The sequence below is a fragment of the Miscanthus floridulus genome, chromosome 1 (genome assembly GCF_019320115.1).
Source record: "Miscanthus floridulus cultivar M001 chromosome 1, ASM1932011v1, whole genome shotgun sequence".
Classification (NCBI taxonomy): Eukaryota; Viridiplantae; Streptophyta; class Magnoliopsida; order Poales; family Poaceae; genus Miscanthus; species Miscanthus floridulus.
This window is the reverse complement of record NC_089580.1, coordinates 193,582,156-193,725,250: the sequence shown is the minus strand read 5'-3', so window position 1 is coordinate 193,725,250 and position 143,095 is coordinate 193,582,156. Positions and strand designations below refer to the sequence as shown.

At 45.9% G+C, this 143,095-nt stretch overlaps 8 protein-coding genes and 2 long non-coding RNA genes across 22 annotated transcripts; 5 read left to right on the top strand and 5 right to left on the bottom strand.

Moving 5' to 3' along the window:
- Positions 1–32,799: 32,799 nt before the first annotated feature.
- On the top strand, positions 32,800–36,103 carry LOC136507452 (FH protein interacting protein FIP2-like). Of its 3 annotated transcripts, none has more exons than XM_066502176.1 (11): positions 32,800–32,989; positions 33,087–33,196; positions 33,276–33,416; positions 33,508–33,660; positions 33,880–33,963; positions 34,188–34,231; positions 34,323–34,396; positions 34,632–34,690; positions 35,036–35,095; positions 35,729–35,809; positions 35,965–36,103. In XM_066502176.1, the coding sequence occupies exons 1-11, from the start codon at positions 32,941–32,943 to the stop codon at positions 36,016–36,018; spliced, it is 909 nt and encodes a 302-aa protein (XP_066358273.1). In that variant the 5' UTR covers positions 32,800–32,940; the 3' UTR covers positions 36,019–36,103. The 3 variants fall into 3 exon arrangements, with proteins under 3 accessions (XP_066358273.1, XP_066358276.1, XP_066358268.1); XM_066502171.1 differs by having other exon boundaries at positions 32,802–32,989; positions 34,185–34,231; XM_066502179.1 differs by lacking the exon at positions 33,276–33,416 and having other exon boundaries at positions 34,185–34,231.
- Positions 36,104–38,027: 1,924 nt separating this feature from the next.
- LOC136552670 (uncharacterized) lies at positions 38,028–41,898 on the top strand. 2 transcript variants are annotated; one of them, XM_066544242.1, is made up of 10 exons: positions 38,028–38,574; positions 39,135–39,360; positions 39,449–39,556; positions 39,636–39,805; positions 39,883–40,016; positions 40,147–40,321; positions 40,416–40,968; positions 41,064–41,176; positions 41,291–41,537; positions 41,674–41,898. In XM_066544242.1, the coding sequence occupies exons 1-10, from the start codon at positions 38,066–38,068 to the stop codon at positions 41,881–41,883; spliced, it is 2,445 nt and encodes an 814-aa protein (XP_066400339.1). In that variant the 5' UTR covers positions 38,028–38,065; the 3' UTR covers positions 41,884–41,898. The 2 variants fall into 2 exon arrangements, with proteins under 2 accessions (XP_066400339.1, XP_066400331.1); XM_066544234.1 differs by having other exon boundaries at positions 39,135–39,369.
- Positions 41,899–42,645: 747 nt separating this feature from the next.
- LOC136552681 (CMP-sialic acid transporter 1-like) lies at positions 42,646–52,645 on the bottom strand. 8 transcript variants are annotated; one of them, XR_010782872.1, is made up of 10 exons: positions 51,468–52,645; positions 50,830–50,913; positions 50,484–50,698; positions 49,667–49,745; positions 47,358–47,527; positions 47,033–47,219; positions 46,242–46,319; positions 45,778–46,119; positions 45,602–45,645; positions 44,630–45,141 (listed from the first exon to the last, which is right to left on the bottom strand). XR_010782872.1 is itself a non-coding variant. In XM_066544249.1 (8 exons), exons 1-8 carry the CDS (start codon positions 51,516–51,518, stop codon positions 46,015–46,017), a joined length of 969 nt encoding a protein of 322 aa, XP_066400346.1. In that variant the 5' UTR covers positions 51,519–52,645; the 3' UTR covers positions 45,187–46,014. The 8 variants fall into 8 exon arrangements, 1 of the variants encoding a protein (XP_066400346.1); XR_010782866.1 differs by lacking the exon at positions 44,630–45,141 and adding an exon at positions 42,646–42,731 and having other exon boundaries at positions 45,602–46,119; XR_010782864.1 differs by having other exon boundaries at positions 44,639–45,141; positions 45,602–46,119.
- LOC136552711 (uncharacterized) lies at positions 42,750–43,803 on the bottom strand. Its single transcript, XM_066544282.1, has 2 exons — positions 43,681–43,803; positions 42,750–43,563 (listed from the first exon to the last, which is right to left on the bottom strand). Exon 2 carries the CDS (start codon positions 43,309–43,311, stop codon positions 43,033–43,035), a length of 279 nt encoding a protein of 92 aa, XP_066400379.1. The 5' UTR covers positions 43,312–43,563; positions 43,681–43,803; the 3' UTR covers positions 42,750–43,032.
- Positions 52,646–54,689: 2,044 nt separating the features above from the next.
- LOC136469217 (uncharacterized) lies at positions 54,690–56,315 on the bottom strand. Its single transcript, XM_066467507.1, has one exon. The coding sequence runs from the start codon at positions 56,313–56,315 to the stop codon at positions 54,690–54,692; it is 1,626 nt and encodes a 541-aa protein (XP_066323604.1).
- A 1,792-nt stretch (positions 56,316–58,107) lies between these two features.
- LOC136469209 (uncharacterized) lies at positions 58,108–58,743 on the top strand. The gene has a single exon (XM_066467500.1). It carries the CDS (start codon positions 58,108–58,110, stop codon positions 58,741–58,743), a length of 636 nt encoding a protein of 211 aa, XP_066323597.1.
- A 31,970-nt stretch (positions 58,744–90,713) lies between these two features.
- Positions 90,714–92,055, bottom strand: LOC136507445 (uncharacterized). Its single transcript, XR_010771750.1, has 3 exons — positions 91,481–92,055; positions 91,184–91,398; positions 90,714–91,103 (listed from the first exon to the last, which is right to left on the bottom strand). It is a non-coding gene; the product is annotated as an uncharacterized lncRNA (long non-coding RNA).
- A 16,313-nt stretch (positions 92,056–108,368) lies between these two features.
- On the top strand, positions 108,369–108,722 carry LOC136469202 (DNA topoisomerase 2-like). The gene has a single exon (XM_066467494.1). The coding sequence runs from the start codon at positions 108,369–108,371 to the stop codon at positions 108,720–108,722; it is 354 nt and encodes a 117-aa protein (XP_066323591.1).
- A 2,348-nt stretch (positions 108,723–111,070) lies between these two features.
- LOC136507432 (uncharacterized) lies at positions 111,071–115,802 on the bottom strand. Of its 3 annotated transcripts, XR_010771748.1 has the most exons (9): positions 115,419–115,802; positions 115,245–115,328; positions 114,244–114,429; positions 114,052–114,091; positions 113,818–113,888; positions 112,936–113,008; positions 112,182–112,288; positions 111,676–111,844; positions 111,071–111,162 (listed from the first exon to the last, which is right to left on the bottom strand). It is a non-coding gene; the product is annotated as an uncharacterized lncRNA (long non-coding RNA). The 3 variants fall into 3 exon arrangements; XR_010771747.1 differs by having other exon boundaries at positions 111,676–112,288; XR_010771749.1 differs by having other exon boundaries at positions 111,676–112,288; positions 113,818–113,884.
- A 999-nt stretch (positions 115,803–116,801) lies between these two features.
- LOC136507423 (uncharacterized) lies at positions 116,802–118,719 on the top strand. Its single transcript, XM_066502154.1, has one exon. It carries the CDS (start codon positions 116,838–116,840, stop codon positions 118,176–118,178), a length of 1,341 nt encoding a protein of 446 aa, XP_066358251.1. The 5' UTR covers positions 116,802–116,837; the 3' UTR covers positions 118,179–118,719.
- Positions 118,720–143,095: the final 24,376 nt, after the last annotated feature.

Here is a 143,095-nt window from a genome sequence, read left to right as displayed (position 1 = left end):
GAACGGCCATGGTTTGATTATAGGATTCATAGCCGATGCAGGCGCTCTTTGAATATTACCAAACTTTTGACACCCCTGGCATCCCTTAAAATATCTAAAACAATCTTCAAGAATAGTCGGCCAATAGTACCCATTCCTTCTGATCATCCATTTCATCTTGAAAGCCGATTGATGTGCCCCACATACTCCTTCATGAATTTCACCCATCAAGCTTTTCGATTCATCATTGCTAACACATCTGAGTAAAACTCCATCTATAGTTCGATAATATAATTCATCATCGAGGAGCACATATTTGGTAGCTTGGAACCTTATACGTCTCTCAACCTTTCTACATGGATCCTTTAAATAATCGACAATCTCTTTCCTCCAGTCATCGGTATCAACTGCCGATGTTAGCACTTCCTGAATAGGCTGATACCCTGAAGCATGCTGAGCTAGTCGATTAGCTTCCTCATTATGCAATCGAGAGATATGTTCAAGACGAAAATCTCTAAATCCTTTCAACAATTGCAAACATCTTTCATAATACGAAATCAAAGCTTCACTTCGGCATTCATAAATTCCAGCTAATTGATTTATAACTAGCATAGAATCGCCAAAGATTTCAACAACATCGGCACGTATCTTCTTCAGCAATTCTAACCCCTTTATCAAGGCTTGGTATTCAGCTTGATTATTCGTCGCTGTAGCAACAATCGGCAACGAAAACTCATACTTCTTTCCTTGAGGTGAAATTAACACAATGCCGATACCCGCTCCTTCACCACATGTGGACCCATCGAAGAAAAGTGTCCAGGGAGCAATCCCCAGAGAATCCACCGTATTACAATGCTGAGTGACAAAATCAGCCATCACTTGCCCTTTAACTGCCTTAGTTGATTTGTAGCGTAGCTCAAATTCTGATAATGCTAAAATCCATTTGCCGATTCTACCACTTAATATCGGCATCGACAGCATATACTTGACCACATCGTCTTTGCATATGACCGTACATTCGGCAGATAACAAATAATGCCTTAATTTAACACAAGAAAAGTATAAGCACAGACACAATTTTTCGATAGCCGAATACCTCGTCTCAGCGTCCACTAATCTTCTACTCAAATAATAAATAACACGTTCTTTCCCTTCAAATTCTTGAATAAGAGCTGAACCGATAACTGCATCATCAGCTGACAAATATAACCTGAAAGGCTTCCCATGTTGAGGTGGAACTAGCACTGGAGGATTTGATAAATATTTCTTAATTTCATCAAGGGCTAATTGCTGTTCAACTCCCCATACAAATTCCTGATCAGCTTTTAATTTAAGTAGTGGGCTGAAAGCCTTGATCTTACCCGACAGATTAGATATGAATCTTCTAATGAAATTAATCTTACCGATCAAAGATTGCAATTCAGTCTTATTGGCAGGAGCAATCACCTTGTTAATTGCATCAATAGACTTCCTACTGATTTCAATGCCCCGTTGATGCACCATAAAACCCAAGAATTGTCCTGCCGATACACCGAATGCACATTTATTAGGATTCATCTTCAATCCATGCCTCCTTGTGCACTCCAGTATCTTTCGCAGATCGGCTAAATGTGCTGTGATATCTCCAGACTTAATCACTACATCATCAATGTAGATCTCCACTAATGTGCCGATGTACTCATGAAAAATAAAGTTCATAGCCCTTTGATAAGTAGCACCGGCATTTTTCAAACCAAACGTCATGACTATCCACTCGAACAACCCCACATGTCCTGGACATCTGAAAGCAGTCTTGGGAATATCCTCCTCAGCCATGAATATTTGATTGTAACCTGCATTACCATCCATGAAGCTAATAATTTGATGTCCAGCCGCAGCATCAATCAACAAATCAGCAATCGGCATTGGATAGCCATCCATCGGTGTGGCTTTGTTGAGATTCCTGAAATCAATACAAACATGAAGTTTTCCATTTTTCTTATAAACAGGAACCACATTAGAGATCCACTCTGCGTATCGACATTGCCGAATAAACCTCGCTTCAATTAGTTTAGTTATTTCGGCCTTAATGTCAGGAAGTACATTAGGGTTACATCGGCGCGCTGGCTGCTGATGTGGCCGAAATCCAGATTTGATAGGTAACCGATGTTCAACTATCGATCGGTCTAATCCAGGCATCTCAGTATAATCCCAAGCAAAACAATCTTTATATTCTTTTAACAAATCTGTTATTCGCTGCTTACACTTGGAATCTAACTTAGCACTAATAAAAGTAGGTCTTGACCTATCACCATCACCGATATCTACTTCTACTAAATCATCTGCCGATGTGAACCCTTGACCTAATTTTCCATCATCGGCAAACCTATCCATTAAAACTCCTCTTCAGAACCGACTGCTTGGATTGGTGGAATTTCATAATCAGCAACTCTAAGGAACTCTTTTTCCCAAGCTTCTCCTGATATGCATTTAGTTCGCTCGTAAGTATCTGATTCTGCCGATGCAATGATATAAGAAGAATCACCAGGGACAACCTCAATCTTATCCCCAATCCACTGTACGAGGCATTGATGCATTGTAGAAGGAACACAACAATTAGCATGAATCCAATCCCTCCCTAGAAGTAGATTATATGCACCCTTGCCATTGATAACAAAGAACGTCGTTGGCAAGGTTTTGCTGCCGATGGTCAATTCAACGCACACCGCCCCTTTAGCCGGTGATACATTGCCTTCAAAATCTTTCAACATCATATCGGTTTTGGTCAAGTCTTGATCTCCCTTACCAAGTTTCCGATACATCACGTAAGGCATAATATTAATCGCAGCCCCTCCATCAATAAGTACCTTAGACACAGGCTGCCCATCAACTCTGCCCTTCACAAATAAAGCCTTAAGATGCTGTCTCTCGTCATCGGTAGGTTTCTCAAAAACAGCCATCATTGGATCTAGTGTTAGCTGAGCTACTTGATCAGAGAGAACAACTTCTTCCTCATCATCAGATAGTGCCAGAAACTCCATCGGCAACATGAATACCATATTAACATCTGCCGATGGACCCTTATTTTTGTGTTTCACCTGCCACTGCTGATGACCAGGCCTTTTATTGGAGGAATTTTCCTCCTGGTATAAATCCTCCTGACGCTCACGTTGCATCCTCCTTCTCTGCGTCTTTGTCAAACCCTCTGGGCACCATCGAGGAAACTTGGTTTTCCAAACCGGCTGATAACAAGTCCTAGTTGGTTCTACACGACGTATATTAGGGTCCCTGTAGAATATTTCCTCATCGGGAACTCTTGCGTTTGCCATCTCCTCAAGTTCCTCTTGATTCCTTGGAAAATATCCAGCGCGTTTACCAAGCCTCTCATGTACACTAAGTCTGCCCCCCAGCCGATCATGCACCGATGCTCTGCCTTTGATCGGCTCGTTGATAGACAAACCCTGATTACCACGTTGAAACCTCCTTTCTGAACGATTGACTCCGTAATAACCATTACACTCAGGGCAATTTTCAACAGTTGGCAATTTAATACCTTCTTCCCAGCAATGGATGAAGAACGGACATCTCCAATGATCTTTATGTCGATTCCACTCTTCCTGATGTCTCATTTCTTGCTGTTGCCGATATCGGTCATTACGCTGACGCCAACCCTCCTGCTGCCTTCGATGAGTAATCACAATGCCAGGTCGAGGAGGTTTTTTGGAACTACTGCTTTCTCCTAGCAAACCCTTACTCTTTGCATCATCGGTAGTTATCCGATGTTGGGGGTCTACTGACGTGTTTTTCTCAGCAGCCTCTGACGTCAATACCTTGGTCTTTCCTTTGGCATCCAACATATTGGCTGGAAAAGGGTGTTGATCAATTTTCATCGGCTTCTGGGTCTTGGAAGTACCAAACTTAATTCTCCCAGATTCAATAGCCGATTGTAACTGTTGCCTGAATACCTTGCACTCATTTGTACTGTGTGAAGTTGCATTGTGCCATTTGCAGTACAAAATCTTCTTCAACTCTTCTGCCGATGGGATTACGTGATTAGGTGACAGCTTAATTTGGCCCTCTTGAAGCAGAAGATCAAATATTTTATCGGCCTTGGTGATATCAAAGGTAAACTTTTCTGGCTCTTTTTGACCAAAGGGACATGATATCGGCTTTTTATTCTTAACCCACTCAGCTAAGCCGATAACTGGTTCTTCATCAGAGTCAGAATCTCCTACTTCTTCAACAAATGATACCTTTTTACTCCAGTTCTTTTTAGGTTCAAAAACCCTAGTATCTTGATCAGAGATCCTTTGCACAAGATGACTGAGGCTTTCAAACTCCTGAGAAGCATATCTGTCCTTAAGATGTGGCAATAACCCTTGGAAAGCCAAATCGGCAAGCTGCCGATCATCCAGCACCAGGCTGTAGCACTTATTTTTTACATCTCGTAGCCTTTGTACAAAGCTCTCTACCGATTCATCATTACGCTGTCTCAATTTTACTAAATCGGTAAGCTTCTTTTCATGGATTCCAGCAAAGAAATACTTATGGAATTGTTTTTCTAGATCAACCCAAGTAATAATAGAATTTGGTGGCAATGAAATGAACCATGTAAATGCTGATCCAGACAAAGATGATGAAAATAATCGAACTCTTAATTCATCTCTGTTAGCTGCCTCTCCACATTGAATAATGAAGCGATTGACATGTTCCATTGTTGATGTATCATCTTGCCCAGAGAATTTAGTGAAATCTGGTACCTTGTACCGATTTGGGAGAGGAATTAAATCGTATGCAGGAGGGTATGGAGTCCGATAAGAATAAGTATTGACCTTGGGCTTTATCCCAAACTGATCCTTCATAATCTCTGCTATCTTATCGGCCCAAAAAGCATCAGCCTCCTGCTGACGAACTGGTTGAATTTCTACAGGAGGTGCCTGCTGACATCCCTCCACATATCTTTGTGGCCCACGATCTCCAGCAATCGGCATATTTGCCGTTACTTGTGGTCCATTAACCTGTTGGAAAGGATTCATCGGCTGGGCTGCCGATGCTTGATTCTGGAAACCAGTTTGCATATGACCTTGTTGAATCCCTGCAACCTGCTGATTTCGCTGAACTGTATGTTGAACAGGTAACTGTCCTGACCAATCATTATTAGAACTCATCGGTACAAAACCTACCGATGGCTGGTAATTTGCTGATATTGTTGGATAATTATAACTGGTTTGAGGCATGAACTGAACCCCAGTTTGACTCAAAGCAGGGGCTTTCTACTGCATCGGCAGTACGCTCGCCGATGGACTTGAATTGAATGTTTGAATCATAGGCATCTGGAAACCTCCTGGAGTTGGTTGTACAGAAGTAGTCGCGGCATATTGAGGCATTTGAGCCATCGGCGAAACGGTCGATGATATAGGCGCTCTTCCTGCTGCATCAAATACTTGAGGTAATCTAGGATTGAAAGCAGATGACTCTGGAGGCATGCCATATCCCCACCAATTAGTAGGAATCTGGTTATTCTGAGACACAGAGCCTGACATAGCTGATGCCGATAGATCTGTATTAAGCTGAATTCGCCCTCCTGGTAGTACCTGATCTGATTGTATCGGTGTAGATTGAATATTAGGTGAACCTGCCAATACTGGAGGGGAAGTAGCTTCTGTACCCACAACGGCCGAAGGAGCCGATGGAGTTTTGACAGATGCCGGCTCTGGTTGATGATAGGCGGGCCCAACGTAATGTGGTGCCGCTTGTCCTTCTTTGAGAGTTCGAACCACAGCATTATGAACAGTATTGGACAGCACATTGGAATGATTAATCAAAGCATGATTTACTACAGAATTAACCATCTCTTGAAGTTTACCAGGATTGGAGTCAAAGGTAACCTGCCGAGGCAACGGCAAATCTTGCTTCTGGATGACTTGTCCACTCTTGTTCAAGCTAAACGATCTCAGACAAAGCTGCTTGTATTCTTCTACAGCCTTTTCCATAGCCTGCCTCTGTTCTTCCTTGAGATCTTCTTCTGATACCGCGATAATGTTCCCTGGATCGATCTCGGAGTTGAACATATTGGTTGAAGGGTCCCACCAGGCGTGCCAAAAGATGTGTTGATGCAAAAGTGATCTGCAAACACAAAGGGCTAATACCCGAATCGATATCCAAAGCGTGCCAGTCGATTTGACCTGCTAATCGACAAGGATGAAGAAACGAACACTTTGGTCCTGACAACAGCGATACGCCCGGAAGTCACGGCCAAGAGGTGCTCACGCGGAACTCGAGAATCACCGAAGATCGCACTGAAGCGATGCAGCTCGCCGAATCAATGAGAACTCGTAAAAAGGGAAATATGCAAATTGACGAAGTCGCCGAAAAGTAGATGCAAATAGGAGTAAAAGTTGGTTTTGATATTGATTGATATATTCTATTACATTGCCCCTTACTCCATATTTATACCCTGATCTAAAGAGACACAACCAAACACAACTAGGACACCAATCCCATATCTAAGGAAACACGTGACTCTTACACGAATCATAACCTAACAAATACAGAAAAGGAAATCAACTCCTATCTATTTCCCTGTCCGCCTCAATTACGATGGAAATCTCACTGTCCTCCTTCCCATCGGCATACTCCCTATTTCATCGGCAGTAGGCTTCAAGTCTTCCTTCATCGGCATACTCCCTGCTTCATCGGCAGTAGTCTTCAAGTCTTCCTTCATCGGCATACTCCCTGTTTCATCGGCAGTAGTCTTCAAGTCTTCCTTCATCAGCATACTCCCTGTTTCATCGGCAGTAATCTTCCAACCTCATCGGCAACGCCCGAGTCCAAATCAACCTTTCCATCGACCATCACCAGCTATCGGCAACTATTTTTACAAACTGGCTTTCATTGGCTATCAAAGTATTCAATAACTTTCCCCTTGCCGATTAGTCCACTCCGATTATTTTGACACGTGCAAAAAACGGTGTCAACAACACTCCAGTGGCCCCATGATTTTAAAATCACTGGGGTCGAGCCCTATGAAGGAAGAATGAACCCAACTCAGTGGCTGCAGGCTTATGCCACTGTTGTCCACGCCGCCGGAGGAGACACCAGTGTCATGGTGAATTATCTCCCTATCATGCTCACGCCACCTACCATGAGCTAGTTTACCAGCCTTGCGCTGGACTCCATCAGATCATGGGAAGAGGTAAAAAAAGTCTTCACCGACAACTATATGGCCACGTGTACTTGACCCGACACAAAGCATGATCTCAGCCGCATCAACCAAAAGCCATCCGAGCTACTCCGCAGCTACATTCGATGTTTCTCCAATATGAGGAACTCTATTCCCAACATCACGGAAGCTAAGGTCATCACCGTCTTTATCCGAGGACTCCACCATCACGAGCTTCGCTCCAAATTCAACCGTAAGCCGCCCACCGGTATCGGTGAGATGATCACTATGGCCAACCAGTACGCCGACGCTGAGGAAGCCAAGGTGCGCTTCAATGAGGATGCAGGCACTCATCACCCATCTCACCGCTATGACAACTGCCCCGACGACCGATGCCACAGCGACCGCCACCCTGACGACTGTAGCTACCATCATGATAGTGGCCGTGATCGGTCAGGAGGGCACAGGCCTAGCCAAAATCGCCGCCGTTGGCTAGAACACATCATCGCTGCCATCAGTCAACCCCACACCAAGCACAACTATGACAAATAGTACCAAAAGATTCTCGACGGCCCGTGCCCTCTTCACAAGAACGCCAAACACAAGATGAAGGATTGCATCGGTCTGGCTAAGGAATTCTAGGACAAGAGGCTTGATGACGATGCCAACGATGGAGCCAGAGGTCGCTGACCACCTAGGGGCAACAACAATGCCTTTTAGGACCACGATAAGGTGGTCGGCACCATCTTCAAGGACCTCGCCTCCACTGAGAGTAGAAGAGAACGGAAGCTCGCCGCCCGACGAGTGCTTGTCATCACTTCAGAGGAAACCACCACCAACCCCAACTATCACCCATGGTCTAAGGTCTCCATCACCTTTAGTAGGGCCAACCAGTGGGTAGACATACCCTACATAGGGCGTTTCCCCCTTGTCCTCGATGCAACTGTCCAGAAGGTGCCCTTTAGAAAAGTCCTCATTTATGATGGCAGTGCTCTGAACCTACTCTTCGCTGGGGCCCTAAGGGAGTTGGGCCTCGCTGTAACAGATCTCACACCTTTGAACTCCTCATTCTTGGGTGTGGTACCTGGTAGGGCATCCAGACCACTTGGAGAGATCACCCTACCAGTACAGTTCAGCACGGCAAGCAAGTACTGCGTCGAGCATATCAACTTCTATGTCGCCGACTTCGACACCGCCTACCACGCCATACTTGGTTGGCCAGCTCTAGCCAAGTTCATGGCCATACCGCACTACACATATCTAGTGATGAAGATGCCTTCGCCTGCTAGAGTCCTGGCTCTACGGGCCAACCTCTCCGTTGCCTACGCCTACGAGACAGAGAGTCTCGCTCTCACCGAAGCCACCGACCTCTCCATCTAGATGGCTAGCGTAGTCACCGAAGCCAAGATAGCGCCCGCTGATGACATGGAGATCCCAAAGCTGGAGCTTCCTCGTGCCTCTGCCAAGTCTAAGGAAATCAAGGAGGTCGCCTTGGCCTTGACAATGTCTCCAAGACCATGAAGATTGGGGCTCACCTTGACCCCAAATAGGAAAGCGTGCTCGTCTCCTTCCTACATGCCAACACCGATGTGTTTGCTTGGAAACCTATAGACATATTGGGGGTACCACGAGAGAAGATCGAGCACTCCTTGAATGTCTCGTCGACCGCCAAATCGATCAAGCAGAAACTCTACCGATTCACGCCAGACAAGAAGGAGGCTATTAGGGTAGAAATAAAATAGCTCTTAGTTGTTGGGTTTATAAAAGAAGTGTATCATCCAGATTGGTTAGCAAACCCTGTTCTTGTTCAAAAAAAGAATAAAGAATGGAGAATGTGTGTTGATTATACTAATCTTAACAAACACTGCCCTAAAGACCCCTTCGGCCTACCTCAGATAGACGAGGTTGTAGACTCTACCGCCAGCTATGAACTACTCTCCTTCCTTGACTGTTACTCTGGCTATCATTAGATCCCCCTCAAGGAAGAAGACCAGATCAAGACATCGTTCATTACGCCTTTCGATGCATACTGCTACACAACTATGTCCTTTGGACTCAAGAACACCAGGGCTACCTATCAAAGGGCCATCTAGATATGCCTCGACCAACAGATCGGCCGCAATGTCGAAGCCTACATAGACGACGTGGTTGTCAAGACCAAGACAGCCGACAACCTTATTGCCAACCTTGAAGAAACCTTCGCCAACCTAAACAAGTACCGATGGAAGCTGAACCCTTCAAAGTGCGTCTTTGGAGTTCCATCTGGTATACTGCTGGGCTACATCATCAGTGCTCAAGATATCAAACCTAACCCTAACAAGGTCTCCACCATCACCAATATGAAATGGCCAACATGCATCAAGGATATACAGAAGCTTATAGGCTGCATGGCTGCTTTAAGTTGCTTCATATCATGCCTCGATGAAAAAGGGCTACCTTTCTTCAAACTCCTCAAGGCCTTCGAGCGATTCTCCTGGTCAGAGGAGGCAGACTTAGCTTTTGAGCAGCTCAAGGTGTTCTTAACAAAGCCTCCGATCATGATGGCGCCACGTCTAGATGAGACTCTGCTAATATACATCGCCGCTACTTCTCACATCGTGAGCACAGCTATTGTCGTCGAACGTGAGGAAGCCAGGCACGCTTATAAAGTGCAACGTCTGGTTTACTTCATCAGCAAGGTACTTAATGAGCCCAAAACTTGTTATCCTTAGGTACAAAAGCTATTATACGCCATTCTTATTACGTCGTGCAAACTCCGACACTACTTTGAATACTACAAGATCGTCGTGGTCACTGAGTTCCCTCTGGGGGACATTCTCCGCAACAAAGAGGCCAATGGCCACATCATTAAGTGGGTTGTTGAGCTCGACACCTATTCCATCAAATTCAGAAGCAGGCCTACCATTAAGTCATAGGCGCTTGCTAATTTTGTCACTGAATGGACCGAGATCCAAGAGCCCATCGCCGCTACTTGCCCTGAGCACTGGGTCATGTACTTTGATGGCACCCTTAACATCAATGGTGCTGGTGCGGGCATTTTGTTCATTACGCTGACCAAGGACAAGCTACGCTATGTTCTCCGAATACACTTTTTGGCCTCCAACAACGCAGCGGAATACGAAGCGTGTCTCCATGGTCTTCGTATAGCCATCGAGCTCAGTGTCAAATGTCTCATGGTGTATGGGGACTCCACACTAGTTATCAACCAGCTCAACAAGGACTGGTCCTATTCCAATGAGAAGATGGATGCATACTGCGCCGAAATCAAGAAGCTCAAAGGAAAATTCTACGGCATCGAGTATCACCATGTGGTACATGACCAAAATCAACTCGCCGATCACTTATCCAAGCTGGGCTCTTCTCACGCCATGATCCCGCCGGGGGTGTTTGTTCAAGATCTTCTGGTGTCATCCATCAAAGAAGATAAGGAAGTCAAAGAGGTTCCCCTGTCGAGCAGTTGGTACTTGCGGTACCTTCGCTGATCGCCGATTGGAGGGAGCAATTCATCAAGTACCTCACCAGCACCAAGGTACCCGCCGACAAGACTAAAATTGAATGCCTAGTTCGTTGAAGCAAGCTTTACGTGCTGGTGGACAGCAACTTGATGAGGAAAAGTGCCAAGCAAGGGATACTGTAGAAATGCATCACCCAAGAGGAGGGAGTAAAGCTACTTCTTGAAATTCACTCTGGTTCCTGCGGTAACCACGCGGCCTCGAGAACACTGGTCGGCAAGGCTTTCCGAGTTGGTTTTTATTAGCCCATAGCCATCACTGATGCAGAAGACCTCGTCTGATGTTGTGAAGGATGCCAATTCTTTGCTAAACAAATACACGTGCCGATGTAAGAGCTGCAAACCATCCTAGCTTCCTGGCCTTTTGCATGCTGGGGACTAGACATGATCAGGCCTTTCAAACTAGCACCAGGTGGTTTTCGGTACATATATGTCGCCATCAACAAGTTCTCCAAGTGGATTGAATATAAACCGCTCATCTCGGCTACTACAAAGAAAGCAGTTGAGCTCTTCGAAGATATCATCCATAGATTTGGTCTACCGAACAGCATCATCACCGATCTTGGAACTACATTTACTAGCCATCACTTCTAGGACTTCTGCGAAGACCATTGCATCTCCGTCAAATATGTCTCCATTGCCCATCCAAGAGCCAATGACCAGGTCAAACGGGCGAATGGCATGATCCTTGATGCCCTCAAAAAGCGACTATATCAAAAGGAAGAAAAGCACCCGGGCAGATGGCTTAAGGAAGTTCTAGCTATAGTCTAGGGACTGTGTACTCAAGCTAGTCGTAGCACCGGTGTGACCCCATACTTCTTGGTCTACGGCTCAAAAGCCATACTACCAACGGACATTATATTCCGAGCACCTAGAGTGGAAAATTATGATGAAGAGCAGGCCGAGGCTATTCAGTCTGAGGACGTCGACAGGGCCGAGGAAGAATGCCTAATCACCTACGTTTGTATAGCTAAATATCTGGAAGGCTTGCGGAGGTACTATAATCGAAACATCAAAGGTCGTTCATTTGCTATCAGCGATCTCGTTCTCTGCAGAAAACAAAAAACTAAAGGGATGCACAAGCTCTCTTCCCTTGGGAAGGGCCTTATGTCATCAAGGATGTTACTCGACCAGGGTCTTATCACCTAAGTGACTTAGAAGGAGTCGATGTTCCCAACTCGTGGCACATCGAACACCTTATACGTTTCTATCCTTGAAACACTCCAGATATGTACTCTCCAATTTTATATTGAGTAAAGTTTTGATCTCCATAACTTGTCCCTGTTCTGTCTCTATTGTGGTTTAACATCCACTCGCGATCGCCGAGCTCCATGCTACTTCATAACGAATTCCAATATGTAATCGCCATGATTGCACCGACCACATTTCTCCAAATCGTTGAACATGTTTTCTCCAAAATCGTCGACAACATTTTCTCCAACGTTAGCGCCAAACATGATTTCTCCAAACGTTATTGCCGAACATGTTTTTCTCCAAAATCACCGAAAACGTTTTCTCCCAAATCGTCGAACACGTTTTCTCCAAATCGCCGAACACTTTTCCCGATCGGAGAGCAACATCCTTTCTTTTCTGTCCTCTTTGGAAAAGACCCAGTCTCTGATCTCTCCCTACACGTGCTATGGGCTCCACGCTCTGCGTTATGGGTGGTCGGCTGCGGTTCCTTAATCACACCTATTTGTCCTACACGTCTACGGGCTTCGTGCTCAATGTTATGGACTATGGGTCAGCCAAGGCTGAGAGTTCAGCATAGAATACATTGCTCGGATGCCGCTTATGCTACCTTTATCTCTAAGTTCGTACAACAACCGCCGAGCAGCACACGTTCCACGCTGTTTTAAATGGAGAAGACCCAGTCACTGATCTCTCCCTACACGTGCCACGGGCTCTAGACTCTACGTCATGGGTGGTCGGCTGTGGTTCTTAGGTCATGCATGTTACTCCTACATGTGCATGGGCTCTACGCTTGACGTTATGGGCTATGGGCTGGCCAAGGCCATAGGGATCAGTAGTAGACCAACTGTTCGGACGCTATTTGAACTACGCATAATCGCGTCAAGATTGAAATTGTGGAGATTTTTTCACCAAAATACAAGCAAACTGCATATATTGCATATACATGCACCTTATAACATTTATTCAATAAATAATTGTTTCTTGCGCTTTCGCGCGTTCTAATTACACTATCAAGATTTTATAGATGATAATCTATGAACAGATTACTGAGCTCTGCCATTACCATTCGTCTCACCAAACATATCTATATCATCGGCTAGCATCTTCACTGCGTCCTCCACCTCCTCCTCTAGCTGTTGGGTCCTCATGTCACTCAGTCCTTTGGCGAACCCACCCCCTATTAACTAAAGGTCGATGGTCGGGTAATGGGACCGAACAACCGCAAGGACATGGGTAGCGATGATTCTAATGGTGTCGTGGTTGAATGTCTTGAAGCTCTCCCATATTGCCTGGCACCTCTAGATGATGGTGTCGGGACATTGCCGCCTGCCGTCGTGCTGAGTGGCCGGTTCTAGGTCGATGCAGTCAAGCACTGGCTTAATTGTGGTGATTATAGCATCGAAGTTCTCCTTTTGGACCTTGGCCTCCTGCACCAGCACGTCAAACTATGCTTTGGCTTTATACAATAGCCTATAAGCGTTACAATGATCCATTATACAAGGAAGCTACTTCAACAGTAATTCTGATAAGGAGGAATTCACCTTTCAGCTCTGAAGTAAGTTTGTCCGCCCGCTCTGTTTCCTTTGCCTTCTCCTAGCAAAGTTGATCGACGGCCTAGCGCATTTGACCGAGCTTAGCGTCTTGCTCTATAAGCGCAATAGTTGTCACCAAAATGTGACTGTTTGGCAATACAAAAGTACATTCGTTGATATACCGTACCTGCTTTCTGTTTGGATACACTGTTAAGTTGTTTGGTTTTCCTCTCTAGTTGCTCGGAAGCACTTTTTAGTTGGCCGGAGACGGCGGCCAACTGCTTGGACTGGCTCTGCACCTATTCGAACACAATAGCCAGCTTTTCGGTTAGGACCCCCTTTTGGTATTCTAGGTCTCGCGCATTGGACTCTGCAAGGTCTCATTCATGTTGGGCCCTCTGGATATTCTTCTCTGAGAGGTTCCTGGCCTCCTTGAGTTTTTCGTTCTCCTCAGCAAGGGGCTCCATTCGCTTTATCAGCTGGCGGTGCTGCTCGGTAACTCGAGTTATTTCCTATAGATGCACAATGACAGTATCATTATCCAATTAAAAAAACAACCAGGACCTTTCCAGATGAAGAACTAACCTTGATATGCTTCATCACACCAGTAAGGGTAGTCTCCAGTCTCCTAAATTCCTTGGTGGTGCCCTCCTCTTCGACAATTACTATTTTGTCACCGTGCTTTCAGAGGATCTAGACTAATTGGGGTCGAGGTTCATCATGCACTATCTCCTCCACCTCGTCCTCCTTTGTTGCAGTCGGGGACACCACCTGGGGGCTTGGTGGCCGGATAGCGGGTCCAACCATGCCCTCCGAAGCATCAGGGAATGTTGTCTGCTCATTCGGGGCAAAAAGCTTTTCCGGCCTAGATTCTATCATTGCCGAAGGTGTTGTTGCCAACTCGTTCGCCGTTGTAGACAGTCGTTCGCTGCCACCAAGCCCACTAGGGGCAGCGATTGGCTCCCCTGCGTGCTCTTGAGCACTCCAGGACTCCAAGATGGGGTCGACTAGCATCTCCCCTACTCCGGGGCTAGTTTCTGGTTGCTGCTCAGTCTGAGCGGGCAGGGCTGGATCTGTCGTTCACCTGGCACTATATCAAATCAGTTATTTAGTCACCACAGAAGTAAAGAAAATACAGTAAAGTAACTTTAGCACAAGGGCACTTACGGTTTGGTCTGACGGTTCAATTTCTTGAACCGGCGATGCCGGCCTGAGCCTCTAGGCGTAGCTGCGGGGTCGACTCCCGTGCTCTACAGGGGAATTCTATGCTCTTCCTCGGTCGACCTTGGTTCCGCCTGCTGCTTCGGGTCCGCTTCCGCTTGTTGCTCGAGGACTTTCGTTGCTCGCCCCGCAGGGACTTCCATCGTCTGCTGCGTAGAAATTCCCTCCGCCCGCTGCTCAGGGACTTTCCTCGTCAGTGCCTCACAGACTTCTTTGCCTACCCTAGGTTGTTCCCCCATGCATGGGCTATGTGGAGGCTCTTTCGTGCTTAGGGGAGGATCTATGAGAATTTCATTGTCGTTAGACCAATCGAACACCGCGGTCCTTTGTGTTCGACTGGTCTGATCATCGCCAAGCGAGATGCCGCCTGGTTTGTGGGGAGCAGTAACCGTTGTTTTCCTCTTCTTCTAGGCTAGCTCATCTACCACTGGCCTCTTCCCCTAGATTTTCACCGACATCGGGGGAGGACCTCTATCCGACCAACATCCATACCTCCGGACTTCGAGGAAACACCAACGGAGCTTTCTTCAGGTTGAGCTGGTGGTCGTGCATCCACTGTCGGCGGCCAATCATTTCTCGACATGCCTGAGAAATACACTGCCATGTCCTATGAATGGATCTTCACATGAGTAGGATCAGTTTATTGCTCGACAATGACAAAATAAAAAAAAACTTCTCGGAAACACAAAGTCGGGATATTCACCTGAGGAGGCAGATTCTTGCAGTTGATGGGCTTTGTGTACCCTGACAATCTGAATGAGGCCAGCGAAGCAAACAGCTTGGCAGTCCGCTCTTCAACGACGTTCTTGGACAGTATTTTTGGCCTCTCTCGGGTACCATTGGTCTCCTCTTTGAATTCAAAACTAGGGTGTGCCCTCTCTTTATAGGGCTGAACGTGACGTACTATGAAACTTGCCGCCACCAATCCACCATTGGTCTTCATGCCTTTTATTAAGCCAAGGAGTTCATTCACTTGCTCCATATCATCGTTGCTCGGCAGCTCCGACCAACTCCTCTGGCTTTCTAGGATGTGGTCGGTGTTACAGCGAACCGCTGGGTGGCTTTGTTTCATGTAGAACCACCTAGTGTTCCACCCCTTCAGTGACGTGTTAAGCGGTACGGTAAGGTATTCGCTCGCCATTCCATCTCGTAGCTGGAGATACACCTCGCCGACCACCTTGGAACCAGCGCTGCCTCTCTTCTTTAGCCAGAATAGGTGATGAAAGAGATTGAAGTGGGGTAGGATACTAAGGTATGCCTCACAAAAATGGATGAAGATTGAGATGTGCAAAATGGTATTGGGGTGGAGATTGCACAGAGTAACCCCCTAGAGCTCCAACAGATCCCTCAGAAATAAGTGAACAGGAAATCCTAACCCATGCCAGAAATAGTCCTCGAATACCACTGCTTCGTCAGTATGGGGTGTTGGGAAGGACTCACTGAGGGCTGGCCGCCATCCAGCAGTACACGGTCAGGGAGAACGCCGGCTTCCACCAACCGGTTTAGCTCCGCTTCTCCTATTCACGACGGCACCCACTCCTCATCGTGTCAGGCCACGGCACCCATCTTCTATGGACTAGTCTTCTTTGATTCCATAGCTCCCTTCTTCAGTGCCATTTCCCAGATCTAGTTAGGGTTTGGCGGTGGAGGCAAACATGGTTGCGGATTCGGCGGTGTGAGAGATGAGGAGGAAGATGAAGTGGAAAAGGTGGGAACGGGGTATGCGGCAGCACTGTTATATAGGACTTTCCCCACCGTTCCGCATTCAAGGGTTTTTTGGGAACCCTTCCCGCGATCTGTGTCGCTCTGATTTCTCCGATATGGCATATGGGCTATTACCTAGGCTTCTGCGCAACTGTAGCCCATGTCACTCATTTATCGCTGCCATCAGTTGCTACTCATCGAAATATCTCTGACTTCTCCGCCATTTATTGAGGCTCAGTAACCGATGTTGTACATCCGTAACTCTAATTTTTTCTCCATGGTTTGATTTCTCTTATGACTCTGCCTGTAGCTCAGGGACTAGTCGCCTACTTTGTTGGTCTTTGATTGTTCTTCTATTTCTGACCCTGGCACCATATGACTGCGTCACCTACTGTCAGGCTCGGGGACTAAGTGGGCACACTTCACCTTGCGGTGAATGTGCTTTGTCTCTTTTTGGGCCACACCCGGGGACTGGCTGCCTGCTCGGCTGGTTTTCTACTATTCTTCTAGTTTCTGACCCTGGCACCATATGACTGCATCATCTGCTGTCAGGCTCGGGGACTAAGTGGGCACACTTCACCTCGCGGTGAGTGTGTGTGATTTTTTCTCAAAGACTACATGCCTCTAGAAGAAGATTGACTCCTACTTTTTTCGGGCTCTAAGTGGGCACACTTGGTCCACTGCGAAGAAATTTTCGATTCTAAACTTGAGCTCCTTACACCCTTATGGCAAGCTATACTTGGGTCACACTGCTCGACGATAGGTCACGCTGCTCGATGGTAGTTCATGTTGTTCGGCGACGGTTCACGCTACTCGGCGATAGGTCACGCTGCTCGGTGGTAGTTCATGCTGCTCAGCGACGGTTCACGCTGCTCAGTGATGGTTCACGCTGCTCGACAATTCATCACATTGGTTGGACCATGGGTTTGACTGCTCAGTGTTATTCGCACCTACTCAGACGAGCTCAAGATGGCGTTGCACAATGGGTACAAGGCGCTCAGGGACTAGTTGTGGGGTGTAAGACCCTAGATACCCACAGCAGGCCACATGGGCTGTGCCCCTAGGGGTGGCCTAGCCCATAAGACGAAGCCTTGCAGGGCACGACTCTGCTCGGCGCCTCCCGCAAGACACTAGGAAGATATCTAGAAGATACTATGAGATCTGTTAGGATATGTATGATCCTAAGATTCATGTAATCAGTTATTAGTTTCTAGTTATCTCTCAGATCTAACCGACTTGTAACCCTGCCTCCCAGACTATATAAGGTGGGGCAGGGACCCCCTCCAAAATCATGGCATATCATATGATAGCTAATACAAACCAACAGACCACAGAAGTAGGGTATACGTCATACTGACGGCTTGAACCTGTCTAACTCATGTGTCTCTGTTGCCTTCTTGTTTTTTATCTCACGCTCCTCTGTCGATCAATCTACCTTCCTAGGATACCTCTTGGAGGACTGCTGACGATATTCTATCGACATGTAGCATCCTCAAACATGAATTCCCCACTTATCATCTCGATAAATCTCATCAGTTCTCTAACTGCGTGGTCATTATCACCAAAACCCATAATTAGGGCTTGATTGCACTTTCAATCTCCCCCTTTTTGGTGATTGATGACAACACAATTAGAGCTTACAAAAGATATGAAATAAATATTAAGATTTTCGAGCCATGGGTGTAGAGACTCCCCCTAACTATGTGAATAAGGATTTGAATTCCCATTTTGGCATTTAGAGGCCAAAATTCACATTTTTAGTTAAGGTGCTAGGGCTCCCCCTACTTCCATGCCTCCTGTGGGGTGCTGCACATTGTGTCACAGATATAATCGTGATGCAATAACATTTCATGCATAGCAAAGTTTGCTGCAGCAGCAAGGTGCGGCACTACCGCACTGGGAGTGTGACACTACCGCACTTACTACAACAGCACAAGTTAACCAAGCACCACACAACAGATTATGATTGAAAAGATAAACAATCTAGCACAATTATGATGATAGCTAAGCACACAAAAGGTACATGTCCATATCCAATACAAATAGAGTCAAATAGGTAGCATTATTACATAAATTAGAGTTTTGAGCGACTCTCAAACTCTCCACCTAACGAAGACTACTCTCAACGGCTATGACATGAAGCTCCAGCTGTGAACACATGGCGTCAAAAAGTTGTTGATCCCTTTAATTTTCTCCCCCTTTGGTATAAAGCACCAAAAAGAGAAGAAAAGAAGAAAGACCAACAAGCTCACTTCTCTTCTTGGATGCCCTCCCAATCAACATCATCACCTCCAACAGCCCTACTACCTCCTACAGTAGTCCCAGCGTCGCCATCATCATCATCCTCATCGTTGAAGTCAATACGGGCACGACCTTGTTGGTGAGTGGTGGTGGTGAAGCGGCTAGAACGTCTCACCCCCTATCTCTAAGAGTACTCAGCAAGGGTCTCCTGTAAGCCCGCGTCATGTCCCTGCTACTCCTCCTCATCATCGTCATCATCTGAGTCTATGTCTGAAAGACTAGGAAGGTCATATTGTGGAGGAGGTGGTGGTGGAGGAAGTGGTGGAAGGTGATCTCCACGCTGCCCATCTATATCGACGCCGAGCCGGATGACATCAAGAGGGAGGTTGCCCCTTTGGCACAAGACTTACCTATGGAGATAGAGGATGAGATCATCCCCTCAAGAGATTAGTTTGGTAAAGCTAGGCGGTGAACTTGAAATAAGTGGACAGGCTCTTAAATTTTATTTTGGTCAAACAGATTTTTAGCTCTTCTCCTCTTTTTGTATAAAAAGGTTAATGCGTTCTGACCCTTTCCATTGTTAAGGCTGTAAAGCTTGGGATGCAGGTGAAAAAACTCTAATCACGCTGGTGAGTAAAAATACCACAGCAACTGGGGCGTAGGTTTCTTGCATTCTGACTAGTTTTACTTAGTGTTTGTTTCCACAACCCTTGCTTCTAAGATCTTAACGTGAGAAAGGGTAGGGCATAGAGAATGTTTGCCGGGTAGATATACTCTTTAATGTGTTTTGACTCTTTCCGTGGTTAAGGCTAAAAAGCTTGGGGTGGGGGCAAAAAACTCTGATCACGCTAGTGAGCAAAAATGCCATAGCCATTGGGGCATAGGTTTCTTATGGTCCGACCAGTTTTACTCAGTGTTCGTTTCCGCAACCCTTGCTTCTAGATCTTAACATGAGAAAGGGTCAGGCATAGAGAATGTCTGTAATACCCCAAGTGTTTGGCTTCCACATTTGCACTTGCATTTCATGAACATGAGCATCATTCATCCATTCATAAGCTTATATCACATGAAACATGATTTCGAAATATTGCAACATGTCGCGTATTTCATGTGTGTTGTTTCTTTTATGAGATGAATAGTGTGCAACACTTAAGTGCAATATGTGCAACTCACCTTAGTGAAACAAAGCTAGTTAGTACCATGCAATAAGATCATGAAATATGTGAAACATGATGATGAAACAAATATAACATTTCATGTGTTTTTCAGTGTTTCAGTACATACAATGCTTGATTCTTGTGTGACCAAGGTATGGTGTGGCTAATAATTCTCTTAAACAACTTAGTGACACCTAGAATGTCATTTGGAACATTGTCCATATTGATCATGTTGCCTAAATATGATTTCAAATAGTGGTTTGACTTGTTTTGACTCCTAAACCCTTTTGTTTGACTATTTAAAAAGTGTAGCTTAGAGTGTTTGCATGTCTGAGCAACCTAAAGCAAAGTTGTAGCAAATTTTATAAGGGACAAACTTTGTTTAGAAGCCAAGTCATGAAAATGTGCACAACATGTTCAAAAAGGACCCACAAGTCAGTTTTGAGATCTATTTTTAAACTCTGAAAATTTTCTAAGTCTTGTATTGAATTTCAGTTTTCATGTACCCTAGTTTAGAGCTCTGTAGTTTGCAAACAAAGCAAAACCAGCTCGAGCTCCAATTGTAAAAGTTGTAGTTCACATGTAGATGTCCAACTTTGTCAATTATACCTTGAGCTATGTCATCACGGTTTAAGAGATCAAGTACCATCAAATATCACTGTCAGTCGTCAAAGGTGAACTGAATCGTAGTTTCAGACCAGCTACAGTGCACCGGCCGGTTCAGAAATCGACGGCCACGTGGTGCCACCTGTCGCCGGTCGTCTAACCACGCAACCACGCGCCACGACTGTCCTGGCATCGCAGGCCATTGCTTGAACCCCCGCGCGCCTGCCCGACCAGCTCACGAGGCCATTTTTCATTTCCTTCGCTTCCTCCGCTCGCCGAAGCACCGAAGTGGAGCCACCGCCCCACCATTGTCCCACCAAGCTCGCGCGCGCTTGCCGCCGCGTCCTACCTTGCTCTAGCTAGCCGGAAGCTTCGCCTTGCCTAGCTTCACCATCTCCGCCAACTTGTAGCGTCAAATCGACCATAGGTGAGGGCCTCCGACCGTTTCCACCACCGCCTGACATGACAGGGTCTCGCCGGAGTTGGAGCTCTATGTGGCCGACCACCCCCGGAGCCTTCCCATGTTCCTTTCTCCCTCCCCTTAGCTTCCTCGTGACCCCCTAAAGCTTATACTGAGCTTAGCCGTGCCCTACAGGGCCGGACCTCACCGGAGCACCGTCGGACCCCGCCGCCGTCTGCCATGCACGCCGCCGTCCTTGCTAGAGTTCGGTAGAGGTTGCGGGAAGGGCATGGTTAGGTGCGGTCCATCGAGGCGAGCATGCCGGTGCCCTCGGCCTCACCTGAGTCCTCGCCGCTGGCGAGCAAGCGCGGGTCAACCGCCGCTCCCTTGTTCTGTGTCGCTGATCAGCGGGCCCGGCTAACACGCGGGTCCCATGCGTCAGTGACAGTTCTGTTGTAGGATAGTTCAAATTTATAGATTTCTATGCTGTTTTGTGAATTTTGTAACTCCAAATATGTAGATCCAAATGGTGTGATTCAAATTTTGGTAGACTCACAGTGAAGTCTAGTATTTAAGAAAAAAATGACATGAGCACATGATGTAGAAATTTTGGATGAATTAAATAGGAACTTGAAATGTGTTTTTAAATGCATGCAAACTTGTTTAAATCATATCTTGAGTTTCTATGATCCAAAAATTATGAAATTTTGTGGGTAAGCTATTCTTGTTTAGTACAAGCTCTAGTAAAAATTTTAGAGCCATTGCATGTATGGTTTTTGAGTTATAGATTTTCCTTTTATCATTGATTGATACTTGTGTAAATTTTTGTAAATTATCTAGGAATCCTATGACCATGAAACTTTGTGGGTAGCATCCTAGTACCTTAAGGATGCTAGGAAAAATATGAAATCTGTTGCTTGACACTTTTCACTAATGTTTCCTAATTATGTCAATTTAAGCCATTATGTCTTATCATTTTTTTGTAGGCTGTGATACTTGCTCAAATAGTGTGAAATTTTTATGGGGGTCTACTTAGAGCATGTAGTATCTACTGTAATTTTTGTAGATTTAATGGTGTAGTTTTCATATATATTTATCATTTCCTCTAATTAATTAAATAAATTAAGAAAGGTATTAAGAGAAATGTTTTGGTGATGAACACCCTACTTTCTGGTGTTCTTGTGATATGTGTAATAAGTGAGTAGAGTTAGTTTTGTCCAATTATGTGTTTACATCATAAGTTAATAATTATTTTGTTTGCATTATGTCCTTCTGGACAGATCTGGGGACTTTATAAAGTTCCCCATGATATTTTGGTTTGCCGTGAATGTGATGAATACAAAAGTTGTGGATCATGTATGTATCTAGCTCTTGTCAAAATTTGATGGCATTTGGCCTAGTAGTTTAGTAACTACAGCTATTTAAAGTTAGGTTCTAGTTTTACCTACTCTCTGTCTTGTGAGGACAGAGTTCTGTTGATTAAAGAATTCAACCTGGTAAAGTTTGGAATCATACTTTGAGGTCTAAAAATGAATTGTAGACAATTTCATAAGCTTTCCAAATTATCTTATTGCTTGTCATTTGGATTTCTAAATCTCTAGTTATGGCTAGTTTACTGTACCGCTATATAGTCTCCATTTTGCTGAAATACAAATGCTTGAGTGTATGCTTGTTGCAATGTTCTCGTTGATTGTTTAGGGGTTAGCCTAACTTGAGAATATGCTTAGGTGCAGGTGCTAGGTCATTAACTAAAGATAAGCAATTATACATTAGGTTGTATAAACTTGGTAAGTAAAGTGATTTGAATAGGGCTTAAGTTGGAATATGCGGACTACAGTGACCATGTGCATTCCCCGAGCATCCCAGACTTCGTTCATGTGCATCCATGATATTTATCTTATGCATTCATGCAATAGGTGTGCCGGAGGGAGTGACGTTGCTAGAGTTCGAGGGAGCCAACCAGGAGGAGGAGCCCGAGGTGCAGGAAGCCGACGAAGCAGCCGCCACGGAGGAGTTGCCCGAGTGCCCTGACCACCAGCCTTTCTCTTTCCTAAAAGGCAAGCCCTGGAGCATGTTAAGCCTCCCATGTTTTTACAAATACATTGAGTATCTTTTATTCATTGATGATGCATTAAGTATAAGAATTGGTTGTAACCAATTGTTGCATTATATATCCCTTCTTGTCCAGATATCGCACTGGAACCCTATTTAAGTTTAGGAATGGGTTAAATGCTTAGCCATGCTTAGTGCGGTAGAAGTCAGGTGATTTCCTATCACCTGCGAGATTTAGGATGAGGTGGATCACGGTTGGCTATATTTGCTATCGTGGAAAAGAACCATGTTAATAATGAATTAAGACCGGGTGGAGTCTTGTGTATGTTTGGACATAGTGACTCCGTCTGAGTCGTTTAAGGATCGATACGCTGTACGTCCTTATGTCATATTGAACGCAGCCTAATACTTAGCTGGCTGGATAAGTCGTTCTGACCACGAAGCCTAGTAGCTCGACTCAGGCGGGGGACACAAGCAGTGGCGTGCATTCTGGAGGTAGTAAGGATGTGCGGAGAGCCATTGGCATAAGTCCAAGGCGGGTTAGAGTCCCGAACAACTTTGGCAGAGTGGTTCTCTGAGAATGTTGATCTATTCAGACTCACGACTCTTGAATCGTACCAAAGGTGACTCATTGTGACCCTGATGGGGGAAGCAGGGTTTGTGTTTAGGAATACCCCTCTAGCTGGATAGGAATCGATTCGAATCGCCATCTCTCCCGGATAGTGAGAACTTGACTGAGCAGCGGCAACATAGATTCAATTAATTTAACGATATGGTTAAATGGATGATGATGATAAGGTTGCCACAATGTATACCTGATATGGTTATTAATGTTTGCACCCTAATAAAATGATTGCTTAGTACAGGTGCTAATATAGATGACAGGTTAATGGCTAAAAGTCACTGCTAGTCCAGGTTATGAGTTGATCATTATTACTTATGCTTTTCCACAAAAAGAAAGTGTCAGCTAGATCCACTAAATTAAGCTATGCATAATCCTTGGTGTCATTTGTTTTGGTTTTCGACGGGTAAGTCTAGCTGAGTACATCTCGTACTCAGGGTTTATTCCCTCTTGTTGCAGATGACCTTCTATATCAGAGATTTCGTAAGCATTGTCTCCACCCAGCGGGTGATGAAGACTAGATCATGGGCATGATCTCTGTTCCTCTTATCCGAATGCTTTTGCGGGTTGTGATCAGCGAACCAGTATTTGTATTTAAACTCGAGTGTGTAAGTTAAACTATTTGCTTTCGCGTACTTTACAAGACTTGTTTTGTAATAACGATGACTCTATAATGATGTAATCTATTTGCAAACGTCTACGAAAAGTTGTAACGTATGATATGTTATGTTGAATTACTGTGATCTTAGTTGTATGCAAGTTGGTTTGAAATCCTTCGAGATTTCAGTTGACTACCGGGTTTATATGGGCTCAAGTTCGAGAATTTGATCGTTTCGGCGATTGTTTTTGTACTTGTGCTCTTATAAATTGGTCGGTTCTATGACAATGTCTACTAGATAGATATGCTCTTATTAGCCTCTGAGTGAGGCCCGACCCCTTGCCATTGCTGGGGTTGGGTGTCACTAGAGATCGAGGAGTCGATAGCAAAATCGATAAGAGAAAGTGTGCATAAATTAAGGGTAAAAGTGACATAGTTGTTTGATGTTTCAAGCGTTGATGAAGACTTCACTGTCGATGGTCTTGAGCCTGTAGGTGCCTGGTCGGAGCACCTCCACGACGATGTACGGTCCCTCCCATGGTGGAGAGAGCTTGTGGCGGTTCTTGTTGGTCTAGATGAGGCAGAGCATGAGGTCCCTGACATTGAAGGCCCGACCCCACACTCGACGATTGTGGTACTGGTGTAATGCTTGCTGGTACTTGGCAAAGCGGATAAGGGCAACATCGTGTGCTTCATCTAGCTGGTCCATGGCATCCTTGAGGTATGCCTCGACTCCTTGTTCGTCATACGCTCCATAATCGAGGTCAGTCGGGAGGATAGCCTCGAAACCATAGACCATGAAGAATGGCATGTAGCTGGTGGCCTAACTAGGGGTTGTCCTAAGGCTCTAGAACACCGCAAGAAGCTCCGTGACCCATCGTCTACCAAACTTGTTTACCCAGTTGAAGATCCTAGGCTTGAGGCCTTGTAGGACCATGCCATTCACGTGCTCGACCTGCCTGTTCATGTGGGGGTGTGCCACGGCAGCCCAATCAACACAGATGTGGTACTCATCGTAGAATCGGAGGAACTTTTTTAGACTTGATAATGGAGTTCAGGACTGTGTGTCATTGTCCGTGATAATGGAGTTTGGGACTCTAAAGCGATGGACGATGTAAAGGAAAAATGGCACGGCTTGCTCAGACTTGATCATGGAGATCGATCGAGCCTCTATCCACTTTGATAACTTGTCTATGGCGACAAGCAAGTGCGTATAGCCCCCGGGCACCCTCTTGAGAGGTCTGACCAGATCGAGCCCCTAGACTACAAACAACCACGTGATGGGGATCATTTGGAGTGCTTGGGTCAGCAGGTGGGTCTACCGAGCATAGTATTGACACCCTTCATAGGTGTGCATAATCTATTCAGCATCGCTTACTATGGTCAGCCAGTAGAAGCCTTGTCGGAACATGTTTTTGACTAGGGTCCTAGGTGCGGCATGGTGCCCGTAGACCCCACCGTGGATATCACTCGGCAACTGCTTCCTTTGTTCAATGGGAATGCAGCGTTGTAGGATCCTAGTGTGGCTTTGCCTATAGAGCTCGCCCTCAATGATGACAAAGGACTTGGCGCAATGCGCAAGCTCCTAAGCCTCCATTTTGTCCATCGGTAGCGCCTCATGGAGGAGGTAGTCGAGGTAAGGCATCCTCCAATCGACAGAGGGTTGGGCTCTATCGCTAGATCCACTTCAAGCTCCATGACTTTGGGGTCGGATGGAGCTGCCAGCTAGTTAGCCCCCAAGCCCAAGGTAGGCGGCCCATCATCGGTCTGCTCTGGCTCCTCGTAGTGGACTAAGGGCTTGTACTGATCGCTGGTGAGACACCCATCGGCACCGGCTCTCGATCGAATGTCGTTTTCGCCAGCGCATCGGTTGCCTCATTGAGATGCCTTGGGATGTGATTGAGCTTGAGACTATCGAACTTGTCCTCTAGCTGGCAGACTTCTTGGTAATACATAGCCATCTTGGCGCTATGGTAGCTGGATTCCTTCATTACTTGGTCGATGACCAGCTGGGAGTCACCCCGGACATCAAGCCATCGGATACCCAACTTGATAGCGATGTGTAGGCCATTGATGAGTGCCTCATACTCAGCCACATTGTTGGAGGAGGGGAAATGGATGCGAACCATGTACCTCATGCGTACCCTGAGGGGCAAAATGAAGACTAGCCCCACATCGGTGCCCTTCTTCATCAGCGATCCATCGAAGTACATCATCTAGTACTCTTGGTCGATGTCTGCTGGTGGCATTTGGATCTCGATCCACTCTATAATGAAATCAGATAGCACTTGGGACTTGATGGCCGTTCGAGGGGCATATGAAATGCCTTGACCCATTAGCTCGAGTGCCCACTTTGTGATTCTTCCTATGGCATCCTAGTTTTGGACAACCTCACCGAGAGGGAAGGACGTCACGACCATCACCGGATGCGACTCGAAGTAGTGACGCAACTTCCTTTTGGCAACAAGGATGGCGTATAGGAGTTTCTAGATTTGGAGGTAGCGAGTCTTGGAATCGAACAAGACTTCACTAATGAAGTACACGAGATGCTGCAGTTTGAGGGTGTGTCCCTCTTCTTCTAGCTCTACCACCAGGGCGGCGCTGACCACTTGCATGGTGGAAGCAACGTAGAGCAGAAGTGGTTCCTCGTTAGTTGGGGGACTAGGATCAGGGCCTAGCCAATCCCGTTCTTGTACAAAAAAAGAGTAGGAAATGGAGAATGTGTGTTGACTACATGGGTCTCAACAAAGCGTGTCCAAAGGATCCATTTCTTTTGCCATGCATAGACCAAGTAGTCGACTCGACCTCAGGGTGTGAAAACATTTGCTTTCTTAATGCATACTATATGTACCATCAAATCATGATGAAAGAGTCTGCCTAGCTCGTGACATCTTTCATCACCCCATTTGGATAGTTCTGCTACGTCATAATGCCATTCAGTCTGAAAATGCAGGGGCTACATATCAACATTGTATGCTCAAGTGTTTTGGTGACCTTATCGGGCGAACCGTTGAGGCCTATGTAGACGACATCATGGTCAATTCCAAACGGGCTGACTAGGTCATAGCCGACCTAGAGTAGACCTTCGCAAAACTCTGAGCAAACGGCATCAAACTCAACCCTGAGAAATGTGTTTTTGGGGTCCTTAGGGGTATGCTGATGGGTTTTATCATCTCCGAGCGTAGCACCAAAGCCAACCTAGAGAAGATCTCAGCCATCATGAGGATGGGCCCGATCCAGAACATATAGGGGGTACAACGAGTTAATGGGTGCCTCACCATGCTCCACCGCTTTATCTCACGCCTCGGTGAATGAGGTCTCCCCCTCTATCGGCTACTGAAGAAGGTCGACCACTTCGAATGGATGCCTGAGGCCTAGAAGGCACTTGACAAGTCAGATAGGTGTAGTTGGGGACGACCATGAACTTCACGTAGCATGGACGTCTTAGGATGGCATGGTAGGTCCTATGGAACCCGACCACCTCAAAGGTAAGGGTCTCTGTCCTATAATTGGTTAGATTCCCAAAGGTGATGGGCATATCGATCTACCCAAGTGGCACGGCCTACTTTCTAGGTACGATACTGTGGAAAGGCACCCTGATCGGCCAAGTACGCGATCGGTTGATGCGCATGGCATTGAGCATTTTAGCATACATGATGTTAAGGCCGCTGCCTCCATCCATTAGCACCTTGGTGAGCCGCTTCATGCTGATGATGAGGTCGACCATGAGCGGGTATCTTCTCAACTGCGGGACACTTTCTAGGTGGTCGGTCCAATCAAAGGTTATGATAGACTCTGACCATCAGAGGAAAGAAGGTACGGTCGGCTCAGCCGTATAGACCTCATGGCGTCCAAGCTTCTGGCAGCGCTTGGAGTCATAGGCTACCGACCCTCCGAAGATCATGAGGTAGCCATCCAGCGTCGGAAATCCATCGTCCTTCACCTTAGCGTCATCTGTGGCCAGCTTGGGCTCCTTCCTATGCCCCCCTTATTGGAGCCTCTGAACAAGAACTGCTTCATGAGGGCGCAGTCCTTATATAGGTGCTTGATGGGAGAAAGCATGGTTCGAGCATGGCCCTTCGAGTAGCTTCTCGAAGTGGTTTGGGGTACCCTCGGCAGGCTTCCGACCCCTCTTGCGGTCGATAGTGGCCACGAGTGAGCCCTCGCACCGCTGCTTGTTCTTCTTCTTGTTGAGGCGGTTGGAGGCGCCTTTATCGGCGTCATCGTCCTGCTTTACCTTGCCCATGGGGCAGTCAAAAATCGCCTCGACCGCCTCCTCACCCGAGGCAAGGCTGGTGGCGATATTAAGGAGCTCCTTGGTGGTTCATGGGCCCCTATGTCCTAGCATGTGAACTAGGGACTCGTATGTGGTCCTAGACAGGAAAGCTCCTATGATGTCAGTGTCGGTGATGTCGAGCAGCTCATTGCACTACTGGGAGAAGCGCTGGATGTACTCATAAAGAGTTTCTCTGGACTTCTGTTGGTAATTTTTGAGATCCCATGGGTTCCTAGGACGCGTGTATCTACCCTAGATGTTTCCCACGAAGATCTCTTTTAGGTCCGCCTAACTTTAGATTCGGTTAGGCGAAAGGTGTTCCAACCATGTTCGCGCTGAATAGGCAAGGAACAATGGAAGGTTGTGGATAATGAAATTGTCACTATCCGCTCCACCGGCTTAGTAAGCAAGCCAATAATCCTCGAGCCATAGTCTGAGGTTTGTTTCCTCGAAGTATTTTAGGTGGTTGGTCGGCGGTCGGTACCACGGTGGGAAGACAACGTTGAGGATGTGTCGACCAAAGGCCTAAGGTCCTGGCAAGTAGGGGCTCAGGCTTTGGTCCTCGCCGCTGTTGTAGCATCCACCACGATAAGGGTGGTAGCCATGGCTAGCCTCCTCCCTCTCATCGTCGCGGGAATGCCTATGACATCTAGGGTGTCATGCGTGTCACAATAGAGGCTAAGGCACTTATGCATCGGGACTGCGACGCGCGCCTTGTCACCTCACTACGCCTGGTGGACTGACACATCCCTATCAGGTCGCATTGAGGGCCTGCGTTGGCTGGCACCGAGCTCGCATCGTCGGGACAGTGAGCTCTTGGCCTGCTGCACCACTACACACTCGAGTAGCGTGTGAATCTCATGATGGGCCCGATGATCCTCGAGCGTCGTGGGCCTTGGAAGCCCCTGGAGCAAGGCCACCATGGCAGCGATGTTCTGGCTTGCCTGAGTTAAGTGTGGGAGGGCTTCGTCGTCCTCGATAATCCTCTGATTCATGTCGCGGGCCACGATGCATGCACGCCCACCGTCTCCATAGCGCTCGAGCTCCACATGTTCCTACTCAAGATGGAGTCTATTTTTTCGAGCTCTTGGTGCTGCGCCCTCTGTTGCTCTACCCATAAGCAAGGTAGGGCCCCTGCATCCCCCTCGACCTCGTCATCAAAGTCGTCTGTTGGGGTAGCCCCTCCCTCATAGATGCATTTGATGTATCCCTTAGGGGTACCTATCATGAAACATTCATGCGAGGGGTGATGGCTCCTCCTGCTAGAGTTAAAGTCAGAGGGCGACTCCGATTCTCCCACGAGGAGGTCGTGGAAAGATTCCACAACATATTCGGTCATCCCCACGAACTCATCGTTCGTAGGGGATAGGGGCATGCGTTGCACCACAAGGTGGCCAACGGTCTCTGCGATGTGGCGTAGACCGAATAGGAGCACTATCGGGGCACTCCAAATGAGGTATTCCAGGGAGAGTGACTCTCCTCCAGCAAGCTATGTCATGACGTTGGCTAACAAGAAGGTGAGGTGACGTAGGTCCTCCTGGGATGGTCGGGGTCCTAGGAAGGCACCGAGCTAGCGCTCTAGCCTCCCGTAATTGAAGCCGAGGAGTTGGTCGCTCCCGAGGGCACGGACCTCTAGCATATGTAGTTGTAGCTCCTCAAGCGCCTCGGCGATCGCATCAAGGCCGTCGGAGTGGAGAGGTTGGACGGTGGTAGGAACTTATGCCAACTCTCTCTCTGTCGTAATGATGAAGTCTAGGTTCCCGAAGCACATGTGCACGCCTGGGACCTAGCTGACGCCGTGACTAGCCATCCAAGGCCAGATGTGGACATCAAGATGCACAAAAAGCCCCTACCTGACGCGCCAATTGTTAGTGTTTTTGGACCACCGACAAGTAAATTTATATTTGTGCGTCTGGCTCGGATGGTGTGCTCGAAGGACACAAGAGTTTATACTAGTTTGGGCAGAACATCCCTACGTCTAGTTTACTGCTGCTCGTGTTACTGGCACTTGGTTTGTAGTAGGGGTTACAAACAGGCGAGAGAGGGAAAGGATCGCAAGTCTAGTGAAAGGAGTGAATGGGTGATGAGAGCTCGCTTGCCGCTCAGCCGTGTGCTCGTGTCATGCTCTTGTTGTGTTCTTCCTCCAACGTGGGGTGCCCTACTTTCCCTTTTATAGGCGAAGGAAAAGCACAGGTTATAGAGGAGGAAAAAGTAGAAGAACAAGAGAGAGAAGAAGGCTTTTAGGATCGTCCGGTCCTTCTTCTCCTTTCATGCGGGTCCCGCTGATCCTATAGATGTCAACAAGGATGGCTCCATATCGCGACCCTGTTCGTCACTGGCGCCATGCACAGGCGTCATCTACCGGTCATAGCATTCCACTCTGTCTCGGTGGACGTCGTGGTGAACTGACGCACCTATCAGTGTCCGTACGAGGATTAGGCAGAACAACATCGACACGTCCGACACTATTATTGATGTGAATCCCCTGGTATGTCCCGTCATGGCCATGGGTTACATCGAGGCGTGCCAGCCTCTTTTCTAGAGTTAGAGTTTTGACCCAGGCCCATACGCTTGGACCTGGAGTGGTTGGCGACGGTATGGGTCCTCGTCGGGTGAGACGGAGCCCGCACCCAAGGGGTCGGGCGAGATGAAGCCCGCGTCCTCGAGGTTGGGCGAGACGAAGACCGCGTCCTTGGGGTCAAGCGAGATGGAGCCTGCACCCAAGGGGTCGGGTGAGACGGAGCCCGCGTCCTTAGGGTCGAGCGAGACGGAGCCCGCACCTAAGGGATCGGGCGAGACAAAGCCCGCACCCAAGGGGTCAGGCGAGATGAAACTCGTGTCCTTGGGGTCAGACGAGACGGAGCCCGCACCCAAGGGGTTAGACGAGACAAAGCCCGCACCCAAGGGGCGAGACGGAGCTCGTGGCCTTGAGGTCGGACGAGACGGAGCCCACGGCCTTGGGGTCGGATGAGACCTTCTAATATGTCTCGAGCCATCCAGGGAAGTCAGCGTGGGCGTCAACTTCCTTGCTTTGGGTATCTCTAATACCGATACCCGACAGGTTGTTATCAAGCTGGTATTATAATTGAACTTGTGCTACCATAGTTGTTTCAAGACTATTGTTTTTACTATCGGTTTGAACTTCATGTTATATTAGATACTTGTAAACTCAGTTTGTAATTTAAACTTCCACTGTGAACTCTATGTATTATGATGTATGTTGTTTCCTTAATCATGTACGATCTTGGTTGTGAAGTTAATTTATTGAGGCCTTTCGTGGTACTCGACGGACTACCAAGTTTATATAAGTGACGGTATGCGCGTGTCAACGTGTTTAACGGGGACAGTCATACTTAATCTTGTATAAATTGGACGATTCTGTCACAGCCAGTATCAGAGCAGGATAAGGACAATCTCATCATAAGTGTTAGAAAAGATGCAAACGGTCATAGATGATTTTATAGGAAATCAATCTCAAAATAAACTTAGCATAAACCACTGAATTAGAGGAAGCCCTGTTCAAAATAAATGCTAAAAATATGCAACGTCACCCTTTGAAATGGAAAATATTCCAATAGACCCCCTCATCATACAGATGGGTATTTAGGGCTCCAATAATTTATTATAGTTTCATAGTTTTTTTAAAACAAAATTTATACCTTCTCTGCATAAGTATATGATCATAAAACACGTTGTATGCTTAGCTATATAAGGATGTACTCGTACATTCGTATCTTATTTTGTCTTATACTCTTATAAAGCAAAAATCCACTAGTTATTTATCTCAACATATAAGCTGTTCAACTAGATAATGCACTATCACATACAATTAAAATTCACTAAGCAAATCCCTACTAACTATTTATCTCAACATGCAAGTTGTCCAACTAGACAATACACTATCACATACAATTAAACTCTACTAGCGCATGTAACTATAATGTCCACATCAGCAAGACACATAAGCATTTTATTATCCACGTCATTATATCACCTAATCCACTAATTCGTAATTCCCACAGCAACCCTCTTCTAGTCCAATCTACATGAGAATATGTGCACAACATGAGATATTGTCAAACTTTACTGAGGTATAGTCTAGACCCAAAAGTACCACAAACTTAGAAAAAAACTGGAAGCGCCGTGGAAAAAAGTAACAATTGAACCTGGACAAAGTAAACATGTTCTAGAGCTTTTTTTGACAACATGTTCTAGAGTTGATACTTTCATAGTTAATGTATAAATTACTCCATCCACTCTAAAAAAAATGTAACTCACTTTTTGAAAAGTCAAACAATTTTAAGTTTAACTAAATTTATATAAAATATTACTAACATTTTTTATATCAAATAAGTATCATTACATTGATTATGGAAAATATTTATATAATTATTAATATTTTTTGTAAACCTGGCTAAATTTAGATAAATTTGACTTATCCAATATCTAGATTTGTTTTTTTATTGACGGAGAGAGAGTAGATTTGCAACCTTTTTTCTTTTATTTATAACAAAAAAGAAAAGAAAAGAAAAGAAAAGAAAAAACAAAAAGTAAAACCCAGCCGTAGCCGGCCAGCAGGTAGACGAAGGAACGGGCTACCCAACCATCTCCATTCTCCACTTCAAATCGCCCCTCCAGATCCCCCCTCCGCAATCCACCTTCGCGTGCCTACCACGGCGCCGGTGCCGAAGCCGGCGACCGTGGCCATGGAATCGCCGGAGCCCTCTTCATCCTCCCCGGTCCTCCTCAATATAGGTCGGTGCCTTCCCCTTGCCTGATCCACCGCCCCCTTTGCCGTTCAGGGTGCGAATCAGAGTATCTCTGTCTTATCATTTTATTCACGGCGATGCAGGGGGCAAGAAGTATGCGACCACCGTGGAGACACTGACGCAGCGGGAGCCCGACTCCATGCTCGCCGCCATGTTCAGCGGGCGGCACACGCTCCCGCAGCACCCAATCACGGTACGCCCGCTGGTTCTTGCAACTCCTGTGGGCTGTGGCCTCAGTGGATGGGTTGAGTGGTTTTTGCCATTGTGTCTAGGGGAAGGGGATGGTGTTCGTTGACAGGGACGGGAAGCACTTCCGGCACGTGCTCAATTGGCTCAGGGATGGTGCCATCCCCGTGCTGTCGGAGTCCGACTACCAGCAACTGCTGCGAGAGGCAGAGTACTACCAGTTGCTCGTAAATGAAATAACTCTCAATTGCGTCTCGTTTCCTTACAAATTCTGATCTCACTCAACTGTTGTTCATAAGGCGATGGTTTCTGCTCTAGGGTTTAGCTGATTACATAAACGAGAGGCTGGGTTGGAAGAAAGCCGACAGTTTGGAGGCTGAATTGACACGAAAGGACGTGATCAAGAGCATACAGGCACAAAGAGTCAGATTCCGTGGCGTGAATTTGTCTGGCCTTGATCTGTCTAAGCTTGTAAGATCTTGGTAGAATTTCTCCTGTTGTTATCTATCCACATTATTGACTATTGTTCCTTTGTCATTCTAGCTGTTGTTACTCTGATTTCTACCACTCTGCTAGCTTATCTTTGTGTGGTGCCCATGAACAATTTGACAGTGTTTAACTCTCTTTTCAGTTTTTTTTTGTAGTTTACAATTTGCACTCTGAAAATATGTTTTTTTCAATGCTCTGCAGGACTTATCAGAGGTGGACTTCAGTTATGCATGCATTAAGAACACTGATTTTTCGTGTGCTAACCTTTACAAAGCAAAATTTGGGGTAAATCTGTTACACCAAAATCCTTTATTGTTGTTTGCCATCTTCTTAGCAGTAGCAGTCTGTAGAAACTATGCTAATTTACTTGTTTGTGACTGTATAAATGTTTCAATTCTGTCTCATATTTCTTAAAAAGAGCTTCTTAGTATAGTTCTTGGCTAAGATTTTTGCTATATAAAATGAAACATTTTACTGATGATACCATACTTCTATATTCTTATCAGCAGGTGGAAGCTTTGTCTTCATCTTTCCAAAACGCAAATTTGCGTGAGTAAGAAATCATTCTACTTATCAGCAACTGCATGGCTTCTTCTATCTCTCTCTAGAATTTAGCATTCATGTTCACCGCTTCGGAATAACAGGTGTGAGTTTATTGGAGCGAATCTTCAAGAATCTATTCTGGATGGAGCAAACCTTCGAAGTGCCAACTTGCAAGGTAGCAATGCTCACATTAATCATGTTCCTTCATTTCTTGGTTCTTGACAACTGTACTGTTGTTGGATATCTTTGTCAATTGTACTATGTCTCTAGCACTATGTATGAATTTTGATATTTTCGTATTTTTGCAAGGACCATCATTCAGTTGCTATAGGCCTATAAGTGATATTGGTTCTAAGTTTTAGTAGCAAGTGATGATAAAAAGAAAAACATATGCTCTGTTTATTTTGCAGATGCATGCTTAACACGATGTAGCTTCATTGAAACGGATCTTCATTCTGCCCATTTACAGGTATGCAAACCATTGTGCATGCTACTCAGCATATTGTGTTCCTGTTCACATAGACTATACTGTAAATCATAGTGTATTTTATTTTTGCTCTGTTGTTGGATGTTAGTGCATTGATACTATGTTTATATATCAGCATCCAAAACGTGGCAGCAGAATCCAGTGTTTGCTGAAGTGCACTCAGGAGACATGCCTGTTTGTTTTCCTTCATAGGGATAATGCTGTATTATTTACCTAGATTGGTGCAAATAAAAGATTCATATCAACTGGCTTTTAGTAGGTCGTAAACCATAAATATTGAAATCTGATTACCTGTGCATCTTATTGCCCATTCAATTGGATTTTCAGACTGCTAATCTTACACAAGCCAACTTAAGAGGAGCTAACCTTGAAGCAGCCAATCTCAAGGTAAAGTGAAACTTCATGTGACACAATTTCCTAGGAATGTTGAATTTTTTTTTTGCCTGTTAGAACTGAAGCAAGTTTGTGACAGTATAATCTCTAACCATCATGGTGACGGCTTTAGCCTATCATGTTCATACTCTTAGGGTGGTAAAAAATATCCATGCAGTTCAAAACTATTGTTTGCTTCCTTTACATTATCTGACAAAGGAGCAAACATCCTTTTAGCAAAATCGTTATTTTTATTACACACATCTATGTGATTACTTGCATCTTACCTTTTTACTGGCATAGGATCGATGAGTTGGGTGTTTTTTTTGGGTAAAGCATTAATCGGTTCTTAGACTTCGATCATTTTTGTGAGTTCCTTAATTAATATGGGGCAGCAAGGGGAATATGCACACTAGTCATATCAACAGATAAGCATGCAACAATTTACATAAGTGACACTTTGAATGCACTTCTTGGTACTGTCTATAACCATTCAATATGATGTGCCATGGAAGCCATTTTTTGTTACTGAAACATGCAGTCCTGAGCATTGACACCAGTCCTTATTTGCAGCTGTACTAATCCTCATTACTTTTCTTAGTGAAACCTACTTTGTGAGCATGTGCTGAAGCTTATTTTTATTTTCAGGGTGCTAAGTTGTCTGGTACAAACTTGCAAGACGCAAATCTTCAGAGAGCTTACTTGCGAGAAGTTGATTTGCGTGACACTGTATGTTCTTGCGTCCTGTCCCATTTACTAAGGATCTTGGGTCCTTCTGTTTACAGTCTACCTCACGTTCTGTGCAAGTAGTTTGTACACATCTCATGATACCAACATATAGATGTCAAAGGATGAATTTTAACTGCGTTTACTTTGATCAACAGCAATTGACTGGCGCTAAGCTTGGAGGTGCAAATCTGCTTGGAGCTATCAGATGATCTACAGTTTGTTCGTGTAGCTTCATACTGTGTATACTGTACTGTACAATTTCATTGGAGGTAATGCATGAGGCATGCATGATCATCTGTGCAATACTGGTCTCGATCACGATTGAGAACACAAATATTCCCTCAGTTCCAAAATAAATCAATTCATTGAATCACCCTAAGTCAAACTATTTTAAGTTTGACCAACTTTATAGGAAAGGGTAACAGTATCTGTGACACCAAATAAGTATATTATGAAAATATATTTCATGATGTATGTAGTGATACTAATTAGGTGTCATATATATTGGTGTCCTTTTTTGTAATTTTGATCAAACTTAAAATAGTTTGACTTATGACAACTCTAGAAGTTGATTCAATCTTGTGACGGAAGGAGCACATCAGAGAAAAGTATTGGCTCAATCCTGTCAAGTACACCATCTCTGGAGTTTATGTGCTGCATTAGCCGTTCTTTGTACGCTGTCCTCTGATTGGAAGTTCAGTAATCTAGATAGCGATGAGAGCTGAAACCATCAGTCCACTGTCCACCAGTTTGGAGTACAAGGTATGGCGCTGCACATTTCCTGGGTCCCGATTGTAGTGGGCAAATGTAGCTGTACTGTTGTTTCGATCTTGGTGTCATTATCATATAATGTAGAGGTGGTATGCAGCTAACTATTTTGATAGGTCGTCATGTGTATTACTACGCTGGCTCGGATCAGGCCAGGCCACCATATAGTATAGCAGTACGGTGAATATCACTTTCCTGTTTCGGCAGCAAATGCTAAACAACTACCCATAGTATTAGTATCGATAATGCGGCGTCCTTTTCGTCCGGACGCCTGTTGGTGGGCCTCGACGCCTAAACGGTCTAACAGGCAACATTGCCATCCGCATGGAAATAAAAAATAAAAAATCATCGCTCTCACTTTCTTCGAGCTGACGCGACTGCTCCAGCGCGGCGTTCTTCACCACACCTAGCCACTTGCCTGCTGCCATCATCCCTCTCCATTGCACCCGAGTGCCGTTTACTGGCTACCACAGTTCCCCACCAGGTAGGCCATGGCTGCCAGCGGCGCCATGTTTTATTTTATAAGTTGTTTTTAAGTGTTTTATCTGTATGTTGTGTATGTTGCAATATCTATATAGGTATGTTATAAGTATATGTTTCAAGTGTTTCAGTTGTTTTTTCATGCGTTTCATCTGTATGTTTCATGTGTTTTATCTTGATGTTGTAAAAGGATCTGATGTTGCATATGTTGCAATGTCTATACACGTATGTTTTGAGTGTATGTTCCATATGTTTTAGACGTATGTTCCAAATGTTTCAGTTGTTTCAGACGCATGTTTCATATGTTTCATCTAGATGTTGCAATGACTATATAGATATGTTTCAATAGCATACTGCATATGTTGCAACGGTCGGACGGATATTGCAGAGGAGATGAGATGTTAGGATAGGGGAAGGGGCGCGGCGGAGGACGGAGGCGTGGCGGGGATGGTGCCACGGCAAGGGGAGGAGCGCTGTGCAGTGGGGGAAGGAGCGTGGCGGACTTGACACCGGGGGCGCAACCGGGATGGGGATCAGTCGCAGACGGCCGGATGCGATTCACTGGCGTGGGATTTGATGCGAGCGTAGGGGGCATCCGATGCGAAGTGGTTGAAGGCGTTGGAGCAAAGTCCAGATGTGGCCGAGCTGGGGCCGGACATCCAGGCGCTAGCCATGCCATAGTTTCACCATTAGGCATTCCTTCGCTCACAGCTGGAAGAGAGCGTCCTGCTCCATTTACTTCCTCTTCCATGTCCACCGTATCCGGAGTTCATCTGCGTTTGAATGCGTCTTTTCGTGGCTTGTTGAAGTACTCGGTTGTGGAGGTGAGGCCCCCAACCGAAGGCGACGACGGTGATGAGGGCGGGGTCGTCCACCGGCCACCGCGTGGGCAATAGTGCGCGGCTTCTCCAGCTCGGTGTAGTGGATGCACCGGTGAGAGAGCGCGGGCGCCGGGCGGGTCGGCGGCGAAGGAGACCTTGACAACGGATCGCCCTGAGCTCATCCCAGATGGCGGTGACAATCGGCCCGGGAGCCCAGATCACTCAACCCATCACGGCCCAAACGGATACACACGGGACAGGGCCCGCACAGCTTTTGGGCTCGGGCCGGGAGGGTGACCCGCCGCCGCCGCCGCTCCAATCACTCCCATGCCATGAGGAGCCGAGTGCCGCCGAGTGGTGGAAGGGAGGACGTGGCAGGCGGGAGCAGGGGACGCGTGCAGCGGAGCACGGGGCGAGGTGGCGAGCTGCATGTGCTCATGCACGCAGCATGCCCAGCCACGCACCAACGAATAGGCGCACGCGCACATCGCGATGGACCGCGCTTCCGCGTAGAAGGACGACGCATCCAGTGCGCACCCGCGCCCCAGCCATGGACGACATGGGTGTCGAGAGCCAGCGGGAGTTGACGACGGCCGCGCCGGTGGCGGGACCCGGCACGGGAAGCAGGCCGCCGGGCGGGGGCGGGCGGAAGCACCTCTCCTCCATCGCCAACCACGTGCTCCGGCAATGTTCACTGTGCGTGCGCTGTTCGTCTTCTCGATCTTATTCGTTTGCTGTCATATCGGACCAACGTCAATCATAAGTACAGAACTTTTAATCTTTTTCCAGTTGTGCTCAAATCTAGTTGTTGCAGGTTTAGTTTGGAATATGCTTAGACACTTGATCTGAACTTCCATGCTTTATGATGTGTACCCATACTTGTTTGTTGCAGGTTTAGTTCGTATGCAGTATTATTTGTGGAGACAGGCATGAATGAATTCAGGGACCCATGAATATACACATCTTGTATTGACAACTTAATAACGCTTAAGCCAAAAACTTCTAATCCAATTCTCATTTCCATCAGTTTAGAAGGGGCGGTATTATTTTGAAGCAAGCAAAATCTCTTCTCGTATAGCATCCTGAACTGTATAATTTATTGACATGTTTTATCTGGGTTTTTGTCTCTCCATACATCCTTTTGGCTATATATTAGCATGGAGTAACAGACGTATTCTTTTCTTAAGGAAAGAAAACTTAAAACGCTCTTTAATTTACTTCGAAATTTGGCTAACTAATATGTCAATGCCACACAGGACATTGGATAGGAGTGTCAATGATTTGGTGGCAGATTTCGAGTTGGGCTTAAAGACTGCAGCAGTTGGCAACTATTCAAGAAAACTAGTTGAGTTTTGCAGTCTTCAGGCCCTGCAAATTATCGCATCACATGATATTGGGGAGAAGATAAGTGACGGTTCGCTAAGTCGGTTCACCTTCGATATGATGCTAGCTTGGGAAACCCCTACTCCATCGGATCAACAGGTCACCATGGTTGGTGATTAAGCATATGTATGTCGCACATGAGAAATGCTTGAGTCCTGAACTGAATGACACGTGCTAAATTTTACAGGAGAGCATAGCGAAAGAAAGGGAAGATAGGAAGGAGCCACTTGGAGAAAATGAAGCTGTGATGGGTGATGAGACGTCACTGTTCTATTCAGATATCATGCCTCTTCTTGTAAGCATGTCAAAGAAATTACTGATTACCAGTGTATTATGGTCAATTTGCTCTAAGCAGACATCAATTGGTTACCCAGGTGAATGAAGAGCCAACTGTTGGGGAAGAAGCGTACGTGTGGTTTGGATCTGTATTCCCTTTGGCTTGTGACGTCGTCAATGCTCGATTCACATTTGAAGCTCTCACTGCTACCACAACTAACAGGCTGCATTATCCTGCTTATGACAGATTCCTGAAAGAAATGGATAAGTATGCTGCCAAATGTTCTTCATTTGTCGACATAACTGTCAAATGTATTAAGAATTACATACTCTAATATCTTTTAGGTCCTTCAAGTTCTTTCAAGATTTGCCAACTCCAACTGGAGTTGAATTCGCTGAAGATGAATTCATTTTGCACATGGAGGGCACAGCAGGAACACAAAGGGTAGTCAGGCACATTGGAACCACTAGTTGGCCAGGTAATCAATATGATCACTTTGTTTCTGGTTGCTTCCATTTCTCATATTCTAGTAATCTGAATTACCAATTTTCCTTCATTAGTAAATAAAATATAACCTTAGTCAATGTTTGGTGTTTTTGGTTTTCTAGGCCGACTGACTCTGACAAACAAGGCACTATATTTTGAGGCTTCCGGAAAAATTTCATACGAAACTGCTATCAAGGTTGATCTTTCAGACACTGGAATAGAACACCAAATTAGCACTGCTTCAACAGGCCCTTTTGGTGTGCCTTTGTTTGACAAAGCCATTGTGTTTGAGTCACTGTGAGTTCCATCTTAAATATATAGAACCTTTCGGTGTTCATACGAAGAGTTTAGGCTAAATGATCAATTAGATCTGAACCATTCATCTGTGCAGATCAGAACCTCTGGTTTTGGAGTTCCCCGAGATGACTAGCTCAACAAGGCGCGATATGTGGCTTACTCTGATCAGAGAAGTACTCTTTATCCACCGTTTTATATCAATGTACAACATAGTATCCCCCATTCACAAATGGGAGGTACACTCTAGAATCATATTGGGAGTAATAAGGCTCCACGCCGCAAGAGAGATGCTACGGATGTCACCACCGCCCGCTTCTAGCTTTTTAGTGTTCTCACTGTATGATGACATGCCTAAAGGTGATTTTGTGCTTGAGCAACTAGCAAGCAATCTGAAACAGACCTCCACTATTACCCGATTGAGTGCATCCTATGTATTCAAGGGTTTAAGCAAATCTTATGTCACGCCTTTGAGTGCGGAGCTAGCCAAAGACCATGACGCAGACTCAAGTAGCCACGAGCAGCCCCTGGCATCCCTGGAAAACAAGATAGGTCAAGTGAAAGATGAAGCCAGGGAAGTCACTGCTGCCAATGCTGCCATTGAAGGGATGAAGGATGAAGGCATCTCCGATAGTCTTCTTGTACTGGTGGTACGATCAGTTCCTGAACTTTTTTTTGCTTGGTATCTTCGTTGTTCTTCTTGTGCTGTCTTAAATTAAACCACCATCCTGTCCCTTCTATGAAGGGGTTGGTCGGTCCCATCGGCAAACTGCGCCCAGTGATCCAGCAGATAACCTCGTGGGAGCGGCCGCTTGTTACTGGCACTATCCTTGCTGTAGCTCTGCTAACCATATACAAGTAAGCCTACACACATCACTGAAGCTGATCATCTTGGCCATGTATCTGAATAAATTAGAATCAGAAAATGGAACAGGACACGTAATGTGCATCTTTTCCCTCCCTCATGTGCAGTGAATGGTTCAGTTATGTGTTAGCTGCATCCCTGATACTGGCAGCTGGCCTGATGGTTTGGGCAAGGCAAAGAAAGATAGGCATGATATGCTCGGAAGTGATCATCGATACTTCTTCCTCGGACAAGACAACAATGGAGAGCATAGTGGAGGCACAGCAAAGCCTACAAAAAGTGCACAAGTACGTCAAGACAGCAAACGTTGCCATCCTCAGGTTGTGGTCGATAGCGCTAGCAAGGTCGCCAAAGGTAGTACCCCTGTAGTTGACAGACATCAGTTGTGGTTGTTTGATCCTTCAGTCATTCTGGTTATTGCGTTCAACTCCTAATGTGGAGCTTGTAAGTAACATTTGGACGTTGTTCTGTTTGCGCTTTGTATTTGCAGCACACAGAGACGATGATTTGGATGCTGACCGGGGCTGCGGTGGTGGTGGCCGTGATCCCGTTCAAGTACATTCTGATCGGGCTGATGGCGGGCAGCTTCGCAGCGAACACGAGGGTCGCGAGGGCCATGTTGAACCCACAGGGTGGCCGGCGGTGGAGGGAGTGGTGGGAGTCCATACCCGCCGTCCCCGTTCGTACAGTTCACTCTTGACAAGAGCGGTCTGTGAAATACTGAGACGAAGCCGGTCAAAACTCTTCTGCCGCCAGTGTTCCTGTACAAAGTAGTCTGTACCAGTAGTCTACAGCTCTGTGCATGCTTTGCAGAACTGCAGTGAAACGGTGTGCACTGCGGTCTGCAGTACAGAGCAGACTGGCAGAAGCTGCTATTCAGGAAGAATAAGTCATCAAGAAGATGTGAGCCGAGGATAAACGTTTGGCAGTGTGGAGCTGTTCGGCTGATGGTTTTTGCGTGATAAGTCGGCTGATGCTGTTTTGTTGTGAGATAAAAACACTGTACCATGGCTGAGAAGCCGGGACGCGTTCACTTGTGTCTTCTCTGTATCCGACTGTCCGCTAGCAGATATCAGCCAAGAAATCAAACTAACTGTAGCAACCGCAAATCATCCTACAGCCGTTTCAGTTACTAGATGAGGGGGCATCCACTAGCTAGATGCATGGATTTGCGTCACAACTCACAACACTTGTTATGATGCTAGAGACTTCGGCACGGGATAGCAGGCTATCTTCGTGAGCACGACGAGTCTGTGGGTGCTGCCGGACGATCGAGAGGCGTTAGTTGATCTGCAAAAACCATGGCCGGTTTTAACTAACCCAGCTTTGCATGCCCGGGTTATCGCCATGGCTCCGCCTGAATCTTTCCGAAACCCCGCTACGTTCTGAATTCATGGATGTGGATCGCAGGTTCCTGAAAGAATAGGCTCACAGTCCGGGCCATGGAAGTTGGAACCTTGCCTGTTTCTTTATCACGATCCAGTTTCTGAAACATATCTGCAGAGTTTTCCAGTTGAGAGTTGAGACTACCGAGACATTTCTTCATGCCTGCAACACAACTGAGAGTTTGTGAACATCAAAGCGTGCACAGATGAGATGACAGAACACCTCAGTTCTGACAACATAACTATACGACTATATATACAGCGCGCGATCCAGCTCAGCTATACTAAAAGTACCATGTCCGGCCGTTACAACTACAAAAGGCTGATAGTAACATGTAAACAGTGAGAGTATACGATCGAGATGATTATGTCTCGTCTCGCTATAACTGATGCATGCAACTGATCCTCTGAATATGACGAGATCACGGCCGGCACGCAGCAAGCGCGAAGCTTGTTTGGTTGGATCAGTACTGGTCGGGCCAGAGGAAGGCGCCCATGGCGAAGCGGCGCTTGCTGTCGAGGTCGCCGTCGGCGGGGAGGCCGTACTCGCGGAGCAGGCAGTCGACGCGCCACTCCGGCATGCTCTCGTAGTCCGCCTTCTTGTAGCGCGGGTAGTGCAGCGGCATCCGGAAGACGCAGCAGCCGCCACCAAAGACACCGCCGTCCTTCCTCTCCATCTCCGGCTGCTGGCCGCTGGGCTTGGCCATGATGCTCAAGCTCACGGTGGGGCCCAAGGATCCCATGTGTTGCTAGGGAAGCTGCTGCTCTGAGCACCCTGCGCGAGGCTGCAGCTGCTTCTGCTTGGCTGGCTTTGAGTGATGCTGCTCGAACGGCCTGGCGTGTAGAGGTGCTTTTATAGGAGAGTTGTGTAGGTGTGAGAGGCGGTTTGCTTTCATCACCGAGAGCATGTTGATTATTTACTCACGTAATGGACGGCCTTACTATATGGGGTTAGTGAAAGTTTACAGATCCAGCCCTCCTTGTTGGCACGCATTCTTCAGGGAAAAGAAAAAAAAAAGGAAATAACATCTGTGGGTGTCTTTTATATTCATGTGAAGAAAAAGGGATATAAAAAAAAGATTTCAACTAGAGTATTTTGGGGATGTGGTTACCTAGGATGAGGCTGCATGAGTTGGGTGGGCATCGCACAATGGCGTGCGTTGCAAGCGTTTCTGTTCCACAAAGGATGTGACGTGCTGTGGTAGCGCTCAGGTATCTGCGGGCAAGAGCCTGTTCGGAACTGTTGGCTTATTGGTCGCTGGTTCATGAGGAAGTACGGTTGTTTGGTTTGTATGAGAGAAAATACTGTTCCTAACTAAAAATACTGCTCATGTGAAATACTGTTCATAAGAAAATACTGTTCCAGCACCAGCAGCCAGCCGCTCCAGCCGAACAGGCCGAAGGCGCTGGCGACGGCATCCAACCAGCCAAACAGGCCGAAGACGCTGGCGACGCCAAACCAGGGGCATCCAAAGTTCCAAACGGCAAACCTCCTTCGGCTGTTGTTTAGCCGAAATGGACATCTCGCCAATCCAAAGCAATTAAAAAGGAGACATCATATCTTCAAGGGGGAAGCTCACATTGCACATCGAAAACAATCATCCTTTTCACATGGTGCCGTTCACAAAAGAGTAACAATGTACGTACGTACATGGCGAAGAGACCAGTGAAGAGGGGAACCACCGTCCGAACAAGAGCTTGTTGCTACCAGATTCAGTTCAACTTATCGATCAGTCGCCCGTTTCCTTCGTGCAGCATATCAGTACGTTGCTGTCATCTGATGTTTCTACACGTAAGGGTATTTGGCACCAAACGGATGCCGTTTCAAGCTTGGCCATGTTCGTTTCGCTGAAATTTGGCTTATGCTGATGCTTATGCTGGTTCCAGAATGAAAAGAAATATCGCCACAGGCACACTCTAGAATCTAGATGAAGCGCTTTTTTGCTTGATAGAAAACTATCAAAGCAGGAATATATATCTAAGGAAAATGCTAACTTTACAAGTTGTCTTGTCTGCCCCTTTTTTTCCCATCAAACTCAAAATGGAAACTCTAATTCAAAGGAGAATGTGCAAACTTTATAACAGAATATGCATCAAGAAATTACTAGAGAAACCGACAATTGATGTCGATTCAAGAATGCTCTACCCAGTGGACAGATTCACCGCGTGGTCGAATCTAATTAACTCGTCCTGCTAGTGATACAGAAGACATAGAATTGTGCTCAAGAAGAAAAGGTGCTCCTCAATTAAGCACTGACCAACTATATTAATTATCATTATGTCCGGTGTTAATGTTCTCGAGAGATTTGTCTCTAATGTTCATAAGCTTTTTCACAGAAGGCATGGGAAAGGTTCACTAAATGTCCAACCTGGAAAGACTTCAACTTGACAACTTTGTCCTCCTTTGTCACATGAGATTACAAACATATATCCTTGCTAAGTGTAAGAAAAACTCAATCTGATATTTGTGTAGCTGGGTTCGGGCCTTGGGCAAGTCGTCGATTGACAAATCCTAGCTAGCGAATACTCACATGGCCAAATGGCTGCGAGCTCACATACAGTTGCCTGATACACTGCAACAAGCGTCATGGCAATCACTTCTTTGCAAGATTGGGGCTCAACAAATGCAATAAAATCATTATCCAATATGCATATTTGATTATTTATCTATGTATACATTTTGCAAAGACTCCCATAATCCCTGATGGGGGCTTTATTCGCATGTCATGGAATGTATCTCATAAATTACAATGCATAACATGTTGTGTACAATGTGTTTCTTAGGTACATACGTAATTTAACAATGCTTTGGTTTTCGTGAAATTAATCACAGTAACAGTGTTGTGCTTTCTTTTAACTAAAGAAATAACAGATGCTAGAATGGAAAGCCATTTCTAACTGATGATGACAAAAAAATAAGTATGACTGTTGCTCATTGAGCACTTAGTCCAGTTTGAATCTCCTGAAAAGATAACTACATGATAAAATATAAGAAAAAATAAGACTGCTGCCGCAGGGAGCAAAATATTGTACCTTTTTGTAATGAAGCCATAACTCATTCATTCCACTCGTCAGTTCTGTATCAATTCCATTAATGCAAAATTGTGGATACAAGGTGAATGAGTAGTTTTGCTCTATTTGAAGAAAATTTGCATTTGCATGGATTTCCTTTCCCTAGACAACAAGATCAATCAGTCTCCATCTTTTACCTGGATAGAAATTGGAAAGCTTGTACGTGTTAACTTTCAATCCATTGGTATTGGCATTACATGCTCACTTGACAGTTGATTCACCTTTTCTGCAAAATGAAACTAACCTAGCTCCACAGCTGTTGAGATTACAACCATAAATTTCCAAACAGATGACTCAAACAGAGCTGAGCTGCAGATAGTCAATTAACCCTTCAATCAACAGTGCCCTACCCCCTCCAGATCAATGCCATGAACCTACTTTGATGTTACAGGCAAAGTTTGTGGCAATTCAACAAGCATGTGCACAGGCATAAAATACATCTGCAGGGAAATTATACAAATGATAATGCCCAAGAAGAGCTGCAAAAAGAGGGTTAAAGCATGTGAGTACAAATAAAGAACTACAAGAACCCCAATGCAACAGGACTAACAATACAGCCAAAGAGTTATAAAAAAAAAACAATACAGCCAAAGTATAGCACCTGAATTGTAGCTTTCACACTGAAAAGATATATAGATAAAACCATGGTCAAAAGCATTGCCATTGAAGTTGAGTACACCTATTAAAACAGAGCTCCATGACACACGTTTTCAATAAAGAAAAATGAGGTATAAAATTAAATAGAACACATAACAACATTCAATGATCATCCGATTAAAAAGGTCAAGTGAGTTCAGGGACAAGCTTTGACAACATAAATGTACCAAACCAACACATAAGAATTTTCAGATGAGAAATTTCAAATTTTCAATAGAGCAAAATTCTTGTGTCACGCACTATGCACTGCTTCATAAATCCTGTTGTCAGACACAGGATGTACATAGTTCACTTTGCATGTTTCTTAAGAGTAGATGTATAGCACATCCTAAGCATGCAATAAAAAGGCCAGAACAGTCACATAAACCATTGTTAAACAAGTACCAACACACAAACTTGACATAAGAAAAAAAATATATAGCTTCACTTTACAGGCATTAGGAACAGACATAATGGTCATAGTTTTTAGCTGTGCATATAAAGAGATAAGACTGAGGGTCAGTTTGTGGTGGTTGTGCTGCAATAAACTGCAGCAAGCCAGCAAGAAGCAATTAAAAATACATTGTAATTTGTTTTGGAAACTAAACTGAGGTTTCATATATTCTGCTACCTATTATCTGACTGTTGTTTCTGTAATAACTGATCTATGCTTTGAAGTGGTTATATACACACCAAAACTTTTAAAACAAGTATTATTTATTCCACCTCAATGGCAGAGAACCTGAGTGATCTAACCTTGACTATATTGTCAGAATATTTCATCAACCATGATACTAGAAGACCAGTAGATCCTAAATTGAACACTACCATCCATGTTGTGATCGAATAACCATTAAAAAGGCGCTGCCACCATGGACCCAGCTCAAATCCAGCTTTAAAATCACCATAAATTAGCCAGCCCATGTTAAACATAACTCCAAACCTGCACATAAGATGAGCATCAAAGAGTCTGTCATGCTTGCTCAAGCATATTACTGATAATCAAGATGTATGCACAGCTGCACGCATGGTTTCTGGGCATGAGAAATTACTGACAACGAACCAGTGTTAGATAACCTACGTATATAATTGTGCATTTTGCCAGTACAAACTATCATTATTCTTCTTCATCAAGTATTCTGTGTACACACCAGCTAGAGCTGAAAGACAAGCAGAAAGTATTCCAAGCATGTAACCCTGCAATGGTGCTGAGAAAAGAGAATCACATGGTGCATCTCCACATCCTTTCACCTGTAAGAGACAGTACGTTTAATCTCAGTCGAAATCTAGTTACTAAACACAAATCGCAGCTACAACCAATATAAATATTATAAGTTAATCCCTACAGTGTTTTATTTGAATGAAAATATCAAATGTTGCAAACAGAAATAAATTTGCATCGATAGGCTATTCCCTTCGTTTCTTTTCAAAAAGTGTATTAGGATCCAGAAAAGTCCTTACAAATATACTATGACAACAATATATCATCAGTGGTTACAAATCAATTCATATTAAAATATGTGCAATGTGAATCTATCGGCACGACTTTTATCTACTAAGTGCGCATGTAGTTTAAATAATTCCTGATCAAAACTTACAAAGTCTGACTTTTCCAAATCCTAACATGGTCATATTTTGAAATGTAGTAGTTTAACTATATATAAAGAATATCGCCGGTCAACTAAACAGGTAGCTTAACAAACTTCCCAAAACATTCAGTAATTATGTGATACTTGTGATTTTAGTGTGAATCTGAAAATAGATCACCATATCTAAGGATGAAAACGGTCGAACTCAGTCGAAAAACTCCTCAACCGTTTTCTACTTTTACATTTGAAATACGAAAGCGAAAGCGAAAGCGGACAAGCCGGACACGAAAACGAACACGAACTTACGGAATATCTAGAATTTCGGAAACAAACCAATTCGAGCGGAATTATGTCGAACACGGTCGGTATGCGAAAATTCAATACGAAATACCGACCCACAGTGCATAGCATTAAACAAGTGCACGACCATCCCATTATGACGGTTTCGAATTCGTCATTAAAATTTTCGTCATATAAGTGGATATTCCTAGTAGTGTTTGAAAAGTATCAATGTGATGTTCTTTTAAATTTTTTTCTATTACGTGTTTTTATTTTTTTTTCTTATGCTTTGCTCTAGATTTTATTATTTTATTTCTGTTATGTATTTATTTTTATATATATTATAATACCAATTTTATGAACCTAAAGCTAGATTACTGTTCTTTTAGACAAAGAATATTTTTTTACGAAGACGGAACATTGTTCTCTGAAGCTAGAACATCGTCTCTGCTTAATAAAAGGAAATATTCTATCTCTATGAAATTAATGTTCTTTTATAAAACTTTATCTAAATATATTCATGTGGGGTCTTGTTTTGAAGCATTTATTATAAGAAACACAGTGGTGCAATCGGAATTTAATTTTGATACACGGTTTAGTAGTTATGACTTTTTTTAGTTTGTGTCGCATGCAAATCAATGAAACAATAAAATAATCTGTACTTGCTCGGTCCCCCACCTCCTCCACGCTTGAATGAGCTTCCCGCGCAGCGCTTCCCAGACAGCGCGCATTGAGGCGCCAGGAACGGGGTTGTCAACTTGTTTTGGGCTGGGCCGTAGAGTGAGCTGTACTGCTATGTGTTGGACCAAATTCGGTTCTAACCGAATTTAGAATACGGAAGACTCCGAATAAAATGTAGAAAAGTAGAAATCGGTCGAATAAAGCCTAAACCGAATTCGATTCGATTTCGAATTTAGCATTCCGTATTTCGAATTCGAATTTAGTATTCCGTATTTTGTCCGAAAATACGAATTCGCTCAGGTCAAATGTAGAAAACGATGTGGTTCGGTTCGGGATATTTCCTTTCCGTTTTCATCCTTAACCATATCTACCAATGAAATTATACATTAATGTATAAGTGCAACTTGTTATAAAGAAAACTTTGAAGCATATATGTTGTGAGTAGGTCAAACGCCTCAGCCCCACAAAAACAAATGGTGTTCCTAATTACATGCTTACAATTCTTGCTGACCATCCATTAAAACATAACCTAAGAAGTAATATCAACTTTAAATACATTTTAGGTAATAAAAACCATATCATTGAGAAATAAGATATACAATCCCTCCATTCCAAATTATAGTTTATGGCTTTGTCCTAAGTCAAACTTTATAACATCTATAACATCCAGTTAGTTTCATTACATTCTACATGAATATTATTTTGAAGTGCATTTATTTGAACTTTTAGATGTTAATATATTTTTCCAAAAACCAGGTCAAAGATTGAAAAGTTTGACTTAGGAGAAGCCAAAGTGAACAATAGTTAGGAACAGAGAGAGTATTTGATAATATTAACAAACCTGGCTTGCAGTTGTACCAACAGCCAATAAAACAATTGCCATCCATTGTAGATTGGACAACTTCCTTTTTAGGACAAGCCTAGTAGAATTTGCAGAGAACAAAACAAGAACACTAATCAATCGATGAGAAAAAGAATCAAGCAACGATAGCACAGCATACACATTCATTATCATGTTGACACTACTTATTTCCTGGCAACAAATCTCTGAATAAGTCAGGACACACAAACATAAAGTTACTGAAATAAGGAAACTCTGGAAGCTCAACAACAGTTTCCAAAAAAGTGCAAACATCATGTGAAAAGAATCTTCCTTTGAGATGTAAATCAATAAATGAATAGTGTAAGGAATAGGCTGGCGGCGATAGGCGGTAGGTGATCTGGTGCTGCGGCCCATGCTAGAACGACAACGAAGGTGGCATATCAATACGATCTGCCACCTAAACAAGGGCGCTGCCCCCGGCGGAGATCGATCTCCCCGAGGCACGCGATGCGGAAGTGATGTCTTGCGGTCGAGCATAATCTTAAAACACATGATGTATTCAGATGATAAATGGTAGTACATGTGAGGTGACTGCCTAAGGTTATAGTAGAAACAAACACAAACTCCCTCCAATGCTTAAATTATAATCAGCTAAGTATTTCAATGTCGCTTGTGCACTTAAATTCTTTTTTTCACTAATACAAAGAAAATTCTCAAATGGAATTTCCTTAAAGGCATGGTACAGAGCATAATAGGAAATCAAATAGGAATTCTATCATGTAATGGTGTTAAGCATAAAAGAATGAGCATTTCAGTGAGCAGACAAGTTGCACACCTAAACAAAATCCCAGTTGTGACAATTTTCAGGTTTCCCATTATCTGATAGGTAGACGGGTCAACATAGGTCAATGTCGCAAACTGGACATTGTTGTGGATGAGGTATATGACTGAAGGAACAACATATAGTTGCACGCTCCTCCATTCCTTTGTCATCCTTGGTGGAGATGAAGAATGGCATTCCTTCCAGAGGAAGAAGCCTGAGACAGATAACTGCATCGAGAACAGGGCAATGTTAGCACAAAAAAATGATGAATCACTGCACTGTCCTATACACGTTTTCATCATTGTAATTAAATGGGTATGAGGCTATCAAAAGATTAAATGTAATTTGAATTATGTACCTTGAAGAGCTCAGCTAAAAAAGGAATTGTGGCATAATCATACTTGTATTTGCCATTGCTCTGGGAAAGGGTGGTCAATATTCCCTGCATATATAGATAAGCCGATTAGACACATTGGAACTGAAAAAACTAAAACAAGTCATGTGCAACTTTCCAAGCCTGTTTAACTATGGCTTGATTCTGCCAACAGTCCTCAGGTTTTAGCCTGCACATGATCGTGTTCCCTCACTTGAGAGAGATTTTCACAGCACAACATCACAACCATGTCATTTCCCATTCCACAATTCCACCAAATCATCCCCCCCTGTACCTCACCACATAACCAATACCAAGCTTCGCGGCGACAATCAATCCGCCCTGGAATCCAGGGTAACAATCACGAGTCATCTGAACCGCGTCTCTCTTCACAAAGGGCATGGCGACTCCGCTCGAAAAGATAAACTGCCGATCCAGCAACCTACGACGCCTATTCCACCGTGCATCTCATATTCTCATCAAAGAACCAAATGGGAAGCAACCGAAATTTCACAGCTAATCCCAGCTTGGCGACAGATCTAAGACGCTATGGTGTAATCGAAGCAAGCCAAAAAGATACAAGGAAGGGGAAACGACGAAATATGTAGTGTTTGGGGGATTGCCTGGGAGCTGGTGAGGACGGTGAGGAGCGCGGCCACCAAGTACCACTGCATCGCCGTCTCCGCCGCTGCCGTCCAGTTCTGCTCGGTGTTGTTGTGCGGTTCGCGGGCAGGACGGCGGCTCCAGAACGATGCGGACGCAGGTCGCGGCCGCTGGCGGGGTTGTCGGTGACGCCGGGCGGTGCAGGACGGCCTTCCCGGCAACGACGTAGCGTTGGTAGTCCTCGGCGGCGCGCGCGGAGGGAGCTCCGGGTCGCTGTGGACCGAGGGTGGCGCGGAGCAGTCGTCCCCGATGGCTCGACGACTAGGAAGCTGAGGCGTGGCCGTGGCGGATCCAGCCGGAGCGTGGCCGGGGCTAGGCTGTGGAGGAGTTGTCACACCCCTGGCCGCCGGCGAGTCGCCGTCGACGTGAGCGATCGAGACAGATACGCAGATACGAAGAAGCGGGCAGGGTTAACCCCTCTGCCTTAGCTTTCTGATATTAGAGTTCACGGTTGTTGTCTCCCGGTACAGGGTTCAGCACTTATGTGCCCGATACAGACTATGACCACATGGTCCCACACGACAGTTCATGAAAGAAAACGCAATACATAAATACGCTAAGCCACACGGAATACGTCTTCTCCTAAGGCTTCTTCCTTCAGCGTTCTTCACTGGTCGTGGCTGGTGTGACACTTCCCTCCGCCTGAGTTCCAGCTTGCCCCCAAGCTGGAGCATGAGGAAAACGTTGCTTAACAACATTGTAATCTTCCCATGTGGTTGCACTGGCTGGTAATCCCACCCACGTCAGCTTCACCTGCGGTATAGCAGTGTTGCCCTTCTTGACAAGGCGACGGTCCACGATTGCTTCCGGCACCGTGTCAGCGGCCTCCAGATCAGTGATGATTGGTAACGAATCATACACCGGAGTATAATCTGTAGAGAAGGGTTTTAACTGGGAGATGTGAAAGACGGGGTGAATCAGAGAGTCTGCAGGTAGTTGCAAACGATAAGCCACTGATCCCACTCTTTCGAGTACTGTGTAAGGGCCAAAGTACTTGAAAGCCAACTTGGGGTAAGGCCTGCTGGCCACAGTGGATTGAGTATAAGGTTGAAGTTTGAGCAATACTTGATCTCCCACAGAGAAAGTGAAATCCTTGCGTTTCTTGTCGGCCAATAGCTTCATTCGGTTTTGTGCTCTTGCCAGATTTTGCTTTAGAGATTGCAGGTTTTGTTCTCGGTGCTCAATGACCTCTGCTACTGAAGGAGATGTGTCTGATGGTATAGATGGTAGGGCACCCAAGGTAGGCTCATAACCATATAATGCTTTGAATGGAGAGCAACCGAGAGCAGTGTGTGTGGAAGAATTATACCATAGTTCAGCTAATGGTAACCAGGATTTCCAAGACTTAGGTGAATTGTGGACAGCACACCTGAGATACATCTCCAAGCACTGATTCACTCTCTCTGACTGTCCATCGGTTTGAGGATGGTAAGTTGTGCTTAACTGCAGATTCACTCTGTACAACTTGAACAGTTCCTTCCAGAAATGACTAACGAAGATGGGATCTCGATCTGTGACAATAGAAGCTGGCAGTCCATGTAGCTTAACCACAGTATCTAGAAAGGTTTGAGCAACCATTAGAGCAGTATAAGGATGTCTGATGGGTAAGAAGTGAGCATATTTAGTCAACCTGTCCACCACTACCAAAATCACACTGTATCCTTCGGACTTGGGAAGGCCCTCAATGAAATCCATAGTGAGATCTTGCCATACTCCTGCTGGTATTGGCAGTGGTTGCAACAGACCCATTGGGTGTTAAAGAGAATGTTTGGCATGCTGACAGATACTGCACTGTTTAACAAAATTTTCCACATCCATTTTCATCCCTTTCCATGCAAAGTGTTTCTTCATTCTGGAATATGTGGCTGCAATACCAGAATGACCTCCCAGAGCACTAGAGTGGCAGGCAGCAATGATTTTGGTTTGTAAAGCAGAATTCTGTCCAATCCAAATCTTGCCGTGGTGCCATATAAGACCTTGATGGAGACTGTATCCTTGTTGATCTGGACTGACTATAGACAGCCTCTGCAAGATTTGCTGTGCTTGAGAGTCAGTTGTGTAAGAGTTGAGTACCTCTTGTATCCAGGTAGGTTGAACATAAGAAACTGCCTGGATAGCCATCATGTGACCTACCCGCGATAAAGCATCAGCTGCTACATTCTCTTTCCCTTTCCTATATATGATTTTAAAGTGCAACCCCATAAGTCTGGCCATTGCCTTTCTCTGCATGTCTGAATGCAAGTTTTGTTCATTGAGATAGGCCAGAGACTTATGGTCAGTTTGGATGATAAATTCATTTCTTTGTAGATAATGCCTCCATCTTTCAACTGCCATGATCAATGCTAAGAATTCCTTTTCATAGATGGACAGTGTTCTGTGTTTCTCCCCAAGAGCTTTGCTGAGAAAGGCTATGGGCTGTCCTTTTTGCATCAACACGGCACCTATGCCATCTTGACATGCATCAGTCTCGACAGTGAAGGTTTCCTGGAAGTCTGGCAGGGCAAGAACTGGAGTTGTTATCATAGCTATTTTTAAGTTGTCAAAAGCAGCTTGAGCTGAAGGAGTCCACAAGAAATTTTTGAGTCTTAAGATATCTGTCAAGGGTTTAGTGATTTGACCATAATGTTTCACAAATTTTCTGTAATAGCCAGTCAACCCCAAAAAAGCCCTCAAGTCAGTCACTGTAGCAGGCACTGGCCAATGAAGCATTGCTTTGATCTTGTCTGGGGCAGTGGACACACCCTGTGCAGATATGATATGTCCTAAGTACTCTAGGCTGGACTGGGCAAAAGTGCATTTAGACTCCTTGAGATACAGCTGGTGTTGCCTTAAAGTGTCCAAGACCTGCTGTAGATGTTGCTGATGGTCCTCCAATGTTTTGCTATAGATGAGTATGTCATCTAGAAAGACTAGAACAAATTTCCTGAGATAAGGTTGGAGAATCTGATTCATTACACATTGAAAAGTGGCTGGAGCATTAGTCAAACCGAAAGGCATGACCTTGAATTGATAATGCCCGTGATGAGTTTTAAAAGCTATTTTGTACTCATCTTCAGGTAGCATCCTTACTTGATGATAACCTGATCTTAGATCCAACTTGGTGAAATATTGGGCACCTGTCAACTCATCCAAAATTTCTTCAATCACAGGCATTGGAAATCTGTTCTTAATAGTGAGGTCATTCAACTTTCTGTAATCCACACAGAATCGCCAAGAGCCATCTTTTTTTTGACTAAGAGAACTGGTGAAGCAAAAGGACTGTGACTATGAGTAATGAGTCCTGCTTGCAGTAACTGCTGAACTTGATTCTCTATTTCAGTCTTATGCATAGGTGAATAATGGTATGGCCTAGAGTTAATTGGGACTGCCCCTGGTAGCAGGGGAATGGCATGATCATAAGTACGCTGCGGTGGTAAGACCTTAGGATCCTGAAAGACATCACTGTAGCAGTGTAGCAGTGTTGTGATCTCTGTTGATTGAGTTGTGACTGCTGTAAGTGATAGAGATTGTGGTGGTGCATGATCTAACAGCACAAATGCCCAGACATCATTGCCTTTGGTAGCATTGTAGGTCTTGTGTGCTGATATAGCCGACAGTTGCAAAGGTGGATCTTGCAACCCTTGAAGTTGGATGATTCTCCCTTTCTCTGCAAAACTGATGGTTTTGTTTTTCCAGTCACATTCCATAGGACTGTGAGCCTGTAGCCAATCAAATCCTAGGATGGCATCATATGGGTCCATGTCCAATACCACCATATTAACTGCAAATGTTTGGCCTTGACAGTAACACTGCAGATTAGGTACTACCCTATCAGTAACAATCCAGTTTCCATTTGCTACCTTGACTTTCTTTGGTGTTATAGGGATAGTTTGGAGGTGTGCTAACTGTACAAACTGAGAATTGATGAAACTGTGGGTACTGCCACTGTCCACCAGGATCAACATGACTTTATCTTTGACTCTTGTTTTAAGTTTGATACAGTTAGTAGGATCCTGACTAGAAAGGGCATTGAGTGATAATTGACCAAAGTCTTCCTGTAACTGATCCTCTATTGCCAAGTCATTGAGAACTTCATCAGAAAGTTCCCTATCCAAGTCATTGAGAGCAAGAGCATGTGCCTGAGGTTTGTTTCTTTTGGGGCATACCTCCAAATGTCCAGGAACAAATTTCTCACCACAGTGAAAGCATAAACCATTTGCTTTTCTGTAGTCCCTAAGTTGTCTGTCTTTCCATAGGGTACTGGATTGAGCTTGGGGCTTGGTGTCAATCTTGACTGGTGTATATGGTCTGAAGTGTTGTGGAATTCTATTGGATCTGCCTTTGTTTCTGTCCACCAGTTTCTGCTGAATCTTAGCCAGGATAGCTGCTTTCTGCACTGTAGTGGGCATCTGGGGCTCTACCATGCCTCGAATTTCATCCTTCAATCCCCTCACATATTGTGGTGTAAAGAACATCTCATCATAGTGTGGATTGTGCATAGTAATGTCAAATTGGAGATTGTGGAACTGATTAGTATATTCCTCTACCGTTCCTGTCTGTTTCAATTCAAGCAATTCATTCATGGCACTTCTGAAATCATCTGAGCCAAACTCCTCTTCTACCACTGAGCAGAAGTGATCCCAATTGCTGAAATGGTGAGTCTGTTTGTATGCCTGGTACCATTTAGCTGCATTACCCTCAAAATGGAGATGAGCTGCAGTTATCCACATACCTTCAGGTAATTGATATAGTTCAAAATAACTCTCACAATTATCTCTCCAGACCTTTGGGTTGACACCATCAAACTTGGGAAATTGGAGTTTTGGCATGGATTGGGTAGGTAGAGAAGTTGTCCTATCAAATTTGGATGTAGGCTTTCTTTTCCTAGAAGGTTCAGGCTTGTGGGTACCTTTGTACTTGGCAAACACATTGTTAAAGGGCTCAATCTCTTCATCAACAGTAGATCCTGGGCTATCATCCTCAAATTTGGTTTCCCTCTCAAACTGCTACATGGTGAGTTGAGCTACTGCTGCCCCATTTGCCTTAACCTGCTGGGCTATCATGTGTTGCTCGGCTGAATATTGGTCCATGGCAGCACCACGAATATCCATCTGGGATTTCATTTGTTGCTGAACTACGCCAATTTCATTGACTTGAGAGAAGAGCAAGTCGAAATTCTCCATCACCTGATCCCAGCGAGTCTTCTCCTCCTCGATGCTCTTGGACATGTTGTCCAGCAGAATTTGTGTTTGCTTCGAAGGTTTTGGTGGAGCCGTGATGACAAGTGGACGAAGAACGGAGAGAAGAGTAGTACCAGCAACAGGTTTGGACGAAGCCTCCCCTTCTGCGTGCGTAGTACTATCACCGCCGCCTGGGAGTGAGGCAGAGCCGAGGGATTTTACACAAGAACAAAAGTCTTGCAACCCAAGCTCGTGGACACTCCCCCTCCAACGCCCCCCCCACCGACAGGATAGCCTTGACTACGGAATTTTACGCAGGGACAGGCGCCCGGCAACCCTTGTCAAGCGATCAATGGTGCTAGAATGGTATGAACTCACAGTGGATGTCGCGTCCAAACTGATGGGTGTTGGTGGAGTCCTCGGCCGAACAGTGGAGACATAGTTGGGGAAGAAGGGTGGGTGATTGGGGTCTGGTGGTGGGTTTATGTGGTGGATGCGGGCGGAAGTGGCGACATGATCAAGGAGTCAAGAGTGGTACGACCTATACTGTCACTGACCCAGCGCAACCTAAGGAGGGACCTCTGGGATCTCAGGTCGAACACCTCAAGGGCGTGAACCGAAATCACCTGCCCACCGGAATTACAAGCTATAGATCAAAGTGAGCGGAGTAGGCGTACCGTGATGAGGTGAGCTCCTTGGTGATGGTGGTGGTGGGGTCGGTGGTGGTGGTGGTGGTGTCGGCCGCTGGATCCGCCGCCGGTCGTCGGTGAAGAGGACGATAACTAGCGCCGGTGGAGAGCTGAAGCCCTTCCTACCCACGCCGAGGATACAATAGCTCTGGTACCAACTGTCACACCCCTGGCCGCCGGTGAGTCGCCGTCGACGTGAGCGATCGAGACAGATACGCAGATACGAAGAAGCGGGCAGGGTTAACCCCTCTGCCTTAGCTTTCTGATATTAGAGTTCACGGTTGTTGTCTCCCGGTACAGGGTTCAGCACTTATGTGCCCGATACAGACTATGACCACATGGTCCCACACGACAGTTCATGAAAGAAAACGCAATACATAAATACGCTAAGCCACACGGAATACGTCTTCTCCTAAGGCTTCTTCCTTCAGCGTTCTTCACTGGTCGTGGCTGGTGTGACAGGAGTGCGCGGCGCAGCAGCGGACCGAGGGTGGAGGCTCGGCGTCGTGGTGGGGAGAACGGCACAGTGTCGGGGCGTTGGCTGGTGTCGTGGCACGGCGGCTACGGATCGGGGCCGGCGCGTCCGCGAGGGCTCGGCACCGCGGAGAGTGCAGCGAGACTGTCTCCGACAGGCCCAAGGCAAATACGAGACGCATTCATCTTATAGTCACGCACAGGGAAAAGCTCTGGGACGTAAAACTTCACGTTTTCGACGGACGCAAAAGTCTAAAGGCCAAGCGCAGCCTGCATCCATGGCGATGCGGCTCCTGTCCCCCTCCACGCCGCCCCCACTCTTCCCGAGCCCCGGCCCAAAGGCACCTGCCTCCATCTCCACATCATCTTCCTCCAACTCCTCCGTCCGCTTGCGCCGCGTGCGCGGCGTCTGCAGTGGCTGGCGCGGCTGCGGCGGACGGGTCCGACCAGGACGGCGGACGCTTCGAGGGGGAGGCGCGAGCTCTGGATCCGGCGGCGCGGCAACCCTAGGAGGCCGGTCGGCGCTCCCTCCTCTCTCCCTCCGGCGGATCCAGCGCGCCCTCTCTCCTCTCTACCTCAAGCTCTGCGCGACGAGCAGATCCAACGAGCAGGCGGCTAGATCGACGAGCAGGCGGCCGAATCCATGCCGGTTGAGCGCCCTGGCCTCCCTCCCCGCCGAGCTCCGCTTGCCTCTCACCCCGCCGGCGAGCTCCCTCCTCTGCATGGCCTCCCTCCCCCGCGACCCTCTCCTCTTCCCCGCGCCACGCCGGAGGGGGCCCGCCGCGGCTCCCCGTCGCGCAGCTTCTCCGCCTCCGGCGCAGGCGCGGGCTCGGGCCCTAGCTCTGCCTCCGGCGCGCGGGAGAGACGAGAGCGAGAGAGGGGCAGCACCGGCAGTTTGCGTCGCGCGTGGATGACGACGCAACTTTGCGTCTCCTCTCTCCTCGAACGCAAATTGCGTCTTGCGTATTGGTCATCAGTTGGAGGCCGATTCCGGTACCCAAAACACCGTCTGGGATGTAAATATGCGTTTGGGGCGCGGTGTTGGAGACAGTCTGAGGAGGAGGTGGCGGAACCAGATCCTCTGAAGTTGACCGAAGCGCTCTGCAGTCTTTGGCTGTTCACTTCTATCCGACGGTGGAGCCAGAAATATGCGCCGCTGCAACTTTCTGGGCTGGTCCAATATCACGACGTACATATCCCTGATCGACTCTGTCGCCGCCGCCGATTGCTGGGTCGGCGTTCGTCTTCCCAGCCGTCCGCCACCGTGACGCTCCGAGCTTCCTACCTCGTCGGCGCTCCCCTCCCCTCTCCCACCATAGCGGTCAAGACGGCGCCGTCACCGTAGATGCTACCAGCCTGTGGCTGGTTATGGCAACAGCGTTCCTCGCCTCGCCGGCGCTCACATCTGTATCACTGCGACGCTTTGGCTTCATGGCTGCAGGTCCTGTCGCCCCATGGTCGTCGGTGGCGGACATCCGGTCGCCGCAGGCCAGCACATCGAAGGTCGTGTCATCTCCGCGCGTGACCTTGCACGACAGCGTGGCGAGGCAGGCCAGCGGCGCGACGCAGCAGTCGATCGGAGCCGCGAGCACGACGGCAATGGGCGCGTAAGCAGCGGCCTTGTCAAGGGAGCCCAGCGACAGCGCAGCGGCGAGGTCGAGTGAGTCCGTGATGCAGGCAGCTGTGGCGGCGGTGACGAGCGCAGAGGCAGAGTCAGACGCTGTGGGGGTATTAACCCCTATACCCTTACGGCTAGGCTTGGGCCGGCCCAAATCAGGGGGTCCGGTCCACTAGAAGACGACGCGCGGCCCAGCCAACCTGTTCGGAATCCCGCACAAGAAATCAAGACAGATTTAGAGATCAAGCAAGATCCTGGTCGGTTAGAATAGGAATCATTATCCGGTCACCTATGGCAATTGTAACTGGCTAGGATTAGTTTCCAGATCTGTAACCATGCCCCCCGGACTATATAAGGCGGGTAGGGGACCCCTCTAAAAAATATCTCTCATTGGCAAACAACAATACAATCAGACACATGACGTAGGTATTACGCATTTACGACGGCCGAACCTAGATAAAACCTTGTGTTTGTCTTGCGTTACCATCTTGTTTGTTGCTTGCGCATATGTCTGCTGATAATCTACTACCTTGGGCATACCCCTAGGTAAACTGCCGACCATATTTCGTCGATAGTGGCGCGCCAGGTAGGGGGTATGCGTACTGCTCTCCAGGTGAACAAGATGGTCATCATCCCCGGTTCCATGGCTACGTCGAACGGCCTCACGTTCACCATCGGCCAGATCACCTGGACCACCGACTTCGACAACTTCATCGCCATGACCCTAGAAGAGGTGCGGCTTCAATCTGCGCCGACCACTGCTTCACCTGCATCGGCTACGGCTCCGACCACGGTGGATCTGGCTCCGACCACGCCAGTGTTGTCTTCAGCCACGCCGACAACCCATCGTCCGCTTCCTCGCTATAAAAGGAGGCAGATCGACAACACCGACTTTCTCAACTCCATCAATCGGGTCGGCACCAAACTTGCCGAAACCCTGACTCTGGTAAGTTTGATTCAAAGTCAACCTAATGAGCAAGTAACTACGACCCACAACAGATCTACCCGACCAACTCGGGCCAGTCGTCCTACACGACTCGGTACGGATCTCGTGGTCACATCTACTACTGAAGGGCGCTTCGTCCGTCGCCGGCCAGCCCCTACGACGGGTCTCTGGCTCTCTGAGTATGAAGCCTCGATGGAAAACCACCAGGTCCAGCCCTACGACCTGCACAACTTTGTCAACATGGTCCGAATTGAGGATTATCAAGAAGGATCGGTCCACACAGTTCAAGAGGGTGGCTCAAGCTCCTCGTCCAGCATCTCATCTAATGCCTCCATCCACACCGAGCTCCAGCGTCATGACGATGAAGGCATTGAATACGATCTGGATACCCCAGACCATGCCCCGGGGTTCCTGCAATTCCCGTCCTTCCCACCAAGGCGAGGAGACTTGATCAATGTCGTCAGTAATGACGAACCACCGACGGTCGGCGAAACAGAACAAGAGAGGCTAGCACGCGAAGCACGCAATATTGACCGGTTTAATCGCCGACAAATTGAAGCCGAGGAAGAAGAGGAGGCTCGACGCATAAGGGTCCAGCCATGTGACCTTAACAATGCTTTTGATAGGGTGGGGGACAAGCAGGTCTTCAGGACTCCAAGCGCCAACGTAGCTGTTGCTATGGCGATAATGCAACGACTACCCAATACCCCAAAAACACAGACAGTTCGCGATGATATATAGGCTTACCTGACGGCTGCTATGGCCCAGACCGCAGAGATTGTAAATCAAGCTCGGGCTCCATCCATCTCAGTCGAATCAAGCCATAGCCGCCAGTACTCAAGTCGCTCACAGCCACCCAACTAACGTGGCTCGCGCAACAACGACCCATCAGACAACTGTCAAGGCAGAAACGGTGGCCATGATGGTGGTCGGGACGACAACCACCGTGACGTTCGGGACGACAACCGCCGAGACAACCATGATAATCGCCGCGATAACCACGGTCGCAGGGTTAATCAGGATGGCAACCGAGATCGCCGTGATGGCAATAACGATCTCCGCCATTACCTCGGAGGATGTGATCTGCGCGATCACATCAACCAAAGAGCCAATGATCATGCATCCCACAAAAGCTATCGCCGTATGGAATATGATACTGCCCACGGCCCTTCGGGTTTGAAGTAGTTTACTCCACACCTTCGCCAAGTCATATGGCTCAAGAACTTCAAGCTCGAAAAACTTCAGAAGTATGACGGCAAGGAGAACCCCGAATTATGGGTCATGCTCTATGAAACTGCGTGCAGATCAGCCATGGCTGATGAGCACATCATGTCTAACTACTTTCCAGTTGCTGTCGGCCATGCAGGTCACCAATGGCTGGTCAGCTTGCCGGTGAACTACTTTGATTCTTGGCAAGAGCTCAAGCAAGCCTTCATCGACAACTTCATTGCTACTTGTGAGCAACCCGATAACAAATATGATCTACAGCAGATTCAAGACCGAAAAGATGAGCCACTATGCGAGTACGTCTGGTGTTTCTCGGAGATGCGCATCAAGGTCCCATCAATCTCCGACAATGAGGCAATCGAGGCTTTCATTACTGGTCTCTGCTTCCATGATGCCCTACAGGACAAGCTCTTTCGCAAGAGACCTGAATCAGTCACAGCGCTTCTGGCCACTGCTAAGAAATATGCGGATGCCGACGATGCTAAAAAGATAATCATCGAGGAAGCATCAAGGGTTCCACGCTCCGACCACCCCCCACACCGCGACGACTACCGCAGCAATCATGGTTGGAACGACAATTTTGATCGCCGCAACCAGCGCAATGACCCCTGCGACCACCACGACCAGCGTAATCAGCGGCGTAATCGTCGTGACGATTACAGGGGCAAGCATGCTCGGGAAGACGACGACGAGGTCAACACCGTTAAGAAAGGTGGCGGACATCGCAACTATGAAGAAGACTATGCCAAAGCATTGAAAGGACCCTACCAGCTTCACCCTAAGTCAAACCATACCATGGAGAATTGCCGCGTTCTCAAGTCTATCTACACGCGTTAACAGGCTCCAGATACGTCTGACAAGCCTAACGACGTAGGGGAACAGCGCAACGAGGACAACGACGATGACGACGCAGATCCCCATCACAAGTATGTCAAGCCAACTGATCGCGTCCACACCATCATTGGAGGCAAAGTTTCCATCGAGACTAAACGAGAACGCAAGCTGCTCGCCCGCGCTTGCTTGAACATGGCCAACACCGACAACCTCATCGCCGATCCGCGGCTCTCTCCTTGGTCTCATCGTGAGATCTCCTTCAGTAGAAAGGACCAATGGGCTGCGATACCTGAGCTAGGGCATTTTCCCCTGGTCCTCGATCCTTGTATCAACAAGGTTCAGTTTGATAGAGTGCTGATTGATGGCGGTAGTTCCATCGATATATTGTTCAAGAACAGTCTGCCAGCCCTAAAGATAACCTAGGCACATCTCAAACCATACGAGGCACAGTTCTGGGGTGTTCTCCCTGGATAGAGCTCTACACCTCTTGGGCAGATCACGCTACCCGTGCAATTTGGGACCCCGGACCACTTCCGCATCGACTACGTCAACTTCATGGTCGCTGACTTCGACGACAACTACCATGCTATCCTTAGTCGACCATCACTCACCAAGTTCATGGCCATACCTCATTACAGGTATTTAGTGCTCAAGATGCCTACTGAGAAAGGGGTTCTAACTCTCAGGGACAACATATACGCAGCGTATACCTATGAGGACGATAGCTTCAAAATAGCAGAGGCTCACGACCTCTCTATTCGCATGGCTGAAACCATGCTCGATGCCAAGAAGACCTCAACCGACCACCTGGAGATCCTAGAGCTTGAGGCTCCACGCAAGAACATCAAGTCCAAGGAGCACAAGGTGATCCAGCTGGTCGACGGTGATCCCAGCAAAACGGCCCTTATCGGGGCCAACCTGGATCCCAAATAGGAAGACGTGCTCGTCAGGTTCTTGAGGAGCAACATGGATGTGTTCGCATGGAAACCTACTGACATGCCCGGTGTACCTCGGAATTTGATCGAGCACTCCTTGAATGTCAACGGCAAGGCCAAACCTATCAAGCAGAAGCTACAATGGTTCGCTCACGACAAGAAGGAGGCGATTAGGGTAGAAGTTACACGGCTTTTGGCAACTGGATTTATCAAAGAAGTGTATCATCCGGAGTGGTTAGCCAACCCGGTTCTTGTACGCAAAAAGAATAATGAATGGTGAATGTGTGTTGATTACACTGATCTCAACAAACACTGCCCAAAGGACCCCTTCAGCTTACCTCGCATAGACGAGGTCGTAGATTCAACCGTCGGTTGCGAGCTGCTTTCCTTTCTCAATTGCTACTCTAGTTATCACCAGATCGCTCTAAAAAGGACGACCAGATCAAGACATCTTTCACCACGCCTTTCAGCGCCTACTGCTACACGACCATGTCGTTCGGGCTCAAGAATGCTGGGGCTACCTATCAACATGCCATACAGGCCTGCCTCAAAGACGAGATAAAAGATGACCTCATCGAGGCTTATGTTGATGATGTAGTTGTCAAGACCAAGGAAGCACATACCCTTATTGACGACCTGGAACGCACCTTTGCAGCCCTTAATACATTCCAATGGAAGTTAAACCCAAAGAAGTGCATCTTTGGTGTTCCTTCTGGTATACTGCTTGGCAACATCGTCAGTCATGATGGCATATGCCCTAACCTAGAGAAAGTCAAAGTTATCTTAGACATGAAGCCGCCCAAAAAGGTGAAGGATGTCCAGAAGCTTACCGGATGCATGACTGCTCTCAGTCATTTTATATCAAGATTAGGAGAAAAAGGACTACCGTTTTTAAGCTGCTCAAAGCATCTGAGAAGTTTGAATGGTCAAAGGAAGCATACGCTGCCTTCACACAACTGAAACAATACCTAACATCACCTCCAGTCCTCACTGCTCCTAGAGAAGATGAAACTCTCCTACTTTACATTGCAGCAACTAATCGGGTGGTCTCCATTGCCATGGTGGTCGAGCACGATGAGCCTGGCCACGCCTATAAGGTACATCGATCAATCTATTTTATTAGTGAGGTACTCAATGAATCCAAGACCAGGTACCCACATATTCAGAAACTAATCTACACCATACTGATAACATCCCGAAAGTTGAAACATTACTTCAATGGATATCGTGTGGTGGTCATGATCGAGTACCCTCTAGGAGACATCATTCGCAACAAGGATGCGAATGGGCGCATCGTCAAATGGGCAATAGAGCTATGCCCTTTCTCCTTGGAATTTGCAAGCCATACTATAATCAAGTCTCAGGCACTCGTCAATTTCATCATCGAGTGGACAGACTTAAGCACACCTGCCTCTCAGGGGCCCGATGAGTATTGGAAGATGTACTTCAATAGCTCTCTCAACATTGACGGTGCAGGAGCAGGAGTCCTTTTCATGTCACCATCCAAGGAGCAGCTCCGGTACGTCCTCAGGATTTATTTCCCAGCATCTAATAACACCGCCGAGTACGAAGCATGCCTACATGGTTTGCACATTGCGGTCGAGCTCGGTATCAAACGTCTCTATGTCTATGGAGACTCGGCTCTGGTCATCAACCAACTCAACAAGGACTGGGACACGACCAGTGAAAAGATGGATGCATACTGTAAATCGATTAGAAAGCTGGAAGGCAAGTTCTACGGCATCGAGTACACACACGTGGTCCGGGACAAAAATCAAGCAGCAGATGCACTATCAAAGTTAGGATCATCCCGAGCCAAAGTCCCACATGGCGTATTCATTTAAGACCTACTCACGCCTTCCATCAAAGAGGAAGATCTCACGGTCGACAAACCTCCAGACCAGCCATTGGTGGCTACGGTTCCGGCATCAAGCACCACTAAGCCACCTCTGACCACTAATCAGCCTGATTGGAGAGTACCTTTCATCAAATACCTGACAGATGGCAGTGGTTACATTGATCGGATAGAAAACGAACGCCTGATGCATCGCAGTAAGCAGTATTTGCTCGTCGATGGCAAATTATGGTGCAAGAATGCAAAGGAGGAAATCTTGATGAAGTGTATAACCCAGGAGGATGGCGAACAACTCCTGGGCCAAATCCACTCTGGCTCCTGTGGCAACCACATGGCCTCGAGAACGCTGGTTGGCAAGGCTTTCCGAGTAGGGTTCTATTGGCCATCAGCTGTGGCCGATGCAGAGAAGCTAGTCCACCATTGTGAGAGTTGTTAGTTCTTCACCAACAGAATCCACGTACCAGCACATGAGATCCAGACAATACCAGCCTCTTGGCCTTTCGCATGCTGGGGACTAGATATGATTGGGCCCTTCAAACCAGCTCCTAGGAAATTTACATGTGTCTTTGTGCTCATCGACAAATTTTCTAAGTGGATAGAGTACATGCCTCTGGTACAGGCATCTTCAGAAAAGGCTATCACATTCATCGACTAGGTCATCCACCGCTTCGGCATACCCAACAGCATCATCACTAATCTGGGTACTTAGTTCACCGGGAATGCTTTTTGGGACTTCTGCGATGAAAGGAGCATAGTAGTAAAATACGTCTCGGTGGCGCACCCTAGAGCTAATGGACAGGTCGAGCAAGCAAATGGTATGATCTTGGACGCACTTAAGAAGAGGATGTACAGAGAAAATGACAAGGCTCCCGGAAGATGGCTCAAAGAGTTACCAGCCATGGTCTGGGGCTTCAGAACCCAACCCAGTCGCAATACCGGTGTATCACCATACTTTATGGTTTATGGTGCTGAGGTAGTGCTCCCAGTAGATATAGCCTTCAGATCAGCATGGGTAGAGAACTTCGACGAAGACAAGGCCAATAAAGCGTGGGAGCTAGAAGTGAATAGTGCAGAAGAGAAGCGGCTTGATTCTTGCGTACGTACAGCCAAATACCTTGCTGTTTTACGCAGGTACTACAACAAGAACATTAAGGAGCGGTTCTTCGTGGTCGGGGACCTGGTCCTAAAGTGGAAGATGAATCAAGCTGGTGTCCACAAACTCACAACTCCATGGGAAGGGCCCTTCATGATCAAGGAAGTCACACGACCAATGTCTTCAAGTTAGCTGATCTAGACGGTATGGACGTACCCAATTCATGGCACATCGACAAGCTTAGGCGTTTCTATGCTTAACTACTAAGATATGTACTTCTCTTATACTTTCAATTTAATTCAATAAAGCTATTATGATTTATCCGACCACTCTAATATGTCACCTTAAAGTTTATTGTTATCCTAACTCAACCAGTTAAAACCGACCACCATTCCTTCCTGGGTTTTTGGAGCAGGCCCTGTCTCCAGTTCCTCCCAACGCGTGCATGGGATTTGCTCTCTACGCTATGGGTGATCGGCAGGTCCCCTCTGGTTTGACTTGTCTGTGTCTACGTGTGCACAGGCTACGCACCTCATACTCTGACCACAGGACAAACCAGGGCCACACAAACCTGTCAGGATGATGTGTCGACTAAACTGGTACAACTAAACAGAACGCTAATATGCTCTCACTTAGTTACACCAACACGAGATTCAAGCTTAAATACGTTTTCAACAAAACAAACAAGCTTATGCTGATATACAGTTATGTTATTACAAGCTTGCCTAAAAAGGTCTAAGTTTACAATAACACAACTACATCTTCTTCTACAGCTATAGCCTATACTATTGGCTGGTTGGGTCACACGGCACCTGCTGCTCGCTGGGCCTGACATCGTGCCTGAGTCTCGAGGACTCTTGTACTGGTCGAGCTAAAGAAGATGGCCCCGCCGATGCCTGGCTGGTCGAGACCGCAGGCTTCGCCGGTTGGCTCAAAACTGATGGCGTTTCGAGCTGACTTATTGATGGCGTACCCTGTACAGGTGTTGTCCCGTCTCCACATAGGTTAATGTCGCCAATTATTTTTGCCAACAAGTCCAGATGGGTCTTCCAAAGCTCCTTAGCCTTGTCTGGATCTACCTCCTTTGGGTATCTAGCCTCTAGGTGCTTGAGATCGATCAAGGGGTAGTGAGCACGTACTATGCTTAGCACATGTGCGCCTGTGTACTCACCCGCCTCCTTCACAAACTCTTGGAACCATCCATATGCCTTTCGGCATCTATCGACTAGTCCGAGCTGTGGCGTCCTTGGCACGTCCTTCATAAGCGCTGGGTCGATAAGGTTGAGGACCGGCAAAATGCTCGTTGCCACATCCTGGCATCGGTTTTTCCATGTGTCTCAATCCTCGGTGATCTCTTGGCATCGCACCTTCCAGCTGTCACAATCTTTCATCACAGCTTCCAGATGCTTCTTGGTATTAACTTTTAAAACTGTAAACCGCACAAGACATTAAAATTTCATACCACGACAAGATAAGGTAGGAAACAAAAGTGAGCAAAGGGGTCTGGAACACTTACTTTTTAGTTCCTCTTTCATCTTGGTCATATGGTCCCAGAGTTGTGACTGGTCGTGCACCAGTTTCCTATTGTCCTCCTTCAGGCGATCACACTCTATGACCGCATGACTATTCTCCTCTCGGAGACGGACTACTTTGGCTTCTAAGCCTACACTATGGTTGTTACTACCAACAACACAACAACACTTGTCATGCAATCATTGCGATAAAGTAACTACTTACTTGTTTTTTCCTGCTCTTTGTTACTGAGCTGGATGACCAGGTTCTGGTTCTGCGCCTCTTGCTCTGTCCTCTCATGGTTGCCGGCTTCAAGTTGGTGGCGCAAGCGTTCCACTTCGGCCGCCAGTTCTTTATTGCTTGCTATGATCCCCTCAATCTGGTCGAAGCATTTCTTACGGTACCTTGCGGTCTTCATTAAGTCCTGCATGCAAAAAGCTAAGTAAGATAGTATGACTAGATGGCAAGGTCAGGTGGTCAAGCAAAGCATACCTGGACTTCTATCACCAGTCGTTTTGCCGCCCGTTCAACTTTCATGGTCTCTTCGACCTCTGGGATTTCCTCATGAACAACCCATTAGTCGTTCCACCAGCGCAACACATATACATGTTGTCGCTTGTCCTATGGACAGCCTAGGACCTCTTCTACTTCATCCTCTTTGGCCTCTTCTTCAGGTACCGGTGCTGGTTTGGAGTTGGCAGCTTCTGCGATAATTATGGCCTTCCCACGGGCTACAGCATCGACAAGCGTGCTCTGTGCTCTCGACTTTGGCCGCCGCTCCTCGGTCTGACCCATTACCCCTAGTGCTGTGGTGTCGCCCTCCGTAGGGTTGGTGCTTGGAGCACTTGTACTTGGCTTGGCTCTCCCCTCGACCACCTACTCAGGGACTATTGTCTGGCCGCTTGTCTACTGAGGCTCCGACAGACTTTCTGCTATGGGTTCCTCCATGGCCAGCTGCTGGGCAGTCTTCTCTAACATTGCTAGTGGAGCCACGCCGCTCCTGGCTAGTTGGTCCAGATTTTCGGTGGACACCGACCTAATATATCCAAGATAAGTTCAGAAGGCAACAATAATCAATATAAATTGTAAGCTTACATCAAGGTTACAAATACTTACATGTTGGAAGTGCGGAATGATGTGGCAAAGGCGCGTCTCTTTGGCCGTGCTTGCTCCACGTGCTCTGTGGGTGACACCTGGTCTCCCTCTATGACCAGCACCGACGCTGGGCCTTGGTGCTCGACCCCTCCGCCGCTTGTCCTTGGGGCTGCAGTGGTATGCGATGTGGGTCCCACCGGCATGGAGGAGCCACCTTGCTCCATCGACTCCAGTTGCCTCCTCTTTCGAGGGACGAGTCGAAAGATGTCTGCATCCTCTGTTTCATTGTTTGATAGTGTAAAGATCGCCTGATGACGCTTGCTGGCCACCGGCCGCTTACCAGCAGCTTTGGGCGCTGCCTCCTCCCCAACTCCGAGCATGGCCCAGTCGACATCTTCGATCCTGGCACTGGTCTGGGCGGTTGGGCCGGCAACTTGTAGCCAATCTACACCAGGGGGGTGGAGACACGAACACTGTTGCTCTATCCTAACCATTAATCTAGGAAACACAAAGGAGATAACACAGTAAGTTTCTGTTACAACATAAAACTACGGTACAAGGCAGGATGATTTACCTTTGGGGGAGGTCGGGTGAGCTTGAAAGCATGCTCGATGTCGCTCAAACTAACATAATTTGGATTAGCTAAGTTAAATAGCTCTCTAATTTTGGCTCTGACTTTGATCTTGTCAAGCGCCTCTTGCCTTGTCCTCGTTGGGTCTGTGCTACCTTGGTACTCGTAGCCGAGGTGTACCCTCCTCTGGCAGGGCTGGATCCTTCGGCTGATGAAGTTCCCGACTATGCTCGGACCATCCAGTTTCTTCCACGGGATTATCCCAAGTAGTTTTGGGATATGTACTAGGTGCTCGGGCTTCTCCGACCAGCTGGTCCTCTTCTCCAGAATGAACCCCACATCACACAGTGTGATTGTGTTCGGCTCTTTGCGGATGTAGAACCACTTCTTGTACCAGTCGTCAAGCGACATGTTCCAAGGGCAGTGCATGTATTGGGCCTTCATCCCATCATGAAGGTTGAGGTACACACCTCCGGCTATCTTCGAGCCACCGCTTCCTTTCTTCCACAGACAGAAAAGATGGTGAAAGAAGTCAAAATAGGGCTAGAAGCCGCCATATGCTTCACAAAGATGAATGAAGGTGGAGACAAGAAGAATAAAGTTGGGATGCAGATTGCGAATCCCAATCTCGTAATAAAGACAGAGCCCCTGAAGGAAAGGATGCACTGGAACCCCAAAACCCCGCTTGAAGAAATCTTCGAAAACCATAATCTCACCTGGTTGTGGATCAGGGTACCCCTTGCCCTTCGACGCGCGCCATCCCGTGAGTTCCTTGTTGTGGAGTACTCCCATGATGACGAGGTCTTCGATGGTCTACTCGTTGCTTCTTGACTTCCACCACTCCTTCGCCATGACTCCGGCTTTCTTTTGGGCATCACTTTTTGCCATGAATCTGGCCTTGCTGATGAAAATGGATACGGTGGAGGAGTGGTTGGTGATGATTTTGGAGGTATTAGGGTTGGCAAGAGGAAGAAGAAGGCTGTGGCGGCGAATGGTAATGGGGCTCGGTAAAAAGTAACTTACTAATTCTATACTATATTTAACCAAGAGTTCCGCCGTTTCATCTGCCTGAGATTCTTGGGAGACGTGCGCACGTGTCGTAGACGGTTGTTTTCACAATGTTGAAACTAGCGGTTTCAAACTACGTGGAAGAGACCGAGGCCTCTGCCCATCGGACGATCAGCCTCGGGCAGAGGCTCGGGATAAGAACGATAGGAGGGAGAGTGGTGAGTAAGGGAATGATACAGAAAACTATGGTTTCATTAATTCGTCCACCAACCAACTTCCACGGTTACAAGTGTCCCCTATTTATAGGACTCAACTACTACATCAACAACAACAACAACAACAAAGCCTTTAAGTCCCAAATAAGTTGGGGTAGGCTAGAGTTGAAACCCAACAGAAGCAATCAAGGTTCAGGCACGTGAATAGCTATCTTCCAAGCACTCCTATCTAAGGCTAAGTCTTTGGGTATATTCCATCCTTTCAAGTCTCCTTTTATTGCCTCTACCCAAGTCAACTTCGGTCTTCCTCTGCCTCTCTTCACGTTACTATCCTGACTTAGGATTCCACTATGCACCGGTGCATCTGGAGGTCACCGTTGCACATGTCCAAATCATCTCAACCGGTGTTGGACAAGCTTTTCTTTAATTGGCGCTACCCCTAATCTCTCACGTATATCATCGTTCCGAACTCGATCCCTTCTTATATGACCGCAAATCCAACGCAACATACGCATTTCCGTGACACTTAGCTGTTGAATATGTCGTCTTTTCGTGGGCCAACATTCTGCACCATACAACATAGCAGGTCTAATCGCCGTCCTATAAAACTTGCCTTTTAGCTTCTGTGGTACCCTTTTGTCACATAGGACACCAGATGCTTGCCGCCACTTCATCCACCCTGCTTTGATTCTATGGCTAACATCTTCATCAATATCCCTGTCCCTCTGTAGCATTGATCCTAAATATCGAAAGGTATCCTTCCTAGGCACTACTTGACCTTCCAAACTAACATCTTCCTCCTCCCGAGTAGTAGTGCCGAAGTCACATCTCATATACTCAGTTTTAGTTCTACTAAGTCTAAAACCTTTGGACTCCAAAGTCTCCCGCCATAACTCCAGTTTCTGATTCACTCCTGTCCGGCTTTCATCAACTAGCACTACATCATCCGCGAAAAGCATACACCAAGGGATGTCCCCTTGTATGTCCCTTGTGACCTCATCCATCACTAAAGCAAACAAATAAGGGCTCAAAGCTGACCCTTGATGTAGTCCTATCCTAATCGGGAAGTCATCCGTGTCTCCATCACTTGTTCGAACTCTAGTCACAACATTGCTGTACATGTCCTTAATGAGCCCGACGTACTTCGTTAGGACTTTATGTTTGTCCAACGCCCACCACATAATATTCCTTGGTATTTTATCATAAGCCTTCTCCAAGTCAATAAAAACCATGTGTAGGTCCTTCTTCTTCTCCCTATACCGCTCCATAACTTGTCTTATTAAGAAAATGGCTTCCATGGTTGACCTTCCGGGCATGAAACCAAATTGGTTCATAGAGACCCGCGTTATTGCTCTCAAGCGATGCTCGATGACTCTCTCCCATAGCTTCATAGTATGGCTCATCAACTTAATTCCTCGGTAATTTGTACAACTTTGAATATCCCCTTTATTCTTGTAGATCGGTACCAATATACTTCTCCTCCACTCATCAGGCATCTTGTTCGATCAAAAAATATGGTTGAACAGCTTGGTTAACCATAATACAGCTATGTCCCCGAGGCATCTCCACACCTCGATTGGGATACCATCAGGTCCCATCGCCTTACCTCCTTTCATCCTTTTCAACGCCTCTCTGACCTCAGATTCTTGGATTCTCCGCACAAAGCGCCTATTGGTGTCATCAAAAGAGTCATCCAACTGAAAGGTTGTGTCCATATTCTCACCATTGAACAATTTGTCAAAATACTCTTGCCATCGATGTCGGATCTCATCCTCCTTTACCAAGAGATGCTCCCTTTCATCCTTAATGCACTTAACTTGGTTGAAGTCCCGTGTCTTTCTCTCACGAACCCTAGCCATCCTATAAATATCCTTCTCTCCTTCCTTCGTACTCAAATGTTGGTAAAGATCCTCGTACGCTCTACCCTTTGCCACACTTACAGCTCGCTTTGTAGTCTTCTTTGCCACCTTATACTTCTCTATGTTGTCCACACTCCTGTCATGGTACAAGCATCTATAGCATTCTTTCTTCTCCTTAATAGCCCTTTGGACTTCCTCATTCCACCACCAAGTATCTTTAGCCTCACGTCCCCTTCCTTTGGTTACTCCACACACCTCTGAGGCTACCTTCCGAATGTTGGTTGCCATCTTGTCCCACATATTGTTTATGTCGTCTTCTTCCTTCCAAGAGCCCTCTTTGATAACCCTTTCCCTAAATACCTCTGACGTCTCCCCTTTTAGTTTCCACCACTTTGTTCTTTCAATCTTAGCTTGTTTATCCCTACGGGCACGCATCTGAAAATGAAAATCTGCCACCAAAAGCTTATGTTGAGAAACAACACACTCCCCTGGTATCACCTTGCAATCCAAGCATGCTCGTTTGTCCTTTCTTCTTGCGAGGACAAAGTCAATCTAACTACAGTGTTGTCCGCTACTAAAGGTCACTAGATGAGATTCTCTCTTTCTAAATAAAGTGTTGGCTATCATCAGGTCAAAAGCTATCGCGAAGTCTAGAGCTTCCTCCCCCTCCTGATTCCTACTACCATACCCAAAATCTCCATGAACTACCTCGAAACCTGCGCTTGTAGTACCTACATGCCCATTAAGATCTCCTCCTATAAAAAGCTTCTCACTACTAGGTATAGCTCTAACCAGGCCATCTAAGTCTTCCCAGAACTGTCTCTTAGCACTCTCGTTGAGGCCTACTTGGGGGGCATACGCACTAATTACGTTCAAGACCATATCACCAACGACAAGCTTGACTAAGATAATCCTATCTCCTTGCCTTCTCACTCCCACTACACCATTCTTGAGGCTCTTATCAATCAAAACTCCTACTCCATTTCTATTCGCGACTGTCCCTGTATACCAAAGCTTGAAACCTGTATTGTCCACCTCCTTCGCCTTCTGACCCTTCCATTTAGTCTCTTGAACGCATAATATATTTACACGCCTCCTAGTCGCGGTATCAACTAATTCTCTTAACTTACCTGTAAGTGACCCTATATTCCAACTACCTAAACAGATCCTAGTTGGTTCGACTAGCTTCCTTACCCTTCGCACCCGTCGACTCTGATGCGAAGACCCTTGCTCATTTTTCACTACACCCGGGCGCTGATGTAGCGCGCCACTAAGGAAGCGACGACCCGATCCTTGGTTACTTGACACCATGCCCAGATCACGACACAGCGCGTCATGGGGGTGACGACCCAGCCCTTGCCCATTTAACACCATACTCGGGTTCCGATATGGCGCGTCGCTAAGAGGGTTATGCCCCAACGATTTTCTTTCGGGTTTCATCTCCATTTAAGTGGCTAAGTTTTTACATTGGCTCGCCACGCCTAACACAACCCTCCTCCTTTACCAGGGCTTGGGACCTGCTATGCTGGGACACCAAAGGTGCCCCACCATAGGTGGAGTTACTCAACTACTACATAATAGAATTTATTACAATGCCCCTCAACTGCTACAGTACATTCCTAGAATATTCCGCTGCTAGCCTTCTGTTCGCGGGGCAATCCTACCATACCATCTTCAAGTGATGGGCTTCCATGAGCAGCCAGCCCATTGTAGGTCGGTCTTCGGCCCAAAGGCCTGGGTCCCCAGCGTTGGCCTTCATCTCTCGGGGCGCGCTGCTGCCTCGGCGGGTCTCCACCGGACGGTCGGAGACATTACCCGCGGGTCTCCGCCCGGCCACGCGGGGGCCATGGTTCTCGCCACTAGCCTCCGCCTTCAGGGGCACGCCATTGCCTTGGAGAATCTTCGCCGGTCCTAGCGGAGGCATCATCCGCAGGTCTCCACCTGGCCACTGGCCTCCGCCTTCAGGGGCGTGCCATCACCTTGGAGCCTCTCCGCCGATCTGGGCGGAGACATCATCCGTAGGTCTTCGCCCGGCCGCGCAGGGGCCATGCTGACATGCTTGCATGGACCGCGAGCACCTGCGCTTGAGTACCCGCGCACACTTAGGCAAGGTCGTTTGTTTGATTAGTTTAGAGATAAGGTGGCCTCCGCCCGTAATACTAGAGATGCCCGCCTAAGCGGTCGGCGGGATGCGTGCCTGGCCTTGGCGGAGTCCACGATGAAAAGGAGATTCTGCACCCTTCGAGCATAGCCGGGAAAGTTCCTTTAGTCAGCGCCGGGTCTCCACCCTAAGACGGTTGAAGATGACTTGGTGACACCCCACTGTCGGGGGCCTTCGCCACCCGCCAAAGCCATGTTACAACAGTTCCCCCCTTTTAAGACCATGGTTCGCCGAAGCGTGCCGTGCGCTCAAAACGCCTTTGGCCGAAGGCATCCGTGGGGGCGAAGGCCACCTTCGGTGTCTTCGAGCGAGGCCCCGCTACTTCCCCCCTGGCCCGCTCTGGCATAGCCGTTGGTCTCATTGAGAGTAGCCGTTGGGCAGCAAATGTAGCCATTGCCCTACGTTGCGGCCGTTTCCACCGTGTCAGTGTCCGTTGCATTCCCTGCGACTTTTTCGGAGGTGACCGTTGTGCAGCGGGCGGATCTTCCGAAGGTGACCGTTGTGTGGTGGGAGTCAGACCGCCTGCCCGCTGCCTATATAAGGGTGCTTTTGGCGGCGGGGTCCCCCTCCCCACACCACTCATTTGCTTTCATTGCATCTAAGAAATCGCTCTCTGCCCTCTTCATTTTCGCCTCTTGCTGCCCTCGCGTGTTCCGTCTTTCTGTTCGTGTCTCGCGCTTAGGTTGCTGTCACGGTGGCTTTCCTTTCCGCCTCTGCCCAAACTCACCGGCCTACCTTCTCCGGACCCTACCGCCACCTTCTCGGTGTTAGGGCCATCGGCTGGGGTGCGCACTTTGAGGAGTGCATGCTTGCCTCTGCCTCCGCGTTGGAGTTGGAAAAGCTAGTGGAGGAGGATTTGGGGAGTGTCTCTGCATCTATCGGAGACCTGATCGCCGTGGACTCCGGAGACATGGCGATAAAGTCTTGGGACTTCAGCCCGTCCTCTATCACTAAGGAGACAATCGTGGAGATGCTGAAGGAGTCATGTTTTCCTTCTTCCAGGGTAAAAATCCCTCCACCGGGTTAGACTCTTCCAGAGCCAGAGGAAGGATATGCGGTGGTCTTTCGGGACTTCTTCACCTGCGGCCTCTGGTTTCCTTACATTCTCTTCCTTCACCGGGTGTTGGAGACCTTCAACGTCTAGCTCCATCATCTGACTCCCATTGCTTTCCTGACACTTAGCAAATTCTGCTGGGCGTGCATCTCTTACGGTGCCGAGCCAGATGTGGACACCTTTTGCACGTACTATGAACTGCAGAAGCAGCCGAAGAAGAAGAAGGAGATGTGAGATGGCAAGGAGGTGGAGGTGACCTACCAGTATGGTAGTTGCACTTTCATGTCTAAGAGGAACCAAGGCGTGGATAGCCTGGAGATCTCTTTCTGCCAGAAGGGCAAGTGGGACCGCGGCTGGCTCGAGCAATGGTTCTACATGAAGACTTACGGGGTCCGCAGTACAACTGAGGATGGCGAGGAGCTCTTAGAGTATCCATTGACTTCTCGGATGGAGGAGATGGCGCCACTCACGCACGTGGATCCGCTGGTGGAGGTGTCTTCGACACGGGAGGCCTATGATCAGGCTTTTGTGGCAGCGTGCCGCTACTCTGGTGGCCGTGATCTAGTGGAGGAGATCATGGCCTCCAACTACTGGCCCTTGGGCAAAAACAACCTAGCTTTTCAGTTGGAACAGGTCAAGGTTCCCGTTTTTGGGCCGGAGGCCGGGATTCCGTTCCCCCGCTTTGGTCGATCTTTGGGGGGAGGGGGTGACGGAGGATGGTTTCGTCTCCAAAGTTGAGGAGGCCACCATAGGGTTGGTTGGCAAGATTTCCGAGTGTGAGTACATGTCTCGGATGGCCATGGTAGACACCATGCCACGGCTCAATCGAGTTTTTGAGGAGGTCAGGATCATCTACCGAGAGCGTGAGGTTCCTGCTGAGGTCCTAGCCTCGATTGAGAAGAAGAAGAAGGCCTACACAAAGAATGTTACAGCGGAGGCCGAGTCTAAAAAGAGGAAGGGCGCCGTTGGCTCTCGGGCGCCTATGAAAAAGAAGAAGAAAAGCGAAGCCCCGTTGATCACGCTGGCCTTGTCTTTTGCTGGCAATGCGGGTGCTGAATCCGCCGGCAGCGAAGACGTTGAGAGCTCCTCCGCCCCATCAGCAGACGCTCGAGTTGCGAGCGAAGGGGATCACGGCTCTCCCGTAGCTCCGGTGTGCCCGACGAGTGGGGCTGTGAGCGGTGACGGGCTTCCGGAGACCGGCGTTGTCCCTGCGCGCTCCTCGCATGGTGCTACGAGCGTCGGCGAACAACCAGAAGATAGCACCATCGAGCCTATGCCCGACGTTCTTAGCGGGCTATGCTCAAGCTCTAAAGAGGACACAAAGGCCATCCCGTGGCATGTTCCTTCATCCCCTACCACCGCCGCACCTTCGCCCATGCCTACGGCCGACGTTAGGTGGCTGGAGCCCGCTCTTGCTGAGGAGGCTCCGGTGGCTCAGCCTTCTTCGAGTCCTTCGCCCGCCGGGCTACTGGCTGAGGAAGTCTGGCCCTTTGGGCCTTCACCACATGATATGGCAGAGACCTCTGCTCAGAGGGCGCGGCAAGCTGCCCTACCTGGGCTTTTTATGAGTATGTTTGTTTGGTGCACATCCTTGTGTTTATTGTCTTCGCCCAGTTCATTCCTTTGCGTATTGTGCTAAGTGCCAATACTATGCATCTGCTGCTTTGCAGGCGATGTCATGGCTGGACTTCTCACCCTGGAGGAGCAAGCAGCCGCCGCTGGCGCTAGGTTCGGTCCGGGGCAACCGGGGCTGACGGCGCCAGGTCCGAGTAAGTAAAAATGTTTTTGTCTTGATCATCATCTAGCCTGTTTGTGATCTGCCCTCTGACCTAAGCTATTGTTGTTGTTGTTTTTTTACGTAGGCTCCTCTAACACTTCTATCTTAGGTTGGGAGGAGTGTTATACTAGCCGTTCTAGGAGACATCAAAGGTGGTCTTGGCTGTTGGTTGCGTTAACGTGACATTTGCTTTTCTCACCTCATGTTTCGTGTTTGTTTGTTCTTCTTTGATAGATTGCTTCAAACAGCATCTGAGGGATATGGATTTCTTCCAGCTTCTTCGCATTCACCTAGAACAACCAGAGCCTGGTGCATCTCCGGCGGTTTCGCCCCTTTCCTTGTTTTATTATTTTTTGTGTACGCTCGCTTCTAGACTTGTTCTTGATTCCGTTGCTGATCGATTTGGGTTTTTTTTTTCTGGTCATAGGGGTATCACATGGGTGTTGTTATGGAAGAGCATTGTACCCATGAGGTCTCCGACCGTGACGCCACGATCGAAGCGCTCAAGGTGGAAATCGAGCACCTAGAAGGTGAAAAAGGGAGTTTGTCGGACTCTCTTATGGCTCTTCGCCTGTCTCTGACGAAGGAGCGAGAAAAAAGATGGCCTGAGGGTCGATCTCGCCAAGGCCCGGGAGGCGGAGGTTTTGTCCATCGAGCAGGCCCGTAGGGTGAATGAGCTGGCCGAGGGTCTCTGGCGAGAGCTCGCCTCCGAGAAGGAATCCACAGCAGCGGTGAGGGAGCAGCTTTCTCTAACGACGAGGCGTTTGGACTCAGTTAAAGGAGTCCTTGCTGTGACTGTTGATCACTACCGGGCCACCGTCGCCAAGCTTGGAGGCGAGACCTCCGCTCCTCTGGAGGAAGACAAGCGGGTACGCCCTCGCCTCCTAGCTAAAACGTCATCTTGCGAAGCTCCCTGGTCTGATCAACGGTTGCACGAACTACGGGGCGCTAGCGGGGGTGGCGAACTATGCCAAACTTTTGGCACACGGTGGGTGTACACATACCGAAAGTATCCTGGAGGGGGCGCTACCTAGTCTGAAGGAGCTCGGTGAGACCTCTCTTGGTTTGCGAAAAACCTTAAGAAATTTCATCGGGCACTTTTGGGCTCCGTTTGGGAGATCTGCTGCCTAGAAACTGGTGGAGGACAAGAGGGCGAAGGTACTTATAGTCTTTGTAGTCGCCCCTTTTTTTTGATGCTGTGGAGGCTTTTGTTGCTCTTGCCCCTGACATTCTAGCCTACGTTGTAGGATGCACAGAAGGGTCTTGCGGGCAGGCCTTCGTCGGTTCCGCGCTCGGCGACTATGGTTGGTGCCTCCGCCGCTAGTAGCGCTCCTGGGGGGGTCTACGATCGGCGGAGGTGGTGGTCGGAGGCCACAGGCGCCGTGCCCGCCCATAGCTGATGCAAGCTCTGCTCCAGGGACTTCCGCAGTGGCTGATGCGCCGGAGGTCTAGGCTCTTTGTAGCATTTAGTTGTTCTAGCGTGTATCTCGCAGTCCAACTGGGCTTTTTATGAATAAAGTTTATTTTGTTCTGAATGGTTTTGTGGAATATTTTAACCTTGCGCAGGTTCCGAGTCAGGAGCCTGCGTAAGACGTTGCTCCTTTGACTCTCTACAACGATGATATTTACATGAGCGGAGAGCTTTGGGAGTATTGGCGTTCGGCCTTTCCCCGCAGCGTTGCACACGATGTATTTGAGTTGGTTAGGTTTGACATAGACAACGAGCGTGCTGGGTTTACTCGCACGCTCGCTTGGCGCGGACCTCCGCCATAGTAGTTAGGATTTTATTTCAAGTTGGTGTCCTGTAAGAATGTTTATCGATGCTTTATGGAATACAAGATAGGTTCACTTTCTTGATTATTTGTGCGGTGGCTTGAGCCCATCGTGGTAGTTTACATATCTCGTCTAGTCCCGAGCTCACGCACCGTTGTCCTTTGCTTGGGCGATCGAGCGCGATACAGAGGTGGTGGCCAGGATCTTCTCCCCATTTTTTCTCATTCTCTGTGTTTGCTTGATGGCCGAGGTAGAAGTCTCCGCATTTTTTGGACCGGCGGAGGCGTACTTGAAGTCCGCCTAGCAAGGTTTGCCGATTCATCGTTTGATCCGACTAGGGGTTTGGCGCAGCTTGTGTAGATGGCGGAGACTCTAGATATTTCTTTAGCTGGGTGTTTTAGCTGTCTGGAGGCATGGGTCTCCGACGCTACACATTCGTGGGACATGGTTGATCTTTGGAGATGGTAGGTTAGGTCTCCGGTGTCAGGGGGATGTTACGAGTTTTCGTGCGATATCCCCCTGCTCTGGTAGGCCTTTGCTGTTCATCACCATGCCATAGGCCCTCTCTCTTTTCCCACTATCTCCGACTGTCTACCATTGCCTCCAATTTTACGAGTTTTCGTACAATATCTACGGACGATTTGGATATCTAAGGAGACCTCTGCCTCCATGGCTATCGCTATGGCTTTTGCCTGCACTATGCCTTGCTCCCCCCTTGCGCCCTTGCGCCTTATGCTGACTGAGTTTCTTGAGGGCACTAGGGGAATCCGTTTTTATAGTGGGGTGGTGGCTTTCAGGTGTTAACATTTTTGTATGTTGTTAGGTGGAACGTATCTTGGCTTTAATGGCCTGTATGTTGCCTGAATTATTCGTTCTCCTTGAGATCTTTGAAGTAAAGAGGTCTGGCGCCGCAGTGGTGGCAGTGTTTTGTTAGGCACTTTCTGTTTTTCCTGTTTTGGATGGCGGAGACCTTTTTCCTGGTTCTAGTGCCACAAATTTGTTGCCCCTGATGCTAGGGTTTTTTTTGCTAAGGTCTGAGGCCTGTTCCACCGAGGTTGTTGCCTTGATGCCTGACTTTGGTCAGGTCTTTGTCAAGGGTCGGAGGCCTTTTTGGCCAAAGATTTTGGCTTTGATGGCTGACTTTGGTTAGATCTTTATCAAGGGTCGGAGGCCTTTTTTGGCCAAAGATTTTTGCCTTGATGCCTGACTTTGGACATGTCTTTGTCAAGGGTCGGAGGCCTTTTTGGCCAGAGATTTTTGCCTTTGATGCCTAACTTTGGTTAGGACTTTGTCAAGGGCGAAGGCCTGTTTGGCTATAGAGGTCATTTCAAATTGCCCTTGCCTATGGCTGGCGCTTTGAAAGGACCTATAGTTTTTGTTTACCGAATATTGCTATGCCAGAGCTGGTCGCTTTTAGTTTTGGGTTCTTTGTGGCGTTCTTTTTGGGGAATTACCTCTTTATACTTGTAGAGGATTTTTACATTGAGCCTGCCTCGTTAAAAACCTCACCTCCGCTTGGAGTTCCCCTATGAGGAAAAGAGTGCAGGCTCTTTTACATTTTGTTTTGAATGAAGTAAAAAAAAACTAAGGTAAATGCATGTAGGGACCTCCACTTATATTTTGCGGAGGTTGCCCTTTGGTACATTGCCAAGATGTAGTATCTGCAAAGGCTGTCAATATTCCATGTGTGGGTTGTCGTGACACATTCGCTGTTGGTCAAGTGGAAAGAACCAGGTTGGCCTGCTGCTATTGCTGTGTATGGGCCTTCCCATTTTGGTTGCAACTTCCCAACAAGTTGTGCGTTGGGTTTTCTCCTGAGTATGAGGTCTCCATGTTTTATATCTTTCCTTACCACCTGAGAGTCTCTCCACTTGGTTTGGGACAGATATTTTGCAATGTTGTTGACTGCTTCCAGTCTGGTGGCTTCTATTGTTTCTTTTGCATATTCTTCATCTTGCAACATCAGCTGACTTGTTGTGCGGAGGCTTTTGTGCTTTATTTCTTCTAGCATCATGGCCTCTTCTCCATAAAGTAGTTTGAATGGTGTGAATCCTGTTGTTCTTGAGACGGATGTATTGTGTGACCAAATAACTCTAGGTAATTCATCTATCCATTTTCCTTTGCGTAGTCCTAGCAGTGTTTTTTATATTGCTGAAAAGACTATTCTGTTTGCTCTTTCCACTGCTCCATTGGACTCTGGGTGGTATACCAAGGTGAAGGCTAATTTTGTCCCTATGCTTTTGCAGAATTCTTTGAAGTTCTCTGAATCGAATTATTTCCCATTGTCTACTGTCAAGATCCTTGGTACACCAAATCTGCAAACGATGTTCTGCCAAAAGAATTTTCTGATAGTTTCTGAGGTTATCTTCGCCAGTGGCTTTGCCTCTATCCATCTTGTGAAATATTCCACTGCCACTACTGCGAATCTGTTTCCTCCTTGGGATGGAGGTAATGGGCCGACCAGGTCCATCTCCCATCTTTGCAATGGCCATATCGGAGGTATAAGCTGGGTCTCCGACGATGGTTTTGACTGTCCTGGAGAGAATGTTTGGCATGCTTTGCATGTTCTGACTGTCTGCTCTACGTCTTGTATGTGTGTTGGCCAATAAAAGCCTGGCCTTATTGCCTTTGCTGATAAAGCTCTAGAGCCAATGTGCGACCCGCAAATTCCTGAGTGTATTTCTTGAAGCAACTCTATGCCTTCGCTCTGCGATATGCATTTGAAGAGAGGCTAGACTACTCCTTTCTTGTACAGTATGCCATCTACGATTGTGTAATTTCTTGCCCTAGCCTATATTCTTGCTGCTTTTGCTTCATCTTCTTCGATGGTTTTGCCTTCTAGGAATTCTGTTATCACCTTTCTCCGATCTTTATTTTGTAGGTGTAGTATGGGTTTTAGTGCCTTAGATGTCTCCGCAGTTGCCGGAGACTTCAAGATCTGGTAAAAAGTGTTTGGAGGTAGTGGCAGGTTGTTTGCTGTAGCCTTTGCCAATTCATCTGTCTCTGCATTTTCTGATCTTAGGATGTGCTTCAGGGTGAAACCCTCAAATCTCCGCTCCAAATTTCTGACGATGGATAGGTATTTGATGAGTTCTAGCTCTCTTGCTATGTATTCTTTCTCTACTTGGCTAGTGACACTTGAGAATCTGTTTTGACTATCAATGTTTTTGCCCCTAAGGCCTTTGCTTTGCTCAGCGCTAAGATCAGGCCTTCATATTCTGCTATGTTGTTTGTTGATTTGAACTCTAGCCTTGCTGCATATCTCAGTCTGACGCCGGAGGGTGCCATTAGGATGGTGGAGGCTCCTACTTTGGCTTGGTCCCAGGCTCCATCCGTGAATGCTATCTAGCCTTGAGTTGTTCGTTGTACCTTGGGCTCTGTCGGAGGTGTCCAATCTGCTACAAAATCAGCTAATGCTTGTGATTTGATTGCTGTTCTAGGGACATATGAGATTCCAAACTATGATAGCTCTGTGGCCCATTTGCTTATTCTACCAAAGACTTCTTTGTTTCTGAGCAGGTCTTGTAGTGGCAGCGATGTTGGAACTGAGATTTTGTGGGCTTGGAAGTAATGCTTTAGTTTTCTTGATGCCATCAGCACTACGTAGGCAACTTTTTCTACCTCTGTATAGTTTAGTTTGGCTCCGGACAGTGCTTTTGAGATGAAATAAACTGGTTTTTGAGTTTTGCCTAATTCTTTTTCTAGCTCATGGACTAAGACTGCGCTGACTGCATGGTCGGAGGCCGCCACATACAACAATAGGTGGCTGTCCGATTCTGGGACAGAGACCATCAGTGAGTTTGCCAGATACTCTTTCAAGTTAAGAAATGCCTCCGACTGCTTGGACCCCCATTCGAAGTTGTCTTCGCCCCTCAGGGCTTGGAAGAAAGGTAGGCTACGTTCTGCTGATTTTGAGATGAATCTGTTGAGCGCTACTATTCTTCATGTTAGCTTTTGTACTTCCTTCTTGTTTTTGGGCTCTGCCATTGCCATTATTGCTCTGGTTTTGTCCGGGTTTGCTTTGATGCCTTCGCTGCTTATGATATAACCGAGCATCTTCCCTTTTGTGACTCCGAATATACATTTCTCTAGGTTGAGGCGGAGGCCAGCTGTCCTGAGGTTAGCGAAGGTCTCCTATAAGTCGGAGACATGATCATCCTTGTTCTTGCTCATGACCACTATGTTGTTGACATAGGCTATGATGTTTCTATCTAGCTGTGATCCCAAAACCTCCTTTGTCATTCTGGCAAAGGTTGCTCTGGCATTCTTGAGTCCCTCCGGCATTCTAGTGTAGCAGTATGTCCCGTATGGGGTGGTGAAACTTATCTTGTCTTCATCTTCTTTTTTCATCTAGATTTGGTGATACCCAGAGAAACAGTCGAGGAGAGAGAACCTCTGCCATCTGGCTACCTTGTCAATGGAGGCATCTATTCTTGGCAATGGGAAAGGGTCTTTCTTGCAAGCTTTATTCAGATCTGTGAAATCTATGCACATTCTCATTTTGCTATTTTTCTTTGGTACCAAGACTACGTTTGCAAGCCATTCTGAATACTTGACTTCCCTGATCACTTTTGCATCTAGCAGTCTTTGCACCTCCGCCTTTGCTGCCAGGATTCTATCCTCCGACATTTTTCTCTATTTCTGCTTTCTTGGTCTCATGTTTTCGTTGATATCCAGTTCGTGCTGTATGATGTCCTTGCTGACTCCCTAGAGGTCGGAGGCTGACCAGGCAAAGATGTCCTTGTTTTTTACTAGGGTTGCCATGAGCTCTTCCTCTTCTGCCTTGCACAATTTTGAGCTGATTGTTACTTTTCTGTCTGGTAACTCTTTTTCTAGAGGTATCAGCTTTGTCTCTTCTTGACCTGCCATATCTGTTTCTCCTTTGGGCATGTCCGGAGGCTCTAGTTCTTTGTTCGCCGACTCGACTGCATTGATGTTTCTTTGGGCTCTGTAGATAGCTTTCTCTATGTTTCTTGCTTCTTTCTGGCTGCCTCGGACTGTGATAATACCATGGAGTGCTGGTATTTTCATGCATAGGTAGGCCATATGCAGGGCTGCGTTGAATTTGGTTGTGAATCCTCTGCCTAAGATGGCATTGTATGGGTAATACAGATCAATGACGTTGAAGGTTATGTACTCGGTTCTGGCATTCGCTTGGGTTCCGAATGACACTGGGAGTGAGATTTTTCCTAATGCTTGTATCTGCTTGCCTCCGAATCCTATTAAAGGGGATTTGGATGGTTGTAGTTGATTTTTGCTGAGCTTCATTTGGTCGAATGTATTTGTGAAGATGATATCTGCTAAACTGCCCATGTTGACTAGTATTCTGCTTATCTCCCATGCTGCTATGTTGGTCTTGATCACCATTGCGTCTGCGTGAGGGTAGCTCTCTAGCTGGAGATCTTCTTCTATGAAGGTGATTGGGACTCTAGACCAATCTGTGTGTTTCGCCAGGACTTGGACCGCTACATTGTTTACTAGGCGGAGGTGATCCTTTTTCTGCTTTTTCGTTTGAAACTCCATTGATGATCCTCCAGCGATTGGCAATATCATGCCTATTGTTGGCAGTGCTCCATGAGGGTTGACTTGGTTTTCTGGGTTTGGCTCATTTTTTGGTGTTGGGGGTTGGTTGTGTGGTGGTGGCGGAGGCAGTTGCTGCATGTGGTGCTATGGCTGTAGAGGCTCGAACCTTATTCAGTTTTGCTCCGGTGGGTTTGTTTCGAGGTAGGTTATATGGGGAGATTTTGGGTTTAAGTAGGTCAGGCTTGCCTCCGACCTGTAGTTGCCCACCGGAGGCTGCTGTGAAGGTGATGACCGCCATGCTGGTAGGAAGTTTGGGTAATAGGCAGAGGCCAGTATGGAGGGATGTATTTGGGTTGCGTTTAGCGCTGGGTACATTGGGCAGTACTACTGGTGGCTAGTTGTGTATGTGGTGTTGACCTCTCTTGCACTCTGCTGTGTCAGAGGTTAGGCAGTCTGCTTGTTCTTCATCCTTTCTTGTGTTTCTTTTGTCTCTGGATAATCTTTGGTGTTGTGCCCTACGTTTTCGCTGTGAAAACACAATATGGCCTGCGTTGTTTCTGGCTTTGGTTTTTGTTCCAGTTTTTGCCTTGGTAGCCTTACCAACCTTGGTTCTTTATCTAGGTCTCCGGCCATGTTGGTGCTGCATGTTGCCCTTGCTCGGGGTGGGGTTGACCCTTGATACTGAGCACTTGCCCCTGGCCTAGCTTCTGATTTGATACATTCTGGTTCATATAGGATTTCTGGGAATTTTTGCTGCTGTTTTGTTGTCTGTTTTGACCTTGCTCCTCCAGCCTCTTGCGTAGGTCATTGTCTGATCTGTAGTACTTCTCAAACTCATCATACAACTGCTGAATGGAGGTTGGTTTCTCTCTTGCTAAGTGTGCTACGAACGGCCCGATTCGGAGGCCTTTGATCGCTGCTTCAATGGCGATCTCATCTGGGACATCTGGTGCCTTCGCCTTTAGCTGCACGAATTTTTAGAAGTAGTCATGTAGTGTCTCTCCCTGCATTTGCTTGCACTAAAATAGATCTGTAGAAGTCAGCGACTGTGCTGTTAGCCCTTTGAAGTTTGTCAATATCTTGTCCCGGAGGTTCTCCCAAGAATAGACTGTACTTGGTTTGAACATAGAATACCAAGCTAGCGCGTCGCCTTCGGCTACAATGACAAATGACTTTGCCAAGACGGCGTCGTCTCCACCGGCGGAGGCTACTGCTGCCTCGTAACTCATAATGAACTGATGGGGGTTAGTCTTTCCGTTGAACTTGGGTAGTGTGATTGGCTTGTACGATGCTGGCCATGGCGACTGTTGTATGCCTTCAGATAGTGGGGACTTGGGATCGATAGGCCTCCGCATCACCTGAGATGGCATCGTCGGCTGCCTAATCACTAGCATAGAGCCTTGAAGCATGGTTGCAGTTGGTGTTGCTGCAGAGGCTAGGATTGCGGAGGTTGTCGCTGGTACTGCATGCTGCATACTTAGCATCTCAGCATGTAGGACTGCCAACTACTACCTTATTTCTGCTACTTGTGATGATGCTTGAATAGCTTGCTGATTAGCTGCGAATGCTGCTACCATTCTGTCCCTCTCTTGTTACGCTCTTTGCAACTGTGCTTGCAGCTATTGCAGTTCTTGCTCGGGTGCTGTGGCTGAGTTTGGTTGGGCCTTCGGATCTTGAATCTCTCGGTCTTGGGGTTTCGGTGGTTGACCCTAGGCATCTGCTCTGGTGTCATCCTCCACTAGCGATGTTGCGTAGGCACTACGAATGTTGCGCCTAGGTCTTCCTCACTGACCCGTGGTCACTGCTGCTCTAGTGGTGGTCTTTCTTTTCCCTGCCATCGTTGGTTTGCCTTGGCCCAACCACGGTGGGCGCCAATGTTGAAACTAGCAGTTTCAAACTACATGGAAGAGACCGAGGCCTCCGCCCATCGGACGGTCGGCCTCGGACAGAGGCTCAGGATAAGAACGATAGGAGGGACAGTGGTGAGTAAGGGAATGATACGGAAAACTATGGTTTCATTAATTCGTCCACCAACCAACTTCCACGGTTACAAGTGTCCCCTATTTATAGGACTCAACTACTACATAACAGAATTTATTACAATGCCCCTCAACTGCTATAGTATATTCCTAGAATATTCCGCCGCTAGCCTTCTGTTCGTGGGGCAATCCTGCCATACCGTCTTCAAGTGATGGGCTTCCATGAGTAGCCGACCCACTGTAGGTCAGTCTTCGGCCCAAAGGCCTAGGTCCCCGGCGTTGGCCTTCATCTCCCGGGGCGCGCCGCTGCCTCAGCGGGTCTTCGCCGGATGGTCGAAGACATTACCCGCGGGTCTCCGCCCAGCCGTGCGGGGGCCATGGTTCTCACCACTGGCCTCCACCTTCAGGGGCGTGCTGTTGCCTTGGAGAATCTTCGCCGGTCCTAGCGGAGGCATCATTCGCAGGTCTCCGCCCAGCCGCTGGCCTCCACCTTTAGGGGCATGCCGTCGCCTTGGAGCCTCTCCGCCTGTTCGGGCAGAGACATCATCCATAGGTCTCCACCCGGCCGCGTAGGGGCCATGCTGACGCGCTTGCGCGGACCACGAGCGCCTGCACTTGAGTGCCTGTGCACACTTAGGCAAGGTCATTTGTTTGATTAGTTTAGAGATAAGGCAGCCTCCGCCCGTAATACCGGAGATGCCCGCCTGAGCGGTCGGCGGGATGCATGCCTGGCCTTGGTGGAGTCTGTGATGAAAAGGAGATTCTGCACCCTTCGAGCATAGCCGGGAAAGTTCTTTTAGTCAGCGCCGGGTCTCCGCCCTAAGACGGTCGAAGGCACCTTGGCGACACCCCGCTGTCGGGGGCCTTCGCCACCCGCCGAAGCCATGTTACAACACACAACCTCAAGATCTATGCCAATATATGCGCCTCTTCATTATCAGTGTATGTGCCTCTTCATTACCAGTGTGAGAGGGCCCACACTGACGCATCTCCTTAGTCCTTACAGGTGCCAAGTGACTGTTTGCTTGAAAGGACAAGAAGGCATTATGACGTGCTATACCCGTCTACTATTTTGACCAGACATGTCAGATTGGACTTGACAGAGTAAGAAGATAAAATAAATATACCAAATAATAGTACAAGTGGCATTTGGTTCTTCATCACACGTCTCGTGCTCAGGGATGGTCCAGACCACTATCGTGCTCGAGGACTGCCCAGACCACTACTATGCTCAGGGACTGCTCCGACCACTATCGTGCTCGAGGACTGCTCCGACCACTACCATGCTCGGGGACTGCTCCAACCACTACCATGCTCGAGGACTGCTCTGATCACTACCATGCTCGGGGACTGCTCCGACCACTACCATGCTCGGGGACTGTTCCAACCACTGCTCGGAGACCGCTCTCCTCAGCTACATGTGATTTGTACTCACATACAGTCGAGAGACATTTATTTGGACATTGCTACAAGGCTTATACTTTGCCTTCCAGCAAGCTCGGGGACTACATCGGTACGATGCACCTGTCGGTGCATCTCGTATTGCTTGTACGACGATTAGATTCTTAACTTCAGTGGAAATTCTTTTTAGACCTTGGCACCACGTGCCTACGTCACCTACTACCAGGCTCGGGGACTAAGTGGGCACACTTCACCTTGCGGTGAATATGTTTATTTTATCGACCCCTATGCTTTGACTGATTGCCAGAATTTCTACTGTCCAAGGGTCACTTACATTTCTTTTCAGAAATACAAGTGGGCACACTTGATAAGGAAAGAAATCTTTTTCTTTTTTCTTTAAGAGCACCATGCATTCTTCAGACAATCGGAATCTTCGGCTATAATCATGGTCTACTGCTCTCTGTTCTGACTAGAATGCTGGCACATTCGATTGGTCAATGTTTCAATCAGTTGAAGATGACATGAAGACGGATCGCATTAGTCAGAGGAGGTCAAACGGCGTGTCGCAGCATAATACATGGTGCTCGGGGACTAGCTGTGGGGGTATTAACCCCTATACCCTTATGGCTAGGCTTGGGCTGGCCCGGATCAGGGGATCTGGTCCACTAGAAGACGATGCGTGGCCCAGCCAACCTGTTTGGAATCCCGCGCAAGGAATCAAGACAGATTTGGAGATCAAGCAAGATCCTGGTCGGTTAGAATAGAAATCCTTATCCAGCCACCTATGGCAATTGTAACTGCTAGGATTAGTTTTTAGATCTATAACCCTGCCCCCCAGACTATATAAGGTGGGCAGGAGACCCCTCTAAAAAACATCTCTCATTGATATACAGCAATACAATCAGACACAGGATGTAGGTATTACGCCTTTACGGTGGGCGAACCTAGATAAAACCTTGTGTCTGTCTTGCGTTATCATCTTGTTTGTTGCTTGAGCATCTGTCTGCCGATAATCTACTACCTTGGGCACACCCCTAGGTAGACTGCCGACCATATTTCGTCGACAGACGCGGTGAGAACAAGCTTGTTCAGCAGAACCGCGGCGGCGGGCATCTTGAGCGAAGCATCTTGTGCGGCGGTGACGCTAGTGATTGGCTCGACGGAGCTCGAGCGAAGCGAAAGGGCGAAAAGCAGATCGACGAGCATCTTGAGCTCGCCCATAGCTCCTCTAGGCAACATCGTTGTTGGGTCGAGGCCCAGTGCGTGAAGGGGTGTAGTGCCTGGGAGGAACTATGTACCATCCGATTCTACTAAATGGTTTCAGATCACTCAGCCTGTTCGGCTGATTATTACTGCTGATTGGTTTGGTGTGGGAGAAAAATACTGTTCTGGCTGGAAATTTATGATCATTTATGACCAAACAAACAGGCTAACTAACTGTAGAGAAAAGTCATCCTCATCGACTACAAAGGATCTAGTTCCGAAGTGGCAGGGGCGATGCTGCGCTAGGCTGGTGACGGTATGGGCCAAGGGCGGGAAGGGGAGGCGAGCGGGCCTACGCCAAGCAGCCTGTTCATTGGGTCCTAAATGATCATAAATTTCTAGCCAGAATATTATTTTTTTCTCACACTAAACCAGCCAGCAGTAATAATCCATGATCGTATATGATCGTTTTAGCCCCAGCTAAATAGGCTGAAGGTAGGTCGGCAATGGTCGTATCAATAAGAGCCTTTTACCTACGTGTCGTTAAAAAAGTTTGTAATTATATATAAGTCATTAAAAAATTAATCGCACACAGGTGTCACTGCTCTAAACTTCTTTGTCTTATAAGTCATTCTGTTCAAATGCAGTGCTAACTATGGCTAACAGATGGAGAAAAGACAAGCATGTTCTCAGAAAGAAGAGGCTATCTGATGGTGCTTTGGCGCCAATCTAATGGGCCTTTTACGCCAAAAACTCTCCCTGGGTGTCTCCTATAAATAGACAGCACTGAGGAAGGTGGCCAGGCAGTGCCAGCACCAGCTGCTATCCCTACTCCCGCTCCAATGGCTCTCATCCACGAAGGTGGTCAGGCTGGTGGAGGAGTAGTGCAAAATAGGGCTATGCAGCAGCTCAGATGAATTTAGAAGCTGGTCTTTGTTGCTATCTTCCTTGCCTTGTATGCAATTATGAAGAAGTAGGGTCCTATGTATGTGTGTGTCACTGTGTTTGTATGCTTGAATCAATGAATGAATGGGTCAATGATGGATGGATGAATGCAGTCCAGAAATATAAAATTCTTAGATTGTTCATTCACCAATAGGCAAACCTTAATACATTACAAACATAAGTAGTGCTCATGGTTCAGATTATTCACCAACATGCAAACCATAAACCACAATTTCATCTAACACCAGCAGTTTGTCCAGAGCAAGTACCATAAACTACATGTCTTGATCATGTAAAATATTACAACTCCATTACATCAGCATTTCATACCATCCAAATGATTTCATACCACAAAAGCCAAGGTGTTCTCCAGGAGTACAGCACCAATGCATCATCAAAACAACATGGTGGAGTCACCTTTATTCATTCTAGCAGCAGTTGCTTCTTACTTCTAGTATTTTCAGCTAGGCTAGAAGGGTCAGCTAGAGCCTTGCTGCTTGTTCCCCTAGCTAGAGTGGCAGACACATCTTTCCTTGGTGTAAGTTTTTTTTCAATCCAATCTTCCTCCTTGATGTATGAACTATAGTAGTTGAAGCTTCCTGTGGCTCATGGTGAACTATAGCATCTTCATTATAAGTAGCAAGGTGCACAACTTGAATAGGAATTGGTTTGTTGGATCTAGTTCTAGATCTTGTGGTACATGAAACATGAAGTTTAGTGTGGGTTGTTGGCATTACAAAAAATTAGAAAGAAATGAAAAATTAGCATACCTGCTAGAGAAAGGAGTAGTAGTAGAGACTGAAGTACTTGTTGCTGCTCCCTTAGATTTGGAGACAAACGATAAAGAAGAGGATTTTCTCTTTCTTTTCTTGTGTATAGCATTCCCCACTGCCTCATTGGGAGGGAACACCATCCCTGTGGCCATAACAATGCTTGTCTCTGTATTAGCTTTAGCTGCTTTTTCTATCTCTTCTTTGACAGACCCCTACAGGTGAAATTTTAGTCATGTTAGATTATTTAATGCAATTCATATCATATATGAATAAATGTAACTGAGAGAAGTTCACCTGTCAGCCTCTATTGCAGTGTCTGCTGGACTCCCATTCTTGCAGGTGTACCAGTGGTGTCCTAACTCATGGCATATTGGACACTCATGTCTCTTTGATTTCTTCCTGCTACCTCCTTTAACCTCTCCATAAACCAAACCTAGTTTTCATTTGTTTTAGAATCAATGACACCTATTGCTACTGGGTACATCCAGTTGTGCACATCAACTGTACAAGCAATGCACAACTAGCCCCTAAACTTTCCACACAAGAAAGTGCTATCTACTGCCAAATATGGCCTACGACCTCTAAGGAAGCCATCAACACATGGTTTTAGAGCTAAAAAATCTATTAAACCTAATTTTCTTGTTAATGGTGTGGTGATCAATCACAACAAATGAACCAGGACATGTTTCATCTAGTTGGGCCTTGAATCTATACATGTTATCAAAGCTTTTATTCTAGGGTCCATACAGTTTATCCAATGCAAGATTCTTATCATTCCACACCCTCCTATACGGTATCAAGATTTTGTACTCATACTTCAGCCTCCTTTGGAGTTTAGTAGCACCAACAGTTGCATCTTCTTTCAACCAGTCAATCACTTGTTCACATACCCAAAACTATGTAACCCCTTTATATACGTTAGACCTCCTTTTGCTTTCACAGGTATGGGGATATGGGTTCCTCTTCACCTGCAAACAGCATAAAAATAAAATACTTATATCTAAAAACAACTGACAGATAAAAAAGCATACAAATTTGAAACTAACAGATTACCTTAATTGATTCATCATCCTTCATGGTTGAGGCATGAATTCTCCACATGCAGCCCTCAGTACTCCCACAGCAATAAACTTTGTACCTTCTTGTGTCACTATTTTCAATGTCATAATGAAACTCATGTTTGATAGCATATGAAGCTAAAGCCAGCTTAAATGCATACATATCTCTATACACACTGTCTACTATCATAGGAGGGTCCTTCTTGTCATACTCAGCATCAGACATATGATCATGCTCATTATCTTCAACAATGTCATCTACATCCTTCATTTCATAATTATCATCATCATCAGACATAGATTCATCATCATTGTCTGTTTCACAGTATATATCTGCATCAGATCCTTCACCATCCCTTTGTTTGCTACAACCTTGACTCTAAGGTTTTGGAGGTGGTGGATGTTGAGGACCAAGGTCTATACATAACCCTTCCTCATCAACACCCACATGCTCATTGGATGGGTTTGGGTTAGCCAGGTATTCATCATCTGCAGTTCACTCTGGGTATGGCTTGATTATTATGGCAAAACCGTCTAATCTAATGCCTTCTAGGAGTGCTCGTCTTCCATTAGACACTAAGTATTCAAGGGAGAACACAAAATTACGCAGTTCTATCAAGCACACCCCAAGGGAGAACCCGAAAACCCACATTTTTCTATCAGGATCACAAATGAGAGAATAAAGCTTATATCATTCTTAACCATTTCTTACATCACTTTTAATACAACATCAGAGTATAATATTTATGGTTATAACAGTGGAATATAATCATATTATCACAGTTATGAACAATTTAATTGAACAACAGAATATAAACATATGATCAGAATTACAGCGAAAATAAATATCTATTCATGACATGATGAAACATCGATATATAAACTTATGACAATAGATTATAAAACTTTTATTTATAAAAACATTTAGTGAGTTATAAATAAAAACTATGATCACAGCGTAAAAAAATCATCTCTAAGCCCACCAGGAGGAATTCGCACATAAGGGTCAGCTCTAGCATCCACATGTCACCTACAATAGGGGGAAATAAAACTCTGAGTACTCAATTGTACTCAACAAGACTTACCTAATAGGATAAAAAGAAAAGACTCTAAGAATATGCAAGACTATCTTGCTTGTGGGTTTATTGTATCTCCAGGAAGCATTACTAAACGTGCGTCCTTATATTCGATTTTTATTAGCAGTGCATTAGTTTATTAACTAATCATTCTATGTAAGCACCTGTGCTACTTTCAAGCAGGTGGTAAGCAATCATATCTCCTTTTTCCATCTTTTATCTTTCAGTTCTTACTATGGTGCTAGACCATCGACAAGCCGTACCAGATCGCCCGACGATTCACGAATCAACGCCTCCAGCTGGGTACCCCAAAAACACACGCCCTGCTTTTACCTTAGGCACAAGTAGGACCAACCCACTACCCTCCTATCATGGGTTCTAGGTCTCCATCCAAACTAGGACTCCAAGCCCCTGCCCCTGAGTCCTGGACTCAGTGCGGTGCAAAGACCTCCTAACCCAAAAACCACCCTGACAGTCGGTCCTGAAAGAGCCAAAACCCATGATAATAGAGTAACAAGTCTTCCAAGCATCCATACCCAAGTATGTGCTCGGGATAATATGTTTGTGACTTGCCTAGAGTCTTATGCAACGGCCGGTCCTTAACTGACATAGATAGGGAAAACAGTGTAACCAAGCTATGTCCTGTTGGCCGTAGGACACAGCCTCTTACACCCACCAATACCCAAACCATATTCTTGCTCGATCACCATTTTTCCTTTCCATCATTTATATTTTCCAAGTGATAATCACACAGTAATATATTTTCTATCTCTCGCGAGTGACAGACAATCACTCGACTTCTACCGAAGTCCTATAGCATAGCAATCTACATGATCTTGTCATACTAGTAAGACTCATAGGGTGAAGATATATATATATGCAAGTGGGTTTCATTCAACTCCTTAAAAACTTAACGCATAAATATAATTTAAAGTGCAGAATAATAGGGGTTATGCACCGGGGCTTGTCTGGGTAAAATTAAATTAGAAGTTACCATTCTGTCTTGATGACACAATCATCCAGACACCATCTTTTCTGATACTCCAGATGACTCCACGATCCATCGACATACCAATCATGATATGCAATGTGATACAATGCAAAGATGTAAATAATCAAAGACAGCCAAAATGCTTAGAAATCCGATCACGCCTCACAAGCTAATGACATAGCTCTAATGTTGGTCTACGTATCCATGTTGTCGAATAAGGCGTTATTTTCCAATAATTCTTTTAGTTATACAATTTCAAGGTGTTTCTTTATTTCATTCTATCAATTTAATCATTATTCGAAATAGGGCATCATTATCTATCTAGCAAACTAATTATTCCAGAGCTACAAAAATTACGGTGAGCAGCTAATAATATTAATAATTTACTATAAAATTCTTAGAGTCAACACTATCACCAATTTATCATGAAAATTCCTACAAGTTTACCTTTTTAACAATATTAAGCATGTTAAAATAATTAGAGTAACCTTAAAAACCTATCGAACCTATGCGAACAAAATAAACTATTAGGTAGATCATGATTTTAAAAACTCAACAAAACTAGTTTCACCATTTTTGAACACGTACACAATTTTATATTGATTTTACAAGTTTGCTTCAGCATTAAATTAGAAAATACCTCAAAAATGAAAAAGGACCGGCGACAACTAAACTGGCCCAGCAGCCCATCATGGATGGGCGTGTGGTAGCCTAGAGCACAGCGCACACGCGGCCCAGCACAGGCGGCACCAGCCCGGCCCAGGCGGACGGAAGCATGCGTGGGCGCAAGCGGCCCAGGCACGATGAGCGCGTCCCACGTGGGATGATTAGCCTAGATGGGGGGCATGGCCCAAGCGACGCGAACGCGAGCAGCAGCAGGCCGGCCCCGCCAGAGCACGGCCCGTGCGTTGATGACTTTTACAAAAAGACCCTAGGATTTCCCTATAACTACGACAAGGTTCAACTACTATTTCGTACACCCACTGACAAGTTCATTTACCCACTCGGCTTCCACCTAATTCACGCGCGTATGTCCCTAGAGGCAGAACACCATGCGCGGGGACGATTCAACGGTGGCTAAGACTTGCCGGGGAGGGCACGGCTACGACGGAGGGGTGGTGCGGGGGCTTTGCGGGTTCGCGCCACACCGGTGGGTGCAAACAACACCACTAGAGAAGCCCCATGGCGGCTCGGCCATGGAAGGACTATGCGTGGCATCCATGACAAAAACGGCATGCACGTGCACACTATTGAACTAACGGCTTCCGATCCACTTCGAAGCTCTCTATAACTTCCTCACGGTGCTAGGGGTTCAAGTAATTCGAAGGATATACCTTGCGTATGATGAATTTGGACCGAAAGGGAGGATGGTCATGGTGCGGATGACGGTGAGGACACTATGGCTAGGGTGGCGGGAGTGGCCGCAAGTGCGAGCAGCGGCCAGTCATGTGCATGGCGTGCAAAGGCCACGACCACGGTGGCTGGGAGGGCGCATGGCCATGACCGGGCTCGCCTGGCCATGGCGCGGACCGAGGCAGAGAAGGCGCCTGGGAGGGGCAATGCCGTGGAGCAGAGCAGCAGGTCTAGCACAGTGCCAAGGGAGGGTGCGCATGTGCTCGTGAGGGGAAGGGCCAGCACTGGCGGGTGTGAGCGCGAGGCATGGCACGGAGGCGTGGCCCTAGGAGGGTGGTGGCGGTCGTGGCCCAATGCTGTGGGACTATAGCACTGACATGGGACAGCGGGGTTCACGCTCACCCACAAGGGACCAGGCGATGGACGGTGTGGCCATGGTAGCACTATAGGGCATAGAAGAGAAAGAGAGGGAATGAGCGCACGAGGCAGCAGCGGTGGCAGCGGGACACAACGATGTCGGCGTCGGTGCTCATCTAGTACAGCAGCAGTATTCATCAGAGAAGGGGCCAGCAGAGGTAGACAATCAGAGAAATAGAGACGAGCAAGGCATTGATGATGCTGCAGGGAGGAAAAGGAGAGGCGCCGGTTGAAAGCTCTAGTTTGGTTTTGGTGAATTAATGAAACCCTAAGTGCTAACCTAGTTTATCAAGTGATCATGAGATAGGTAGCACACTTCAAGTGGAGAAGCTAATGAAGATCATAACATAACAATGGTGATGGCATGGCGATGATCAAGGGCTTAAACTTGAAAAGAAGAAAGAGAAAAACAAAAAGCTCAAGGCAAAGGTATAATTTATAGGAGCTATTTTGTTTTGGTGATCAAGACACTTAGAGAGTGTGATCACGTTTATGTTTGATAGCCATACTATTAAGAGGGGTGAAACTCGTATCGGAATGCGGTTATCAAAGTGCCACTAGATGCTCTAACTCATTGCATATGCATTTAGGATCTAGTGGAGTGTTAACACCCTTGAAAATGTTTGTAAAAATGTGCTAACACATGTGCACAAGGTGATACACTTAGTGGTTGACACATTTGAGCAAGGGTGAAGAAAACAAAGGAGATGCCAGCGTCGGTCAAGTGACCGGATGCTGGATCCAAAAGCACCGAACGCTGACTGCCTGCGTCCGATTGCGCTGACTAGTGGTACAGTGGCTAGGGTTTACCACCGGATGCTGGGCTATGTCCGGTCGAGGTGGACCGGATGTGTCCGGTCGAGGAAAACTAGTTTTTGACCCTTACTGTACTCGACCGGACGATGAGGCTCCAGCGTCCGGTTAGTTTTTCCAGAGCATCCGGTCAGCTTCGTAGCCATTGAAATCTGACGAACAGCGTTTGAAGCCAGTGACACGTGGCATCCATCTGTGGACCAGACGCTGAGTACAGGGTTCGGTCAGTTGGACTAGAGCGTCCGGTCAAAGCGCAGTGTGCCTAGTGAAGGGGTACAATGGCTCTATTTCATGGGGGCTTCTATTTAAGCCCCATGGCCGGCTATGGCTCACATCTTTGGCCATTTTCATTGACATAGCAACCTTGTGAGCCTAGCCAAAGTCCTCCCACTTATCTCCATCATTGATTCATCATCATAGTGAGATTGGGAGTGAATCCAAGTGCATTGCTTGAGTGATTGCATCTATATGCACTTGGTGTTTGTGTTTCACTGTGGATTTTGCTTGTTACTCTTGGTGGTTGCCGCCACCTAGATGGCTTGGAGCAGCGAGGATCGTCGAGCGGAGGTGGTGATTGTCTTCGGCTCCGATCGTGGTGATTGTGAGGGGTTCTTGACCTTTCCCCGATGGAGCGTCAAAAGGTACTCTAGTGAATTGCTCATGGCTTGTGTGATCCTCATCTTGTGTTGGTTGTGCGGCACCCTATTGAGGGTTTGGCGTGTGAAGCCAATTAGCGCGTGAACCTCCAAGTGAGTGAATTGCCACAACGAGGAGTAGCTTGCCGACAAGCAAGTGAACCTCGGTAAAAATCATTGTGTTCATCCTTTGATTCTGAGGTGATTGGTCTTCATTGTTATTCATTCATGTGATTGATTGGTTCACTCCTCTACACGGCGGTATAACTATCTTGATCACTCTCTTTACATTATCGCAAACTAGTTGACAAGCTCTTTAGTGTAACTAGATGTGAGAGCTTGCTTGCTTAGTTGGTGTGGCTCTTTAGTTAGCCTTTGAGAGCACACTAACATAGGATAGTGTCATACCTCTTGTGTGAATCAACACTATCTAAACTAGAATTGTGGTAGGTGGCTTGCATTTTGAGTAGGCTAGCGCAACACTTGTTTTGCCTCATAATTGTCTAACCTTTTGTTAAGTGTTGTTGTAGAAATTTTTATTAGGCTATTTACCCCCCCCCCTCTAGCCATAAGGACCTTTCAAGTGGTATCAGAGCAGAGGTCATCGTTATTTGAGGCTTAACAACCTTCGGTGTTAAAATGGCTCAAATCAACAACACCAAGAAGCCACCCTAATTTGATGGCACAAATTATCCTAATTGGAAGTCAAAGATGACCACACATATCAAGTCAATCAATAGAAAGGTGTGGAAGGTGATAGAAACCAAAATTGAGATTGGTGATCCAAAGAATCCCTCCATGGCTGAAGAAGTGCTTCTCCAAAATAATAATATTGCTCTAAGTGCCATTCATGATGCAATTGATGAAAGAACATTTGAGCAAATCAAGAATATTGAGATGGCTCATGAGGCTTGGAAGAAGTTGGAAGAATCATTTGAGGGCACTCAAGCCGTGAAGGGTGCAAAGGCATATATTCTCAAAGAGAAGTTTGCAAGCTTTAAGATGAAGGATGATGAGAGTGTGCCAGAGATATTCCATAGGCTTCAACTGCTTATCAATGATCTCAAAGCACTTGGAGAAGAGGTGAAGGGCAAGGACTTCTCCCATAATTTCTTGAGATGCTTGCCTTCAAGATTTGGTACATTGGTCACCATTCTAGTGAGAAGCGGTTTGGACACCATGACACCAAACCAAGTATTGGGAGATATAATGGCCGATGATACCTATAGAGATGATGATGAGAAGGAAGAAAAGAAGGAGAAGAAAGATAAGAAAAAGGATGAAAAGAAAAAGAGCGTGGCATTCAAAGCCACATCATCCAAGGGCAAAGCAAAGCAAGAAACATCAAGTGAAGAAGATGAATCATGGGATGATGATGATGATGAGAAGATGGCTCTATTTGTCAAGAGATTTGGCAAGTTCATGGTGAAGAAGGGCTACCGTGCTAGAAGAAAGAAGTCTTCATCCAAGAACAAAGAAGAGTCAAGAAGGTGCTTCAAGTGTGGAAGCAAAGATCATCTTATTGCTCAATACCCATACAATAGTGATAATGATGATGACAACAAGAAGAGCAAGAAGGAAAAGAAGGAAAAGAAAGAAAAGAAGGACAAGATGGCCTTCAAGAAGAAGAAGGATGGTTCATATGTAGTCACTTGGGATAGTGATGACTCCTCAAGTGATGATGATGATGATAGTGATGATCACAAGACCACCAAGAAGAAGGTTCTTGCAAGCATTGCCATGAATGAGAAGCCTTCTCTCTTTGAATCTTCATCATGCTTCATGGCTAAGGCCACTAAGGTACAATCTTGTGATGATGAAAGTGATGAAGAACATGTTGATGATAATGAACATGAAAATGATAGTGATAGTGATGATGATGAACCTAATAAGGATGAATTATTTGACATGCCAGAAGATGCTAGAGAACACTTTGATATCAAGAGAAGAGAATGTAAAAGCTTGCATAAGGAACTAAAAGCCCTTAAGCAAGCCTTTGATGAGCTTAATGCATCTCATGAGAGGCTAGAGGAAGCCAATGAGAAGCTTGGCAAAGCTCACAAAAAGCTTGAAAAGGCTCATTCCTCTTCGCTTGATGAGTAAAATAAAAAGCATGTTGAAACTTGCAATGTAGGTTTAACTTGTGATATAATTGATGGATCATTATCTATGCCTATCATTGTTCCTCCAACTAACCCTTCTTGTAGCACTTCCACTTCCACCTCATCTAGTAGTGATGGTCTCACTTGTGATACCTCACTAGTGGTTGAGAATAAAAACCTCAAGAAGGAGGTCACTAAGCTCACTCACACCTTAGCTAAGGCTTATGGTGGTGAGGACCGCTTGCTTATGGCCTTGGATAGCCAAAGAGCTTCTCTCTACAAAGAGGGATTGGGCTATACCCCCAAGAAAGGCAAGGCGGCCTTTGCCCCTCACAAGACAAGTTTTGTGAAGAACAATGATCGGTTTTGCACTAGTTGCAAGCAAGTTGGTCATAAAGAGCATGAATGCACCAACAAAAGCAAAAATACTAATGTATCCTCCATTAAGCTTAATTCTTTCTATATGCTTGTTAAGGGTACAAATGGTGTGAAGGCTAAGTTCATTGGCAAACCATGGATGGGCTCAAAGAAGAAAGCCATTTGGGTACCAAAGAGCTTGGTTACTAACTTTCAAGGACCTAAGCAAGTTTGAATACCTAAAAGGAATTGATTTTCTTTTGTAGGTCAATTACAAAGCTGAAGGAAGGCATTGGGTTCTTGATAGTGGGTGCACTCAACACATGACCGGTGATGCAAGAATGTTCAACTCAATCAACACCAATGGCAATGATGGTTATGATAGTATCACATTTGGTGACAATGGCAAAGGCAAGGTCAAAGGGCTTGGTAAGATTGCAATATCCAATGACTTGAGCATATCCAATGTGTTGCTAGTAGAGAGCTTAAACTTTAATTTGCTATCCGTAGCACAATTGTGTGATCTTTGATTCAAATGCATATTTGGGGTAGATGATGTAGAGATCATAAGTGTAGATGGCTCTAACTTGATCTTCAAAGGCTTTAGATATGAGAATCTATACTTGGTTGATTTCAATGCTAGTGAAGCTAGATTATCTACATGCTTGTTCACTAAGTCTAGCATGGGTTGGTTATGGCATAGAAGGCTTGGTCATGTTGGAATGAAACAATTGAATAGATTGATTAAGCATGACTTAGTTAAAGGCTTGAAAGATGTTGTGTTTGAAAAGGATAATATTTGTAGCTCTTGTCAAGCCGGCAAACAAGTTGGAAACACCCATCCTAAGAAAAGCATGATGAGCACTAGTAAAGCATTTGAGTTATTGCACATGGATTTGTTTAGGCCAACACAATACACTAGTATCGGTGGTAACAAATATGGATTTGTGATAGTGGATGACTACACTAGATACACATGGGTATTCTTTCTAGTGGACAAAAGTGATGTATTTGCAACATTCAAATCATTTGTCAAGGGCATTCACAATGAGTTTGAAACAACCATCAAGAGAGTTAGAAGTGACAATGGTAGTGAGTTCAAGAACACTAGAATTGATGAGTTATGTGATGAATTTGGAATTAGACATCAATTCTTGGCCAAGTACACACCTCAATCAAATGGCCTTATTAAGGGGAAGAATAGAACACTCATTGATATGGTAAGATCTATGCTTAGTGAGTACAATGTGAGTCAATCTTTTTGGGCCAAAGCTATCAACATGGCTTGCTATTGTAGCAACCGCCTCTATTGTCACCGATTGAAAGAGAAGACACCATATGAGCTCTTGAATGGTAGAAAGCCCAACATTGCATATTTTTGGGTCTTTGGTTGCAAATGCTATATCTTGAAGAAAGGCACAAAATTGGGCAAGTTTGATAAGAAATGTGATGAAGGATTCCTACTTGGTTACTCCACTACAAGCAAAGCATATAGAGTTTGGAATTTGGATAGTGGTACTTTTGAGGAAGTTCATGATGTTGAATTCGATGAAACCAAGGGTTCACAAGTAGAGAATGAGAACTTAGAAGATGTTAGAGGCATTTAACTTTCAAATGCCATGAAGAACATGGATATTAGTGAATTGAGGCCTAGGCAAGTAAATGATGATGAAGATGATCAAGTGCAAGTGCTCTCTAACTCAAATGTGCAAGATGATATAAATCAAGCTAGTGCAAGTGACTCTCATGACATTGATCAAGATCAAGTGGCTAGTACATCATCTCAACCCAATGACCTAGCAAGTGCAAGCAATCAACTTCCAATCCTTCAACCAACCAATGTTGCTAGAGATCATCCTTTGGATACAATCATTGGTGATATTTCAAGAGGTGTGCAAACAAGATCAAGATTTGCATCATTTTGTGAACACTTCTCATTTGTATCATCCATTGAACCAAAGAAGATAGATGAAGCTTTGAAGGATGTTGATTGGGTGAATGCTATGCATGAAGAATTGAATAACTTCACAAGAAATCAAGTATGAGAATTAGTAGAGAGACCAAAGGGACATAATGTGATTGGAACCAAATGGGTCTTTAGAAACAAGCAAGATCAAGATGGGATAGTAGTAAGGAACAAAGCAAGATTGGTAGCACAAGGCTATACACAAGTTGAAGGTCTTGACTTTGGAGAAACATATGCCCCGGTTGCTAGATTGGAAGCAATTAGAATCTTGCTAGCCTATGATTGTGCCCACAACATCAAGCTCTATCAAATGGATGTTAAGAGTGCATTTCTAAATGGTTACATCAATGAAGAAGTATATGTTGAGCAACCTCCCAGTTTTGAAGATGATAAGAAGCCCAACCATGTATACAAGTTGAAGAAAGCTTTGTATGGTTTGAAGCAAGCACCTAGAGCATGGTATGAAAGATTGAGGGATTTCCTACTCTCTAAAGGGTTCACAATGGGCAAGGTTGACACCACTCTTTTCATCAAGAAGATTGGAAAAGACTTGCTTGTGTTGCAAATCTATGTTGATGATATCATATTTGGATCAACAAATTAAGAATTTTGTGATGAGTTTGGGAAGATGATGGCTAATGAGTTTGAGATGTCCATGATTGGAGAATTGAGTTACTTCCTTAGTCTTCAAATCAAGCAATTGAAGAATGGTACTTTTGTGAGTCAAGGCAAGTACATCAAGGACATGATCAACAAGTTTGGCATGATTGATAGCAAAGTCATTAGCACACCAATGGGAACCAATGGCAACTTGGATAGTGATGTAAGTGGAAATATGGTGGATCAAAAGTTGTATCGGTCTATGATTGGAAGCCTACTCTATGTGACCGCATCAAGGCCGGATGTCATATTTAGTGTATGTATGTGTGCAAGATTTCAAGCCTCACCAAGAGAAAGTCATTTGAAGGCTACAAAGAGGATATTGAGGTACTTGAAGCATACACCAAATGTTGATTTGTGGTATCCCAAAGGAGCAAAGTTTGAGCTAGTTGATTACTCTGACTCGGATTATGCGAGATGTAGGGTTGAAAGGAAGAGCACATCGGACACATGTCAATTGTTGGGAAGATCACTTGTTTCATGGTCATCAAAGAAGTAAAATAGTGTTGCATTATCAACTGTCGAAGCCGAATACATATCCACCGGTAGTTGTTGTGCACAAGTACTTTGGATGAAGGCCACTTTGAGTGACTTTGGAATTAAGTTCAAGAAAGTGCCATTGCTATGTGACAATGAGAGTGCAATCAAGTTAACCAACAATCTGGTGCAACATGCAAGAACAAAGCACATTGATGTCCACCATCATTTCATAAGAGATCACCAACAAAAAGGAGACATTTGCATTGAGAGTGTAGGCACCGAAGATCAACTTGCCGATATATTCACCAAGCCATTGGATGAGAAAAGGTTTTGCAAGCTAAGGAATGAGTTAAACATATTGGATTTCTCAAATATGTGTTGATGCACTCCCTACTCATATGACATGCCTCTCCTTCGAGCAATCTAAGGTAAAAATTAATTGACATGGCATACATCCTTGCTAAGGACATGTTTAGTGCATCTAGTCATATTTTCAATCTTATTAGGACCTTTTAAATGGTTCTATTTTATTAGGCTCATTCATGAAAATCAAATGAATTTAATGTTTATATGGTATCACTATTGCTTCTATGCTTGATTTGATCTAGTGATAGCATATGACATGTTTATGGGCTTGTAAACCTAGTGTTTAATCTAGAAAATGAGCTCTAAGTGTTTAACTCAACATGGTACAAGATAACCCTTATTTGGAGGTGTGAAGAAGCTTGTCCTTGGATCAAATCGAGTTAAATATCTTTCGCAAATGATCTAGATTAGACCAAATTTAGGAAAATGATCCTCACCCCATTGATTGACATTGATAATCTCGACCCTACAAGTAATTCTATCTATATTTAGAACATTTGTGGTCATTGATGACAAAGGGGAGAGAAACAAAGATAGTAGTAGAAATAGTGCGAAATATCATAAAGGGAGAGAAACACAAAGATATCTTGACATATGACATAGGGGGAGAGATATAAAAAAGGAAAGGAATCAACTAAAATTTTGAGCACACAAGTAGGGGAAGCAAGCTCATGAACTTGTATGGTGCATTTGTATGTGCATTTCATATGTTTGCTTGCATGGCACAAGTATTCAATTTACACATCCATGCTTGTGTGATGAATGTTAGTTGTAAGATTGAATGATGAAATGAAATCGCTAGATAATTTTCATTTCCAAGCAAGTCTTTACAAGTGGTATCTTTTCAAAGTATGTTTCCAAGTGATATAGAACTAACCATGGTGCTAAGGATGGTATATTGGTGCACTCCGATTGGTATCACGCTTCAAAGGTCCATCTTTTATACCTTAGCATCATGTGGTAGACATTGACTCCTATATTTCCTATCAAAGCATATGTGCAAGCTACAATCCAAACTCTTAGCACATATGTAGGGGGAGCAATTGCTACCACTTAGGGTTCATAAAACTTGTCCATATTCTTTTACACATGGTAAATATGCTTGGGCAAGCAACATGGATTCAATTGAATTTTAATTCATATCTTTGTATAAGGGTTGTCATCAATTACCAAAAAGGGGGAGATTGAAAGCTCTAGTTTGGTTTTGGTGAATTGATGAAACCCTAAGTGCTAACCTAGTTTATCAAGTGATCATGAGATAGGTAGCACACTTCAAGTGGAGAAGCTAATGAAGATCATAACATGACAATGGTGATGGCATGACGATGATAAAGGACTTAAACTTGATAAGAAGAAAGAGAAAAACAAAAAGCTCAAGGCAAAGGTATAATTTGTAGAAGCTATTTTGTTTTGGTGAAAGGGGTGAAACTCGTATCGGAATGCGGTTATCAAAGTGCCATTAGATGCTCTAACTCATTGCATATGCATTTAGGATCTAGTGGAGTGTTAACACCCTTGAAAATGTTTGTGAAAATATGCTAACACATGTGCACAAGGTGATACACTTAGTGGTTGGCACATTTGAGCAAGGGTGAAGAAAATGGAGGAGATGCCAGCGTCGGTCAAGTGACTGGACGCTGGATCCAAAAGCACCGGACGCTGACTGCCTATGTCCAGTCACACTGACTAGCAGTACAGTGCTAGGGTTTATCACCAGACGCTGGGTTGTGTTCGGTTGAGGTGGACCGGATGCATCCGATTGAGGAAAACTGGTTTTTGACCCTTACTGTACTCGACCAGATGCTGAGGCTCCAGCGTTCAGTCAGTTTTTCCAGAGCGTCCGGTCAGCTTCGTAGCCGTTGAAATATGATGAACAGCGTTTGAAGCCAGTGACACATGGCATCCATCTGTGGACCGAACGCTGAGTCCAGGGTCCGGTCAGTTGGACCGGAGCGTCCGGTCAGAGCACAGTGTGCCCAGTGAAGGGGTACAACGGCTCTATTTCATGGGGGCTTCTATTTAAGCCCCATGGCCGGCTATGGCTCACATCCTTAGCCATTTTCATTGACATAGCAACCTTGTGAGCCTAGCCAAAGTCCTCCCACTCATCTCCATCATTGATTCATCATCATAGTGAGATTGGGAGTGAATCCAAGTGCATTGCTTGAGTGATTGCATCTATAGGCACTTGGTGTTCGTGTTTCACTACGGATTTCGCTTGTTACTCTTGGTGGTTGCCACCACCTAGATGGCTTGGAGCAGCGAGGATCATCGAGCGGAGGTGGTGATTGTCTCTGGCTCCGATCGTGGTGATTGTGAGGGGTTCTTGACCTTTCCCCGGCGGAGCGCCAAAAGGTACTCTAGTGAATTGCTTGTGGCTTGTGTGATCCTCATCTTGTGTTGGTTGTGCGGCACCCTATTGAGGGTTTGGTGTGTGAAGCCAATTAGCGTGTGAACCTCCAAGTGAGTGAATCGCCACAACGAGGAGTAGCTTGCCGACAAGCAAGTAAACCTCGGTAAAAATCATTGTGTTCATCCTTTGATTCCAAGGTGATTGGTCTTCATTGTTATTCATTCTTGTGATTGATTGGTTCACTCCTCTACACGGCGGTATAACTATCTTGATCACTCTCTTTACATTATCGCAAACTAGTTGACAAGCTCTTTAGTGTAACTAGTTGTGAGAGCTTGCTTGCTTGGTTGGTGTGGCTCTTTAGTTAGCCTTTGAGAGCACACTAACATAGGATAGTGTCATACCTCTTGTGTGAATCAATACTATCTAAACTAGAATTGTGGTAGGTGGCTTGCATTTTGAGTAGGCTAGCGCAACACTTGCTTCGCCTCATAATTGTCTAACCTTTTGTTAAGTATTGTTGTAGAAATTTTTATTAGGCTATTCACCCCCTCTGGCCATAAGGACCTTTCACCGGTGCAGAGCTGGAGCAGCCACAGTAGCTCGGAGGTGACCTGGCTTGCTTGGCATGGACAAGCAGAGCCAGACAGCAGCTCAGCCTCGGTGTGCACAAGAAGGAGCACGAGGAGAGGGAGTAGTGGGGCTTGGGCACAACAGAGCCATGTGCTCCCATTAAAAATTCGAACGCGATGCAAGCAAGGGAGTAAATGAAGCATGCTAAGTTGTTGCGCTATCACACATCTATTACATGTTTCACACCAATCCCGTGAAATTATAAAGTGGCCAGACGGGCAGCTGTCGCAGGTACGTTACCAACTTATCATAGGGACTAACACGAATCTTCAGTTAAAAACATGTCACTAGACCAAGGCTTTTCAACTGAGCGTGCTTCTCAGAATAAACACGTGAGTATATATATATTCCTATAGATGTTTCTATCGGTTTACTAATTTAGACAATTAGCAACATCTAGGCACATGGAGATTTTCAACAAAGCTCGAATTTAAATTAGCTTCAAAAGCTATATATATATATCGTTCTATTTATTAATGGATTTTATTTTATTTATAAAAGTTGCTTTTCATGCTTAATCTAATAGAACAAACCGTTCGCTATCTATTGGCTAGAATTGTCGTTCGACATTCCTAAATATCTTTATGCACTGAGTAATTTAACTTGGGCGATTATTTGAGTCCACAAAAGTGAATCACACAGGATTCACTTATCACTTCAAGTTTGTTTTAAATCAAAATCCGAGAATCTCGTTTTCAAAAAAATTTCTTAGGCTTAAATCTTGGTGCTAAACGAGCTCGTAATACCAGAGGTGTTACAGTTATGCAATGCTAGGACAAGATAGTGAAGGGGTTCTCAACGGACCGCCAAGAACTGCTAAAATCCCAAGGAGGAATTTTAGGAGGCTCAGTACTGAGGCTGTGGTAACCAAAAGTCAGAAAGCAGCACTTGGAAGCATTATGTTTTGCAAATATGTCAAGCAAATCTTGGTCAGTGCAAACTTGGATGTTCATCTGTCCCTCAATGTAGAAGTAAAACAATCTCACAACATCTCCATAATCTAAAGAATACTTATTCTCAACTTCAGCAACCAGATCTATGAAGTTGATACGATCAGCACCGACGACTTTGTTCAAGCTAAACCACTGAGCACGAGTATGGCGAGCAATTATCTAAATTTCTAGGTTGTAGCTACTAGCAGGGTCTATCCTACAGATGAACGACAACGAGTTCACATATATCTATCTATCTATCTATCTAAAATCGCACTATATCAACCACGACTACTACACCTAACTGACCACAATCACAAGGACCAAGCAATCAAAGCGGGGGAAAACCCTAAAAATGGCACTCACCCGTCAGGAAGCCAAGAAGGTCGGTCGCCCGCGTGCGCCCCTTTGTTCACGGCCATGTGCCGCCAATCCAGAGGATCCACAGTCTCTTCCTTTAGACCTCCTCTTCCTTGCTCCACTACCCCATTCCACGCCGCAAGCATGGGAGGATTAGGGGGTTCTTCTCTTCACGCCACAGCCGCAAGCAGGGCTGGATTGTCTTCTTCTCTCCTCGCTGACGCCGCTAGGGTGTGGGGAAAGAGGACTTGAGTGAGATGGGAAGAGCGAGGGATTAAGGTGGCGGTCAATTGTAGTCAACATGGTCTCCACCGCCTAAGGGCAACATGGACAATTTCACTGGTCGGTCCCACCTGTAAGGGCTACCAAACGGTGAAAAACAAACAGAATAAGGACGGAATAACTTGTAAGGCAAAGAAGTTTAGAGTAGTGGCACCTGTGTGCGGTCAACTTTTTAATGGCTTATGTGTAATTACAAACTTTTTTAATGGCACACAGGTAAAAGGCTCTATCAATAAACTAGAAGAAGGCCTAGAAACCGAGGATAAAATTGAGTGGAGGAGGGAAGTGATGAACAGTTCACGCGATTATCACAACCATTCACGCCTCTCCCAAACCCTAGCGCACACCATGCCCTGTCGCACCGCCCCCGAGCTCAACTCCGTCGCGGTCGAAGGCGGTAAGACTCTACAGGAGCGCATCCTCCTGCTCCCAGAGGACTACCTTGGCTCAGTGCAGAAGATCACACAGATGCTCTGGGTTCACGAGCCTAGTGCCATCGTTCCCCGCGCGGTCACATATGTACCAGGCCTCTACAGGATCTTCGACGAGAGGCTAGTGTACGCCGCCAACAAGCAGCACGACCCAAGCATGGACTCCCTCCGCGTGGAGGTCGACGTGGCCCGGTGCAGCATCTCCATTTATGATCGGAAGGCATCCCAATGGAGCTCGACCGGAAGGAAGGCTTGTATGCGCCGGAGATGATCTTCGGCCACCTCAGCAATTGCGACCAGAGTGTCGAAAAGAAACCAGTTGCAACCAAATCAAAGGATTTGACTAATATTGTTGTTCTTCTTACCTAAAAGACGGGAAGCAGCTAACATGACCATGAAACCGGTACACCCCAACGCAAAAAATAAGAATGAACTCAAAACTTATTAACTAAAACTAATAGTAGCATTTACCTTGCCTGAACTAATAGGAACATTAACTGTAGCATGAAAGGGATATCAAATGTTTCTCTATAGAGTCAATCTTACAAAAAAAGAATTAGTGTACAACTCTAAGTAGGAATCAACTCTAAGCTGTCGTTATCCTCGTCACCTGTTTTTTTGTTGTTTTGGCTCCCCTCATGACCTGTTTTTTTATTGTTTTGGTCCCCACTCATGTGTGTGTACAAATATCTGTCTTAGTAGTTAAGATGAGAAGCAGGATGAGAAGCAACTTCGCTAGGAAGCCGCTTCAACAAATCTTTTTGAACCTAGCCTAAAAATATTAGACTTTGCCTTAGGCGCAAAGACAAAATTGTGAAGACTCATTTGGATGGGGTACATAAAAATGTTAGGATGGATGTTTCTTTTGTTAAAAAGGAAAAGTTATTTTTCTTATAGCGCAAAGAACCTTCCTTATTCAGAACGTTCTTTATTGATATAATAAGATTAAGGCTATGAAAGCCAACAATGACAGGTATGATATACATACGAAAATGTTTGGGCTATGTCTACATGAATTGTGCTACTTGAGCAGAGACCAAAATTGGAAGCCTCATCATTTTAATCTAGCATTCCACTATGGTTAGTTTAAAAAAAAGAGCATCATCAGCAGGCTAAATCATTTTGTGAAACCTGGTTGGTGGTTGACTGAAAGAATTCAAAGAAGAATACGTAGCATATTTTTTTAGTGTGATAGGTTGCATGGAAGTCTCTAAATAACCAATTTCAGATTTGAGCGACGATCTAAAATAAAGGGCACTAACTAAAAAATAGATGTGAAGCATGTATTTTACCTTCGCAGGCTTACACCTTGAGGCCGAGTGATCCAAGCGATCCAGGCAACGATGATTCACTTCTTTAGCATTTGAATAGAATTAGAGTTTTCGTAGTCTTTGACAGGGAAAATGAAAGCACGTTGTCAAATGATATATTGTGCACTCACAGATTGCATAAATCTGTTAGTTTGTGATAGAGCACAGGTCTAAGCATTGGGGTAATAATCATATTAGACTCCAACAGGTGATAATATTTTTTTATCATAACCTGCTGATGCAATGCAACTTATACGCAACAATCTTATGCGATGACCATAAAGGAAATTACCTATCAGTTGGTAGAATTGTCTGAAGAGAGATCCTTTCCAAGCATTACATATAGCTTCTTCTGAGTTTCTGTACATAATAGAAACAAATATGCAGAGGATAATAATCACTATCGAGTATAGTAACTTTTAGTTGGTCAAAGTCTTCGTATGGATTAATTGCTGAAATTACATTCTCACTAATACCAACATTTAAGAATAAGAAAAATAACAGAGAACTTGCAAATGTCTCTTAACAATCAGATGCCACCAATAATGAAAATTAACTATTGACAAAAATACAACACGAATAATTGCTATTCATATGAACTGATCGAGTTTTATTCTCTGCATCACATTCTGACTCCCCTAGAAAAGAGGACTGGAGATAATGAGACTGTACCAGGAGAAGCTAGAATAGCTCGTTGCAAAAATATGCTGCGTGCCCATCAGATATGTTAAAAATGTAACTAGTTTTAGCAAACAATAGACATGTTTATGGTAAATAACATAATGAGAGTCACAGAAAATAAATAGAGGGAAAATATAAAAGTGCAAAAAAATGTCAGCTATTTGTTCTTTTCAAGGCATTATAACATTGAGTATTCTGAATTGGTGCTTTGGATGTATGGAAGTGAGGTTTGACATTCTAGATCATGTTGGATGTATGCGGTAATTTTTTGCCAGAGCTAATTTGGAAGAACACTAAAATTGTATGTTTGGAACTATTTATTGGCCCTGGGTCCATTTTTATGTGCTACATTGTTGTATTTGTAAGCTTTCTTTCTACAAATACTGAAACAAATAGGCAAAAAGTTCATCAAACCCCATATATCTCTTCTCTAGGGATACTCTTCACCAACCTCAAGTAATCAAAACGAAATTTGAGTAAACAACTTGCAGAAAACACTGCACTTCTTTGACTTTTGAACCTTTTCAAACACCAAACACCAAAAACAATTAGAAGGAGAAGGTACCAATGTTAATTGGCAGATCCTTCTTTTAACCTGTGTTTTGTCCAATGCAGGACCAAGATTTGTCCCCCGACGAGGTCAAAGCCTATTGCTCTTATGAATTCATCAATTACTCTCTAAGCAGTTTTGCATCCACTTTTAATCAAGCTGGTTCTAACCTGAAAGGAATGATGGCAGGTCCATTGCAATTAATAGATAGCTGACCAAGTTGACATGTGCACAACCAAAGGAAATTGAGAAGTCTATAAACATGAGCACAAGAAAAAATAAAGAACAATAATAATTGCAATAGGAAAGCATAACCTGTCTATGTAGTTTTTTTGGTTATGCAATGAGCATACAGAATGTTACCTGTTGACTATTTCTATTGTCCAAGAATAACGACAACACGCTATGGGTTGAGAGATGGATCAATATAGGACTGAAGTGTAAATGTTTAATTGCGCAATACAGGTATGAAACTAAAATGGTTCATGGATTTAGTAATATCATGAATCGAAGACCTAGGAAAAAAAGTATTGGGTCCTTTACTCATCCTTGACACAGCATAGCAATACAATGAAGAAAAGCGCTGACGTACATAGAAGAATCTCTAGAATAATAGACTATCCTTGGCATACACAAGGTCCTCAGAATATGTTCAATAAGCTACACAAGCATATGTCGCTTACATTTATGGTTATGGAGATCATGGTGGTCTCCTCTACTTCAGCCTTTTTGGGATTAGTTCATGACAATGGAGATCATGGTGGTCACCTCTTCTTCAGCCTTTTTGGGATCAGTTCATGGCAACCTTCATTAGTACTCCCTTGGATAAGCGCACAAAAGGATAGAAGAAGCCTAGGAAAAGTATACACAGGTAAATCTGAAGTGGGATCCAGCAGATATTGATCAATGACAAACCATTTGTTTCAAGGCTCCAATATGTGCTACTCCTAATGTTTGATTTGTCGATTGTTAATATCTATGGTACATTTTTTTTGACCGAAGAAGCTAAAGAGGAGAATGTTATTTACTAACATTACAGAATAGAGCAGTAAGTATACTTGAAGCAGTGATATTAATATACAAACACCAAGTCCACGACGAAGGTTCTAAATAGGCTGACTTTTTGCTATGTACAGAGAACCTGAGATGGTAAGGCAATGGCAGGTGTCTTTGAGTTGCAAAAGAGAACCTGAGACAGCAAGGCAAAGGCAGGTGCCTTTGAGTTGCAAAATGTAACCTTACGCGTCTGGCAAAAAAATGAAGCGGCCATGCCATCTTGTTCTGTGGCACCACTCCCTGCAGGAACATAATCAATCAAGAAAAAAATAGGGAAAGAATTTGTATCAGTTAATTGTGGCCATCCCTTTTTGTCCAAGAAAGCATAGTTTTAGCATAACTACAAAGTAAGGTTACCTATGGATATCGAACTAAGAATCAAACTGGTAGACAGGTTTTGGAATTAGAAATTAGCAATGTGAGGTAACTGCTGACTTCCTATGACAAAATAGGAGCATGCAAAGCACCAGAGGCTGAAATTTGTTTAAGGAATTTTCGCTGAATAATTCCAGCAATGGATATAATTCGGAATTAGATGGTCGCTGAGGTATCGACTGTGTCTCTGACATTTACTATTAATTAATAGAAAACAAATTACTCTTTAGAAGAATGTAAGCATGCATAAATTTGCTCTAGCCCATAGTAGAATATGAAGTTGGCAAAATAGAACCATATATTCTCAAAAGAGCGTAGCATATGCAATAGTAATCTACACATCATACAAAGAATTTGTGGATCACTCAAAAATATTAGGTTCGACACACCAACAGGATGAACCAATATTCAGACACCACCAATACAGTAGGTTTGGCCAATTTCGTTGGATCAAACTGAAAGCTATAGTAAATCACTGTAAAGACAGATATGCAGAAGTAATTCAACCGTACCTGACAATTCAATTACCAATCAGAATAGATGGAAGCCACATCCGTGCACATTGCCCTGGTCTGTTGGCTCTCACTACAAATCGAATAGGTGTGTAGATGATCAGTCCTTTAAATGGTTGGGCAAGTTAGTAAAAAAATTCATAGAAGCTCATATAAGGATAATTGACATAGCTGAGCCAATACTCTCTCCATAACTAAGCTGACCATGACATACATCTGACCTTTCATTATGACATTTAGGGAAACAAAATGTCGAATTTGAAGTACAGAAAATCTAATGCCGAATTGGCTCTTGGTTGGTACCAATAAATCAGATACGATAAAATTTCGCATGGTACTGCTAATAACTTGACTGATGAGAGCACATATGTAAAATTAGGCGGTCAATAAAATACAATATTGATGTACGGAACAAATGTGGCTCATAGGATATCCCTAACTCAATATCTTTGTAGTAGTTGAGGTTGGTCATTACCATAAGTATTACTTGCCCATGGGAAGCTAAAGCCAAATGACAGGAATAATTATTCTTTTTGGAACATTGCATATCAAGAAACTTTAACTCTGAATTTTGTGAGGAAAAATGCATGGCCATATAAACAGTTGCGTGCCCCCCAAATCTGACTAAATAAATTGGTTTCAATTCAAGAGCTAATGGATTCTTCTTAACGAAATGATACAGAGCTTTTCTGCGTTGTTTTGAGAAAAAAAAATAGCTAACTGATTGAGCTTTGGAATGGAAGCCATCAATTCGTGTAATCAGTAACCCATTTTATTCATAAATTTTTCCATGAGAACTCTTGAATCCTCTCTTTTTCTAATCACAGAAACACAGGAAAGGGAGATGGAGGGGAAAGTAGCTAGGGGGCATCAGACAGAGACCTGGATTCAGAAGGGTTGCATTCATGGCACTGCTTGAATCATAGCTGTAGTTCCCCTCGCCAATTTGCTGCCTTGGTTGAGGGATGTGAGAAACATGAGCGTCAAAGTTTAGACATGGTAAAATGATAGGAAATTTATAAGGAAAAATATTTATTGAGTTTCTATTTTTTAATACCCAAACAACTCAACTGAGATACTACATGAAATAGAGGAGCAATATGAATTGGAGGTTACCTTGTTTGCTAAATGTGAACTGAAGCACTCCAATTATACTCTTCCCAGTCGCATTTGTTGGCCATAAAAAACAAAAGGAACTATTAGGCTAGGTAAAATTACGGATAGAAAGACTAATGGAATTAGGGATCAATATGATATATCATGTGCAACTAAATAAAATATCATGGTCATAAGAGTGCTAACACATACGAGAGAGAAATCCATAAGCTTAGTTGAGTTGGTCTACTTTCATTGGTGTAGGTCTATATCAAGGCATACAAAACTTCACATTGTTGTTGAAGAGGCAGCCCTGATGCCAGAACTTCTACGTGGTTCCTATTCCGAAGCAGGCAGCAAAAACACTGCTCCATATTTCTTCAAGGCTAACCAAGAACTCTAAATCAAAAGGACAACAAAAGAAACAAAGTTAGCTCAAACCGTCGAAGACCGAGATTCACTATTGGAAGTAAATTGACATGAAGAAGCATGTCTACCTCGTATCCCTAGCGAGTAGGCAAGCTAGATAGTATTTAATGAAAACACATAGGACATGGTTGGTACCATATAAGTGTAAGCTGAATGCCTTATCTAGAAAAGAAAGGAAAATAATGAAAACACATAGGACAAAATACTTTTCCATCATAAACTGAAGGCAACAAAATATATGTTGACGTACATAAATTAGAAAGGCGCAACATGTAATCTGTTTGCCCTAAGATATTTTTGGGTTGTAGGCAGCGCCACCAAGTAAAGGAACACTCTATATAAAGGGCCTTATGTGAAATAAGAGGCAGTCTACAGCCAAGCCATAGTAGTAGAGTATTTGGGCGTAGCTGGTCAATAGAAGTAGGTAGTACTCAATATAGCAACCATTGTTAAGAGAAGAAAACCTCTAGAATTTCATGGTATCTTTAAAAAAATTATTTCGTCCTATTATCTTGTATTAAATACATCTACAAATATCAATGCATAATGGTAAAAAATATTTTATACTAACCGTAAACCCCTTAACCATGGACTTTTTTTAATGAATAGTGTGGTCTTTGAATGTTGTCTCGGAAAAGGACTGAGCACCTGGAACATTTTAGTATAAATTTGGTAAAAAATAAATAAATACAGGTTGGCTGGCTAAATACTAAACTAAATGTGGAATTGAAACAAAATGAATAGAGAACCTGTATAAATAAAATATGTCCAAGGGAACTGCGTACCTCCTGATAGTTGCTCAAATCATTGCGTCGACACTTCGTAGCTTCATTCCTTGTAAGCTGAGCGGAACCGGGAGCTAGGGTTTCCTGTAGCAAAGATAGGTAGGGTTTGTAGAAAAAATAGATAGGGTTTTTTAGCAAGCCAAGGAGAGGAGGAGCAAGAGAGAGCGGCTTCACCTGGAGCTCTCGCGCCTGAAGCCGTCACGTGAGGTTTGGTCGTGCCGGTGCGCCGCCAGCAGCCTCCGCGCCTGGACCCAGCCCGCGCCGACGGCCTCCACGTCGGGCGCCAGGGGGGCGCTCGCCCTGCACTGCGCCAGGGTCCGCCCCGCCCGCACCTGCCGCCAGCGCGGGGCCCGCCCTAGCTTGCGCAGCGCCGTGGGCACCCTCGGCCTGCGGCCTTGAGAGAGATAGCGTCGAGATCAAGAGAGGAAGGATGAATAGAGGAGTGGGGAAGGGGAGGAAGGATGAATAGAGGAGCAGGGAAGGGGAGGCGGGGGAGCGAGCTGCGGCGGCGTGGTGCGGGAGGAGTGGCGGAAGACGGGAAGGAGAGGCGTCGGGGTCAGGGAGGGAGCCGGTGCGGGGAAAAGCGTGGGAAGAAGAGGAACCAGAAGCCCGGATATATATCTGTTTCAATGGATCCAGATCGGTCAGAAATCGGATTCTGAAGAAGCTACCCCAAATCATAGGGAGGTGAACAAAAGCAGCATGAAGCAGGTAGAGCTGGGCACGGTAGAACCCGATTGAGCAGATCTGGTCCATGAAACCCGAGATCCAACGGTAGATTGTTTTTTGGGTGACGTGGACGATGGTTCTGTCGGAGGAGCATGTTCGGCCTGTCTAGTTAAATACAGAGCATAATGTAACTCTTGATTTTTTTTTATTGCGTCTCAATGTATGAGAGACGTTTGGGGATGTAGCGATGGCTCCCCCCTCTCCCACCTGCTCCCCCAACCCCAGCCTGCCGCAAGACACTCTAGCGACGGCAGCCACCAACCCAAACCACGCCGGCGGCTCTGGTAAGGTCCTCTCCCCTGACGCGCCCCCTTTCATCCCCTTCTCTGCCGGCAGGACCAAGAGCATGCGCTGGGATGAGATCTCCGTCAGTGACCGCTCTGACGACGAGGAGCCCCCCTACCTCCATGCCGCGCGCCGCGCCATCTCCGTCACTCCGCCCCAGGTGACCTCGGTCCGTGAGGAGGGCACCTCCTCCGCCGCTGCCGTTGCAGGTCCCCCCATCTAGGGAGCTGACGGAGAGCGTGTGCCCAAACGCCGCCGCCAGCGCCGGCGTCGCAGGAGGAGGCGGGTTGCCGCGAACGCGGTGGAGCGCGTCGTACAGCAGCGAGCTCCGGTCGCTGCGCCTGAGCGAGTTCCCGTCCATCAGCGCCTGGGGCCGAGGCGCCGGGCGACTGCTCCGGACGCCGATGGCTGGCAGCATGTGCTCCCTCAGCGCCCCGACCAGCCGACGCAGCCGTCGCAACCGGCTCAGCAGCGCCGTGGGGCGGCCGGCGAAGCTCGCGGCACCGGTCCGCGTCAGCTTCCTGCCGAGGTCGACGGGCGCTGCCTGAACTGCCTGTCCACGGCTCATCGCGTCGCCACATGCAGGCTTCCCAGACGGTGCTTCAGATGCCATGGCTTCAGCCACTTCGCGCGGGACTGCAAGAGGCCGCGACACGTCGCCGGCGTCGACAACATTTCGGGCGGAGGCCCGACACCACGGCGCTCGCCGGACGGAGGGGCGCACATGGACCGTCGCCGCCGCACTCGCCAGGACACAGCTCTGCAACCGCCTCCGGCGACGCGCCGTCAGGGGCACCCGCCACCCGCCCCAGGGAGTCCTGGTGCTACATCCAATGGGACGCTGCTCTGGACAACGCAGAGGCCAGCCTGCGGTTTTCCGTCGTCGCCCAGACCCGGTGCGGCATGACCGGCATCCCAATCGACACCGCCAGGGAAGCCATCGCTGCCGCGGCGGATGTCCAAACCGATGAGATCGTCCTGAGGCACTTCTACCCGGAGAACTTCATTGTCATCTGTGCGTCTCAGGCGGTCAAGGATCGAGTGCTCGCGGCAACACCATTGCCGCTGGGAGCAACCTCGCTGGTGCTGCGTCCATGGACGCGCCTAGCGCATGCGGACATGTCGGTGTTGTTGTACCGTGTCAACCTCGTGCTGGAGGGGATTCCGCCCCACGCATGGAGGGAGGACACCGCGGCCAAGATCCTCGCACCGTCGTGCTGGGTACAGAGCGTCGACGAGGCTACGGCCACGGGCAGTGACCTCTCCATGTTCAAGGTGACCGCCTGGACAGCGCATCCGTCCACAATCCCGCTGATATGCTGGCTGGGTATAGCGGAGAACGAGGCGCCGCACTGCTTCACCGCCGGCGGACCGCCGCTGCCGCCGTACCTGAGGGAGAAGAAGCTTCTTGGCTACAAGGTCCTCATCGACATCAAATCCGTCGCAGACTTCTCGTCCAGGCCGCCTTCGCCGGACGGAACGCCGCCCTCCGACGACAGGGATAGCGGCCACGACGGTAACCCGGACAACACACACTTCAGTCGGGGAGCAGGGCCCCAGTTGCACGGGTTCCAATGCTCGAGGGGCGTCATCGACGGCGGGTACGGCGGCGCTCCGGGGTGCAATGGCGGCAGCGGTGGCCACGTTGGCGGACGCAGCCGCGGCCACACGGCGCCCGTACCAGGCCCCAACGGCTCCAGGCGGCCTCCAATCGGGGCTGCTGCAGCGGGCCCGCAGCGTCACCACTCACCAGCAACGTCAGCCGCGCCGTCAAAAACAAAAGAAGCGGAGCGCAAATCCCAGGCAGAAGGCAGTTTGGAGACCGAAGACTGCTCGCCAGGAGGCTGGAGCGCCGGTCCCACTGCAAATTCAAAACACACCGCCGGAGATCACGGTGCAGGCGCATCAGACGTCACCTGAACCCCAAACTACCGGCGCCAAGATCGTGGACGATAGCCTCATTGTGTGCTTCGGATCCTTCTCCTTCGACACCGTGAGGGGCCACGATGCGGATCCCATGTTTCTGGAGGCAGCGCCCAGGCCTCAGGCGCTCCCCGTGCTCCAGCCGGAGGAACCGAGAGGGCCGGAGCCTGCCTGCTACAGCCCAACGATGGGGATCGGCCCAACAACGGAAGTCCAGGAAACCCCAGAGCAAAACAGGGCTGTGTAAACAGCCCACATTGACGGGGTCGTTAAGGGTGTGGACGTTGAGCCCATCTCATTGCCTGCATCCAAGAACGGGAGCGGCGCAAGCCCGGACACTACCCAGGCTGCGCGACCGGCTGAGGAAGCGGTCGCCACGGACTGCCAGGCGGCGGCCAACAGTGAGAAGCAAGGAACTTCGACCGGGGAAAGACTAAGGCCCGTTTGGTACCGCTCCTCACACGGCTTGTGAAGTCGTTTTAAGGCTTCACCAAGCAAACGCTCTTAAGTGAGCGGCTCCCACGGATGATTTCCGGTTTATGCGCTCTCACATGCCAGTGCGGTCCACTGGAGCAAAAAAAAAAAAAAAAAAATCAGCTTACATCGGCTCCTGTGTCAGACCCAGCAGCTAGGGTATCTCTTTACCCCTAAAGTTCACAACAAATTACAGCATCTGTCATCGTCTCCCCAACCAACCTTATCTGCTCGTTCGCAGGCTGAAGCCACACGGTGCGGAGAGAAGAAGCTCCGTCCTCCCTCCATGGATGCACGGCAGCCCGAGAGGCAAGATGGTGAGGGGGTTCTGAAGACCGATAGATCCGGCGGCGCTGAAGATGGATCCAGCAAGGAGGGTACGGAAGGAGCGGCGGCGGGAGGCTTCCGTGCCCTCCTCGCTGGAGCTGCAGGCGACGCCGTGGGCACCGACCCCATCGGCTGGCCGCCGGGCACGGTCCGGGCGGCGCCCCTTGGCCGGGCGTGGCCCCAGGAGGTGGCGCGTGGCTGGGCGGCGGCGCATGGCCGGGAGCGCCCCCGGTTGGCTGCGCCTGGGCGAGCGCGGGCGCAGGAGGCGGCCCATGGCCAGGCGCATCCGCAGGAGGCGACGTGTGGCCTGGCACGCCCGCAGGCAACGACGTGACCCCAAGCGGCGGTGAACAAGCCAGCCTGCGCCTTCATGTGCAGGTGCGTCGACCGGTGTTCGTGGCAGTGGGAGCTGAGATTGGCCGGATTTTTATGCATCATGTGCCACAACTTTTGGGCTAGATTGGAGGACAACCGAAGATCTTGGGGGTGTTCATGGGGAGATTGGTGGCTCATCATCTGCTCAGGGTCGTGGTGCCTCTGCTCGGCGACGAGGTGCTAGAAGTAGCCACGCACAGAGGCCGCCAATTCCCGCTGCCCCTGCATCTGACATCGTTGATCTCACTGATTCAAGGTATACACCTGCATCGTGTAGTAGTAGTCGTATCCCTTTTGTAGAGATCATTTATGCATGCTTAGTAGTAGTCATATTCTGGAACTTTGAGATTTGCTTGACGAAAATACTTGCATAGTCGTAATACGTAGCTTGCCGCCATCTTATGAACATGAATTTGCACACAACAGCGACGCCGTTTTGGATGATGAGAATACTAGTATATTGTGTGACATTTTTGCCGATGAAGTTCAGAAAGGAAACCGTGCGAACACTCATTTGAGTAAGACCGGCTATAAGAATGTAATTCAAAGGTTCAAAGAACGGACTGGGCTTGAGTACAGTAGAAGGCAATTCAAGAATAAATGGGATAAATTGAAAGGTGAATATGCTGTTTGGAAGAAGCTTACCAACAAGCAGACAGACATTGGATGGGATGCAGGGAGAACGAATATTGACATGCCAGAGAGTTGGTGGAAGTAGACATCAAAAGTAAGCATTATCACAAGGGTTGCAATTTTTTGTTTTTGGAATTCACCCAATAATTATTTTCTTTTTGGAATTTAGGAAATCAAGGGATGCAGAGGCCTCCAGAATGAAGACAAGTTGGAAATTATGTTTGAAGATCTTCGTAACACTGGTAATGATGCATAGTGTGCCTCTAGTGGTGTACCACCTTCCCAAGCGAGCCCGTCATGTGACAATTCATCCATCAATGTTGATGAAGAAGGTGAAGACAACATCGATGATGATAGTGAACCAGAGGCGGTGACACTAACTAGTGCGCCAAGAAAGAGAAGCGGAGGGACAATTACCAACAAAGGAAAGAAATCTAAGTCAAGTACAGGTCATTGGTTCCAAGAACAGATGGGTAAAATTGTTGAGATGAATGAGAGAACAATTGTTTCTTGTGAGTCTATTGCAAGGAGGGAGGAACACCCTGGATGTTCCATACAGGATGTCATGGCCTTAGTTGAGGAGTGTGGTGCTGCTCCAAGAACATATGAGCATTTCATTGCTACCGTACTTTTAACCAAGAAGGCAGAGAGAGAGATGTTCATGACTTTGCGGACTCAAGAGGATAGGTTTGATTGGTTGAGGAGAAAACGTGAGTGTATGACTAGAAATGATGTACCCAAGTAGAGGATAGCATTCCATTTATGTTGCATGACCATGTATCCTTCTATTTAGATTTTAGACTAAATTGTGATGTTTTATTTGTTTCGTACAATTGTAATGATTTGAGTAATAAGACCATGTTTTATTTGTGCATATTTCGGCTTATATTCATTAGTGTCCTTTTTATTTGTGTGTACAGATCTGGTTCTTCTGGTTCTGACATGGATGACAGTGGTTCTGATGATTATGAGCGGATTTCAAAAGCTATGGTATTATTGTGTTCCAATCAAAATAATCTATTTGCTAGTGCCCTTGTTGCTTCCATGTACTACATGACTTATGTTGACAAAAATGAAGCTAGAACTCCCGCATAGTCTGGATTTGCATGGACTATGGAGATGCTGAACACTCCAGGTGCCAGCGAAAAAATGTTCAGAATGAGTGCAACATTGTTCTATCTACTGCATGACTTGTTAGTAAGTACATATGGTCTCCAATCATCTCTTCACATGAATTCCATAGAATCACTTGCTATGTTTCTTGTAGTTTGTGGGCATGGTATGTCCATTAGTGCTCTACATGGTATATTCAAGCATTCTAGAGAGACAATTAGTCAAAAATTTGAGGATGTGTTGGTTTGTTTGGTGTCCATGTGTGAGCACTACATCAGGTCGATCGATCCTAATTTCTCAACCATTCACTCTAGGATCAGTAAGGATGATGCCACATTTTAAAGATTGCATTGGAGCACTAGATGGTACTCACATCTCAGCAACACCTCCTCCGAATGACCTTATTAGATACATTGGTCGAAGTGGCAAACCGACACAAAATGTTCTTGCTATTGTTGATTTTTGACATGCGGTTCACATATGCATCTATTGGGCAGCTAGGGTCGATGCATGACACTAATGTGCTATTTCATGCACTTAAGAATGATCATGACAAATTTCCACACCCTGCCAAAGGTATGCATGGATGGATCTTATTTTTTTTCATACTGTTTTCAAATTATTTTACATGCACCTCGTAATATCTTCAAATTTCCACATTTGTACTTAGGGAAATATTATCATGTTGATGCCGGATACCCAAATAGATCTGGATACTTAGCACCATATAAGGGTCAAATGTATCATGTGCCAGAATGGAGGAGGGGTCCTGCTCCAAGTGGTGAGTAAGAATTGTTTAACAATTTGCATTCAAGTATTCGAAATGTGGTGGAGCGCTCATTTGGTGCGTGGAAAATGAAGTGGAGAATCCTTCTCAAAATGCCGAGCTACCCAATAGAGAAGCAAAAGATGATTGTTGTTGCAACCATGTGTCTATATAACTTCATTCGTGAAAACAATGCGCAAGGCAAACATTTTAGTAAATGTGACTGTAATCCTGATTACGTGCCCACTATACCTTCACACTATAGCAAGCATGTTCCTACTAGAAATATTGGTGATACATCAACTTTAGAATCTAGTGACCGGAACATGGATAAATTTCGAGATGACCTTGCAAGGGCAATCTACCTATCTAGATCTACATGAGCATGTGTTTGGTTGTACCAAGAATTGTGGTGTACATATGTGCACTTTTGTTAACATGCCTGTAATAGTTGGGCCATGACTTTGCAATATAAACAAGCCACTAATTATTTATTGCTTGTCAATAATTTGTATTTTTTTAATTTTAAAAACACTGAAATATAAATACATTTGCAAGCATATAACAGACACGAGGAGTTGTTCAGCCAGGGGCATTTTGGACATTGTCCCTATCTTAGCCATTCATAACAGACATGAGGAGTTGTTCAGCCAAACGGTTTCCCAAAACAGCTCCACCAGAGAATCTGCTCCAGCACAAGATCCAAAGCCAGAGCTGTATTTGGAGGAGCCGGAACCTTACCAAACGGGCCCTAAAGCGTTTCACAGAACACATCCTACGCCGCTTTGCCGCTATTGCCAGTTGTGCCACATGAGCAGCCATCGCCAAAGCTACCTACAAGGAGCCAACGGATCGCGACGCAGCCGTTGTCCAGAGTGCCGGCATCCAAGTGTGGTGAGATCCTGGTTATGAAATGCCTCGGCTTCCTCCATGAGCAGGCCAGACCAATGTCGACGGCCACAAAAGCTTATGACAGCATCTTTGTGGACAAGCTGAACCCATCGCACGCAGAAGCAATGGGGAGCTCTTCCCGGACGCGGACCGGCCAGTTCGGCTGAGGAGACGCAGCGCAAGGCGTGCCTAGACGTTTGCCTGCAGTATGGTTGCGCCGTGCAATGGATAGGATCGATGCAGGGGGCGTGCCACCTAGGTTGTCTAGTACGTAGGGATGAAAATGGTATGGATATTTTCCGACCGTATTCGAATCCGAATCCGTTTAGAGGGGTTGAGATCTGTCCGTATCCGAGTCCGAATATCCAACATCCGATACCGTATCCGTATCCGAATACTCAAATCGCATATTTATGATGTCAATATCCAATCGTATCCTATCCGACATAGTTGACACTATCCGTATTCGAATCCGAATCCAGACAGAAATATGAAAACAAATATAATATCGGTGATATCCGTCCGTATCCAATCCGTTTTCATCCCTACTAGTACGCGAGTAGTTGGCTTTGAATCCCTCACTAGGGGGGCTATGCTTAAATGTAAAATTATTTGGCCTCCTTAGCGCGCCTTACGGCGGTTTGTGTAAAACAATCTCCTATTTAATACAAAGATGTACAAAACTTTTGTGTATTCGAGAAAAAAACTCTTGATTTTTTTTTCAGGTTTTCACTTAGAACATGGGAAAGAAGTCAGCCCCAGGTCACAGTTTGCTTGTAGGGTATTAATTGGACACGTATCACATTCAAGCCCGACCTTGCAAAGTTTAACCTGACGTGTCTCGATGATGATTTCATATCCCTTGTGAGTAAAAGAGCTATTGACATGGCTGGCATTCTAGGACCAACCGTACAGGTTGTGTTCAATGGCACGATGATTCAGCAGTTCAATGGTTTTCTGGATTTATGTCACTTCGTATACGCGCACTGCTTCAGAAGATAGAAAAGAGAGACTCCCAAGGTTTGTGATAGTTTCAAACAAACATCACTCCGAATGTTGTTATGTTCACAAGTCAAAACCTCGTACAAACTGTTTTTCTAATCATTTGTGCTTTTCTTTCTTTCAGGGTCCGCGAGAGGGTAAATGATCGGTGGGAGGTGTGCGTCACTTTAAGTGTAGGAACCTTACGCTGGTTTGGTTTACGAGCAAGCAGGCCTTGTTTGAATTCGGATTCACCTCGATCCATATGTGTTAGGGTGTATTGGGATGAAATTTAGTTAAAGTTCTACTTTAATCCATCCCAACATATATGGGTTGATGCAAATCCGACTATATCTAAAACAAGGCCGTAGTGTCTTATGTGTTTACAGTTGCATCTTACACTGTTTTTTTGTGTTGCAGGTCAGCTTCGTAAACAAATTTGCAACCACATGTAGATTATGTGTCAAACCAGATTGCCGTCGGTGTAGTGCAGCTGTGCATGAAGGATTTCACCATCGAAGAACATGAAGTGAAGAGGCACTTGTGGGTATTCGTCAATGCAACCGTGGAGAACCAAACTTTTAATTCACCGACCAAGGAAGCTTTGACCACTCCACTTGGGTCAGATTGTGAGCTTTCTGATGATTTTTTGCAAAAGGGTATGGTCAAAAATTTTGATTTTTTTTCTTGTTGAATAATGCCAATTTAAACAAAAACAAAAGATCTAAAAGTAGCATAGATTTGTGATTTTTGCAATTTTGTTGTACCACTAATAGTGCTCACCTCTTGCTACAGTTGTCAGCTTTATTTGTGGTAAAATATCTCCATGGAACAGATGGATTGTGACCAAGAAATCTATGAAAAAGAGGAAGTTTACTGAATGGCCTTGAAAAAGAGGATAGCAAGGTTTCTTATGTTATGGCAGAATAAAATGTGTCCTTGTTTTGGAGTTCAGTTTAGGATGACACAATAATTTATTTTGGTCACTGCTGGTATGTCTAGGAGAGAAGGTTGCCTTGCTGCTGAACGGAGACCATTAGTATCTACCCTGTGAATCAGAACAATATCCATTTAGCATCAGGATGTACAAAGTTTAGCACCAAGCTCATGTGAGCAAGCTTCTTTTTGCTAGGGATGTTTTTTTTATTTAAAGTTATTTTTGCAATGACTACGAGAAGAATAAACGGATTGTGCTTGAAATCGTGAAACTTAAGAATGGTTGTTAGCGAACGTGCTTGCTTGGGAGTTGACACTTGCTCCGTGTACCAAGGCCAAAAGGTAAGAAACAATTGCCGCAATCGTAAAATGCAAACCCTAACATGTTTTAGACACCCCGTAAGACCTACCAATTGAATGGCTATTGTTACTCTTAAATTATATGCAAATTGAACTATCATTCACTAGTAGAGAAAGGACTTTCAGTTCAGCACATTAGTCTCAATTAGAATTAGACCCGGCACTAGTGTGCGCATTACTCCCGGGTCCAAGTTTCTTGGGTGTCAAATGACCTTTAGTTCTGGTTTGTAATACCAACCCGGACTAAAAGGTCTACATTAGTCCCGGTTGGCAACACCAACCTGGACTAAAAGTCCTCCGACAAGTTAGTTCAAAAGGAAACCATCCCATCCAAAGTCACATGTGCTGTGTAGGTGGGGTGAAAAGGTATGCGCAAGGCAATATATGAGGTCCTAGGTTCGAATCTCATGCGAGGCATAGAGGTGGGAGACATTTTTTTTATCCTCGGAGTAACCAGGACTAAAGAGTCATGCCCTTTAGTCCCCTTCCCTTTAGTCCTGGATTCGTAGTTTGAAAAACCCATTTAGTCCTGGATTCGTAGTTTGAAAAACCAGGACTAAGGCATATTCTCAACCGGGACTAAAGTCCATCTATCTAGTGATTCTTGTGTTTTTAAGTTTTTAGGGATTTTCTTTCACCGGTCTCTGTAGGGATGTGCAACGGTGTGCTTGCACCAAACCTCAATCCTGATAGAAACGTAACACGGAAAAAATCCATAGTACTCAAAAGAGTTTTTAATTTGGATCTAGCGTGAAGTTAGTTTCACCGTTATTAATAGATGATCCATGCAAATGAAAAATGCTCCTTAGCATGCAAATCCGTGAGATTATTGCTTGTCTATGCTGTTGTTGTATGTCAACTTATGATGCAACCTGTATATCTCACACTTGTGATTTGTGAACATAAAGTTCTATGAGCTGATCCTTGGTGTACCAACTGTTGATGATATATCCATAAGGCCTTGACCTGAAAGGAAAATTATAGATAAACTGTTGCTCTCCATCGTACCATGTGAAAGATCAAGGAGCCGGTCTGGCGTGACTGACTCGGTGTGAAGCCTAGCTTTACTAGTCAGTAGTGACCATCTTCTCTAACTCAATTTCATCAAAAAGCACAACAGGACACCCACAAATGAAAGCAGGCTCTAAGACATCCATGTGAATTCTGCCAGAGAAAAACAATATTCATTAATAGCCCATTGGTTACTGGTTAGGAACAATAGGAAAGTGGGGTTTACATCACTATCTGTCTCTCCCCCATCATACCGTCTCACGGACAATTTTTCATAATTAATATTTATAATAATTTGATTTCTCTCTTACAAATTTGAAACCAGCTCATTCACAAGAGGAAAGGAAATTAAAGCTTGGTGCGGCAGCATATATAGCTCATTCAGAAGAGGAAAGGAAATTAAAGCTTGGTGCAGCACAAAGGAAGGCAGAGCCAATGAAGGAGACACAACATGTGAACGCAAAATTAGAGCAAGTATAATAAGCCGGCTAAATGCTAAAGTGGAGGAGCGAGGAGAGGAGAGAGAAGAGAAGCAGGTTGTAAGGTTACAACCGACTTACACACAAGAACCGATAAACTTTATGAGAGAGATAAGTTGATCATATATTAATAGTGAAGAGCTAATTACTATATGGGTCGGTTAAGAGAAGGTTGCAAGGATTCTTACAGCAGGCCTGCTATTATTAGCCTTGCTCTTACCGGGGGCATAAAAACATGGATGAGTGATGTGTCCACTGACCATCCCCCTACTCATTCAGCACTTGTATCTTTATGGCCATCGCCCATCAGCTCCTCTTTTCGAAAGAAATCAAAGAAGCGGGGGAATTGGGCATGACACTCACACTCGGCGATGCAGCGGGGTGAAAGCCCAAAGAACGAGAATCAGATTGAATATTTGGGGACACGATTAGCTCGGCACTAGCTCTAGAATTGATCACCTGCTCATGTTGGACAGCAAACTCCTAACACCAAATGGCAAAAAACAGGAACAATAATCCAAGATTACATAGTAATAACAATACACACATTAGAAGTTTTATAGAAATTTAAACATGTACTGACCTCTCCTGTGAGCTATAAAAAACCACCCTCTTGAGGTTGAGGGGCATCCTATCCACCAGCACCGACTAGCATCCATCCCGTGAACAAATGGAAAAGAAAATGTCAGCGGACCAGCCTCAACAACGGCTAGAGCCCGCCTATCTTTAGCATGCATGCCTTGTAACGCCTGTGCCGCACTTGCCGCGTCAAGATCGGCGGAGCGTGCTCCGCATGCGTGCCCGGTCACCGCGGCGCCCACGCTCCTGCGCTAAGCCCGCTCGCGCATGCGCTAGAGTGGCCACGACCACCGATTGTATACTATATATATGTACACACACAAGATCAATGCAACTCGTCTAGTTGATCCACATACTCTTTCATGGTATCATTGTCCACGGTCTCTCTCTAGAATCCCTCAGCCACATCTTCTTCTTCCGCTGCTCCGATGGCGCCTGCCTCCAACCAATCCGGCGTCTCTGACTCCTCATCATCCGATGGGGGCTTCTCCGTCGTGCCTGCTTCGTCCGCCGCCATCCAAGGGATCTCGATCCGCCATCACGTCTCTGTCATCCTCGACATGGACAAGGAAATTACGGCCAATGGCGGCACTTCTTCGACTCCACTCTCGGCAAGTTTGGGCTCGAGAGCCACATCTACTCCACCACCCCTAATGATGACCATGATGGCGAGTGGCGCAGGGTGGATCACTATGTCGTCAACTAGATCCTCGCCACCGTCTCCAAAGGCGTGTTCGACATCGTTCGCCGCGATCGCCACGACACATTCTCACTATGGCACGCCGTCGAGGGGCTGTTCTAGGACAACAAGATGCAGCGCGCCGTCTACCTAGAAACCGAACTACGTTCCCTACAGCAAGGGGACATGTCCATCAATGCCTACTGCACCAAGCTTAAGTGGATCGCCGACCAACTCCATGACATCAGCCATCCTGTCTCTGAGCCAAGCCAGGTGCTCAATCTTCTCCGTGGCCTCAATCCCTAGTACTGCTATGTCAAGCCAATGATCACATCGAAGTACCCGCCGCACACCTTCCAGACCGCACACTCCTTCCTCATCCTCGAGGAGCTCAGTGCAGAACACGACGCCAACGCAGAGTCTAGCCAGGCACTTGCTGCGACTCATGGCGACATCAGTAACGCCTCCTCCAACCCGGCGTCCGGCGGCCACAAGGATAGATCCTCCTCCTCCACCAACAACGGCCGCTCCAACAACAGCGGCAATGGCCGTTCCAACAACCGTTAGGACCGACGGCGTGGGCGTGGGCGCGGCAACGGCGGCGCGCCACGCTCCGGGAACTCCAACAACCCCAACACACAGTCCGCTCCATGGGCCACGGGCTACAACCCTTGGCAAGGCATGGTGCAAGCCTGGACCATGCCCTTCCGCACCCCAGGAGCAGGCGTTCTGGGCCCTCGTCCACCATTCCTTCCTCAACAGGCAATGACGGCGACACACATGACCGCGGCTCCACCCAGTAGCACATTCAACCCCAGCGCCATCTACGCCGCCCTTCCAAACGCCGGCATCCCACACCACCCACTGAATGCGTTAGAGTGATACTTCGACACCGGCGCGTCCTCCCACATGTCGTCATCCCCTAGTAATTTTCCATCCTCCTCTCTTCGACCATCATCTTCATACATCACAGTAGGTAATGGTGTGCGGTTACCTGTCAAACACCAAGCGCACGCCATCATTCCTACTGCCACCTCTCCTCTACACTTAAATGATGTTCTTGTTTCCCCTCATCTCATCAAAAATTTGATCAATGTGCGCCGCTTAACTCGTGATAACAATGTTTCAATCGAGTTTGACCCCTCTGGTTTTTCTATCAAGGCTCTTCCTTCCAGGGCAGAGATGCTCCAATGTGAGAGCGGTGGCGACCTCTATCCCCTCCGTCTTCCCCAACATCAAGCATTCACCGCATCATCAACAACTCCCTTGTGGCATCAATGGCTGGGACACCCCGGACACCCCATCACCGATCAGATTTTGAGTTCTTTTCCATTGCATTGTAATAAGTTTGATGCTCACTCTTGTTCTACATGCTAGCTTGGGAAACATGTTCATCTTCCCTTTGCTGAATCTACATCACAAAGCTTTTTCCCTTTTCAATTAATCCATTCCGACGTTTGGACATCTCCTGTTTTGAGTCATTCTGGATATAAATACTATGTCATTTTCTTAGATGATTACAGTCACTACTTGTGGATAGTTCCACTCAAAAACAAGTCTGACGTTCTTCCCACTATCCGTGCTTTCATTTTATGCATACACACTCAATTCTGTTTACCTATTGTTGCATTTCAAACAGACAATGGTCGTGAATATGACTCCACGGCCTCGCATCTCCTTTTCTCCTCCCTTGGCATTCACCTATGCCTCTCATGTCCGTATACTTCATAGCAAAATAGGAAGGCTGAATGCATTTTACGCACTGTGAATGATTGTATACGAACTCTACTAATCCATAGTGCAGCACCACTTGCCTTCTGGGCTGAGGCGTTGGCCACGACGACGCACCTGATCAATCGGGGTCCATGCCGAGCTACTAGCACCATGACACCATACAACCTGCTCTTTGGTGTGTCGCCCTCCTATGATGAACTCTGGGTCTTTGGCTACCTCTGCTTCCCCAACATGATCACCATGTTGCCACACAAGCTCGTCATGTGTTCCACAAAGTGCGTCTTCATCAGGTATCCTGCAAACCACAAAGGCTATCGCTGCTTCAAGCTCGCCACCGGCCGGGTGATCACTTTGTGCCACGTGATCTTTGATGAGTCTGTCTACCCATTCCATGAAGCGCCTATACCATCACCTACTGTGTCATTAGCAGCCGGGGACGACCAGATGATCGCGCACCACGACAATGACACAACACGGCAGCTGAGTCCACCGCCTTTGCCGACACATCTACCTCAGCACCCACGGCATGCCCGGACTGTGCGCCATGTGCAGGCACCCACGATGACCACCGCACAGACGACTCCTGGCATGACATCGCCCATCGCAGTATAGGGCACGCCGTCACCCACCGTGGCGCATTCTACGTCGACTACATCCCCAAGCTAGACGTTGTCCACTGCTACGCTATCCACACGAACGACGTCGCCCAGCTTGACATCGTCCACGATGACTGCAGCGCCCGTCATCACCACTGTAGCGCCGACAGCTCCTGGTCACCACATGGTCACTTGAGCTTGGGCTAGCATTCACAAATCAAACCCAAAGTACGCCATGGCGGCTACATCGATGATCTTAGCGATGCCCAAGAGCATACACAGCGCAATCAAGGATCCCAATTGGTATGCTGTGATGAAACAAGAATTTCATGCATTACAGGTGAACAGGACCTAGAAGCTTGTTCCTCGTCCACCCAGTGCCTGGATCATCACCGAAAAATGGGTTTTTAGGCACAAGTTGAATCCTGATGGCACCCTCGAGTGCTACAAAGCTCGATGGGTTGTCCATGGGTTCAATCAATGACCTGGAATCGACTTCGGTGAGACATTTTCGCTGGTGATCAAGCCGGCCATGATCAGAATCGTCCTCATGCTCATCGCCACCTACAACTGGCTAGCTCACCAGCTTGATGTGTCAAATGCCTTTCTTCACAACAATTTGCAGGAACAGGTGTACAACCAACAACCCATCGGCTTCGTTGATCCACAGCGCCCGGACGACGTGTGTCTTCTGTTGCGCTCCCTCTATGGCATTTGACAAGCACCATGGGTGTGGTTCGAGCGTTTCGTCAGTCATGTGACAACACTGGGCTTCGTTCAGTCCAAGGCAAACATGTTGCTCTTCATGTACCACCGCCATGGCGCCACGGCTTACCTCCTACTATACATGGATGACATGATCCTGTCTACGCCCTCCACGAGTCTCCTCCAGCACATCTAAAAGCATCTAGGTCCCTTGTTGGGTTTCGGTGATTAATGACAATACAAGATTACTATGACTAACGTGTGTTTTGCAGAGGCAATTAAGTTAGGTCATGGTAATGGAGATCAATTGGGCAATCGAGGTGGTCATGCCCCTACAATGGAAATCGTTTTGGTTTTCAAAGGATGGACGATAAGGTTAAGGATGACTAGTTCTAAGTGTCGATTGGAGTTGGAGAGACACTTAGAGTAGTTTAGGACTTTGTTTTTCCTTTGGCCATACTATTAAGGGGGTATGGATGGGTAGCTTGACCTAGATGAGTCTAGTGAGTTAGGTGTGGTGCACACTTGTTAAAACTAGCACTAGGTAGCTCCACAACAGCCCTATGATCCTTTGGAGCAAACTTCATTCACATATGTTCGAGAGTTGGAAGTGAATAGAGGGTCAAATGCTGACCGGACGCTGGCTTCGGTGCGACCGGACGCTGGCCGCAGGATCCGGTCAGTACATTTGATTAAGGAGATTGCATTCAGTGTGACCGAATGCTAGAGTGGTCAAGTGACCGGACGCTGAGTGGCAGCATTCAGTCGACTCTAGTAAGGTTTTAGAGAAGGAAATATGTGACCGGACGCGACCAGTCAATACTGACCAGACCCTGAGGATCCAGTGTCCGGTCGAGTACAGTAAGCATACAGTGAGGGTTTAATGTGACCGGACATGCCCGGTCAGTGGTGATCGAACCCTGCCAGTGTCCGGTCAACACTTAAACACTGGTGTGCGGGTTGAACTGACCAGAGTGTCTGGTCAACATGACTGGAGTGTCCGGTCATCCCGTAGAGGCACATAATAGTTCATTTTTCAGGCTGCCTTATAAATAGAAGCTCCACTCGTGTGTGGAGTCACTTTTGCTCATTCCAATAGCTGAGAAACACATTTGTGAGTGCCAAGAAGAGCAAGGTCCTAGTGAGGTGATTAAGATTTGAGAATCTAAGAGAGTAGCATCATTAGTGAATCAAGAGTAGCAAAGTGTGCATCCACAGTTCTCATTAGGCTTCAAGTGGTCAAATGAGAGTTCGTGCTTGTTACTCTTGGTGATCGCCATCACCTAGATGGCTTGGTGGTGATTGGGAGCTTGGTGATCACCCAGCGGAGCTTGTGGGTGACCCAACTCAAGTTGTGAGCGGTTTTGGGTGATTCATCGCGATGGAGTGTTGAAGAATCAACCCGTAGAGAGCACTTGATCCTTGAGCGGATTAATGGGGAGCTACACCCTTGTGCGGGTGCTCCAATGAGGACTAGTGGGGAGTGACGACTCTCCGATACCTCGGTAAAACATCGCCGTGTTCCTCTCTCTCTATTTACTTTGAGCATTTACTTTGAGCAATTCAATACTTGTCTTTACATTCATAGAATTGCCATGCTAGAGTAAGTTTGGAACATAGGTTGCAAGTCTGTTGTGCGTTAGATTGATAGAAACACTTTTCTAGGCACAAGGGGTTAATTGGGCTAACCGTAGGATTTAATTATTACAAGAAATTTTAGAATTAGCCCAATTCACCCCCCCTCTTAGGTATCTTGATCCTTTCAATTGATATCAGAGCCTCGTGCTCATGTTTTTAAGCTTAATCACTTAGAGCAAGATGTCTCACGGGGATGGACCTCCTCCTATCTTTGAGGGAGATGACTTTTCATATTAGAAAATCTGCATGGAGGCGTACTTAGAAGCTCTAGACGTTGGTATACTTAGAGATACCACACAAGGCTTCCCAAAACCCCGGGATGCTACACATTTACAAGGCGATGAGGTTAATTATGAAAAGTGGAATGCAAAGGCTAGAAACACCATCTTTAGAGGCCTTTGCAAAGATGTGTTCAACTGCGTAAGAAACCACAAAGACACCCATGTACTATGGTCGGACATTTGTGCGCTCTATGAGGGAACCAAGAGTGAGCATGAGGAACGCTATCATCTTGTGATTAAAAAGCTAAATTCATTTAAGATGCTTCCCAAAGAATGTGCTAATGAGATGTATTCATGTTTGAATATTCTTGTAGAGGAAGTCAATGAGCTTGGACTTACTCAAATGTCACCATCTGACGTTGTGAGAAAGATCTTGAGTGTCCTTTCCATTAACAAATATGGGCATATTGTGACCGTGCTATACCAATGTGATCTTTTCACTACTACACCAACACAAATCTTGGAAAAGATCAATGCTCATGAGATGTACATGCACATCACGCCACAAGATGGCTCATCCTCTACCAAGAAGAAAGAGAAGGACATAGCATTCAAAGCTAGCCAAGATAAGGGCAAAGCAAAACTTGAGTATGAAAGCTCAAGTGATGAAGAAGATGAAGATGAAAATCTTACCCTCATGGTGAAGAAAGTCGCCAAGATGCTAAAGAAGCTAAACAAGAGTGGCATCAAGTTCAACGGCAAGAAGAAGAAGTTCTTCACAAGCTCTAGAAGAAAGCCAATCTCCAAAATGGATTGCTTCAATTGTGGTGAACTTGGTCATCTAGCACATCAATGCCCCAAGCCCAAGAAAGACAAGTTCAAGAACAAGAACAAGGGCAAGAAAGATGACTCAAGTAATAAAGATGAAGATGAGAAGAAGAAGAAGAACAAGCCATACAAGAAGAGAGATGGCAAAAAAGAGGGACTTCCACAAGAAGAAGAAGAGTGGAAAGGTCTACATCATCGGCGATTGGCTCACAGACATTGATTCATCTAGTGGATCATCCGATGATGATAGTGACAATGAGAAGGTGGCCACCATTGCTATTGATCTTCCATCTTCACCGCCACCATCGCCATCATCCTCTACACACCTATGCCTTATGGCCAAGGGTGAACACAAGGTAACTAATAACAATGATAGTAGCGATGATGATGATTCACCTTCATATGATGATCTTGTCAAAATACTAAGAAAATACACTAAGATCATTAGAAAGAGTAGAGCTAAAAATGAAAAGCTTGATGCTAAAAATGATTCACTCTTAGCAAAATGCGATACATTGGAAAAGGCTAATGTTGAGCTTAGAGAAACAAATGATGCTATATCATCTAAACTCAAGGAGCTCAAATCTTCTAAGAAAGAGCTTAAAGATAAACATGATAAACTTGAGTGGGTGCACAATGAGCTCATCACTAGCCACAACAAGCTAAAAGATGAATATACAACTCTTAAGATCAATCATGATACTCTTGTTATTGCTTAAGAATTTTTACCAAATGAGCCACATGATGCTACTAACCATGTTGTTAAGATTGATATAGCTACATCATGTGATGATTTGATTGATGAGAGCATTGAGCAAGGATCTAGTGGCAAAGGCAAGAAAGTGGTTGAGTGCAATGACTATGATGAATATGTCAAGCTCAAGAATACAAATGAAAAGCTCATGAAAGATCTTAAAGAGATGAAAAGCCACAACACCATTGTGCTAGAAACTCTTGATCATGACAAAGAGTTGATCATTGAGAATGAGAAGCTCAAAGAAGAAAACAAGAAGCTCAAAGAAGAGTAGAAAGATGATGCTCTAAAGGAAGAAAATAAGAAGCTCAAGTTGGAGAAAGAGCATCTCAAGATTGGGTTGAGCAAGTTTGCTAGAGGCAAGCACCTCCAAAGTGAGCTACTCATGAACACCATCATGAAGATGGATAGAAGTGGCATTGGATATGTGGCAAGTGTAGAAAAGAAGAAGGCTCAAGTTCAACAACAACAATCAAAGCCAAAGCCAAAGCCAAAGAGATGTTTTGAGTGTGGACAAGAAGGCCACTTTGCTCATGAGTGCCAAACTCCACCGCCACAACCCTTGCCCAAGCATGCTAGACCCTTTGCCTTCAATGCTCACTACATGCTTAGCAAGGATTCTAGTGGAAAGATGAAAGTCGTGTTCTTAGGACCCCCTAATAAGAATAGGCCTAAGAAGATTTGGGTGGCTAAGTCACTTGTTGAGAAGGTGAAGGGCCCTCAACAAGTTTGGATTCCTAAAGCTTGAATCTCTTATGTGTAGGTGAACTACAAGACTAGTGGAAGTCATTGGATTATTGATAATGGTTGCACTCAACATATGACCGGTGATCCTCGTATATTCACCTCACTAGATGAAGAGGTAGATGGACAAGAGAAAATAACATTTGGAGATAACTCAAAGGGCAAGGTTAAAGGATTGGGCAAAGTGGCAATATCAAATGATCATTCCATCTCCAATGTGCTTTATATTGCTTCATTAAGCTTCAACTTGCTATTCGTTGGACAATTGTGTAATCTTGGCTTCTAATGCTTGTTCACCGAGAAAGAGGTTGTTGTATCCAAGGTAGATGATAATCAAGTGATATTCAATGGATTTAGATACAACTTATATCTAGTGGACTTCACCTCCGAAGATGCAAATTTGAAGACTTGCCTATTCACCAAAACAACACTTAGGTGGCTATGGCATAGAAGACTTGCTCATGTTGGTATGAGTTCACTCAAGAAGCTAATGAAGAATGATTTGGTGAGAGGGTTGAAGGATGTGAAGTTTGAGAAGGACAAGCTTTGTAGTGCATGTCAAGCTGGCAAGCAAGTTGCAAATACCCATCCAACAAAAGCTTTCATGTCAACCACAAGAGTGCTAGAACTCCTATACATGGATTTATTTGGACCAACAACATACAAGAGTTTGGGAGGGAATCTCTATTGTCTTGTGATTGTTGATGACTATTCAAGGTATACATGGGTATTCTTCCTTCATGACAAATCCGAAGTTGCATCTTGCTTCAAGAAGTTTGCCAAGAGAGCTCAAAATGAATTTGAAGTGAAGCTCAAGAAGATAAGAAGTGACAATGAAAAAGAATTTGACAACACAAACATTGAAGCTTATTATGATGAAGTTGGGATCAAGCATGAAGTCTCCGCAACTTATACTCCTCAATAAAATGGTGTAGTTGAGAGGAAGAACCAGACTTTGATCACTCTTGCAAGGACAATGTTAGATGAGTACAACACCCCCGAAGCTTTATGGGTGGAAGCAATCAACACTGCATGCTATACATCAAACCGTCTATTCCTTCAAAAGTTCCTTGGCAAGACACCTTATGAGTTACTCAATGGGAAGAAGCCTGACGTCTCCTTGAGGGTGTTTGGTTGTAAATGCTACATCTACAAGAAGCGGCAACACCTAGGGAAGTTCCAAAGACGTTGTGATATTGGTTTTCTTGTTGGTTACTCAATAAAGTCCAAAGCATATAGAGTATTTAATCATGCCACCGGCTTGGTTGAAGAAACATATGATGTGGAATTTGATGAATCTAATGGCTCCCAAGGAGCATATGAGAATCTTGATGATGTAGGTGATGAACCATTGAGGGAGGCTATGAAGAATATTCTGGTGGGAGACATCAAGCCAAAAGATGATGAAGATGATGTACAAGTCATTGATCAACCTTCTTCATCAAGTGTGCCACAAGATGGTGAAAAAGATGGGAGAGTAGAAAATGAAGATACCCATATCTCCCATGAGCAAATGGTGGCACAAGCATAAGATGTTGATGCTCCACAACCACCTCCTCAAGTGGTCAATAGAAGAAATACACCTCTCCTACAAGATCATCCATAAGATCTCATCATAGGGAGTCTATCAAAGGGTGTAATGACTCGATCTCAAAAACTTGCTTCATTTATTGCTCATCACTCTTTTGTCTCTTGCTATGAGCCTACCAAGGTAGAAGAAGCTCTTAAAGATCTGGATTGGATCAATGCCATACATGAAGAGTTGAACAACTTCACTCGTAATGAAGTTTGGACTCTTGAAGAGCGACCAAAAGATGCAAGAGTCATTGCAACAAAGTGGGTGTTCCACAACAAGCAAGATGATCAAGGAGTTGTTGTGAGGAACAATGCAAGACTAGTTGCAAAGGGGTTCTCCCAAGTTGAAGGTTTAGATTTTGGAGAGACCTTTGCATCGGTTGCAAGATTAGAAGCCATCCATATCCTACTTGCATATGCATCACATCATGAAATGAAACTATATCAAATAGATGTGAAAAGTGTATTTTTAAATGGCTTTATTAATGAACTAGTCTATGTTGATTAACCTTCCGGGTTTGAAGACCCTAGATATCCTAATCATGTTTATAGGTTGTCCAAGGCACTATATGGGCTTAAGCAAGCCCCAAAAGCTTGGTATGAGCGCCTTCGAGACTTCCTCATTGAGAAGGGCTTCACCATTGGGAAGGTCAACACCACACTATTCACCAAGAAGCTTGATGGGTATATTTTCATTTGTCAAGTATATGTTGATGATATCATCTTTAGATCATCAAATGAAGACTCATGCAAAGAATTTGGTGAATTGATGTCGAAGGAGTTCGAGATGTCAATGATTGGTGAGCTTACATTCTTTCTTGGTTTTCAAGTCAAGCAAATGAAAGAAGGCATCTTCATCTCTCAAGAGAAATACACAAAAGATCTTTTCAAGAGATTCAAGATGGATGAATGTAAGCCAATCAAGACACAAGTACCTCATACATCAGAGTACACATAGTTATTACAGAACGAGTTCACAAATAGCGGAAGCAAAGTAGTTTGAGACCATCACACACACTTAGTTCAAATACAAGCCAGCACCATAGTCATATCCAGCAAAAGCAGTAAGATAAGATAACATAGATGATCATGCCCATGATCTAGTCTTCATCCCCCACATGGTGGAGACAATACTTGCAGTAGCCATTATAAAGCACGTCATCTGCAACAAGGGGGAAATAAACCCTGAGTACGAGAATGTACTTAGCTAGACTTACTCGTCGTAAACCAGAAATAAATGACACCAAGGAGTATGCAAGGCTTTATCAGTGGATCTTGCTTGACAACCATTTTGCATAAAAGCTTTAATGATATAAGAGCATAATTTAAATTATTAGTAAGCAGCAAGTTATCAATATTAACCTGTCAACTAGATTAGCACATGTACTAGAGCAAGCGATTGATTAACTCCAAACATTAGTAACCATATCCGGTATAATGTTGTAACATCATCATTGATTTAACCATCAAGTTCAATTAAGTGTATCTACGTTGCCGCTGCTCAGTCAAGTTCTCACTATCCAGGAGAGACGGTGATTCGAATTGATTCCTATTCAGCTGGAGGTGTATTCCTAACACAAACCTAGGCATACCGCGCGAAGGCAACCTTAGGTCACCTTTGGTACACCTTAGGAATTGCGGCTCCGAGCAGCGCCGCACCCTCAGGGAGTCCACTCTGCTAGGTGGTCAATCTCACCTCGAACTTACGCCAATAGCTCCCCGCACATCCTTACTACCGCCAGGGTGCGCACTTTCACTTCTCGGTCTTCTGGCCTGAGTTGAGCTACTCAGCTTCGCGGTTGGAACGAGTTATCCAGCCAACTAAGTGATAGGCATGCATTCAACATGACATGAGGACGTACAACGAATCGGTCCTTAACCGACATAGATGGGGATAGATCCACACCCAAGACCTCCTTGCCTTGTTGCTTCTCTATCGACATCCCGCCCGGTCACAATTTATTATTAACACATGGTTATCTTCCACGATAGCAATATATAGCCAACCATGACCGGACATCATCCTAACTTGTAGGTGACAGGAAATCACCTGACTTTTATCAGTCTAAGCATGGCTAAGCTTTGATTCGCTCCTGGACCTAAATAGGATTCAGGGTACATATACTGGCCAAGGAATAGATATATATGCAACAAGTGTTTGCATCCAATTCCTATCACTTAATGCATCAATAAATAAAGATATTCAAAGTAACCATTTTCAAAACATAGGAGACTTAGAATGCTCTAGGGCTTGCCTTTCAGAAAAGATGAAGGTTGGTGATTGGGGCACTGAAGAACTTCTTCGTTGACTCCTTCTTCGGGGGCCTACACTTTCTGCTCCTGAGCTTGCTGCTGCTCCTCCGGAAGTACTGGCTCGAATTCTAGAAGCGTGACTCCCTCTGGAACACCTATTGCATGCATATGCATAGTATAAGAATCATGCATGCATAACAGATGGAAGATGATGATGAAATGTATAGCCATGTATGAATGGACGCATGAACAATATGATAATACAAGCTTTACATCTATTTTACCGAGTAGGTGCATATCTCTAAAAATAAGAACTGCACACTCACCAAGTTCTAATAACCTAAGATAAAGTTGTTTATCTTCAGTAAGAGGTCTAGCACCTACAACTAACAATTTATCTTAATTAGCCTAGCATCTAAATCATCACATCAACTCATATAAAGCAAACAAGTCATTCACTGCACTCAACAGTTTTCAGGCTGCAAATAGCAGCTACAAGTTTGATCCATAACTAGAGTTCTACAGATCCAAATACCATGATTTAAGACTTTATGGAAAGCTTATGAAATTGTCTACAACTTTTATTTAATCACCAAAGACTAATTCAAACTCAAACTAGGTCACCCAGACTGATCTTGCAAAACTATCCGTGGATTCCAGAGAGTAGGCAGTTGAGAGTGCTGTCTTCCAACCAAGATAACTCTCAAACTACTAGGCCAAATGTCTTGAAATTTTGACACAAGCTATATAAACAAGTTTCCTACCACTTTGTTAGTGACCAATTTCACAGCAAACATCAAATTCACCGGTTAATCTGCTTAACTCTAAAATCTGTCCAGAAAGTCACTATAATAGAATTATAGTGAAAATAATACTTCATTACATACACGCATAGCACCACGAGTACTACCAAGGTTACCAACAGTTAACATACATCAAATGAACATAAGCAAACATAGTGGCCCTTCCTAAATAAATCATTTTCATTCCTTTATTAATTTATTTAGATAATCAGGTTAAATAATAAACACATATCCAAAGTATACAGAAAATTTTACAAAAATTACAGTATCTTAGATATGTCTCCAATAGGCTACTACATAAATTTCACATCAATTGAACAAGTATCTCATCCTACACAAAAATGACAAGGCATAAAGGCTTAAAATGGCATAATTAGGAAACCCTAGTGAAAAGTGTCAAGCAGTAGATTTTATATTTTTCCTAGCATCCTTAAGGTACTAGGACATCCTCAAACAATTTTCATGGTCAATGGATTCATAAATAAATTACTAAAATTCCTACAAGGATCATCCAATGATAAAAGGAAAATCTATAAATCAAAAACCATACATGCTCTGACTCTCAAATTTTTACCAGAGCTTCTACTAAACAAGAAGAGCTCACCCACAAAATTTCATAATTTTTGGAGCACAGAAACTCAAGATATAATTTAAACAAGTTTGCATGCTTTTTAAAAACACATTTCAAGTTCCTATTTAATTCATCCAAAATTTCCACTTCAAGTGCTCATGTCATATTTTTTCTAAATACTAGACTTCACTGTGATTCTACCAAAATTAGAATCACTCCATTTGGATCTACACATAAAGAGATACAAAATTCATTATATTGCATCAAAATCTGAACAAATGCACTAGCTTTTCATTCAATAGACGCTGACAGCTGGGGCCCTCCAGCCAATCGGGCACGCATGTCAGTCACACCAGAATAGAGGAGATGGCTCTACGCTACGCTGCTCGGTGCTACCTCGCCGGCGGCGAGGATTTCGGCGAGGCCGAGGTCACCGGCGTGCTCTACTCATCTATGCGCATCGATAGGGGTAGGTGATGGGAGGGTGGAGCCACCGGAGGTAGCTCGCCGACGTTCATGGCGGCATGGTGGAGGAGCCCAGTGGTGCGCCGGCCATCTCCGGCTAGTAGAGGTTTGGCTAGGCCTGATTCAAGCATTAGGGTACTCTAGGGAATGAGAAGGGAGAGAGCGAAGGTGATGAGGTACTCTAGGTGGGGCTGGCCACGGAGCACCCAACTCCGGTGAGGTTGCGACGGCGCAGAAACACCGAATGCGGCCTCACCTGAGGTCGATTGACTGCGTGGAGATGACAATGAGCTAGAGAGGGTCTTAGCAGAGCTGTGGGAGTGACGGAGCAAGGCGAGGTACGGTGGTGAGTACATGGGAGCTCGTCGGAGCTCACGGCGGTAATGGCGCTTCGCCGCGGGAAGAAGGAAATGTTGCCTCTACCTCGACTCTCTGGCTCAACGACGAGGTGGATGAGCTAAAGGAGGCGATGGTGGAGTGGTGGGCTAGCTAGAGTGACCAACGATGTGATGGCGAGGGTGATATGCGACGGTGACGCGCTCGGCAACAACGACGGCCGTAGCGGAGGCGCTGCGATGCTGCTGTGGACGAAGGAGGCAAAGGAATGGAATGCGAACGTGGAGGATTCATGAGCGAGTGCCATGGGATGAAGTGCCACGCCAAGGCCCGACATGGCCTAGCTGCTTAGGACACCAGCGACGCATGGCGTACACGCGACGATGATGTTCTGAAACGGTCGGTCACTGTAGCTATTGATTCAGTTCGATCAGCAAAGCAATGCCCGAGCCTGACAGCGTGATTTGGAGCCGATGGATTTCTGAATCCTCTGATCATTAGTGCAAACCTCCTAAATGAAAGTTGAAGTCCTATGTACCAGCTACAAAACTCCTTTAGAGATCAAAGTCTAATTCGTAGTGGATAGAGAGTAAAATCAAGCCAAAGTCGAGCCTGCAAAACTGGAAATCAGCAATGGACTTAGAAAATTTTCTAAGTGTAGAATTAGCACCCAAGTCTGACTTGTGGGCCATGTTTGAGACTGTTCCACACATTTTCATGACTTGGCCTCTAAACAAAGTTTGTTCCCTATATAATTTTCTACAATTTTGCTTTAGGTTGCTCAGACATCCAAACACTCGAAGCTGCACTTTTTAAACAGTCAAACCAAAGCGCTCTAGGGGTCAACACAAGTCAAACAATTACTTGGAAGTATAATTAGGCAATATGGTCAACATGAACATTGTTCCTAATGACATTCTAAGTGTAGCTAAGTTGTTTAAGAGGACATTTGACACACATTTGCATGACCACACATGAGCACACACAATTGTTAGCATAAAACCAAGCAGTTCAAATAGAAACACACATGAAATGATAACATTCATAATGGTATGATGCTTATGAATGAGATGATGATGCTCATGCTCATGTGATGCAAGTGTTTTAGTGCAACCATAACACCTAGGGTGTTACACCACCAGCCAGCGCGACAGCCGCGACTGCCCACGTCGAGCACCTGCACAGTCGTCGCGCCATCGTGCCTCCTCTATGGCGTCGTCCATCCAGCAACGATAAGGCCCTACTGCCAGTTCCTCGCATTGCCTAGCTTCAGCGTAGCAACCCTAACCGCATCTCTACTGTTGATCTAGTGCTTCACTTAACCCTAAATTCACCATACCGATTTGTGGGTTCCCCGCGTGACATCTCTTCTCGGATCGCCGGTTCGTCTGGTAGCAAGCCAGTCGTTTCTATTTCACATCTACATTGCTTGCTCTCATAGGCTTTCACATCTATTAGATATATCATATTTACTTGTATATCCTTCTATTCCATCATGCAGCGAGTCGGTGCCGTTGAGGTGTCTGTGACAGTTGACAGTCAACTCGGAGCCAAGCTCGCAAGTACGGATCAAGGCCAAGCCTCGAAAGTGTTAGTGGACAGTTGATCTTGTCAGTGGTAGTTTTTTTCTCTTATTAGATCAGATGGCTCGCACCAAGAATGTTGGTGGTGGTCCAAGAGATGACGATCAGAGGCCTCCGCCTTGCTTGCCTATAGGAACCAAAGGCAAGGCGACGAAGCAGGTTACATCAAAGAAGCGCAAGTATCCTGATGTAGAGACAGTGAGAGCAGCAGTAGTCGCTGAAGCCGCAGAGCATGCTGAGAGAGAGGAGGTGCCCGCAGTGGAGTTATCATTATAGATCATCTGGCACCAGACGCATAGGGCAGACTTGAGCATGTTGAGCATCTTCATGGTAGTCCACCTAGGACTGTCATGATGGCAGGACGACATCTTCCTATTGTGGATCCTTAGCCTTAGGGGGAGTCACAACAGGAGTCACAGCAGCAGCCCCCACCAGCAGAGCCTCAGCCAGCTCAGGAGACATAGGAGGGATAGCAGTCACAGCAGCCTTAGGAGGGTGAGGAGG

Excerpts from the sequence above, each read along its gene's own strand:
- LOC136469217 (XM_066467507.1), bottom strand. The coding sequence starts at position 56,315 with ATGCCAAAACTCCAATTTCCCAAGTTTGATGGTGTCAACCCAAAGGTC.
- LOC136469202 (XM_066467494.1), top strand. The coding sequence starts at position 108,369 with ATGCCCTGTCGCACCGCCCCCGAGCTCAACTCCGTCGCGGTCGAAGGC.
- LOC136552711 (XM_066544282.1), bottom strand. The coding sequence starts at position 43,311 with ATGGGATCCTTGGGCCCCACCGTGAGCTTGAGCATCATGGCCAAGCCC.
- LOC136469209 (XM_066467500.1), top strand. The coding sequence starts at position 58,108 with ATGGCGATGCGGCTCCTGTCCCCCTCCACGCCGCCCCCACTCTTCCCG.
- LOC136507423 (XM_066502154.1), top strand. The coding sequence starts at position 116,838 with ATGCAGGCTTCCCAGACGGTGCTTCAGATGCCATGGCTTCAGCCACTT.
- LOC136552681 (XM_066544249.1), bottom strand. The coding sequence starts at position 51,518 with ATGCAGTGGTACTTGGTGGCCGCGCTCCTCACCGTCCTCACCAGCTCC. Across the intron at positions 50,914-51,467 it reads CCGTCCTCACCAGCTCCCAG|GGAATATTGACCACCCTTTC; the intron begins GCAATCCCCCAA and ends CTATATATGCAG. Across the intron at positions 46,320-47,032 it reads ATTCTGACAATATAGTCAAG|GTGTACTCAACTTCAATGGC; the intron begins GTTAGATCACTC and ends CTGTTTTAATAG.
- LOC136507452 (XM_066502171.1), top strand. The coding sequence starts at position 32,941 with ATGGAATCGCCGGAGCCCTCTTCATCCTCCCCGGTCCTCCTCAATATA. Across the intron at positions 32,990-33,086 it reads CCCGGTCCTCCTCAATATAG|GGGGCAAGAAGTATGCGACC; the intron begins GTCGGTGCCTTC and ends ACGGCGATGCAG. Across the intron at positions 33,197-33,275 it reads TCCCGCAGCACCCAATCACG|GGGAAGGGGATGGTGTTCGT; the intron begins GTACGCCCGCTG and ends CATTGTGTCTAG.
- LOC136552670 (XM_066544234.1), top strand. The coding sequence starts at position 38,066 with ATGGCGGTGACAATCGGCCCGGGAGCCCAGATCACTCAACCCATCACG. Across the intron at positions 39,370-39,448 it reads CGGATCAACAGGTCACCATG|GAGAGCATAGCGAAAGAAAG; the intron begins GTTGGTGATTAA and ends TAAATTTTACAG. Across the intron at positions 39,557-39,635 it reads CAGATATCATGCCTCTTCTT|GTGAATGAAGAGCCAACTGT; the intron begins GTAAGCATGTCA and ends TTGGTTACCCAG.